The following is a 144,179-nucleotide window of genomic DNA, read 5'->3' on the forward strand; positions in this document are numbered from 1 at the left end:
GTTTATATCTTTTTCTAAATATGCAAAAGCACAAATAAATGATTTGTACCATTTTTAGGACTAAACACAATTTCTCTTCATAAGATTATGTGGCCCTTGCGTCCTTCACATGTTCTGTATGTGGCCCTCAAATGAAACAGTTTGGAAAGCCCTTCCGGATGGAGAAGAGAATATTCGGTCAAAGAAATCTTTGACACTGCTCTGACCGTTCAATCGAAGCACAACTTTTGTTCATTTCCTTTCCCTGCATAAAACTCTTCAAACGTAGCATTTGTGAAAGTCACCCCTCAAAGTGTTTTGGAGCAACTTGAGAACAGACAGGAAAGACTTAACGCGTGTTTAACACGTGTGACAAAGAAAGACACTGGCAAGGAAGAGACGAATTCGCTCCACAGGTTCAAGTCCAAATAATGACAAGAAGAGGGGAGACGCGAGTATGGAAGAGAAGCTTCCAAGGGACTTGGAACAAATCGGAACCGGGGTCGGTCCAGAATCACAACAGCTTCCCTTTTTGTTGGATCCCAATTGAACCTCTCCCACTTTCTTGTGTGGCCTTCAATGTACACAATCGCTCCCTGTTCTTTGCAGGCGAAGTTGACATACTCTGAAATGACACAGATCATATCATACATCATAGTGTCGCTTTAATTTATGCCTTGTATCGCTTTAACAATATATCACTGTCAAATGGTTCTGCTGGTCAAAGTCCTAAGCACGTCATCTATCACTTCACTTCCGTCATTTGTTTCATAACTCCCACGAATCTGCGTAAGCCATTAATGCTCTGAAAAAATTCCTGGACATACTATAAGGCCCATGTCACCCTTACGTTTATATTCTGATGCATTTCATTGGTTAAGAAGCCGAAAATTGGTGGGTGGGGTGCGGTTTTTTTTTTTTTCTTCCTTTGAGCTTTCCTCTGGTCTCTGACCTTCTGAACTTCACCACTCTGGCGAGACTCTGTCGTATCCGGTTAAGGTGACGGGTAATTAGATTTTTATTAGGTATCAGGTGAATTCATGAGCTCAAATTCACACACAGAAACACAAATGCGCATGTACGCACATAAAAAAAAATAAATGGTGATGATATGTTGAATCGGTAAGACTGCCGAATGAACAATTCTGAGCTCTCAAAAAATGAAAATAAAAAAATGTGTCAATTTGGCGCTTTGGTACTTTAGTGAAAGAATGACATCTAGTGGGAGAACTAAGTCAAAGCAACCTGTGTCACAAAAGAAAACTTGGAACATCTATTTAATAATTACAAAGAACACTGACAATATATCAAATGTCAATACTGATCATTGCATTGTTGCACTGAGCCGAGTCTTTTTGCATTTAGCGAGACACTTGGCTTGTGCTTCACGGAGGTTATTTGTCACGCTTGGCGGCAGCGAGACGACTGCTGTGTTGAAGCTCATTGATGCGACTTTTTAAATGTATTTTAAAGTCTCAAGTACCCCAGGGATACTCGTACTCCCATTAAAATAAATGAATAATACATAATTAAACAAATAATGTATGCGAAACCTAACGGGTAGTCCGAGTTTCATGAAAATATCGCAAAGAACACATCTGAGAGATTTGGCCAAAATGTTTGCGTTAGACGTAGACATAGATGGATCATATAGTTTTTCAACCACTTAAACCACTTAGACAGCATATGTAACCCTGGTCAGAATTGATAAAACCTCATAAAATAAGAGCTTGTTAGTAAAAACGGTCATTAAGAAATTACCTTAACTGAAAAAGACCCTAAACAGATTAACACGGTGTAAAACGTGTTAAAAGATTATAACTTGCAAATTACTAATGTTATTGCTTTTTGTATTGAGTTAAAACGATGAAACTGTTTGTGGTCACTCTTATTTTGAAGTCCCGTGCCAACGTAGCGCCGTGACGGATGTGAGCATAAATGTACACTTTACTTTTTCCCCCTCATACGAATGTGTGCAGTAAGTCCGCGAGGAGTTACTGCTAATTGAAAGAGGAAAAAAAATCGAAGAAAGAAAAGCTTTCTGAGGAGTTTTTTTTTTTTTTTTTTTTTTTTTTTTTTTTTTTTTTTTACACCGTAAGAGTTATTTTTTGGGTTTCCACCCTGTCTTTACCTTGGCGACGTACACTTGCTAAAGCGGGACTTGGTGAGTCAAAACTTGTATTTTCTTTGATACACTGAAGCTGTTAACATATTTTACTGGTAAAATGGTGAAAAAAGAAGCTAAGGTGTTGAATTGAAGTTGTTTTATGGAAAACAAATGAATGTAAATGGCGATTTTGTATTCAACTGAACGCGGGTTGTAATACATGTCCTTGCTGTTGTTGTTTTTCCGACCGCCATTTTGGAACCGCGTCATTGAAAGTGTGTCGATTCCATTCGACGGAAAGCAGACTTTTATTTGTACTTGAAGCAACCAGATGTATATATGTGGGTACTTATGCATATGATCTTATTGTTATGATAGGCTATTAAGGTTTGATTCAGAAACCCCTGAACAAATCGCGGAGTTGGATTCATTGTGCGCGAGACAAGATGGCGAGCCTCCCGCGGACCTCTTGAACGCTGCCACACACGCCGGACGTTTAGCGTTCTTCAAACCTGGTAGGATCGATCAGTTTTCCTTTTTTGCTGCACAGCAGTGTTCTCTCAAAGACTCCCAATTTAACATTCTGGACAAAGAAGAACACGAGAGACATTGAATATTGAGCTGATTGAGTTTGGTGAACCATTTGAGTTGTGTTGTTATTTTTATTTTTGTTAACCTCAGAATGCTGCATTGGTGTTATTGTAACATTGATTTGGGTTGAACACTGAAACTGGGAATCGGTTTTAAACTTAAACGGGCACTTCACAAACTCAAATAAGAAAATTAGCTTTCACTGAACTTCCTTCAAAACAAAAGTCAAGTACTTAAAATTAGATGTGAATTATACAATTGGAATTAATAACAAAACAACCCGGGTTGAAAACGGAAACTATTGAGAACTCAATTCTTAAAAACTAAATAATAGGTTTAAAAGAAAAGGGATTTACCAACAAAAATTCATTTGACAAGAGGAAAATAAAATTTTCTTGACATAACTGTGAATTTAAATCAATTGTCTGTCACTTGTATGTGTTGTATGTATGTATGTTAAAGTCAACTAAAATAAGCCGGCAGTTCAAACTCATATTTTTGGTCTGTGGTCATTTATTTATCCCTGGTCCATTGAACAATTAACTGTAATTGTAGAAGTGTTACACATACACACATCAAAAGTCATTTTCCTAGCCAAACCTGGCAATAGCCAGATGATGGACATGCTTCACAACATCCATCTGATACCGCTCCACAGTCATTTTGCTGGGAAAAGGCGGGACATTCTGTACAATAATTCGAGCTGATTGGACTATGCGACAGGTATGACGGTATGTCAGATAGAAAAATTGCTATCTCAAAGCTTCCAGAAAACTACTGTACCATTACATTGACTATTTATGTGAAAATGAAAGACCAAATCTTGTCATCGGTGATGTATTAACCCAGTAACTCCAAAAATCTATTGACATTGTTTGAACAATTTATCATTTTGTAATTAAAATAATGCTTATATAAAAAGGCTATACAATTACGAAACTATGTGGCTACAAAATCAAATACATACCGGTATATTTTTGATTATAATTAGGGTGGTAGTAGTTCATCTGTTAGGACTCTGGAACTGGAGGGTTGTGAGTGAGTGAGTGAGAGAGAGAGAGAGAGAGAGAGAGAGAGAGCTCTTTCCATCTCAGCTGAGGGTTCTAGTCAAAGTTTGCCTCTCCCCATCACGCTTGCATGTTGTGTGGTCTTGTTGAGCACGTTTCTCAAGGTGTGACGTGTCTGCGATTGGAATTCACTCTTTTTAAAGAGGGTTTAAAAATGAGTACAAAACATAACAAGACAAAAATAAAAGTGTTCAGTTGGCCCCACTGAACAAAACACTGAAGTGCATTCATTAAAATCTTGATTTGTCATATTTCTGACTTTATTTTCTTTGAAAATGAAGGAGACTATTGGAACCCAAAACAGTATACCTGCGATACAGAAGGGCACCTTCTTTTGTTGAAACACTGCAAGTAGATAAATATTCATGCAACTTTAGAAACATCTGTGGTTAGATCTCTAGGCTAACAATACCATTTTTATTTCTTTGGAAATATCAATATTATTCTCCACATTTGTCTTCTCAGTGTAAAGTAACAGTTTGTGGATTTTGTCATGAAATATGCTAATTGTGTTCAGTCTGTACAATAGAGGTACTAAAAAGGACCACTGTCATATGGTATATGTACAATTTACTACCTACAAAGTACAACAGCTAGCATGTAGTAAAATATGTAAACAAATTTGTTTTTTTTGACACAGTTGACTGTGACAATAGATTAGAATTCACACTTTGACCATTGAATTTATTTCTGTATACACGTGTTAACAACGTTTTAGTACTGCATTTGTGTTTCTCCTCACACCTCCATAGAAAAAGAGAACAATAGGCAATAAACTAACATACAGTTTTTCCCCCCCCAAAAAAAAAAAAAAAAAATCAGAACACCACTTGCTGTGCAGGAATAGCAGACTTCTTTAAGAGCTATTTTTTCCATAGCTAATATTTTGGGGTGTTCAAAAGTGGGAGGGCGTTTAGTTCTGTCTAATTAAGTTGTCCAAGTTGAAGACTGCAGACTTTACTGGTATACTGCAAGTTAGAATGACATGCATTTTACAATCATTTGCTTTTTTCCAAGAGAACCCGCACAACTTTGAACAAAGTGTGTCAGACAATCAGAATAATTGTACTAAATACGATTTCAACGAGAACAGATTTCAACGAGTGCTGTCCATTTGCTCACTTGATTTCATTTTGTACACAGAAATAGCTCTTTTCACCTCCATTTTCTTTTGCTCAAAGCAAAAATAAAGAAGACACCACACTATTATTATTTAGAAACCATACAAATTTGTCATATTCTGATACGATACAACAAGAGTCCTTTTTTTGTTGTTGTTGTTGCTTGAAGTCGAACAACGACCGTACGCTTTGACCTCTTCTTGTTAAGCACTACAAGTTGCTTACATGCTGATAATGGTCAAGCCTATGAGCCTTTTTGTAACATACAAAATACGTTTTTTGTTTTGTTTTTGTGTTAATGTCACAGATCACATTGCTCTAAAAGTCACTTAGGAGAATGATGTAGCTGGGAAATATTTCTATACTGATAATGTCTCTGACCAGATAGAATAGTAAGTAAGGTCTCTAAAGTTGCTATGAAGCCTCCTCTGTATGCTGACAGAAGTAAGTGTGCTTTATATTATAGTACATGTCATCGGTTCAGCTACTCAGCACAGTAAAGGATCATTCAAGTTCCATTGAATACCATCATTTGTCATTTCTTCTTTCTCCGATGAACTTCCTGCTGGCTCACAGTCACACGTAATACTCCTTATCCTTGTTTTTCTGCTTTTTATTGCTGCCTTTGGAGCTCTGCTGTTTGTCCTTGATGACGGTTCCGTTGCTCTGTGCTGAGTTGGTGATATAGTTCCTGCTCTCATCCACCTGGTACGAGCCTTCATCCCTGTTCCTGTACTTATACATGGCATAAAGCAGGATGAGGATGCACAGGGCGGCGGCCGCCACTATTCCGATGACCATCCCGGTGGTGCTGCTTGATTCCCGGACTACTTCCGAAGGCCCCGGCCTGACGCCTGGTTCTGTGGGAAGTGCTGTGGGTATATTACGGAACACGGGGGAGGTTAATCATGGGCCCCTCGGCTGGGTGCCGTCTACCTCGTAGGATGTGGGCAATGGAAGCAACTCTAGGTCTGGCAGCGGTTTAACTATCGGCTTTGCCAGTCGCATGTTTGGCGGGTGCATTGTGAAGGGTGGCGGTAAAGGCAGAGGTGGCGGTGGTGCGGCTCTGGCGGTTTGCGGTATGGCGGGAGTGATAGTCTGGAGACTGAAGCTTTGTTATGTCTAACAGTCCTGGGCGAGTGAGCTTTGTAGCCACCGTGTAGCCCGACGTGGACAAAGGAGAAGGTGGTGTAAAAAAAAAAAATCTTCATCAGCGGTAGAGGGCTGAACTCTTCCCCTGAGCCATACCCCGATATTGCCAAGCCATCATCAATCATCACAATCATCGCTGCCTCGGTCCAACAAGCACGGTGCCCCCGCCTCAGTGGCCTTGGACAGGGACTCTTTGGTGGTCTCGGTAATGGAGAGGAGTGGGTGATGGGTTGAGGGAAGTGAGAATGGAGGGTGCATGAGGATCGACAAAGGGGTGTACTATCCCATCCTCAAGTACGGGGGTGACTAACTCGGCTCCTGGGTGTGGACACAGAACATACGGGACATTAGGTGGCGCGATTTCCATTGGGATGAATCGTCATTACCACGCTGTCAAATCAAATACTCAACAAAAATAGAAACGCTGCACTTTTGTTTTTGCTCCCATTTTCTATGAGTTGAATTCAAAGATCTCAAACTTTTTCTACATACACAATTCACCATTTCTCTCAAATATTCCCTTCACAAACCATTCTTAATCTGTGAGGGTGAGCACTTCTCCATTGCTGAGATAATCCACCCCACCTAACAGGTGGACGCAAATTAGACACCATGATTAGTTTACAGGCGTCCTTTAAACTGTCCACAATAAAAGGCCACTCTGAAAGCTGTCATTTTGGTTTTATTGGGGGTTGGCACGGTGACTGACTGGTTAGCACGTCCGCCTCCCAGTTCTGAGGACTCAGGTTTGAGTCTTCCTGGGCGGAGTTTGCATGTTCTCCCCGTGCCCGCGTGGGTCTTCTCCGGGTACTCCGGTCTCCTCCCACATGCAGGTGTGCTTGTGTGTGTGGATGTTTGATTGTCTCTGTGTGCCCTGCGATTGGCTGGCAACCAGTTCAGGGTGTCCCCCGCCTACTGCCCGAAGCCAGCCGGGATAGGCTACAGCACCCCTGCGACCCTTGTGAGGAGCAAGCAGTTAAGAAAATGGATGGATGGATGGGTGGGGCTGGTTCTGGGACCAGAAAACAAACTGTTACTGACTGGTTTTCTGAGTCCCTCGAGCCCCCAACCCCCACCCCAATAAAACAAAATTGCACCTTTCAGAGTGTCCTTTTATTGTGGATAGTGTGAAGGCCTGTATACACCAATCCAACGGCGGCCAATTTTGACTGACTCCTCCACTCTGTGGCGTCGTCCCAGACGTCAGCACGTCGCGTAGAAAAGTGAGGTCAATACACACTGCACTGACCCAGGAAACGCTCCCCCTGATGTATTCCAACTCGAGCCGACTTTATGACAGTAATTTATACACCGATCAGACGGTGCATGCCGTCGGCCCAACGCTGTCCGACTCCCAACGTCGGATTGGTGTATCTAGGCCTTAAGGCACACCTGTGCACTAATCATGGTGTCTAATCAGCATCTTGATGTCGCATTTCTGTGAAGTGGGATCGATTATCTCGGCAAAGGATAAGTGCTCACTATCACATATTTAGACTGCTTTGTCAACAACATTTGAGAGAAATGGGATATTGTGCATGTGGAAGAAGTTTTAGATCTTTGAGTTCATCTTATAAAAAATGGGGGCAAAAACAAAAGTGTTTGTGTTGATATTTTTGTTGAATATACATAAAGACTGCCAAATGAAAATCAACTCAAGCCACAAATTTTCGAAGCGCATACCACATCATTTTGAATCTCAAAAGGCTTAAGAGGTTTGTCAGGACGAGCCACACAAGCCAAGTGATATAAATAATATGCTATCCAAGAATCAGTCCAAGATGTTCCAATTACTCTTCCTTGACTTCATCAGAAAGGAAATGTTCAAATTATACTTGACAGACTGTTGCCTCCCCTGAGAGCAAATTGGCGAATCGATGGCTCTCCAAATCCCTTAAACCTCTTTCGTGGTTGCTCAAGTAGTTCTGTGATACAGAGCTGATAGTGTGATAGCGTTGAATTAAAATCAACAAGTCAATAAATACATTGCAAATTCACAGTGAATAGGAAGGAAGAAAACTCAAGTATAGCGGGCTTTTTCAACATTGAACATGGGCAACTCCACCTTCAGTTTCCCTGAGCTGCTGTTTGTTCGATTCAAATGTGTTTGTTGTTCTGTCACAAGTACAGCTCTGTAACAAAGAAAATTGTGCATACAATGTCAATGGCAGACAAACTCATCTGAATGCTCACCTTTGGAATGATACGTACGCTCAAGTCCAAATCAGAGACGAGCATGGGAGCAGATTTTCCTACTTGATTCTTTCAAAGGGCATAATGCCATAGCTGGAACTCAATTGCAAATAAGCTCTTTTAGATGAAGAATTGAGCATAAAGATGCATTATATTGCATTGGAGATGACTTCCGCTAAAATATTCTCGCCATTTGAATGGATGACTAAAGTAACATTTTTCAACCGTAAACAACGGCACGGCTCTATGCACCTGGGTAACGGGCTGGCTTTGGTTGACTGGAAAGCATCTGACGATTGAGGACTTTCTGGAATCGGGGTGGAAGTGCACAGTAATTGGCGATGCAATGTACTCACAGGATTTTGCGTAGACCGTCGGTCTGCCCCAGGGCAGCTGTGGCTATCGACGTACTTTACTGCCACCAGAGTGTGAATGTGAGAAGGTAAATAATCTGTGAGGCGTCTTTGTGTACCCAAAAAATCGGATGCATTATTATTATTATTATTATTATTATATTGCGACACATTGTAATGTGGATATGTGATAACAGTAATGTTAGAAGAAAACCCTATATTCGATACCCCTTTCTTTTGACAGATATCAATAGTGACAAATAATTTTAACGAAAGATCCATGCAACCCAATATAGCATATTCCTATCATTTCGAATTCCTCAACGTAAAGCCACCATGGAGAGTACCGATAGCTTGAAATAAGATATCGGCCCAGTTTGATACCTGTATCGGTGCTCACCCATTCCTATACTGTACTTCACAATACTGTAACTGGGCAACAGAAAACAAATAGAAACGGTCTTCTTGCTAATTATACATACAAAGCAATGAAACATCATTGAAATGCTTCAGTATGGAACTGCAAACTTTTCAGACAGAAAAATATTAGTCAGCGTTTTCTATACAGTAAAAACGCAGCATAAACGTTTATTATCGAGATCTCTTTGGAAATAGAAATTAGTCCTCTTTTTTTTTTTAAATCTTCACTGAAGGTTGTATGTGCTACATTTAATGCTGAAAAATGTAATTATCGACAAACCAAGAAAATAAAAGTCCCACCTCATGTTTCTCTGAGCTTTAATAATTAGCATCAAAGTAAAAATGTTTAGAAAACGAATGTTATCAATGTATTAGCAAGACAATTGGAAATTAATTAACATACTGTAATTCATATATTTTTTTTGTTAACCTGTTTCATCTGGAAGACGTGTTACAGGTCCTTGGGTCCATTAAAAGGGAATCTATATTTTTAAAACAAAACAAAAATAAGGTATCATTATTTTAAAATGAAATGGAGTTATTGTCAAGGATGAGCTCATCACCATTGTATTATTATATTATGCAATATGCAAGTTTGCCTGTACTAATGAAGTCGAGACAAGCAAGTCCTTCTAGACAGGGTCAATCATTGTAAACAGCATTATGAATTTAGATGACGCATTGCAAATGAAGAAGAATGTTGAAGTGCATTTCAGTTTAACTTGTCATTACATCGGACCGCTACAATATCGATATCTGATGCCGGTCTGTAGATATTTCACCATGAGAGAATATGATATGCATGATATATCGTCCCAGCCCGACTCTGAACTTACCGGCAAATAAAAACAAACAATATAATTTTTGTGAAGCTGAAAATACAAATGTGCATGTTTCCTAAAGCAGCGTTTGGATGGAGTGAACATTCAAACTGCCATTGACATTAAAATATTCACTGCTGCACAAACTCAATATTTAAATTGCATGTTGCAAATTTGACGATCACACCAAACATCAACATATACATTCACAAGCACGCACGTCTTGGAAGAGAAATAAACGACACTTTATTAGAATTGAAATAATGAAACATTCTTTAAGATTCAGTCTGACAAATATTCACTTATTGGTCAGTGATGCAGTTTATAAATGTTTCAGGTGCAGACAAATTATTATTATTATAAATGTTTTATATATATATATATATATATATAATTTTAATAAATGAATTATTAATATTCATTCTTATTCATTACTACTGTTACAAACGGCATCACTGAGAGACAATCGAAGTGGATGAAACAGATGCAATTTGTCCACTTACATCAACATATTGCCCGCATGAATTTGGCAGGAAGAAAAGAATGTACAAAAGAGAAGTGTATTATAATAATAATGGATATCAACTTTATACCATTAAAAATACTGTATTATTTTCCATTGGAGAGTGTTCTATACGTATTAAACATGACAGTACAGGGAGTCAACAACACACACATCCACACCACAAAACATAAAAATAAACACCATCTTTTTTTTTTTCTTGAAATATCTAATCACTCTGTGTAAATAATTTGCTTTGTTCTCCTTTGTTTTTACAAAAATGTTTATCTACATTTGTTTTTCCATTGCAGTAGACTTGAATAGTCTCTAAAATCTATTCATGTTCGAGAGAAATGGTAACTTCTCCTTTCGTTTTCTAGAATAGAATGAATGAATTGACTTGAGATCGGATTGAACTCTACCAAGAAGGGAGCAGGTGAAGAAGGGTTGGGACCTATGAACATATTACATAGGAAATGAGGCTGATGAGGGTGACAGTGTAAGTCAGTTGCCATGTCCATGTAAAGGCAGAACGAGGCGGTCGGGCGGCAATAGAGCTTTTGGCTGTAAGGAAGGGATGGGGATATACAAACAATGAGCATATACATGCCCATCGACATAAAAGAACAGAAGAACTCTAACACTGACAGGTCTGACAAACCCTAAACTGCAACTTTTTAGCCATGCAATTCTTTTTCCCTTACAAGCAAAGTAGTAGTCAATAGCCGTTGGTTTTCTCAAGGTATGTTTTCAAATAGAGGATAATGGAAGGAGGATCTGGAACGGCCCCATCTACTAACTATTTGGGCTTGGGCATAACGTATTGAAGTTTTGTTTTGTTTTTTGCGGGGGGGTTGCAAGGAAAGCAATGATATGATGGGAAAACACAAAGCTAGTTAGTAGTAGTTAATAGTAGAAGCAGTTCCAAATCCGAAATGGTTAAATTATATGTAAAAAACAAAACAAACAAACAAAAAAGCTTCCCAATGCTGTGTAATCAGAACCCAATTAAGAACAATAAACAGAAATAAGAAGCAAAATTTTATTCATTAAAAATGGAAAAAAAAGAAAACAAGACCTGTTAAAAGTATCAAATGAAAAATGTTAAAATGAATGAACAAAGTCATTTGTAATTTTGCACACACTACAACCAGATGCACACAAAATCGAAAACAGACACTGCGGAGAGAGGGACTCGACTCGGGCTCCTCTCTCATGTGTTTCCGGATGACAAATATATCTGTAATGTTCATCTTGAAACATGAACCCGCCGTGCAGTCTGGGTGTACAGTGAATGAGTTAATATTGTCCTTTTGGCTTTCTCTGAGTTGTACTGCAGGATGTTGATGCATGCTTAAAGTAAGTTGCATTTAGGGAAAGTAGAAAAGAAAACAACATTGAAAACGGGGGCAAGACGGACCAAAACAAGTGACAGACTCTGTGTCCCAATGCCATACTAGGAAAGTCAAACATGTTTTTCCAAAACATAACTGACACTGGTATTAAATATGTGTGGTGTCAGCAAAATTCCAACTGTTCAACATTCTCCCGCCCACAAATGTTTACAATGATGCTTGACTGACTGTAGTATGATTGGGATACAGGTCAACTTCAACTAAGAGCTGCGGGGAAACAAGGGGAAAAATACAAACATTAAACGTACAATGGATATGGAAATGTGATACACCCCTTTGAAATGAAATCAAGTTTATTTATAGAGCGCCTTATGAGACTGGAAAATTGGGCCATTCTTTTGTGTGTATGGTGCTCAACACGAACGTTTTATGAGCTAGCTTATAAGCAAACTTAGCTTGTCGCAAACGTGTGTGACGTCATGCGCGCTGAGATCACGTCTCTGATCAACTGATGAAAGGAGACTGATTCCAACATCAAAGCGTATGTAGGAATGGAAGAATGTTGATTTGTTGTGATTGTATTGTATTGGTGTTAATATTTGATGTTATGTTAAGTCAACCCAAAAATGCTCTTGACAATAATTTGTGGTATGCACCCTCCCAAGTATTTGGTGCCTAGAAGCTCGGCGTGCATCAAAATTATCTTCAAAACGCACATCTTTGTTTTTACTTAACCAAACGAGGCAGTGTGGATGCGTTTTGTTTTTTTTCTACATGAAGAAGGTGGAAATATTCGGTTTTAAAAAATTCCCTGCTACATGTGTACAAAGCCTCAATTGAAAGCTTGCTTACAAAACTGATATTCTTTGCGGCCCACTAGATGGCGCCTTAGGCCGTGACCCAATGCTAAAGAATCACTGCTCTGAACAACTGTGATGTCATTTTCAGTTGACTTCAAACAGCAAAATGGCCACCCCTCAGTTGGATAAAAATTGATGCGATGTTGCTGCTTAACTCGTATTCCACAATTGCAATATTCATCAGAATGCTGTATTTAGACTAGTGAGGGCACATTTTACTGTACATTTTATTGTAAAGAAGATTTAAGGTTGACTATAAATATAATTTAGAAGAGGGATTTTTATTTTTATTTTTTTTTTTAAATAAACTTCTGAAGCATTACTTATGTGTTGGTCCAAAGTACAAGCCGTTGTCAATGTGGAGAAAACAGCAATCGAGTGAATAATTCTGACGAAAGGTAAGGTAAAGAAAAGTGAGGGACCTGCCAATACGTTTGAATTTTGAGTTTCAAATTCATCCCACCATAACTGACAAATTTGGCACACTTTCATGAAGAAGAGGGGGAAAACAAATGATCAGTCATTGTAATTCTGTCTTCAGGACAGACGCCGACTCAAAAGATTGAATCCAGCAATAAATGAGATCAAGTTCAAGCTTGGGCTCACGACAACTACTTTGAGTTTGTTTTTCAAAAGAATTGCTCAAGTATGGCACGAGATCCTTTCCACAATAATGACGTTGATCCGTGGGAGGGCAAAATCAAGCGTTGCAAAAAGGGGTGTGTTGACCATTTCCACTGCACATTACATTATGTCATGTACGGTAAATGTCAAATGACAAGCTTCAAGTGCATATCCATAAGACACAATATGGATGTTTCAAAACAATTCCCATTTCAGCTTTCTAATCAACCAATCAATTTGATTGAGCAACACTTTTGATTTCAGCACCGCAGGCTTCCAGGGGCCCAATACGTGTTCTTCATCTCAGATTGTTTACGTGTACAATTAAGACGACGATTTGTGTCTGAAAAAGCCCTGAAGAGCACGCGTGCCTGTTTGCAGCCCTGGATTCGCAGACAGAGCGGCGGTCTGGAACAGCGTGCAGGCGGTTGACATCTGGGGTCCGTTTCACAAAGCAGGTTGAGTGAAAACTCTGAGTCTGAGTCAAATTCTGGACAAAATCCGAAGGTTTTACTGCTGTAAATGGCTCAATAAGTCAAGTATCGCTTTAATATATTCACTTTGGATTCATTTTGGATCAAATAAATGAAACTACATTTAAATTTACACATTGACCTGAGCAGCAGTGTTTTCTCAAGCTCTTTTGCAGCTGCTGCGTTGTTTCACATTTTTCTAAAGACATCTTCAAATTTGCCATCCGATCGCATTAAGATGTTCCGTTCAGGAGAGGTCAAACAAAACAAAACAGGGAAGCAGAGGGCGGTACGTTGCCATGGAGACTTGTCGAATCGGGGCTCCATTGATGCGCTCTTTTTAGAGTGGCGGTGCACACGCTTAACTCCAGGTGAAACTACTTCGCATTAATCTAACCAACTGTCGTGCAACCAAAAAGGCAGTTTCCTATCTCAGGGTAGGTCAACTCACAGTTCAGGGTTAGTCTCAGAGTTTGTTGAACCTGCTTTGTGAAACGGACCCTGGATGACTTGAGTCGAACAATTAAATGCCTTAATACAGCCAACTCAAAGTTTCTCAGTTAGAACCTTGTATAATAATCATATCACGGATTGTATAACCGTATGCTTTTCAACAACTGAGTCATCACCACAAATTTGTAACCCATTAAGAATTGTAAACAAACCTGCTACACACACGGTATTATGGATACGCACGTTGAAATATTTTTGGTGTCCTTTGACACTGGGATGCATTCCACCCAGACAGCACATCAAGCTGTAGGACTAAAAGTGAGAACAATTCCATCAGATGGCATTGAGTGAGGATTGATGAAAATCTGAGCACTCCTTTTACTTTTGTGTGTATTCTGCATGTATGTCGCATGGCTGGACTGGTCCAGAAAATATTGTCCCTGGCATTTTGAAATAGGCTTGCCTGACCACCCCGGCTATGACGCAGCTCTGCTCACTTTTATTGTCTATATTGTAAATGGATGTGAATGGGCCGCGACCTATAAATTGTGGGCCGGTTTATTATTAAAAAAAAAATCCTAATTAAATAGCTTTGCATTGGCCCCAATAGACACCATCCCACCGGGCATCTACACTGTATGCCAGATGGCCAATCCAGCCCGGTGTATGTGGTTGCTTTTATTACTATTTTGGTTGATTATTACGCCATTCTAGCTGTGAGCTGTTTTGAGCAATTCCCATCACAGATGGATCAGTAGAAGCCTCTAATAATTGCAGCCTCTAATTTCACATAATCGACCAAATTCTTCAGTCGATTCATTATTACACTTCACTTTACCATGGGTTTACAATTGTCTTTATTTGTCCTCTGGCCTCCCCAAGCTGTGATGAAAGAGGTTGGCTACTGTCAAGTCTCACATTTCACCTTATAGTTTGGTCGTCTTGTCTTTTATTTCAAAATATTTGTCAGGCAAGTATGCTTCATGTTTGGTAGTCCTACACATTCATATAGGCAAAGCATTTGATATATATAGCAGAATGTTGACCAGAACGTGTTTTTGTACTTTTGTTTTGTACTGAATGGAAAAAAAAAAAAAAAAAAAGTATTATGCCAGAAATGAGCTCCATGTTGTTTTGCAATATAAAGGATTCTAAATTGCCATCTTGTGAAATTGATCAATTAAGGACATAACAGATGGATAACAGAGAACAGTATCACTCAACAACTTGAGAACCAAAGAAGAAAAAAAAAATCAAGATGATGCAGGGTTTGAATTTGATGTTGCTGTGACTGCAAAAATATTTTTCAGCAAAGCAAATTGGACTGTATTTTATTTGTAATCCAAATGACCACACAACTTGATGAACAAAATTCATTGAGTAAAATGAAGCATTTTCAAAACCATAGTGCCAATCATAAAAACATTATATATATATATCATTAGAGGTGTGCAAAATTTCCGATTCTTAGATTATTCACGATTCGGCCGTGCAACAATCGAGAACGATTCACAAATGTCCAAATTCCGATTATATAAATATGCCAAGGGAAGCGAAACGAGCGAAAAGTACGCGGAACTGAAACGCAGTAGCGCGCGCGGTCTTCGGGACGCTTTTTGGGACGGACCGAGAGTACACATCCACAACTCACGCCTCGAGATTCAAAACAACAACAAGCATGGCTGAGCTGACCAACCCACCTCTTCGTGAGATCAGACCTGCTCCGAAAAGGCAAACAACTTCAGGCGGAAGTATCAGCTAGCTGGCTGCAGTGCGTCGGTTAGCGTTCTACAGGGCGCCGCGCAGTGATACGAACGAACGAACAGAAAAGTAGTGGCTGGCGGTAATGGCGTCTGACTTTATTCAGAAAAGAGTATTGTGGTGGAAATGTATCACGCTTTTGAAAACAAATAGTTTTTAGAAGAAAAACGCTTTATTTCCGAGACCCCAGCCAGCTTGCTGGACTATTTTCCTCTCGTCCAACGCCGAAGTCAGCGCTGATCGCACACACGGGAGGTGAGGATCAAATTGAGATTCATGTTAAAAAAGCCGAACGATCCCATTAATGTTTACACGTTCATGTTTACACAAGTTAAAAAGCAGAAAAGCACTTGAGTTTTTTTTTTTTTTTGTACCTCTGAGAAACTTTAATGTTTACATGTTCATCTTTACACAACTTAAAAAGCAGGAAAGCACTTTTTTTTTTTTAAGGCATTTGTATTGAAGTAGTAGTTCACATTGTCTTTCATTTATACCTCAGTGCACATTTGAGTGGATAAAAATAATATATTTTTGCTCAATGCTATGTTTTATTCTGTTGAAGACTGAATATACGTAAAAGCTGTTGTTACAGAATGAGGACTTGAGTATTTTATTTACTGTTTTGAACTGTTAACTTGATACTGAAATAGTAGTTTATTTAGGCCTGAGAGGACTTTTGTACTATTTTTGTAACTAATGTACGAAACATTAAAAGCGCCAAAATACATTGTTTTTTTTCTGCTGCCTGGGGGGAAATCAATAATCGTTTTATAATCGAATCGTCGCCTCTGAATCGTAATCGCAATCGAATCGTGAGGTGCCCCAAGATTCCCACCTCTATATATCATATCATCAATTGGATTTACTTTTGGCTTAAAAGGCTAATGTTCATAAAATATTAATTTGCCTTGGCGAAAGGAACATTTTCATCTTCATGCTACAAAATCAAACATATGAAAACAATGTATTTTAATGAAATGCATGACAAAAGTAAAATGCTGTCCATGCGAAGCAGACAGATGGTTCAGACTACAATAGCAAATTTAGAAAAAGCAAAATGGCTCATAATTCAGAGTGAGACAAGAAAGAAAAGACAAACAGCAAAGTAGAATTTGAATGCACATAGCATGCCACTGTCAACATCAAAATCATGTCGGGGTTAGGATGGCATGAATTTCTGTGTAAACATGATTGGATGACAGGGGCCCTGTCGTTGTCTTTCTTCACGAATCCCCACAAATTTCAGAATACACAGCACAGCTTTGACGTCATTTACATGATGAGCTCCTGCATAGCCTTTAAAAGAAATTGGGAATGGCCAACTGGTTGTCAGCCCAAATGTCTCACATGAGAGAGGGAGGAGAAATATCACCTTGACACTTTTTGGGGGGGGTTCCATTTTGGTCAAAGTAATGTGGAAATTCCCAAATTCTTTCAAAACAATCTCTATTTGTAAAAAAGAAAGGGGGGGGAAAACTGCTTAATGGATTGTTTTTGTATTTAGGTGTAAAAAGAGAGAATAACAAGAATGCTTGGAAACAAAACCCATAAAGAAAAAAAATAAATATATATATATATACACAGAAATTCAATGATATCTGTTCTCTCTGTTCTCTCTCTTTCTTTAAAGCAAAAATGCAAGCATCTACTGTAAATATGGACAATAAAATGTGTATATGAAATGATTACAAACAAAACAACCCACAAATGTTAATGGGATTCTTTAAACAAACAAACAAAACAAAAAAGTACTGTTTCAAAAGAAGGATCGTGATGAATGGCAGCATCACTGGCTCATAATGGTTCACTCTGATACAAATTTCACTTGTTTGGGATGTATATGCACTCACTTTTTTTTGTTTTGTTTTTATTAATCTCAGCCAGCAGCAGTCGAAATTTGTATGTGTGTTTGTGACCAAGTTGACCACATTGGATGACCCCATGTGCAAGTGTCGTTCATGACAGTAATGACTTTCTGCTCTTCTCAATACGACAAATGGCCAGTTGAATCATTTTCAAATGAAGTTACACTTTGTCTAACCATGGGGATGTGATGCTTTGAGACTGCCATCATCCATACTTGGTGCTGAAGCATGAAGGCACATAGAAAGCAAGCAAATGCAAACTAACCTAGCCCACCTGGATGACCAGTTTCACACTCCTCCAGGTCTTCATCGTCACTGGAACACTCCGCAGATGACGCAAAGTCATCTGTTGCATGCTTCTTGATCACAATTTCATTGTCAAAAGCAACACAGACCCCACAGGCCAGCAGGACACATCAAAAAACAAACAGACACAATACATTATTTCACCACTTTCACTCAAGGTTTATTTCTGTCGAGTTGTAAAAGCAGAAGTGGCAAATCCAGGTCCAGAAAGTAAAAACGGGGCCACAGTATTTATTTAGCCCGTTGTGCTAGCTAGCTAGCTAGCTAGCACAACGGGCTAAATAAATACTGTGGCCCGGTTTTTACTTTCTGGACTTGGATTTGCCACCTCAGTCCAAAACACCTGATTGAACCCGTAAGGCCTACCGTTGAAGAGGACCGGTGTTTCCGTGTGGTGGTGGTGGACATCATAGTCGTAGTCTCAATGAAGGCAGTGGAAACATCCGAAGGCAGGGCAGTGGACTTGGCTGAGCCTGCCCCACTGGGGACGTCGCCGACCAGCCTCACGCTCCCATTTATCTTGACGTTGGGGTTGCTCTCAGCAGCCATGTTCAACACCTTGAGGCCATTGTAATAAAGACCCGACAGTTGACCCTGAAATGGCCGCCCACGATCACTTCCACCGATTGCAACTGTGGCTTGAGTGTTGAATATGGTCAGCTGGCGTCCTACAGGAAACAGCCACGTATATGAGAAAAACAAAACAAAACTGAGTCCTACGGTAACTCTCAAACCAAACAGCAGCCGGTTTTATGATTTCAAAAACATATCTATAAACTGATGCTGAATGCTCATTCCCACTTTTGCGTTTCAGTGTGTTTGGCTGAGGCTGGATGTAAAACCGCATATTTTAAGTTGATACTTTAGCCGTGTCTCACACAGCGGCCCAATAAGCAAAAACCCTGAAACACTTTGGCTTTAGCTCAACAGGTCCTAATTTTATTATCATAATGTGGATTGCAACATTTCATGTACTGTGTATGATAATTCCATGCTTTAAAAAGTCTGGGATGGGCCAATACTAGGGGTGTCAGGCGATTCAAAATTTTAATCGCAATTAATTTCAAGAGTTAACTCGCGATTAATCACACATTTGATAACTGTTCGAAATGTACAATAAAATGTTTTTAAGTTTTCATTCTCTTCTTAACATAAAAGTGGAAAAATGCTAAACTAATAGAAATATGGCTGCATCTTTTAGTCATTAATACAGTCATTTCATAATAAAATTGAGTTAAAATAAAATAAAAAATCTACTAGTGTAATAAAAAAAACAGTGTCGTATTGATTTGTGTTGAGGTCAATTTCTGCCACTAGATGGCATAATTGCATTTGTAAGAACATGAAGTAACTTGGCAAATTCTGCGTTTTTAAAATTGTAAAATACAACTTGACCCCAGTCTCAACAAATATATGCATTCTAATTAAATGTGTCTGCTGCGTTGCGACTGGAATTACTCCTGTAAGGGGCGCTCATTAATCACGTGTTAAAGGAACTATAAATTAACCCCAAATTAACTTACTGATTTTGACACCCCTCGCCAATGCACATTTGGACTATTTCTTTTTTAGTTGTATTTTTTATTGAGCATGATCTGATTCAGGTTTGAAATGCAAAATCCGCTGATGGATTGAAATTGCCTGTACATGAGCAAAGTAAGAACATATTAAAGAGCAAAAATGTTTGCAAATACCTTTTTCTTGTAGCCATTCTTCTACAGGCCTGGAATATTTGAAAGGAATTTTCTTATTGGCCATTTGATACCGTTCAATGTCACTGTTCCCTTTAACAAAACACGTGCAAAGATTTAGTTGTCATCAAGACAAAAATGAACAAGTTCAATGTATGTCAATTCTTCTTCTTTTTTCCCATTGACTTCACATGTTTAAATCTCGACTTTTCTTTGTAAATGGGCAGAAAACTCAAACACGTATGGAAAGTTGAGCTCACAAAGCAAATCACCCTCCATTGCGGGTTCCAGGTTCATGATTTATGTATTATTTATTTATTTATTCATTTATTTTTAGGTCAAGTGAGACTGTAAATTTGAAAGACAGCCTGAAAGTAAATTGTGTGCCCTCATCTAGTGGTCAAGAGTGGAATTACACCCTAAATAGACTAGTGTCAAACCAAAATAGTTATGTAATTAGCTGTGAAGCAAAAAAAATAAATAAATATTTTTTTTTCTTTTTTCATGCAGCCCCACATCCCTGACAGTGAATACAATTCTGTATCATACAGAAAGTTATTTGAAAGATTTGGCCCTCTGAAGCAAAGCATAATAATAATAATAATAATACTACTAATACTAATAGGTGACGGTCGTGTGTTGGTACCTGTCGGGAAGTGTTCATTGATGGACCAGTTATCGACCTGCAGCGTAGCGTTGCCACCATTTCTGGTGAAGCGCACCACATGATATTTCCCATCATTCACTGGGGTACTGCTCTCCTGTACACTGATATCCACCGTTCCGATGTTGAATGTCACGCCAATTTTGCCTTGTTGCTAAAATGACACAAACACAAAAACATTGCTTTTTAATAAACACGGGCTTGCCATTTGAATAATGTTTGCCAGTCATCAAGGGAACATGAAAATGTATTTATTTATTGATGACACAGGATTATTGTGACAAATGCCTCCATTGTTTTTGTGCACTTTGTGTCACGGGGAGTCGGAGCCTTTTCTGTAACAAAAAGTTACAGTAACAAAAGAAAAAAGGTGAGAAATAAATTGCTACAACCCAAAATTTAACAGCAACAAAACAAAGAGGAAGTCAACCAACCCCCAAATTTTCTTTGCCTTCAACGCGCTCTTCAGATCAAACTTTTTTTGCCCTGAGCAACTATGATGTCATTTTCATTGGACAGCAAGTGGTAAAAGGACCAGCACTTTTGCATTACGTATATTGCCTTCAAAGCTTTGAGGTCCATAGATCACAATACAATCCTGGCGGCGGGAATCACGGGATGGATTTGCAAAACTCAATCCAAGAGGGGAAAAAAATGGAAATACCGGGACAAAAAAAAAAAAAATCCAGATAGGCCTACATGGATCATAAAAATGGGATTTGGAAATGTAGATCCGTTTTATCTGGATTTATTTATTGATATGAACAGTGGTGATTACAGCAGCTGGTTTGAATGAATTTACCTCATGAAACGACAAGCGAGCTTGACTCTCAAGTTCACTTCGAGCTCATTTGCTAAATGAGGTTAAGGTGAAGACACTGCATTGGAATGGAAATAATTCTGATTCCCTCCGATGAACATTTGGCATCCATATTTTTGGAGCATGTTGTTCAGGTGCTTCGTGGGAAAAGCAACGCTTCTGCGTGGAACTTACAATGTGCAGCATGAGATAGTCCCCCAGACCGGGAGCGCTGTCGATCCTGACAAGGATTCCGTCTTTGAGCGAAGTACTAAAGCCAACGGTCAGCCTGTCGGTCCTGGTGCTCGGTCTCTCATTGGCCGGCCACTGGAATGTTATCAGGCCTCCTCCTTTGCCGAAGATGTACGTGGTGCCAGCTGAGAAGATTCAAATGAAATGACGAAGTACAGTACAGTATGCAACAACATAACAGGATGAACACACCGCAAAATAGCAAAATCCTGTCAATTTGAAGTCAGTATTTTTCCATGGGCCATTTCTTGGTCTCGCTCCTGATCAAAGTCAAATCAAAGAATGTCTGCAATAATATGTTCCACGAACGTGCCAAAAACTGTATTCCCATTCATCAAACAGAAAAACTCTCATTTTCTGGCTGGGTCCACTGTACTAGAGGACACGCATTGTCACAAATGTTTTTTAAATGTCCAATTTGAGGCAGCTGTAAACATTGTGCCATATGAACATAATGCTTCTAATAATGCGAAAATTGCTCAGCAAAATTCTAATACTGGTGCTGTCACATTAACATCAACAAAATTATTAACCTTCCTAATCTCAGCATTGCACAGTTCAAATGAAACATCCTTGGTGAGGAATGTCAGCAACATTGCTTGACGAAAGCTTTGAAAACAGCCCTGTCCTCTCTTTCGTTCTTTCTTTCTTTCTTTCTTTCTTTCTATTTTTCTTTTTTTTTTATTGCTCCGAGTGTTACTTTATCTCATCAGAGGCGAACAAAACTTCCACAAATTGCCTTGTGAAACGCCACAACACTCTTTTCCAACCTTTATTGAGCTAAGGCACATATTTCCATGAGCAAAAATCTCACGTCACCCCACCAAATAACTAATGTCACAAAATCCTGATGCCATCTAGTGGAAGAGCATTTCATTGTCCTGCCTGTCACTATGTGCCACTGACCTAGATGAACAATTCATGCATTATTTCTAGGAAGTAAAAACATACATTTCTGCCTAATTATGTGAAATTAGATCACATCACACCTGAACTTGTCTCACGGCACACAAGATGCATTTCAATATGAAATTCAGTCCTGAGAATGATAACATTTGTTTGTTCTTCACAGCCTATACTTGATGCCAATACTCCCGCTAATGGTGTGATATGATGTTTGTCAGTCCGCGACGCGGCCGGATAAACACAAAGAGCAGTGAAGGAGAAGAGAGATTCTCTTCCAACAACAACAACATTTCTCTGCTTTGCTTTCCAGCCTCAACCAGTAAGGCCAGCACACACATCACACTATATTGTCAGGTCACATGATTCAGGCATTTTGAGGCATATGGGCTCAATTTTCATGTCCAGTGTAAGTCTGGTTTAAAGCTACATGGAGGTGGGCTAGACTGGCTTTTGGTATTTTCACAGACGGGCAAAAAAGGGCATTTTTCACAAGACCCACTTGATTTACTGTCATTGGAAGGGACTCGTTTCATCCCATTTAAAATCGGCCTGTGAAAGGCGCACAAAACCTTGACATGGTGGGAGAAGAAACTTTTCCTCGAGTCCTCGCAGGAGGTCGAAACACAAAGTACAGTACGTTTATAAGAAGCTGGTGGATGATTGCATCCAATAGCATTTCTCTACTTCCACTATTTCCTAAGACGCTTGCAACAGATCTTGGAAACATCCTTGAATCGAAATGTAACAATCTTCTTCTATAATGCTTGTTCTACTAATGCTGCATGCGGTGGCCTCGACGCTCCGAATTATTGCATGCTGGTGGCTTGCCAGGTTTGCACGCACTACACAAAAAATGCTTCTCTTTCTTTTTTTTTTTTTTTTTTTTTTTTTTTCTTTTTTTTAAAGAGCTCAGAATTGTTCATTCGGTAGTCTTACCGATTCAACGTCTTGTCATCATTGCTCTTTTTTTTTTTTTGTGTGTGCGTGCGTTTGCGTGCGTTTGCGTGTGTGCGTGCGTGCAAATACGTATAAATTTATACTCATTCATTCACCTAAAACCTTATAAATATCCCATTACCCTTCGCCTTAACCAGGTACTTCAGAATCTTGCCAGAGTCGTGAGGTTTAAATGGTCAGGAGACCAGAGAAAAGGTCAGAAAAAAAAGAAATAAAGAGAAAAGAAAGGAAAATCAAAGTGAAATCCAGCACCGACCAAACACTTCCTGCCTTCCCCATGATTACAAAATCAAAGTCTTACGCCAACCCCGGAAAAAAAATGCAAAAAATGCTTCTCTTTCATAAGTCAAACGATTAGCGCATGTTAAAAATCCAGACTTTCTGTAAACAGGCAAGACTTGTCCAGCCATTTTTCTTTCAAGTGTAAGTCAAGTCAAGTCTTAGTAACACCAAGTCAAGTGAAGTCAAGAATGTCCCAAGTCGTCCATTTTCTGATTTTGACTCAACTCGCATCCCACTTCTAATTCGACACGTTTCGGTGATTTTTGTTGATGATGTGGAAGTTGTCAAATGAGCGTGACGCATCCGCACTCACGATCATTGCACTGCGTCCCGGTGTAGGAGGTCATGGAGCAGTCACATGTGTAGTTCTCCCACTGCTGGATGCAAATCCCCATGTTGGCACAGGAATCCTCCTGACAGGTGGTGCTCGGTCCTGCAAAGTCCACAAACCGCCACAGTCACAAATACGCACAGGCGGAACAAACGAGACCTGGATCCGAGACAAGCTGAAGTTGTCTTGAAGGGTACACACTTGACTTTGGAGCATTTGGAAAATGATTTGAGATGGATGATGCTGACAATGTAAGCCAAATGACAGTTATTAATCGGCAGGGTCATGACTTGGTCATGATCCCTAAACGTGCTTCATTCAGCAAGGCTTGGAAGGAATTTGGTCAACTTAAGTGTTGTTTTTGAACATTTTGGGAAAATAAATAAATATAGATATATAAATAAAATGTATAATCCGACAAAAATATATTTGCAATTTGGACTCGGGTAAAAAAAAAAAAACAACTCTTCAATTAACCAGTGAAATAAATGATCATCATTGCAGAAAAAAAAAAAAAAGAAAGTTGTTGTGGGGCCTTTTTGGGTGCTGCCGTACAGAAAGCAAGCCGCCTAAAAGGCCGGTTGGATGAGCGTGACAGTGGAACTTGAATGGCCCGCATGTGATCTGAACCTCATCAAGCACTTTGAAATGTACGAGAATTGGTGATTGTCAGTCTCATCCCAAAATAACGTATTTTCCAGACTACAAGTCACACTAGGCCAAAAATGCATAACTAGGTAGGACAAAACATACATAAGTTGCACTGGAGTGTAAGTCGCATTAAGTATTTATTGTATATTACAGCATAAGCCTAGAGTGCCCTCTTGTGGCTGTCTGTGAAATTATATACATCCCGGTAAATTTTGTTCATGTATGAGTGGCTCCGAGAATAAGACGCAGGAACAGCCAACCTATGAAAAAAAAAAAAAAAAAAGTGTGACTTATGGTCTGGAAAATAATGATGGCTCTTCTGGATGAAATAATCAGAAGTCTGTACAATGTTTTTAAATGTGCATTTTTAAACTTTTCTGTCATGTTCACATTATTTTCTGTCTGTTAGTTCTACATTCTGCACATTTGATTAATATTCTTAAGTTGAATGAGATATGAGTCAACTTGAAGTCAGTTTCTCAGACGCAGATTTATTCAGATCGCAAATGTCAGGTGGAATCCTCGTACGTCCAAAATCATCACTTTTCAGGAGACCCCCAAAATTACACCTTTGTCTTCCCATTAACATTCCATCGAGAAAGAGAGCAAGACATTTTTGACACTGATTAGTATTTCATTTTGGGGGGGGGGGGGGGAATCACACATACATCTGGAGTGAATGTTTCTCAAATTAGGCGTTTTTCCACCGCTGGAACTTTTGGAGAACGTTTCAGTTGACCTTGGTAAAATTCAGTTTGGGTGTTTTTCCACCAACAACAATTACCAGGGTCATGAAATTCCCAAGCAGGGGCCATCCAAGTACGATCTCAGCAGCAGGGTCTTACTGAGCCGGGCAGGAACTTTGAGGGGGCGGGGCTGCAATGACCACGGCTGATTGGTCAAATTTGGGGGCGTTGTTTTTACATCGGCTGGACTCAATCCAACTCATTTGAATTAATTACCGAGAACTCGATGACGCTGTGGAAACACAATTCTAAATTCCCTGCTGAACTTTTACAACCAAGAACTCCTTTTACCCAGAACTCAAAGTTCCTGGGCTTGTTGGTGGAAAAGCAGCTATTGTTTTTTTGAGTATTGGCACAATACTGGCCTGCGCTTCGGTGTATCAAAATGGATCAATAGATTATACAAATATATTTCATTTGTATACTCAATTATCCAATTCTAATTATTCCAGCAGTCAATTATTTATTGTCTATTTAATACAACAATGGTCATCAGATGCATTGTAGAAGGGGCTAAGATGTCCTCGCATGACTCGAATTATTGACTTCCACTCCCCTCCAAAAGTATTGGAACAAGCATGTTGCCATTCAAGCTAAACTGTAGAGTGACTCAAATTATTAGGAACACAATGCGCAAATATCATTAATGGGCTTTTATAATGGCATGGAGGCAGAACAACAAAAATCAATTTCATCTGTCAAAAGCTTGCAGTGACATCTTGGCAGTAGATGATGATGCAATTTAAATGACAAATCATGATGCATTGGCTTGAGAAAAAATAAATAAATAAATGTATACATACAAGCACATATAAAAATGAGACAGTAGATTGCTATGGATATTAAACAAGACCAAAAAACTGATTGATGAGATTTTATTTTATCAAATGAATCAATCATCCATTACTTTATTGTTGTACACAGCGAAAAACAACATTATCACCCTCATTCAGAATGTCACAGTGAATACAGACAAGAACACATTGTCACTTGCTCTCGACACACATTCGTTTCTCTAACATGGGAGTCTGTAAGCCACAATAACAAAAAGAAAAATACAATCCACTCATTGCCCGGCTGGATGATGTGGCAGGCAAAAAAAGAAAAAGAAAAAGAAAAGAAAAGAAAACTAGCGTACAGAAAATGATTTCCATGCAAACAAGAACAACAAATGGAAGTTGCCCCAGAAGCTTTTCGAGAATGACATGAATGAAACATATTGCCACAATGACATCTTCGTTTTCATGCAAAGTGTTTCAAAAGCCCATTTCGATGCTGCGGTCATAAATTGAGGAGCAAAACGTAAAACTGGAAGTTGAAACAAAAAGTGTTGGCGTGTTTTGAGGTACACTAAAACTGCGCTGTGTACAATATTTCCCATTTCAGATGAAACGCAACATTCTACAATTACATTTTGGGGGAAGTAAAATTCAACAAAATATTGAAAACTCATCAGAAACGAGACTTGTAATCGTCCTATTTAAAAGCAAAACATACATTTGAGACTTGGAAGAAGGTCATCAATAACTCACGTTTTCTTTTGCTTCAATAAACAACACCACCTCATTCACTCACTTGCCACTTATCTATACATAACCTTATCATAATAATTCTCACTTGTCCATGATTTTCAAAGTAAAAATATTATGAATATGATGCTGAGTGTCATTTGCATCATCTATGTAGGGAAATCGGAGAAAAATCAATTATCAATTGTTTAATTATTTGGGACCAAGTGTAAGAATCAAATTTCATTATTAAACATTCATATTCTTTTAATATTCATTATAATATGATGTAATAATAATTAGCTAACTTGTCAGTCAATACATGAAGTATCTTAGTGTTGCCATGTGGATCAGACTATATTAAAAGGACACTTTACTTATTTAGACATTTTTGGGAGTCAAATATGAATATTTTGACTATAATAAATTGAATATGTTTTATTATTTTTCCTGTACAATTAGTACCTTTCAAAACACATTTTGTGAAAGTGACATCACAAGGGCTCACTCAGGTAACCAATCACAGTTCAGCTCGTGAATGTCACATGACCAAACCTAGAAAACAGGTGAGCTGTGATTGGTTACCTGAGTGAGCCCTTGTGATGTCACTTTCAGTCGACAGCAAGTTGCAAAATGTGTTTTGAAAGGTACTAATTGTACGTGAAAAATGATGAAAGTATCAAATTAATTATAGACAAAATATCCACTTTTTATGGCTATAATGGTCTGAATAAGTGAAGTATCCTCCCATGTAATAATATAGACCTAATATAGCACCTGGTCATGTTTTGCGTGACTGGACAGACGGATGTCTTAGTGTATAGATGATGATGATGATGATGATTCCATTGTCAGACGGCAGCCAATGTGGCCGATAAAAAGGCTTTTTGGAGGAGGCCTTTGCCTTAGCAGTGTCGAAGTGAGGCAACGAGTACAGCTAACAAGATGGAAGAAGGTCCATTTGGATTGAAGGCTGCCGTGCTACTGTTTGCATTGAGCAGGTAGAACGAGCTGCCGGAGCTGGAGTTGAAGCTGATGTTGGAGTAGTCTAAGTCGGGCTCAGACCTGAGGGACCGTGTACCTTCACATCCGCGCTCAATCTGCCCACTACGAAACAAGGCGTCGCTGATGAGGTCTGGCAGGCGCCCGTTCAGGTCCACTGAAGCCAAGCAGCCTTGGAAACCCTCCCTGGAAGCCACCAGCTTGGGAAGACTACCGTACATGCCAGGACCTAAACCGGCGATGAAGAGCTCGCCTGAAGAGATGGCAAAGAAACAATCTTAGATAACTCATTGCAATCCAAGATACATATTGAAATACACTATAATAATAGCTAGTAACTTCATTTGTGAGTCAAATTCTAATATCATTATTAATAGGGACGTGTGAGTATCGATACCCGACCTATATCCTCCTGACTACCAGGGGAAAAAAAAATATTGTCCAATCATGTTTATTTTGATATTCCCCAATCTTTGTGAAGTAACTGAGAAGATTTTGAAGCAATGAAGTGTCCAACTACGGAGGACATTTTTTAAAACTTAAATGCTAGCCTCCAATACAGCTAAAGTCATTCAAACAATACTTTAATGTGTTCTTAAGAGTCTTATAGAAAACATGCTAACATTTAAAGCCTAAATCTGTTCAGTAAAAAGGGCTTGCACTGAGGGAAGCCATTTTCTTTTATGATGCAATCAAAGGTAGCAAGGCCCCGACACATTTGGTATCATTTTGTCACTGTCGTGCATTTCATTGAATACAGGTCAAAAGGAGTTCCAAATCATTGTATTGTGTTTGTATTTACGTATTACGCAACATCCCAACTGTACATAGTATGTGGTGAATTCATGAACTAAAATCATGGCAGATAACAGCTTCTGTGCATACCTTTCAGGTCCAAGTTCTTGGCCCCATTTATGCTCTGAACTGTGGCCGTCGCATCGACTTTCAAAGTGTGCGTGTTGCTGTTGTCTCGGGTGATCGCCACATTGTGCCACTGGTTGTCATTCAGGGATCTTTCACTTTTTCCCTTGATCAAATTGGGTCCATTTCCCAAGTCAAAAACATAATGGATGTATCTGCAGGGGAGAACATTTTCATTTGAGAGAGAGAGAGAAAAACAAAAAAAAATCCTCCTGCTAAATTTAGTTTGACTTGTGCATGATGAATAACCAACATGGTAAATGCTACATTTATCATAGATGGAGTTTTAAACAACGACGACAACAACAGTTAGTCAATTATCAGAATTTAAGTTTAACATCAATCAATAGATAATTAAATACCATTTAAAACCAATCTTACAAGCATTCATCAGCTTTTGTCGGCTTTATTGTAGCGTTATCAACTGTTCTATTAGCACATTTAATCAAACACAGTGGCTTGTTTATAGTGTGCAATGCAAATGCATAATGACTTCATTTGACTCATCATGAAGATGAAGTGAATAATATCAGCTCTGCTTTATATTTGCTTATGTTGCCGTTTGAAAAGCATAAGATGAAAAGCAGATGTGCAGCCTGACATCCAACATGAGTGCAGAGCACAATTTGTTTTCTGTTGTATTCATGTTTGTCAGCCACAATTTTCTTTGCAAAGCCATTGTGACCTAAAGTGAGAAATATGATTTTTGAGAAAGCAAATTATTTGCACTTGACTCTTGTGAGATGTCTCTGTTGAGTGAATTTGGCCTTTTCCGACCTACCCTTTCACCAGCTCGACGGCAATAAAATCACTCCCATCTCCCGAGTTGAAGAGTATGAAGCCATCCGGGGAGGTGGTCTTGAACTGGAAGAAGAGGTGCATGGACGCGTACGCCTGCAGGGTGGCCAGGCTTAGATAGCTGCTCTTGGATTTGAAGGTGACCGGGTCGGCAATAATAGAACGGACCCCAAAGCGGGCATTGAGCTCGCAAAAATCAATGTCCCCATTTTTGCACAGGTCGATGTAGAGCATGCCATTGAATCTGGAAAAAAAAAAAAAAGGAAAGGAACAGACTTAGTTAAATATATGCATTTTTTCCCCCTGAAAAATAAGCTTATATTGCACACAACTTCAGAGGTCAAATGTCATGGAGGCATATCTTGCGAGATTTGAGTACGTATATATTTTTGGACAACAATCCACCCTTGAGGCAACTTGGGACCCAAAATGGTCCTTTTCACCCTTTCATTTTCCATCGTCCACAGATCACTCAGTTAAGAGGTGAACACGCTTCATTTTTGGCCTTTTGACAAGTGCTTCCTGAAGTACTCTACTGGAATTTATTTAATTCAACCTCCGGTGTAATAACCTTATTTATCGATTGATTCAATTTTTATTTTAGTATTATTATTATTATTATTATTAATTCAATCTCTGGTGTTATAATCTTATTGATTGATTGAATAATTTTTCATTTTATTATCTGTTCTTATTGCTGCTGGACATGTAAATTTCCCAGAGGGATCAATAAAGTCAAGTCCAAGTCTAAAATGGCATCAGCTCTTCTATTGCAAACCTATTAGAAACGGGCAATTGTCATTGACTTGCCACTCCCACCACGATGACCATTTTGGGCCCAATTGACTCCCATTATAACACCCATTTCGAATCCTGATATGTTGTAATGCTTTATGATGTTTCAATGAAAATGAGTTTGAAGTGTAATGCCTCCTAAACTTGCATATGCAGACAGAGTCAATATGAAAGAACCTTTTCAGCTCTTCTCTTTTTGCAGTGGACATCTATTTGACTGAGAAAGTTTATTCTCATGCATGTTTCAAGTCTGCAAGATAAGTTTGCAGTCGAGCCTGGCTACTCATCTTCATTAAAAGTTAAGAGTTGCGTGATATTGTCGATCATATGCTCCATTCCAGGAAGGTGGGAAGTTGGACGTTCCGATTTCATGCCAAGTATGCGGAACACCCCTTTTGAACTCGGAAATCCGAGTTGCGAGGTCGGGAAAAAAAAAAAAAAAGGACCCAGATTTCGCCGTCTGATATATATCTGACATCACTTGACAATGGCAAACCCACAGACAAAGACTGTGAATGGCAAAACAGAATTTACACAATTCTAAACATATCAATCTTTTCAATTCTAAAATGAATGTACCGGGTAGTTATTTAAAAAAGGTAACCCAACGTGATTTTGACTGTGTTAATCAGGGCAACAAACAATTAATTTGAATCGGCCATCTTTGTTGTTTACAGTTGTGTCATGTTTTGGTTCTGTGGGGGTGGGATTTTGTTTCCTTTTGGCGTTTGTCATGTATTCCTTGTCTGGTTATGTGTAAGCACGTCCACCTGAGTGCGTCTTCCCTTCCCAAGCCTCTCGTTACCATGTGGATTTCGTGACCCTGCTTTCTTTCACTTCTTGTTGAGTCATTGTTGCTGTCTAGTCATCCCATGTTGTCCATGTCATGCCTTGTTGCCCTCGTCTTTTTGTCGCTATAGTTTGTTTGCGACCTTGTTCATTTGTATTTTGCCATAGTACCTTGTTTACCTTTTTTCTGAATGAAATCCCGTTTTTACTTGCATCCCTGCCTTGCCCTGTTTTTGTTTCCCCTGCATTTGGGTCCTGCCTCCGACACCCCCCAAACGTGACAAGTTGCTTCGAATGCTTTGAGGTCGCAAATGGGAGATTCCAAGTGGGACACGTCCGATTTCCCACCTTCCCTGAATACAGCATTAGTATGATTGGAACAGAATATTTTTCTTACGCAATTGATTTTGCTAATTAGCATAGTAGGCAGAGTAGGATGGGTCATGCTGAAAAAAAAAAAAATATATATATATATATATATATATTGCTAACCAGTGGCGAGCAGTGACATTTTAGAGTGGTTATGCTGGAGTGACATACATGCGAGCGCCTGCATGGGTATTTTGGGGGTATTTTTATTACTAATTTGAATATGAATGATTATTGAATTATTCTTTACCACTGTGTAGGTATAAAACTAAAGCGGAAATATTCAGGACTGACGCAGGTTGATGCATACGCACTGGTTACATTATAACCAGCTCCGTGGTGAGTGAAATGACACAATCACATGCATGTTGAAATTGACGCTATTCGGAACTGGCTGGTGCCCATAAAGTGGGCTCAAGCTGGGCGAGGAGAAAATGACGATTTCAACCTACAATCAAGTTTGCTAACCTGTGGACAGCCAGCTTGCCACTGATGTTTCTCGTACGTCCTTGCTTGAAGGTGACGGACGAAATACTTTTAATTCTTCTTTTCCTCAAAAGTTCTCCGGGAAAACGGCACTCATTGTGACTCGTGATGAACTGAACGACTGTTTACCATTTTAAGAAGCCAATCGTGCTTATGCGCGTTGTCAGATTAGCTGCTCCACTGGCGGCTTTTCTGCCTTTCAAAATGTGCACATAGAGTCAACAGCCTCCCGGGACTGACGCCACTTTTATGTCTCATTGCGCACGCGCAAAACAAGCTTTCGGCTTTTCAGCTCTCCGCGAGGAAAGCGGGACAAATTATCCAGGAATTTAAGACCAAAACAGTAGAACTACGGCATTGTATAGCTAACTATTTTCAATGATTTTATTGAAGGGCTTGGGCACGCGCTGCATTCTTAGCTTATTATGACCACTTGTCACTGTTGCAACAAATCAGGTTGATGAAGCTTCACTCCACATCTTGTTAAAAGATGTGATTATGGGAAATGCATGAACGACAGAGCAAACGCCTTTTTAAATGAGTGGCACATATCATACAGAATGTATGTATGTATATACAGTATTTGGGATAGAAGGCGACCTTTCTCTTGCCCATTACGTCCCATTCAAGCGAACGACGGCAGTTGTCGTTTACGCACGGGAGACGTCATCACGATCATGTGACCGCTCACCACGGTATGTTCTTATTTTGATCATGAATTGCTTTCAAAGAAAATTCAGGGAATAAGATGCGTTTGGATTGCCTAAGCCAACACTGGAATGGGAGTTCTCAGTTTTAAATTGCTTTAAGCTAAAGCTGAAAGTCGACTTCAGTCGCATGTGGACTGTTCTGCTCCACAACTACTCTGAAAGTCCAAAGAGGCGCCACTCTTACGAACCGTGTCTCCAAACGCTTGTTATACATACCTGAGGCTCTGCAGATGACCAATAAAGCTGGATGGGATGCTTGAAACAAATCTGCGCTCTGTCATGACGCCTGTTTCAATGTTGTGGAATTCCAGACGTGTGTGGTCACCCACCATTTGGCCTGAAGATGGGGAGGGTGCAGGGGACGGGTTGAAAAGAAAGACACAAAGAAAAAGAAAAGAGAACACTGTCTGACACTAACACAAAAGGGCTGATTTAAGGAGAAAATTGAATTAACAGCATTAGAGGGATGCAGACTGCTACTCCTAATGACATGTGTCAAATAGCAGTTTCAAGTAGAATTGCATTGCATTTGGCCAAAGTAACAAAGTAAGAACGCCACAAGCCCAGTTTTATGCAGGTATGTACCTTCTGCTACATCATCGTCAACCATTAGATTGTAGGTTTTGCCCCGACGCACCACACGTACTGTATGCCATTCATTATCATTGAGCTTTTGCCCAGCATACAGCGTCTCCGGTCCTTTGCCTGAGAACAATCACAAAGTTAAAGACATCCTGATCCTCAAACCAATCCTTTGGTTTCCCACCAAGATGCCTAACAAACTAGTTTGGAAATCGAGTTGTTTGGGAACCAAAGGTTTGCTTCAAACAGTGACACACTGGACAAAAGACATTTCTTTTAGGACACATCTCATCCTTTTGTTGACCCCGTTGATGGTTTTTTTTTTTTTTCTCATTTAAAGTAAAAAAAAAAAGAAAAAGAAAAGGTAGCTACTTTCCTTTCATTCTTGATCAGCCTGACCTTATTTTTCTGTCGTTATCACATCAAGTATAAGAGAATGTGTCTACATGATTACAATTGCTCAGCTGAGTTAGCTTCTTGTTCTATTTGTATATGAGACCACGTTTTCCATTGATTTTGCACTTCTAGATGTTCTTATGAATCTGAAAAAAATCCAATAAAAAACTCGCTCCTTGACGGCAGCCTTAGAAAAAAACAAAACAAAAACATTTTACTATGCACAAATTCAAGTGGTCAAATATTATACTTTTTCAAAAAATCTTTCACATCTCATCTTCCACATTCTGCTTTAAAGGGGACATATTATGGAAACACAAATTGTTCAGAGGAATCTCAAGTGTGAAATTATTTATTATTATTATTTGCTTTCTCCGAAAATATATCCGGCCATTATGAATTGATGCTGAAATGAGATATATTATCTGGCGTTCTGCTGTTACAGCACATATTTAATTAATCTTTCATGAATCTAATGGACAAGTTAGGTTTTCCGTTGCTTCAGCTTTTAATGGGACACGGCCACACCCTCACTCACAATAGGCCAATTTGAGCAAGGAAAAAATAATCCAATGTAATTCTTGATCGTTGACAAAAAGCAAGTCACAGACACGATATGAAGTCACCTGGGAACTTGTTTTCATTGTGGGGAAAAAGTGCATCAGAGACCACTTTTAAGAGAAAGTGGAAGGTGGCACAAAAGGCAAAGAAAAAGCAGTTTGCACATCATCAACATAGAAAGCAAAATGAAACTTGAGTGGTAACTTACTGGAGTTACAGTTTATCCTGATACAGTCTAGATGGGGAAGAATAAATGACAGATGAAATTGCATCCTTCAAGGTTACAGCTGCAGACATCCAAAAACAAAAGTTCCACCCTTCCGGGGACGTACACATGTGGAAAGGCGGCCATTTTATTACTTCCATATTTCATATCTAATGTGTGTTTCTCCTTAGACAAAGCCACAATTAAAAGAAAACAATGATTGTGTTTATTTTATATATTTTTTTTAATTATAAGCGCCATTATATATTAATTAGTGTTACTTAATGAGGGATACTATTAACAGTAAAATGGCCCCTTTTGGTACCAGCTGCATTCGATTTCCAACCCACAAAATTGGACTTGGATTGGACTGATATTTTAGCAATAAATTCCATTTTGGAAGTGAATAGAATAAAGTGAATTTGAACATGAGAATTTTGTCAATCTTATTCAAACTTCAAACATGAAGGGTTGGTCACCATGAGGCTGATAATTTCATGTGCCGTCAACCGCAACAGAAAAGTGGGAGCAAACAGCCACGATCCAGTCAGCACCAGCACCATGCAGAGGCGCAGGACCCCAGCCAATCACATCGGCTCTGCTATAATATAACTGATATCATGTATACATAGATCAAGAAATGCTCTCGAGAAATATGTGCAGTGTGTGTTTTCGTGCGTGCATGTGTTTGTATGAGCGTTTACTGGGTAACAAAACATAACATACTCAAGATAAAGACCTCAATATGTGCTATAATTACATCTTGTTACAGCATAGAATTTGCAATAACCATAGCGTGGATTGTACAATTTGAAGAGGCTTGGGGTGACAGCCAGCTGCAGGTTTTGCTGGGCTCTGTTCTCGGGCTGTTCGCCTGACGGGCCGCAGGCTTAAGGCCTTTGAAGGGGTGAATACCATCTTTGGACAAAGCAGAATGGAAAATGGCGCTGACAGCGACATATGAAAGCAAAACGTCCACACACCAGAGTCAGCAGATGACAAAAATCAGGTGAGAGAGAAGATTTAATACGCTACAGAATAATGTGAAAGCAAATGTAACCGGGGGTCAGTGGACATACGTTGTGGAAGTCAACTCTTAGAAAGTCTCAGCAACATTTTTTTTTTTTCTCCTGGAAATTTGGAAAATTGACTTGGAAGCAGGTTTCGTTTCACAATCATGAAATGTTTGTATACTTTTAGTTCTGTGACTTCCTTAAAAAGATAAAGAAAAAAGATTCAGATTATAAATAGTAGCTACTGTGTCTAGCTTTTCCTTTCCAAACATTGACTGGAATGAAATGATGTGATATGATGTTATGGAACAGCCTAACACATATGTAGTGTACAGTAGAGCCTCAAAATCGATTTTCTCCTTTTTTGAGGTACGTGACAGCACTTTCGCGTTTTTACTGCCAATCTGGCAGTTGCGACAAAAATAGCTTTGACATGGATGCGAAACATTGCGGCGCAGTTCATTAGCAAGTCAACAGATTTACCAGCACTTGAATGCTGCTTCTTTGCTGAGCATTCTGTCCCGCCTGGCGTGTTGTGCGACGTGGCCGTACAAATGCGAAAAAAGTTCCATTTTTTGAACCTCGGCGAATGTGCGGATTTTCGCTACCGCGTCCCAGCGACCCAAACGTGTCCTCCGCGCCGCCCCACGCACTTTCGTTCCGGTGCGCGCGAACTCCATTGACGACAATGCAAACGCCTCCTCGCGCTTTTGTATCAGAACACTCGGAACCACACTGCCCCCAAGTGGCCAAATCACGAACAACATGAAGTGCGCTCCCAATAAATGCACACAAAAACAGGTGAAAGACCGCATAAGATATTTCAATGAAATCGATTTGGGGACATTTTACATTGATTCTGAATCATAGTAAATGAGTCGCCATTCTTGTGAGAATCTTTTTTTTTTTTTTTTGGCACACCCTCCATGTCAAGTGAGACATCAACATGTTTGCGGCACCTTTGTGGGGACCTCAATTTAGTGAGGGGGAGGTGAGGAAAAAAAAAAGAAAAAAGAATTGCCTGACAGTAGGCTGATTAACATTCGGAGTCGTACGAGTTCAGCATTAGCAGATGTGTACTGTAATACCGTACTTGTTATTTTAGGTCAACGTTTCATTTTCATGCTTTGCTATTTCATTGTTAAGCTTGTATGAGTTATTCATTTGTAAGAATTGGATGTGTGAGCGGCACATTTGTTTGAAGTATGAAGAAGTTGTGGGTTGAGCAGTTGTAGTCGATCGACCCTCGAGGTTCTACTGTAGCTGCCGTTTTTTTTTTTTTTTTGTGGTCGTTTTCTGTTCGACACTCATGCAAACTAGATAATGCTGCTCTGATCGATGTCCCGAAGCTAACATGAAGCTATCAGCGATTCAAGTTATGATCTGATGGGAAGATGAAGACAAAATGAGAGGAAATATTAGCACTCGATGACGAAGCACCTCATGAAGAGGGCGAAGGTGCGGCTACGGATGAAGAGGGGCGTCCGCCTACGTTACCGAGATTGACGGTGAGCTTGACGCGGCCTCCGTCCAACTCCAGCCTGAGCGTGTCGGCCGAGTCTCGGGACGTGGTGGCCATCAGGAGGCCGTACGCCCTCTGCGAGCGAAAACGCAGCGACACGTCCTCCGCCTCCGTGTGCATGACGGTCGGCATCACCACTTTCATATACATGCTCCCATCGTAGGAGAGGATGGAGGCCTCTGAAAGACACGTTGGCAGATGGGTGCCATATGTTACTTTTCCGCTTGATGGCAAATCTCTTTTGCTGGTTGATTCACCAGGAGCAATTGATTCCAAACAACCACTTCTTGCACCCACATTCAAAAAAAACATGCATGTTAGTTCACAGAAGCTTTTAAATGTCCAAAAGTGTGAATGGCTGTTGGTCTGTCTATATATGCCCTGTGATTGACTGGCGACCAGTCCAGTGTGTTCCCTTCCCTTCCCTCGCCTCTCATGTGCAGATCTTCTCCAACCGTCTGTTGCTTTCAGACAACATGATTACCTTATTTATGGACAAATGGCAAGTCACAGTGCACTCCGGTGGCCAAAATGGGTTACTGCTGGTAGTTTGAAAATCAAAGTCCTTGGATTGGACTTTGGCCACAAAGTGGGGGAAGGTCACAATGAGATGGCAGAACCCCAAGAGGCAGATGGCTGTCTCGGGGAAATTCGCCTGCGATCCTCAGCAACATTTAGTCACTCAGGCGGCAACATATCAGACTAACACTTTTTCAACAAAATCCATATTATTATTATTATGACAAATTCGCTTCAAGAATGTTTATAAAGAAAAGAGAAGAAAAACTGTAAGCAATTCATCGTGTTGTTTTTTCCATAAAACACATCATGTTGCAGCATAAGCACAAAACTTAAATGATGGCGACCCACACACAAGAGGTGGAAAAGCAATTGGACATTTAGAAAGATAACAAAACTCACTTTTGATAGTCAATTAACTATGCATGAATTGAATACGATGCTATTATTGTGTTTGCGGAGGTTCCACCACATTGATGACAAAAAAAACAATCATATTGCAATATTTCACTTCATGATGTCTTGCAAAGCAATTTAGAGGGACGTGTACAAGCTATATGTGACAGACACGCATATTTTCTCTTTTTAAGGAGTAAAAATGAGATTCTCGGGGAACTTAATTACAGGCCACAAGATAAGGAAAGAGAAAACAGTCAGATTTCAAATGTGATATGATATTATTTGGTATGCAAAAAAATCTGGAGCAATTTGTGGCTCTCGGGGAAGTTAATTACTTTTCAACTCTGATCTTTTTTCTTTCTTTCTTTTTTTTAATCAACGCCATGGACACCTTGAAAGAAAATTGGTTGGCAGTCCTGCAATGTTGTGTGTGTGCCTGAATAATGAAGAATGACAAGACGGATGAGACAGTCGGAACTTCCTCAGAACAACCAGAAGCCGTCATGTACTATTACTACAAAGTATAACATTTAGCACGGATTCAATTATATTGAGCTATTTTGCCTCAAAGGACTTAATACAAGGTCCATTATAGTACGAGAACCAATGAGGACAAAAATATGGAATTGGACCAGTTGCTTAGACTATCATCTATATGTCGTTTGTGAAGATAAGCAGGAACATATTTTCTCACTTATTGTGCCTCTCAGCACATAACGTACTCAAAGCGCTTTAACACTGTTTGCTCATTCACCCGTTGGTGAAACAACTGCAGTGTCTTGCTCAAAGACACTTTGACGCGGTCACAAGCGTCGGGGATCAAACCCACAACCCTCGAGTTGGGAGACCACCACTCTACCAGCGAGCCGTGCCGCCCCGATCGCAAGGCTATTTCACTAAGAGTCGGACGTTTTGGGCTCCAGCAGAGAAACTGCCTGTGCAAGCCCCGTTTGCTCATTTGGCAGACGTGGCGGGCGTTTCGCTTGTCCTGCGCCGGAGATCCCCGACAATTTGAAAAAGGGGAACATTGTGGCTGGTCAAGGTGACACAATCCTCCCTCAGGCAACGAGAGTGGATTTGGATTTCCCGCGTCAAACGCGCCGGTCGCGCTTCCTTACCTCTCTCACAAGTGCGGGACCAATAGCCGGTGCCGGTGCAGTCGCAGATGAATCGATTCCAGCCTTCTTTGCAGCCACCTCGGTTCTTGCAGGGGTAACTCTCGCACTGCTTGCCAGGTTGCTTGTTGCAGGACGGCTTAATCCCGGCGCCGTTTTGCGCTTCGGCGATCTGACGGATGTCTTTGCTTCGCCCGTCAATGAAGAGATCGCGGACGCAGCCGACGTAGCCGTAGTTGAGCATCGCCGTCCACAGCTCGGTGGGCAGAATCAGGTTGGTGCGGTCGGTGGGAAGGCCGCCCAAGTACATGTCGCCTTCCAGGTCCAGGATTTCGCTCTCGCCGCTTGCCGTGAACGGCGTCCTTCTGCTGTTTACCGAGATGGTGCCTGCCATGCGCGCAAATGTGACAGAAGCCGTTTTGTTTTGTTTCAGTCGACGCGACAAGGTGAGCTTTGTGGCCGCAACTGACCTGTGCGGCCGTCTCGCTGGATGTCCACGTGATACCAGGCGCCATCATTGACCTTTGTTTGCGTGGCCTTCACCTTGATGGTCCCGGAGCCCATGTCCAACAGCAGGTACAAACTTCCGTCCAGCAGCTCAACAGCAAAGAAATCCACCTGCAACAAATGTTTTCAAATGGCTTCAAAAAACATCTCATTGATTATCCATTCGATCAATCAACTCATTGGAGTCATTTTCATTTTGCATTCATTTTGCTTATTTCGTACTCCATATTCGTGGAATGAATTCAAGAAAAAAAAGCCCCGTTTGCAAATGTTTTGCTTGACGGCCGACAGTTGCCGTTTCCGGAGGCCTGACCTTGGCGTTCTTCTGGCTGCGGGCCGCATCTTTGCGCTCTTGCGGCTTTCCGTGCGTGAACAGGATGAGGCCGTTGGGCTCGCTGGTGCGGAAATCAAAAGAGATGGAGCCCATCCGCTTGGTGTTCCACTTGGGCAAGCTGATGTAGGCCTCTGGCGTCTCGAAGGAAATGGGGTCCAGGGTTGCCACATTTTCACACTTGTACGAGACCTCGCCCTGGATCTTCATCTTGGGGTCAACGATCCGAGCAAGTCGGGACAACTCCAGGCGGATGTCATTGTTCTTGTACACGACCTGTACAAGGAGGAAGAAATATCGGATCTGTCGCGTTTCTTTATTAGCATTCTTGACTCAAATATGTTTGATCAAATGTTCAGGCTATGGTAAGGAAACATTTATTTCATTTCTTCCTTAAAAGAGAAGTCCAGAACCAGAAACATAATTCTATGCAGCCCCACTCGTCTAAATACGGTTAATATTGCGTTAGCGGAATTTGAGATAAGAAGCGGAATCCAGCGGTTTTTATTCATATCATAAGTCGGCTATTTTGCCACTTGCTGTTGAGTGAAAATGACATCAGAACTGCTCAGGTAACGACCAATCACAGCTCAGCTTCAGAAAACAGCCGAGCTGTGATTGGTCGTTGCCTGAGCAACTGTGATGTCATCTTCAGTCGACAGCAAGCCGCAAAATGGCCGACCCCTGAGATGAATAAAAATGAGACTCATAACTCATATTCCACAAATGTAATATGAATCAGAATGTCATGTTTGAGGTCACATATAACATATTATTGTTAAGGAATGTTGACGGTTGACTTCCCCTTTTAATTGCCGACTTACAATTATTCATAACTTCAATTTATAATCACAAAGCAAAACAAGCTCACTATTTATGTCCATACATCCATTTTCCATAGCCTATACTGTAGTTTATTTAGTTGAAGGTTAGGGGGCGCTAGAGCCTGATCGCCGGTCAGTTTACAGTGCAAATATTTGATCCACCTTTCAACTTGTCTTTACTGTCAAAAAGGTTGTTGTGATCGAGGTCGTTATAACAATCGTGATCAGAGTGACCCAAGACTTTTTGTTCCACAATCATAATTGACAAAAAAATGTATATCATCGTCAAAAGTGAGACTGTATGAGCAATTGTCCTTCCAATGAAGGAAAACAAAAGAATGAAAACGTGCTCTTATCACAGCAGTTGTAAATGCTGTCAATAACAAAGGCAGGATGGAGTCACGTGTGCAAATGGAAATTTGCTCAAGTGGAAAATTGAAGCCCTTTTTTTTCACCTCTAATTCTCTGGGCAGAAAAACTCCTTCTGCCCGGACATCTTTTGCTCGCAGGCATACAAAAAACAAACACTCGCTCTCTTCCATTCCACTCTTTTATATTTATGTATTTTTCACTCTGTCAGAGTGGGGGGGGGGCTGAGATGATCAATAATCCAGCAGAAGATTTGACAGTAAATAAACTCATCCCTGGAGGTGGCTGGGAACTGGATAGGAAATTGTATTTTGCTCCTCTCTTGCCTTGATTTCTAGTCATTCTTTCTCTTTTTGTTTCATCCTTCCACTCGCAACTCTCTGCTCCCATCCATCAATATCAGCCCCCCCAAACCCAAACCCAGCACGTTCCCACCCCCACCCCAAAGCCCATCCGCGCTTTCGCCTGCTCTGATTGAACATAATTACTTTGGGCCATTTGGAGCAGCTCCAGCACTCGCTGCGTATTTTAAAATCAAGACCTAAATAAGACGGACACTTTCAACATTCAAGCTCAGGAAAACCATTTGGGACCACAATGGCTAATTCGAGTCCATAATGCAGTCTGCACCATTAAAAAAAAAAAAAAAAAAAAGTACACATAAACGTTTGACCTTGGCGGCTCCTTTGTTGGTTCCTTCAATGCTAAGAAGAATCGGTGTCATCTATTTATTTATATGTGTTCTATATGTATTTGGGTTGGAAGTGTTTACTTGTTAAATTGTGGTCGCAACGATTGGTTTTCAGTACAAATGTTTTGACAGCAAGAATATGATCAGATTATAATATCAAACATACTTTTTGAATGGTTGTATGTTCGAACAAATGTAACCCAAGAGCAAAGATTATTTCTTGTACGTGAGAACGTGATGAGCCGTGTTGGTCAAGATTTCATTTCATATCCAAAACAAGCCCAGCTGGTTTGCCACACTTGAACGAGCAACTCAATTGATGCAGTTTGGGGCGTCATCATGCTCGCACCCGATCGAGTCGAGCGCATCAAGAGGATTTGGTATAAACATCTGGACCTTCTTTCATACATTTTGTGGAAGCAGCTAACAGACATTGGACTTATCTTTATGACATTTGACCAATGCTACATGCTTCTGACCTACTTATTTAGTAACTGCGATATTTTGCATATATTTATTATATTATATATAATGTATAGGGTGACACAAAAGAGGGGAACTTTTTAACATTCCAATAAAACCAAGAGTGATGGAAGAAAAATATTTTCTTCACATTAACTGAAACATTAAAACCTGTCATTTAAGAAACAATGTTGGTATTTATCATTTTTTTAATTCCGTCTTCCTCCTTGACTGCTCCAAAATCTGAAGGGAGATTCCATCATTGTTTGATTGTTTTAAGGTTTCAATAAAATATTTTCCTTCCATCACTCTTGGTTTTATTGGATTGTTGTTTTGTGTATATACAGTCAAGGTGCAGTATGTGTCATTACTATTACAAGAAACTGGAATAACGAGATCAGCAGTTAGCAGTTTTTTCTTCTTTAGTGCTTCGTTCTTTGTGATGGACGATCTCGTCGTGGATTGGCCACGTCAAAGGAGTGGACGTGAAAGGTGGGCGCAGGTTGGGGGGACTGGGAGTAGTGACAATTACAGCAATTATGTGTTATTGTAGGCCATGATGCATTTTGTAGGCTCTGAGATGTCGCCTTTCTCTGTAATTGCCGGCTTATGAAAGGCATAATAATGGTGGGCCGGCCAGCCGCACGCGCTACCGAGGGCAACCAGTATTTGGTGCCATGGTAACAAAACATTTTGCTAGAATGCCCCTCGAGATGGCGAGTACAAGAGCGTCGCAAGCAGGAAAATGAGCCCCATCATGGCGTGAAACCGCACACGGGAAAGTCCACTCGTGCTGCTTTCGGTGTACAATGCAGATGAAATGGATTCAACAGTTTGATGAGTAGCAGTATTGAAAAAAACAACAACAACCCTGTTTTTCATCTTTCTTTTGGTTGGTTCCATCTTTTTATAGCAATAGAACTCAATATTATGTGGGCCTTGCAAAATGAGTCCAAATCCAGTAAAACAGTGAAGGGGATTGTTTCTGTCAAAAGTTCTTCATCGCTATCAGTATCAAAACATAGCGACCTGTCTCCAAAAAATGATGAATTATGATGAACAGTTTGTATCATAATGGACAATTTGAATAACTGGTACTGTAACATGTCGCTCTTGTTTTTATATCCATTAAGCAAATTTGAAGAAATGTTCATCAAGCAGCGATGAAACGACAACAACGTTTTACCTCCTTGAGACAACCCATGAAGTTGTTGCTCACAGGTGATCCAGGCAAGTCCGCCGTGCTGGGACTTCCACCAACATAGAAGAAGTCATCTGAGCCGAGCATGGTGTAGTCCTCCTGCGTGTAGCCTGTGGTGGTTAAAATCCCATCCACTGATATTGTCACCTGTCAAAATGGCGACATTCAAGTGTTGCTTTCATAAAAAAGTACCAATACGCTATTGTTCATTTTCAATGAGTACTTTTGGAAATTGAATTGACTCTTCACCATGAGTAGTCACAGTTGAATCAAATCCAAATCTAGCCTATAAATGACTTGAGTGCAAACGTGTTTCAAAATCACAACAGTCAATTGCATCAAGTTGAGTGGCTTACATACAATAGCATATCAAAATGGTCGCCCTTCAAATTTACACAGTGGCACAGCGATTTCTCTTTCTGTGCAGTCATATTTTGGTGCTGGAGCGCCCATAGTCCACTTCCATTGCAGATGCAGAAATCAGAACAAATTGGGGGGAGAACAGGTTCAATGTATTGTTTGAAAAACGGTAACAGCATTCATCTTTTTTTTTAAATGATTATTTTTGTCAAAAACAACTGCAATCGGCTGGCGACTGGGATGGGCTCCAGCACCCGGCAACTCTCGTGAAGATAAGCGGTACAGACACGTGATTGGACGGACAAAAACAAAACAAAGCAAAACAAAGCAACACGGCTCCCAAACCAGGTGAAAAGAGGAAAGTGACCCACTCACAGCAAAAGTGACTGAAACACGCTGAATGGCAGATCCACATTGCAGGACGTCGTTTGAAAATGTGATGATGAAGATATGACATTTGAGCTTTCATTTCTATCAATCGAAATACAAATGGTTGAAATCTGCGTGGAGAAGGACGAGACAACGTAGTTTTGGTAGTTTTGCAGACAGATGCACGTCCCCCCAAAAATCAAAAAATAAAAAATACATTCTTGTCAACAATATGTTCTATGCAGCCTCACTAGTCTAAATACGGTATTCTGCTGAATATTGTGTTTGTGGAATGGGAGTAAAGCAGCAAAATGCAGCAGTTTGTTTTGTTTTTTTATCAAGATCAGAAGGGAGCCATTTTGCCACTTGCTGTCGACTGAAGATGACGTCACAGGTGCAACCAATCACAACTCAGTTCCAGAAAACTGTGACATCATCTTCAGTCAAGTGGCAAAATGAGATGGATAGTCACGGCTAGATTTTGCTTCAAAATTCCACAAATGTAATATTAATCAGAATGTCATGTATGGCTAGTGGGGTCACATAAAACATTATTATTGTCAAGAAATATTTCAGGTTGACTTCCTATTTAACATGAACAGTGGTGGATGAAGTGCAACGTACAGATATATGTGCAAAGAAATGACTAAAGTGTGGGAAAATCGACATAAGTAAATGTGCAAACGTAGTCCATTTAAAATGTAGTTAAAGTAAAAAGTAAAAGAACTTGATCCAAATTCAATCACATTTGTTAAATCAAGACGCAGCAGTTTTACTTAGTGCACTTTTTTGTTTCTGTGAAAAACATGCACGACATCAACTTGTTGTTTCAACATATGTCACTGCAGGGTGGCTCATGTGATAGAAGATCATTATGTTAGGACAGGAATAGTGGCACAAAGCATTTGTGTTTCCATGGCAACATCACCAAAAAGAGAAACAACGCAAGTTTGATGGGATTAAGTTTACATGGACTAATATTCCAATATTAGCACAAGGAAGGCAAGATTTGGGAACAAAACATTATTATTTCACATTTTTCATCTTGATTTTGAATGTGATGTTTTGGCTTGTATTACCGGAGGCCAGATTTGAACAGAAATCGCACCAATAACACTTTTGACTATCAAGTTACACTCCAGAAAGAGCAAACAAGATGTTGAAACCAAATGTGATATTAACTTGATGTACCAAATGTACAGCGAAAGAAGATTATGAGTTGGGGACTATAAAAACAAGAAATGAAAAACAAAATGTTTAGAATGGGATGGAGAATTGGGTTTATGTTGTCCATGTAAACATTCCACTTAAAATCAAGGTAGACGTTTGGCACAGGTAAGAGAGGAAACGGACATTATTACAACCAGAAACAGTTTTTCTAAGCGCTCTATTCAAATCCAAATGCAGATCAACAACCAAGGGACGAATTCACAGCAAGCGCCCCTGAAAATATTGCAATAATGAAATGATGATATCTACCAGACAATGGAGGGTGTTTATGTTTATCATGGCGTATCCCACGCCTGATCGCTTTGCAAAAAAGTCAAGCAGGTTACAGATGAACTTCAGCAGTTTGAACAGTTTGTGCAAACAAACCAATAAAATGAAAACAAATTCAGTGAGTTATAAAGTTTCGTAAAACAAATAAAAAACCATTTTGACAATGACGTTGAACGCTCAAGCAAAAAGTGACGTTTTGTGCAAAACCAAAGCCATCTTGCAGGTCAAATGTCTTCATCATGATTCTTGTCTGTAATGTTGTTGGTTGCGAAATGGACGAAAGCCTGCTCGAGCGAGAGGACGACTGGCGCCATTTTCTAATCTTCCGTTTCATTCTGGGCAATGTGAAGTTACTTGCCAACTGACAAACTAACAGCTGGTAGAAAACGGCACTTCCGGTATTTGTTCACATGTGACATCATCAACTGCACCCGATTCGAGTTGTTCACCGAGTATGCGATTGCAACGACGTCCGAAAACTGCTCAGTGACGACCGATCGATGACTTTCTCTCATCTCCTAACACAACATACAGACTGTGAAATGAGATGCAATCGAATTCTTCTATGCCAATCTGAAGGGAACATGACCGCAATTTGGTTCGTCCAAGTTCCTGCTGTGGCTAAAAAATCAATTGCAAGTGATTGTTAGGCCACTAACGAATGTTGAGCATGGCAACAATTCCGCTCTGTGTGTCACAATTGAATGACACATCGTTGACATCTGAAGATCTGGAGGGTCATATTAAGGGTACAAAAAAAAAAATAATCAATTTTGATGTAAAAGATATGAGTGCCTCAAATTGGACTGAATATTCCATTGGAATTATATAGAGTGAATTTTACTCTCGAAAGACTATATTCAGTCCCAGTCTAAACTAGAGTCAACTTTACACTTGGAAGAGAGTCAAATTTTACGGAGCCCTTAAAGTGACATGGGAGAAAAAATACAATAAAATATCTGCATCCCATTTTGAAACTGCTGAATAAAAAAATAAAAATAATAATAATAATAATAAGGGACTCGGTCTATGGCGCTGTGCAAGCAACACTGGAGGCCTGCATCATTGTTCTGTCACGTGTTATTCTATACATCCCCAAATGTTGTTACATCACCGGACGGTCTTACCTGCCGAAGGTTGCGAGTCACTTTGACGTCGTGCCACGAATTGTCATTGAACTTCCCGTTGACGGGCTCAACAATTGCTTCAAAGGCTCCAGAGCCCAAATTGATGACGAGGGAGACGGCGCCGTCCTTCAACGCCAAGTTGACGTAGTCGGCCGATTTGCCCGTGTGAAGTATCAGGCCGTTGCGCTGCCACGTCCTGAAGGAGAGCGTGATCTCATCACTGCTGCTCTGGATTGGATTCTGAGAGAGGTCGTAGCAGAAGTATTCAGAACCACGGAAGGTGGCCACATTCTCTTCCCTTGCTGTGGTAAGAAAAGAAAGAAAGAAAGAAAGAGCACAGGTGAGAGATTTCCTTGACTCGACCTGGGTTATTTATTTTCCCACTTTTTTCTGTGCTCGACTTGGCCACTGGGTTGCGCTTATATATATTAATTGTCATAAAAAGAAGAGTCTGTCGGTTTTCAATGCCCGAAGTCATGACGTCACGGTGCAAGTTATTTCCTAATCTTGCGTTTCCCTCGAAAGCAGACCCCGACTTTGGGCCTCATTGTAACATTTCCTTTCACGTATCTGAGATGAAGCCGAGCATTTCCTGTTTGTGGAGCACAGTCAGTTTACAGTCCATGTTTTAGCATTCACGTCACGATAGTTTGAATATCAGCTCGACCACACTTGTTTTAAACGAAGGTTCATATCAGGGACAGACGTCAAAAATGCGACTACAGTTCAACAGTCCGTGGTCTCCTCTGCACATTTGTGAGAATTCCACTTCAGGACAGTCATCTTGTTATTGCATCGAGTCAAAACAACATTCTGCATTATGCAAAGTTCACAATTTGAATGAATGAAATATGAACTATTTTGTCAACGCCCTTGCCGATTTGAATTGCATCATCGGTCTCTTTATCATGCTGCTCCGCGATCCCTTTAGGATGGGAAGCAAACTGCTTTTCATCTCCCACATGCCCCTCCCATCCGAGTCACCCCGTTGTGAGTATGTCAGTTCATCCATGAAGAAGTTTACCTGCAGGGCTGCAATTGCTCGACTTCAGATGGCAGACATGCTGTGCATGGAAGTGAAAAGGGAAAATATTGCCCCAAAATACGACCCGGTGCAACCGTCTTCCCACACATCACCATCCATCCATTTTCCCGACCGCTTATTCCTCACAAGGGTCGAGGGGGGTGCTGGAGCCTATCTCAGCTGGCTCTGGGCAGTAGGCGGGGGACACCCTGGACCGGTCGCCAGCCAATCGCAGGGCACACGAAGACCGACAACCATCCACACTCATGTATGTACACACACACACATTTGAGGAACCCACATGAAAGTAGTAAATGCAAGCAGTCACGTCATTCGACCAGGCAGTGAAATTGACTTTTACTTACTAAGTAGATTTTGTGGTTATGTGTTGTAACTTAAAACTGCAGATCTTTTTTTTTTTGTTCTCATGAAAGCAACAGTAGCTACGAAGGGAAACGATGAATCAATGACTCGATCATCAATGTTTGAGCCCACAGAGCCTCAGCGTCGCTCTCTCTCGATTCGCTTTGTCACTGCTGCAGGTCACGACATCAAAACGTTCTGAAAGCAGACTGCCGCTGCATCGTTGACATCCTGCCGAAGCAATTTCGGATCCAGCTAATTTGAATTTGACAAATCCTTTTTCATCTCCCCGTATTAGCGTTATTACATTCATTCCTTCAACTTTTCAATTACAGGTTTACAGCTGCAGCGTAGGTGAGGGAGAAGGTGGATGTGAAATGTCTGACAAGTATGGCATGCACGAAAAACTACCAAACACAGATAAATACGTGATTGTGGGTGTGCATGCATATGTAACCCTGGTCACAATTGATAAAACCTCATAAAATAAGAGCTTGTTAGTAAAAACGGTCATTAAGAAATTACCTTAACTGAAAAAGACCCTAAACAGATTAACACGGTGTAAAACGTGTTAAAAGATTATAACTTGCAAATTACTAATGTTATTGCTTTTTGTATTGAGTTAAAACGATGAAACTGTTTGTGGTCACTCTTATTTTGAAGTCCCGTGCCAACGTAGCGCCGTGACGGATGTGAGCATAAATGTACACTTTACTTTTTCCCCCTCATACGAATGTGTGCAGTAAGTCCGCGAGGAGTTACTGCTAATTGAAAGAGAAAAAAAAATCGAAGAAAGAAAAGCTTTCTGAGGAGTTTTTTTTTTTTTTTTTTAACCGTAAGAGTTATTTTTTGGGTTTCCACCCTGTCTTTACCTTGGCGACGTACACTTGCTAAAGCGGGACTTGGTGAGTCAAAACTTGTATTTTCTTTGATACACTGAAGCTGTTAACATATTTTACTGGTAAAATGGTGAAAAAAGAAGCTAAGGTGTTGAATTGAAGTTGTTTTATGGAAAACAAATGAATGTAAATGGCGATTTTGTATTCAACTGAACGCGGGTTGTAATACATGTCCTTGCTGTTGTTGTTTTTCCGACCGCCATTTTGGAACCGCGTCATTGAAAGTGTGTCGATTCCATTCGACGGAAAGCAGACTTTTATTTGTACTTGAAGCAACCAGATGTATATATGTGGGTACTTATGCATATGATCTTATTGTTATGATAGGCTATTAAGGTTTGATTCAGAAACCCCTGAACAAATCGCGGAGTTGGATTCATTGTGCGCGAGACAAGATGGCGAGCCTCCCGCGGACCTCTTGAACGCTGCCACACACGCCGGACGTTTAGCGTTCTTCAAACCTGGTAGGATCGATCAGTTTTCCTTTTTTGCTGCACAGCAGTGTTCTCTCAAAGACTCCCAATTTAACATTCTGGACAAAGAAGAACACGGACATTTGGACGAGAGACATTGAATATTGAGCTGATTGAGTTTGGTGAACCATTTGAGTTGTGTTGTTATTTTTATTTTTGTTAACCACAGAATGCTGCAATGGTGTTATTGTAACATTGATTTGGGTTGGATTTACCAACAAAAATTCATTTGACAAGAGGAAAATAAAATTTTCTTGACATAACTGTGAATTTAAATCAATTGTATGTCACTTGTATGTGTTGTATGTATGTATGTTAAAGTCAACTAAAATAAGCCAGCAGTTCAAACTCATATTTTTGGTCTGTGGTCATTTATTTGGTTTACTTCAACTACTATAATAGCAGAACCTATCCCTGGTCCATTGAACAATTAACTGTAATGACTCTAGAAGTGTTACACGTACATGAATAAAAGCAAGTATAAGATGCTCTCCTCGTGCTTGTGTGGGTTTTCTCCGGGTACTCCCCCGCCCCCATTTGAAAAACATTTTTACAGGTTAATTGAAGACTAAATTGTCCCTCTTTTTGAGTGCTTGTTTGTCGTTATGTGCTCTATGATTAGCTGGTGACCACTGCATTTGTTTACCTAACAGACAAGCGGTTCGAGCAGCGCTTCTCAATTATTTTCAGAAAAAGAAATGTTTTGCGCTCCCCTAGGAATAATAAAAAAAAACATTTCTCAACCTCCATCTGGCTGTTGTCCTTTTCAATTGTATAATTTACCAAGAACATTCTTTTAAATCAATTACGTTGTACCCTTTATTAACATTAAATATAGATCAACTTACAACAAAGAATAACTATTAGCATTGTTTTTCAGTGTATAACAGAAAAGATTTGAAAAACAATCCAGTTCATGGAAATTAGAAAATAAATAAATGACTGCATCTCTCTAAACGAGTACAGCAAAATACTACTACTATTACTACTACTACTCATAATAATAATAATAATACTGATGATAATAATAATGATAATAATAATAATAGTGTTGTCACTATTGAATATTTTTAGAATCGATTAATCTGATTCATTTTAATTTTGCGTTAAAGTGCATTTCAAATGCATTTTTTTTTTTTTTTTTACTTTGATTGAAATTTGAGTGATTTGAAAGAAAGGTATTGATGTTGTACTATGTTACAGGTTTGGTCATTGTTTTCCAAAGTAAAAACAGCTGTTTGCAAATGCTTTATTTTGATTAAACACAGAAGATAATCGGTCTTCTTTCATGAAGGGCAACAGAACAATTATTGTAGATATGCTGAAATCAGAGTATTTGGACAATTTTAAAATAAAAAAATGGCTCCAAACAATTACTCGAGTGTTGAAATAGTTGGCGATTAATTTGATAATTGGTTACTTGTTGATTAATGTTGACAGCTCTAAATAATAATAATAAAGCTACTACTATTACTACCACCACTACTTATAATAATAATAATAATAATAATAATAATAATCATTGTCATTTAAAAAAAAAAAAACCTTTCCCAGAGTCATACACACACCCCACCTGTCATCGCACTGTACCCCCTTCCCTTCCCTTCCCTTCCCTTCTGCGCTTCCCATTGATTAAAAAAAAAAAAAAAAATGTAGTTGACATCATTTAACGTTTATGGCGGCATACATTGCAATTTTACTTAACATTCTTGGCAGTCAAAGAGTTCATGTCTGTATTTGAACAATAGCGTTGATGAATTGAGTTCTTTACAGTTACCATTTGTTTTTCTTGCAAGTGGAAAAGGCACTTTTTTTTTTTTAGAGGGGACATTCTGAATTTGTGAGCAGGCAAATATATTGCAACTGAAATATAAGAAGGAAAAAAATTGTGAACAATTGCACTTAGTTCCGCAGACCGATATCATACTGTATGTGAGGTACAGAACCCGATGGAGGGTGCGTGAACAAAAAACATTCCATTTGAAGCCATGGAAAGGCACTCGGAGAACAAACAAAGGGTTGTCAAGAATCACAAAGCAAAATCCTAAACGGACAGACGGCCGAGCTGAACCAATCAGCACAAGTGCGTCATTATCAGGGAAAGCTATCGCTTTAGTCAGCAAAAAACGATTTGCATGGAATGATGTTGATGTCGATCAATGCAGGAATGAAGGCAACATTCTGCATGCACACAGAAAAGGACGCAGCGGAAAACTTATTACATGGCCCACTGAGTGCATTATGTACGACATGATGGCCTGTGACGCACAGATGGCAAAAAAGAAAAGAAGGCTGCAAGGCAGAGATGTGAAGGATGAGTGCAGGTGCCGCATTAACGTCGCAGCAGTCACACTCATATGATTGACGATATCGGGGATGGAGTGTAAAACTGTGAGGAAAAAAAAAAAAAAAAAAAAAGAGAAGATGGCATTAACCTTCAAACATGACATTTGTGGTGTTGAATTTACAGTAACCAAGCAATGACACTTAAATGCCATTTCATTTCTCGAGTAAAATGTAGTCATAGTTTTTAATAACATTAAAATAACATTAAAAGCCTACTCAGACAAAACAGATCAGATCTTCATTAGCCAAAATCAAATCTTTAAAATGGCTGCCCAAACAATTTGTTTGGAACACACTAGTGAAATACACATCGAAATATCCATGGAATACGTCAGTTGAACTTCAAATTCACCCCTTGAATTGAATTGAATTGAATTGAATTGTGAAATCCTGCACATTTTGCACAACCACCATTTTGGTAAGTAAGAAGGACCCTTTCAAAAACAGTGGCAAAGATTAAAGCAAAAATGGAGGCCATGTTAGGTGGAAGAAACCGAAGCATTTTGCCTTGACTTTCCTGTCATGTTTCGGTCCTTGCAGCCGAGAGGAAATGAAAACTGAGACTTTGAAGGAGGAAGCGCCAACATGAGCACCCGCGACATGATTGGCTTGGATCCTTTGTGTTCACAATTATACATTTACAAGCAGCTTTGATGCTGCGAAATTGGCCATTTGGATGACATCTACTCAGGGAAGGCTGCTGAAGAAAAAAAAATCAAATAAGAACAACCTGCATTGGAAATGTTACCGGTTGGAACAAAGGGCCAAATGAGACGCAAGAGACAAGAGACTGTTTGGAGGGAGTCTGTGAAGAACGCGCGTGTGCGTGTGGCGGGTCAATGACACGTAGCGCAGATAACCATCAGTCATTTCAGCGTGCTGGGGGATTTCCATTTGTTCAGCAGCTTGACCAATACTGCGTTGGATATCTGCGCCAAGCCACAATGAATCAGAGCTCCCAAAGCATTTGCCGCCTTCCCGAAGGGGAAACAGGAAGTGCTCCCTACCGTTTTGTTGTGGCCAACAAACGTCCCAAGATCGCAACATTTCTTTCGACTTGCTCCATCTTTTGGGTTGACGTGGTCAGGTGCTGGTCAACCAAAATGGACGGCATGTGAACGTGTTCATGTGCATATGAGATGAGCAGCGTATCTTCCCACATATGGAGAAGTGAAGGAGGCCCCGCCCACCTCTCGCACGCTCACAAACGCACCCAGCCGAGAACTCCCTGAAGCATGACGGTGAGGTTGGCTCCCTCCCTGGAGGTTTTTCATTTACTGCCCAACATAATGCCAGATCCCCGTGCCCCCAACACGCACGCACGCACACACTTATTGGCTATTATCTGCACCGTCTGAGCCTGTGTTGATAGCTAATGAAGGGCTACGGTTGCCATTTCCCAGCTGATGGTTACCATGGTTACAGGGGGCTGGCGGGGGAGACAAGGAAAGATGAGGACAGTATACAAAAAAAAAGAAAAAAAGAATATGACTTCATTGTGTATTTGGGCTATTTTCGGGAACCAAAAAAAGTTCATATTTAACCATATAAAGCCTGAACCATGATTATATATGAGAGAAAATTTACTGATATTTTTTATTTACTGATCCTTTTGAACAAACAAAATGCTTTTTTTTTTAATCAACTTCCACATATTGGTTTTGATTTGTGTCATATTTGATACATGTGGTCACAATGCTTTAAATTTGTACATTTAGAACTGTCAAAAATCTAACAATAAACAGACATATCAAACATATTGGTATTTCCAAAAATCTGAAATCTCGCTCGCTCTCAAATGTGGCTTCTTGCAAGGTCGCTGGAAAAGCCATCAGCTGTGTGATACTGCCCTCTAATGGATTATCCGTACAATGCATGTGTCAGATCATATACGTCAGGGTGTTAATGGGAAAACAAAGATTATACTCGTGAAATAGACGGCTCAAAATGTCTTGTATTTAATATGATAAATTTGGCTTTAGAGGGCTAAATGTTATTTTTTTAGAAGCTTTTGTTCTTTGGTTGCTGTTTTCTATTTCCTTATTTTCTGTGCCACCTCGTTCTGTCAACAATCTTGGCTTGTCTTGGATTGGATTGGATCCCACCCGTCATCCTTTGCCCGTCACTGTTTCTTGCTGATTTGTATTCCGGTGAAGCTGATGGATGATTTGGCCTTTACCTCAGAGACATAATTGCATTTTGAGAGGGACAGATGACACGAGGCACGAAATAATCATAAATATTAGACTCCATTCTGAAGGCCAGTTGTGTGTTCAACCGCCATTCCACGAGCGGAGAAATGAATACCTGCAATGAGATGTGGCAGCGCTGATAGCGCGTCGACATCGTGACCTCATGAAGGGACACTCGGGTCGGGATGATCAGACATCAAGCAAACTTCTCCTTGAGACAACAACATGATTTGTCTGCGCGTACATGCGTGTGTGAGCTTTGTCCATTTGATGAGTCATGCGCCAGAACTTGACTGTACATTAGGGATGTAACGATAAGGGCAATATCGTGATATCGTGATATTAAAACTGCCACAATATTCACAATATTTAAAGGGAGCACATCAGTTCAAAAAGTCAGGTTGAGTTCCATTTGTGCCCTTCTAGCACCCTCTGGTGGCTAATTTATTAGTGCAATTTGATTTTCATTTGGGATGTTTTGACCTTCTATGTTTAAAATCTGTGCTAATTGTCAGATGAAGGTGAACCGAATATGCTCGTGAAGCGAGTCAATATGTGGAGGAAATCAATGTGTGTGTGCACCTCAATATTGTTATTAGAGATAGTAGTTGGCGATATGTACAATATTGTGCTTTTTTGGTATGAGCTCTTTTCTTTTTGTGTGACCTTTTTTATATATCGCCAAACCCCCCACAAAATCGTGATATCGTATTGTGAGCTTCATATCATGATAATATTGTATCGTGATGTTTGGATATCGTTACATCCCTACTGTACATAGTCTTTTTTTTTTTTTTTTTTTTTTTTTTTTTTTTTAATTTTCAGAAAGATGATATGATGGTTAAGAATGAACATAAAAATAAGACAAAAGTACTTCAAAAGTTGATATTAAACCTGATCATGATCAGACATACTCAAAGAACAACCACATATATGAATTCATTTGAATTTTTTAGGTCACAGGTGTTTAATTTCAGGTCATTTGTCAGGTAATATTTGACATGTATTTTATATTGTTGCTTTTATCAGAATTTTTATTTTATTTTTTCCGGGGTTTTGCATCTTGGCTGTGGGTGCCACCTAATTCGGGCTAAAGGGGCCAATAGCCACCATCAGAAGTACGTGTAGCCCAAATGAACCCCCTCCACCATTTTGCAAAATATTTGCTATTCTAAAATACGTTTCTAGTTTTCTAAGCCCCAAATCAACCCTGTTATGGTGACAGAAAGAATCTCCTTTCTGCAGCCACCAAAATTCACAAACAGGACATCTTGGAAGAAGCGATGAAAATAAGGACGCACAAATGCACTGATTGGCCTCTTCTGAGCAGTGTTGCCCAAAATGTGATGCTCTTTGTGTAAGCATGGAAAAGGCCGGGGGGAGCGATTGGTTGAGGAAAATAGTAAGTGATTTGGGATCTCAGCGGGAAGGCCTATCATCCAGACACATCCGTGAGCTGCGACTACACAAACACACAATGGACCTCTGCCGGCTATCCCGAGGCTAAGTGGCATTAACCTCTTTCTCTCATGGGGCCCAGACAAAAGCCCCGGAGGACCGCTAATAATCACCTCTGCCAAGCTCGCCCCTCCCCCTTCTCCTCACAATACATCACACTCAAAGCTCATTCTGGACAATTCAGTCCAGCAAAATATTAGCATCCAAAAATAACAAACACATTCATATTCCATTATTCTTATTATTATTATTATATTGATGTAAGGACTTGCTGTTACATTTCATGTGTATAAAAACACTACTTGAGTAATAAACTGTCCTATTCGTTCATTTAAATTGAAGTGTACATAAAATAATCCTTTCATGAAGTTATAAATGCTGCTTAGTTGCTTCTTTTTGCAAAGAAAAAAATTGTTGATTTTTTTTTTTTAATTATACAGACACATTCTTAACTCTTTGACTGCCAAAAATGTTTAATAACGATTAGTAAAATCACAATGTATGCCGCCATAAACGTTAAATGATGTCAACAATGTTTTTTGTTTTGTTTGTTTTTGTATTGTATTGTATCTTTTTTCAATGGGCTCAATGTGTGTGAAATTACAATGAAACATGACGAAATCTGATGAAATTGAACTTTTTCAAGGATGACGTAAATGATCAAAGCCTTTGTCATATTAAAGTTGTTTTTTTTTTTTATAACGTGTTAAAGGAGTTATAAAAGAGTTAAAATCAAATTTTTTTCAGATTTTTCAGGAAATACATTTTTTTTTTCCAAAAACAAAAAAACGACTTTGGCAATTATTTGAAGAGGGTGACGATATACTGTACTAACATGATATTCCTGCACCGACAATGGCAAGCTGTTACCCAAGTAGGCCCGCAGGCGAATCTTCTGGTATTTGAGAGGGCACCATGTAGGTGACCTCAATACATTTATGATTCGTTCATTGATCCGAGCTCTCAATCGTCGTTTTTTTTTTTTTCTTTGTCATGTACACACATGCACATGAAATTTGACCCATCGCAGCAAACATACACTGGAGCAGGTTGCTGCTTCAGCACCCAGGATGCACTTCAGTCTATCAATGTCTTGCTCGGGGGAGGTGGTCTCGAACCAGGGACCCCTCAGCGGCAGGTGACCATCCGAACGGCGATTAGTCCAATGCCACCTCTCTCCCAAAGTGAGCTGGGATCAACTATAGTTACGAGAGAAACCTGGAGGATGGCTGGCGCAGTTCAGCTGTACTTGGACTGCACGATGGAGAAATCCGTATCGCAAAACTGTCGGGATTTCCTCCAAACGTACGTCTATAACGATGTTTGTGGGGAATTGTAGATGATAAATGAAGCTTCTACCGCGTGTATACTGTATGTGAGTGTAGCTGGCTTCTGAACAACAATGGGTGGGGGCGTTATTGAGGTGGGAGTCAGCAGCGCGTAGCGGAACACATTCTCAGCCTTGATTGGCTTGTTGTCACCTCGAGCAGCAGCACTTCCCACTATTCCCGATATTCCTCTTGAAACAGCTTCGATTTCCCTCCTACTCAGAGTTTTTGTTTACAGATACGAGTACAAATCTGTTGATTTGTACTAAAGTGTTAAATTAGTGTCATATTGGCATCTGAAGTCATCAGTGCAGTTTTTCCCCCTGCACTTATGTAACAACTGTAATGTTGCGATTTAAATACTCATCAAAAAGTGTCCTGATTTATCATGCAACTGTCCTTCATGAATAAAGATGAACGGGGAGAAAAAGACAGACAATGGGGAGTAATGTGAATGGACAGGAGGGGCGATGATGAGGGGGAGGGACGGGCGTTGCGCAAGTGTGTGTGTTCTGGAGGGAAAGAGATAACAGACCCCCCCTCTCGGATTCATCATGTGAGTGGTGTGTCACAGTGAGCACCTGGCCTACAGAGATAGGATGAGATCCGCTTCAATAATCTGCTCCGCATATATATATACAAATCTTACCAATAATCACATTTACTCAGGCAAGATGTTCATCAAAACCTGGAGCTCAGTAAACACTGACTATTAATCCAACAAAGTATCATTTCAGGAATGTAACTTGCACATGCATATGGGAACACCCATTTTATATGAAATTAGAAATTGAATGAGCAATACAGTTTGTATTTAGGATCATATTTGAGCCTGGACATGCTGCAAAGGGGGTCTCTGCCATCTGTGATCCCTTCTCAGGTTTTCTTCCTTTTTTGCCCCGAAATGATGACCTTTTCTTTGATGCACTCACCATTTTTGCAAGCACTCACCACGAAACCCGAAATCCAGGAAACCGCCATCCAAAATATTTTAATATCATAAGGAGTCTTGCTTTGCCTGGTTCCTCACCTAGGACCTGTTTCCCAAGGGTTAGCCCTGACAGTGGCAGTTTATCTTGGATTTCTGCTAGCTCCACAACGAGAAGATGATGGATCAGAGAAGCATATGCTTTCGTGAAGCCACCAAAATTCACACGCCATTGTGGTGTTTAAAAGGCAAAGTCATTGTCCAAATACTTCTGGAACTAAATGCATTTTCAAATAGGACACTTTTGGCGCTTTTCCACCGTACCGGTTCCACACTGAAGCGGAAATTTTTGTCCCCGGATGTTAGTGACTTTTTTGGGGCCGAGCCGTTCCGTTGTAACCGCGGTTTAGAACCCTTTCGACAGCGGTTCTGCAGCGCCGGTCGTCGGGGGACTAGCGGGGCCGTGACGTCACCTGTCGTCTGATTGGCCGACAGCACCGCCGGGAACACGCCCATTTCCTTGTTTTCAGCGAGAGAGCCGGAAGTGCCCGCCGGTCTTCGCCAAAGTCATCAAAAAACAGTATATACAATAAATATAATAATGTTTTACAACAACGCTTAACTATATTTACAATTTAAAAGGTACTTGTGGGTGGATTTGGAATGTTTGTGGTTTTAAAAAACATCGCCAGGCTGGTGCCGTGTTCCGATTGACTCGAATGCGAGCTCCAGCGGCAGACCTCCATTCACAAATCGCTGTCTTTGCGAGCCGGTCGTGAATCGTAATATTTCATCCATATTAAATTGTAAAGATGGTTCAATGTTGGTGCGACTTGCCACTCGGGCAAGCTTGGCGTGGACGGTTCAAATTGCCGCCCCCTTCTGTATATTCCATTTGTCACGGAATACCGGCGGTTGCGCTCTGGTGTGGTGTGGTGATGGAAAAGCGCCATTTATGTTCGAGGTAATCAACACACTTGCAATTGCCAGTGCTGATTTTCAGTCGTGAATGAAGCCATCTCCAAATACAAAACCACACTCTGTTAATGCAAAGACTGGGAAGAGGTCAGCGGTCATTAACCTGGATTCATTGTTGACCAATTTGGAATCTGATGTCTCAACAAAACAAGACTGCTAGTTGCAGGATGAACTGAGGATAAAAGAAGGACACTGCGTCGATTAGAAAAGGCCCAACTGATAAATCATCACAAAGTGATCTATGGACTCTTACACATGGATTCGGCTGCACGCTACACATGCACGCACACGCGTGTACACGCTACTTCATCAGACTTGTCATTGCGTCAGCTGAGGAGATCAAGTAAAGCACTGATTGCAGATTGCCCTCTGCAGTTCCAATAATTTGGCCACACACACACGCATGCACACACGACACAACATACTCTGCATTATTCTGCTTCGAATGATGAAAAGGCAAAACTTCCGCAAGGCCACACCTCTCGCAACACATACATTATAGGTAGGCACAGAAGTCCAGTCAGCTCTAAAGCATCTTGAAGATAATGTCTGGACAGTCACTGATCCCTGACTGCATGCGCTCACTCCAGATAAGGTCACCGATGGCCCTCTGAGGACGGAATAATAATGTGATGGTTATCACGGGAAGTCAGTCAATAAAAAGTCTGCTATGTTCCCTGATGGCCAACTATTTGTGCCCCAAAATATACACTCCAATTGAAAAGAACTCAAATGCACAAATTTGACTAAAAACACATAATTATAGCTGCAAGCCTGCAAGTTGGTATCAGCGTCTCAATATAGTGGAAAAGTTCCATTCAAAAAGTGAAATTCCAAACCCCTATAGATTAATTCAAGCAATCGGGAAATATTTCAAGTCAAGTTTATTTATATAGCCCTTAAGGTCTCAAAGGACTTCACATGCCCACAGTTAACAAATACCAACGATCAAACCACAAAAGGGCATCTGGAACCACAACGGGAAGACCATCTTCAAATTCCATACAAACAGCAGCCCTTTCAATCAGCATCTTGCATGTGGCGCGATAGACATCCCTTATCAGAGACTAAATGGTAAAAGGCTCAGTAGTCCGGCTGAAAAAAGCCTGAAGGTATTTCCCCCAAAAAGCAATTCGCATTTACAACAACAATTGCAAGCATGAAGATTTTTTTTTTTGCCTCATCCACTTCTCAGAAAATATACTGAGCAAAGCCCGAAGGGGCACATTTAGTAGACTGGATTATGTAGATGGGAAATTGCACGAGACAAGTTAGTCTGCAAGGCAGATCAATCAATCACCTAATAGATATGTTCAGTCATCGTCAAGCTTGTAGCAATGCAGCATTGTATATCGGCTTAGCCTTTCTCCATCTGATTGTCATTTCCAGTCAGAATGGGAAACTGGTCACCTTCAACATCATGAAATTGTATCTATCTTTAGTTGACAAATTCAGCATAATTCCTCAGACAAAATCAAAGGACGGTGAAACCTTTCTCCTTTCAGAGAGTCGTGATTGCTGCAGTTACAGCTCAGTAAAAACGATCAGATGATCATTGCAACCCAGCCAAGTGGAACAATGCTCAAAGTAGAGAGAGATGTGGAAGGGAAATTCTGACTGCCCAAGGAATAGAATCAAAGATGTGACGTGCGGATCTTATTTTGGTGCAATATCAGAAAATAATACAGCTGCTAGCTCATCTCTGCTGACCACACCCTCTTCTGGGAAAAAAAAAATATATATATATAAAGGCATGAATTTGGCCTTATTCAGTATTGGTCATTAAAAAAAAAGACAAACAAAAGAAACTAACAGTTAATACACCGGGTGGGCAGAAAAGTGACATGTCTTCATCATTATTTTGGACATAACAGTCATCCTGCACAAATATGGAATGCCAAACTAAATTTTTTTTTCATACACGCCACACAAAATAGTTGAACAAAATATAGAAGGAGCCCTAATTTCTGAGAGCACACTGACAATTTCACAACTATAACTTAAACACCATTATTAGGCATAATTAGATTGTGACATTTTCAAATCGCCATATATACCAATTTGACAGACCCAAAATCAAACGGACCCCTGATTCAATGGACAGTCCACTTAGTAGTAGTTTAAGTCTGCCTTAGACAATCAGGCTAAAGGTTCTGTTGCTATCCGAGAAACTTTTTCTTTTACAATGGCCTTCACCTGAATACTCATAAGAGGTCATTTTCTTCAAATGTGAACAGCTTGACAAGTATTGAGCAGTAAAATCCATTTAAACAGCGTGTCACTCGAGGGGAAATGCCAAAGCAAACAGTCATGGTAATGCTAGATTGAGACAACAACAAAGACTCTTATTGTACACGCACTCACACTGGATGCATCGAAGAACGCAAGTACGTCACGTGTCGTTTATTCCTCAAATTAACAAAAAGCATTGGAATCGAAACAGAGGACACAAACAGCCCATGCTACAGAAGAGATCATTTAACTTGAATTTTATTTCAACGTGAATATTATTGTAATAGGCATTTGTGAAACAAAGCAGGGGGACAAATGGGCGTGGTTAAAAATGCACCTATTGCAGGGTGGGCATCGGGATGAATGGTGGGAAGGTTGGCAGGTTTTGGGGCTTGAAAGATGTCTACTCATTTGTCAGGTACACGGAACTCCTGGGAGGCTCGGCCTTATATCTGAGTACATGTGCCCTTCGGGGATTTACACTTATAAAAGTGTCAAAGTGCTAACTAATATATTTGCATTCTAACAATCAAACACAAGTGTTTAAAACATCACTTGGCGGTGCGAGTCTCGTTTGTGTGTAATACTGGCGTGCCGGACAATATTATATTGTCATTTGTCAAATGATGAGAGTATTTCAGAAATTCAGTGTACATACACATAAAGAGAACTAGAGAGAGGGCAATGCGAGGGGGGGGGGACGGGGGCGGGGGGGTTGGTTCAGGCAGGAGGTAGGAAAGATGAATGATGGGGTATAAATGAAATGTCATTCCCATTAATGGGAAAATCCCCAGCGAGAAAGCAGGTCACAAAAATTGATCACAAAAAAAGATATACTTAAGCCACGTTGCCCACAGCAAAAAACATTTGTCAAAACGGTCAACATTAACTTCCTGAAATCCAAATGAACAGTAGGAGGAGCAGAAGGAAACGGGACAGTCAGAAAAATACTCGGACATTTCAGACTTTGCCTTTTTTTGCACGTCGTCTCATTGTGTTTGCATTATCAAAGTATGATGTGGCAGGTGTACATTGTTCCTTGGAGTTGTGTTACATGATGAGCAACGAAATAATCGGGCTAGGTATCGATTCGAATTTCCTCAATCGATTCCATTTTAGTTCACAAGAGTTTATTTCTCCTCAATTCGATTCACTTCAATACGATATCGATGAATTCATCAGATCAATTCTTGTAAGTGTCAAGAACATGATAAAAAGTACAAATATTAAACTCCAAAGTAAATTTTGTGGAGGCAGTAAATTATTTAGTTTATTAATGAAAGTAACTCAAACCTTGACATCAGCAAGGATGAGAGGAAAATGTTTACATAATCTAATTCACTAATTGTATATGTAAATTCAAAAGATTGTGAATTGTCTTCAAATGCAATAATTCAGGTATTTCATAAATGTAATAAAAAATGTTTCATTTCATTTGAACAATAAATTTCAAGAAAACAGTCAAATAAAAAAAAGGCCTTTAAAGTTCTATTTTCCTTACGAGTTTATGGGAAAAAGATATACAATATTCTATTCATGGTTCTATGAATCTATTGGGCTTGAAAAGGGAAATCGATGATTCGATTTAAAAAAAAAAAAAAGATTTTTTAACCCAGCCCGACTAAATAAGATGTTGACTGCAATATTCAAATCTGCTGTGAGCAAAAATAGCAGCTATAAAAGCAGAATGAAAGAGCACATTTTCCTTTCGTAATACGCACACTGCCCTTGGCACAAATCAATAGGATGAGGATAAAATGCACTTCCATTGAATTCTGATAAGCGGCCTTTCCTCGCCCATAATCTCTTTCTTCCCTCCCCTATCGCTCTCATATTTCAGCCTGTACTCCGGCTCCCAGCGCCATCTCCCTCTGGGAGAAGAGAAAACTTGTCAGTACGAATCTCGGTTTAATCGTTTCCCAGATCAGCAGCATGTTTTTCTTCCCCTGAAGCATGTTCTGGCTCCCCCTTACTGCACCGCCCCCTCCCCCTTCCAACCTCCTCTTTGAAATGTCGTCTGGGGAGCATTCTGAAGCTCAAATGTGCTTGCTCCGGGGCAATTGCACTATTGGGGCTGACATCTTCAACTAAACGTGCTACAATTCATCAGACGGCTCTTTGTGACATCGCAGACGCACGCTCTGGTGGACCTTTCTCACTTATCAATAGTTTGATATTTGTCCCTCGGATGATGATGATGATGAGGATGATGATTGATGATGATGAGACACTTTTGAAGAATAGCTTTGGTCTGAAATAAGCCATTAACAGACAATTCATAGCTCACAAAATTCCATTTGATTTAACACTGAGTTGGTGCAATAAATATTTATATGAGGTCAACTCAGTATGTACGTGTTGAACCAGCATGACACACTTGTGTGGATGTAGTTGACAAGGAAATATGATTTGAAACTTTGATTTTTGGACTGAATACTGTATATAGACCGTCCCACTGGCTTACAAAAGCTGCCGAAAATATATTTACCTTACAACTTTGTGGGGGCGAGCCGGTTATTATAATATTGATGAGAATAATAATGATAAACTTCATTATCATCATTCATATTTTGCCTTTCAGTATAGAAAATGTTAAACTGAGGTCAAATGTGTCGCAGTCTATTTATGTCTTTTATATATATATATATATATATTATTTTTATTTATTTATTTATTTTTAAGGACAATGAATATATTGAGGCCTTGTATGAAAAAGCTGTTTTTGTTTTGTTTTTTTTGTTTTTTTTTTGTAGTATGCTGAACCCCCCCCCCCCCAATATGGCAATAAGTTAAGGGTTAAATGTCGGTACTTGAGAGTTCTCTTTAAGGTATGTTTGATAGTGAGCTGTTTTAGTTGGCTTGATATTCTTGAGTGTCATATTTAAAAAAAGAAAAGAAAATAAATTGTAAATATTGCTACATTTTGGTTTTGATTTTGACAACAGCTCTTTGTTGTTTACTGTGTGGGGTTTGAATGAGGACCGAATCAGTAGCCGTTCACTGCCTGTATTTTATTATGATTCTCATTATTAGTTATTTTTATGTCAAATCAAATCAAAGCCAAATAAAGGAACTGGCTTGGAATTGCTTCCCATTCTTCTTTTGCATCTCTAATCCATCAATAATAAGAGTACATTGTTAAAACCCAAACAAACCATGAGTAGCGGGAGAATGATTGGTCAGGTCTGCTGTGTCTGGCTCTCTTGTTTATATGATGCCACTGCTGTTTTTTGGCACACGATCCTTGCGAGCTCAGGCCAGCGCACAATATGGCCTTCCTTCCTTCCTTCCTTTCTTTCTTTCAAAGCGTGGGTGTGAGAAGCTAACCAAGCGTGGCCTTCATGAATCACACTAAAATGTTGTGTTGTGTTGTGTTGTCTCAATATTGACTCCGTGAGTATGGATGAAATTCTTTGAAAAATCTGGAAATATTGTTAGAACAGACACACAGTGTCGCAAAATGCAACACACTGCGTCTTTTATTTTCCAGACTGGGGAGTTGTTTCTGTGTCCAGATGGTGACTTGGAAGGCAGTCGCGGTGCATGCATGGATGTTACAGATGAATTAGTGGGCACAGCCTACCTTACATTGCAGTTTTGTCCGTCTGTCTGTCTGTCTGTCTACAGACAAAAGGTATAGATGGGTGACTCGTGTTAAAGGGAGAGTGTGTATTATTTAGCGCCATCTAGAAATACATTAATAATGGCCGTTTGGGGGCCGTAAGCAAAACAATGTCATGGGGCCCGTATGTGCGCCATTTATTCACCGTGTGCAACCCATACATTCATATTTCATATATGTTTTTGTTGCACTGCAGAAGGTCATTCAAACCTCTCATCCCAACTGAATGTCAGCATTTATGGTGCCAAACCTCATTGTAAAATGTGAAAAGAAAGAATTTCAGCTATATTTGTTTGAAACTTGAAATTATGTATTGAAACTGTTTTAAAGTCATCCAGACTAGAATAATTGTTTTTAATCTTCAAAGAATGTGGATGGTGACACGCTAAAGCTTTCAGCAAATCATAATTTCTACCAGCCATTTTTTTTTTTAATGATGAAGTTCTGCTGTTACCTCCCTCACACATTCTGTCTGTCACACTGGTTGCACTCTGGACTGCAAGTGTGAAATATTAGCATTCGCACAGCCAATCAGTATGTTAAACATACATCCATCCATTTTCTTGACCGCTTATTCCTCACAAGGATTGCGGAGCTGGAGCCTATCCCTGTCCTTTGGGCAGAAGGCGGGGTACACCCCTAACTGGTTGCCAGCCAATCGCAGGGCACATCGAGACAAATGAGCATCCACACTCACAAGCACACCGACGGGACAATTCAATGAGCCTGCAATGAATGTGGGAGGAGACCGGAGTAACCAGAGAAGACCCACGCGGGCACGGGGAGAACGTGATAGCGAACTCCACCCAGAAAGGCCTGAACTCGAACCCGAGTCCTCAGCGTTGATTAAACATACACAGAATAATGGCAGACGACGGGTATTTATCGCAAATGTAGAAGTCACTGCCAAGGTTAGAAATGAGCGAAAGCAAAACAGTGTTTCTTTCGAACGCTATATCTCTTGGTGCTATGTGTTCTGTTTCAGCATTCTCTTGACTAAATGTGACTTGAAAGGTTGTCTATCAGCAACGTGCAGTCATATCCTTCTGACCACGAAAGTGACATCGAGGAGAATGGGTCTGAAGATAAGACATGGTCCCCTGATGTAAACGATAGCTTCGTGTTGACCTTCCCTTTTGTCTCGCTCTCCTCTCACTGAGCGGCAAAGGCTTGTGAGGGTGTGTGCACGTAGCCACTGTTTTGTTTTTCATCAGGATTCGGTCAAGGTCGCACGAGGAAACCGCTTTCATGCTCGCAAAGCATTCTCTCCTGTTGCAAAGACATTTTGAACAGGTTCCAAATTTGTTGGTGACAAGAAAAACTGTTTTGTTACCAAGAGGAACATAATTTCAGAATTTCTTGGCGACAACAAAAACGGACTGCGAGCATTCAACCGTCTTGGCGATAGTTTGTGACCTTGAACAAACATCGCGAGCATTTACTGCTCCTCATTCCATAGTTCTCAGTTTTCATATTTGTATTTTCATTATTTTTCATGTACAATTAGTACCTTTCAAAACACATTTTGCAACTTGCTGTTGACTGAAAATGACATCACAAGGGCTCAGGTAACCAATCACAGCTCAGCTTGTGAATGTCACATGACCAAACCGAGAAAACAGGTGAAAAAAATATAACAATAATAATAATAATAATAATAATAATTAATTACACTTAATGTCTCATATTATTAGGTCCTGTTGCACTTTGGTAGATGTGTCTTCTAGTAAAAATCTGTAATGGTTATAAAATTACGCAACTGTGCAAACCACTTTTTGGTACAGCAGTTGTGCTATTGTAGAAGTGATTTAAGCTCCACAATTGCCATCTTGCATCGACCATAGTGGATAAAGAAGAACACAGAATGTTACATAAATGAGACTGATTGCAGAATGTGATGATTAAATGCAACCTGCATGCAGCCAGAAGCATTAAATAGACCAAAGGCCAACAGATGCATACAATTAACAGTGTTAAAAGCACTAAATGAGCCCGTCCAGCTGATTACACACATAATTGCCGTCATTCACGAGAAAACCTTTTAGTTCTGTTTAGTGCCCTCGTAAAAGACAGATCTGACTGCCACTGTTGTGCAATGTAAAAAAGAAAAAAAGAAAAAGTCACTTCTTCCTGACTGAGAACAGAAAATCTTCGTAAGGTATACTGTAAATGGGGCTGTATTTAATGAAGTACGTGATTTCATTTGGAGTGTGTGCCCTAAACATGTACTTTGCACTTACTGGCAACCAGCCTACACTGTCTCTCACCCAAGTCATCTGGGAAAGGCGATGACCCAAATAACCACATCTGGGGAAGAACATGGTTGAAAGGATGGATTTTGTGACACTAATCTTGTAAGCTACCATCATCACATCATAATGTGCACAAACTCAAATAAGTTGACAGCAACACATTTGACACTGGTTGAAAGTTTCATGTAAATAAAAATAAAAAAAACATAAATAAATAAATAGCTGTTATCTCAATATACTATAGATAAAAAATTCCAATTTTCCTGTGATTTTTTTTTTTTTTCCCCCCCTCCTAAACTGCAAAGACCTGACACCATTACGCTTAGATGAGGAAAGCGCAATGGAATTGTTTTCTTGTAAAAGGCTGCTGCTCACTTGTATGTGTAAAAAAAATTACCTCTTGGTCGCCCTTAAAACATGAAGCAGCCATCAGAAAAATGAGCAAACATGCAAACAGAAAAAGCAAACCGACACACTCTTCTTTCTCCTTCAATTAAGGTTGGCTTAATTGCTCATTTAATCTTCCACGAGAAGCCATTAGAGAAGAAAAAGTGAGCACAGACATGTAAACACATTAAACATCCAATACATTGTTGTACTTATAATGTGCTCTCAAACACTCACAGAGCAAGCGCTTCTTTTCATAAAGTCGAAAAAGGAAAGATTTTGAAAAAGCTGTACCTTTGCTTTTAGCTAGAAGAGCAGATGGAGGTGGCGAGAGAACAGAAGAGTCCACAGCCAAAGCCAAGACACACAGACAGGGAGAAGTCAAATAGACAGTCAGTCATCACATACAGTATATCATTGTCTTTCGTGTTTCCAAATTCCTATCATTCAGAGAGAATTCTCATGAGCAGTTTGTATTTATTTGATTCATTCATGAGCGCTATTGAAAAGCAGCATCAAAATATTTAAAAGTAAAAGTTGACTCATCTTACGACAAGAAAATCTGTGGCTTATGTGGGCATATATACAAACATTGGAACCTAAGACCTCTCAGCTGTGAGGCGAATGTGTTAACCAGCCGGCCACCATACTGCCTGCTAATAAACACAACAAATATAATAATAATAATTTGGAGATTCCTGCTTTTTATCGGACGGTATGCGGATTTTTCCCCTTACAGTGCTTTTGTTTGTGCCCATATTATATAATCTGCTCATGAGAACATGTTTCATTAGCATCATCAGTATTACAATTGCACATCAAAAAACACTTCAAACATGCAACCGCATACCACATCAATCAACTCCATATTGGAACATCATTTTCAGCAGCGGCGCACCCACTTTTAATGTTGCCCTTCCCTACTAAAGGGGAGAAGTAACACCTGACCAAAAGAGCTCTTCAATTTCAATGAAGTTAGGACATTGAATAAAATAGAAATAAAAAAAGATACAAGGATTTTCAAATGATATGAACCTTTTTTTTTTCTTTTCTTTTTTTTAACATTGAATACACTCCAAATATAAGATATTTAATGTTCAAACTGATGCATGTTTTTTTTTTTTTTTCATTGAATACACTCCAAATATAAGATATTTAATGTTCAAACTGATGCATGCTTTTGTTTTGTTTTTGCTTTTTTTGCAAATATTCTGTCATTTTGAATTTGATGTCTGCAAAACATTCCAAAAAAGTTGGGACAAAGGCATCAAAAGACATGGAAAGTTGTAAAAAAAAAAAAGGAATGCTGTAAAAACAAACAAACAAAAAAAACTTCTTTGAAACATTCCACAGATGAACTGGTTAATTGAAAACAGGTAAATTTGGGAGGAAAATAAGAAAAAAAAAAGTTTATTAATCTGAACATTAAATATTTTCTTTTTTTGTAGTGTATTCAATTAAATTTAGGTTGAATAGAAATCTAAATCATTGTATTCTGCTTTTGTTTACATTTTTCACATGGCCCAGCTTGACTGGACTTGGCTTTTATCCCTTCTACTTACTACTTTACAAGTTTGTCTATATATACAGTAGAGATATGTTTTTTTTAAATAGCATTGTATTTTATATTTCTTTGTCTTTTTGTGAAGCACTGTGTGACTTCTGTCTGTCAAAGGCGCTATAGGAATAAAGCTTACTTACTTACTTACTTACTTACTACTGCATGTAATTGTAGCTTGAAGAACAACCATCTCATCTAGTTAACTAAGCGTAGCGTAAAGTATGTAACAAAGTGCTCTGTTGCTGCCTTGAAAGCCAAAAACCCATTTGATTGCATTTCAACTTAATAGGACATCCATCCATCCATCCATCTTCTTCCGCTTATCCGGGGTCGGGTCGCGGGGGCAGCAGCTTCAGGAGGGAAACCCAGACTTCCCTCTCCCCAGCCACTTCAACCAGCTCCTCCGGCGGGATCCCGAGGCGTTCCCAGGCCAGCCGAGAGACATAGTCTCTCCAGCGTGTCCTGGGTCGTCCCCGGGGCCTCCCGCCAGTGGGACATGCCCGGAACACCTCCCCAGGGAGGCGTCCAGGAGGCATCCGAACCAGATGCCCGAGCCACCTCAGCTGGCTCCTCTCAACGCGGAGGAGCAGCGGCTCGACTCTGAGTCCCTCCCGGATGACCGAGCTTCTCACCCTATCTCTAAGGGAGAGCCCGGACACCCTGCGGAGGAAGCTCATTTCGGCCGCTTGTATCCGGGATCTCGTTCTTTCGGTCACGACCCACAGCTCGTGACCATAGGTGAGGGTTGGAACGTAGATCGACCGGTAAATCGAGAGCTTTGCCTTTTGGCTCAGCTCTTTCTTCACCACGACGGACCGATACAGAGTCCGCATCACTGCAGACGCTGCACCGATCCGCCTGTCGATCTCCCGCTCCATCCCACCCTCACTCGTGAACAAGACCCCAAGATACTTGAACTCCTCCACTTGGGGCAGGATCTCATCCCCGACCTGAAGACGACACTCCACCCTTTTCCGACTGAGGACCATGGTCTCGGATTTGGAGGTGCTGATCCTCATCCCAGCCGCTTCACACTCGGCTGCGAACCGCTCCAGTGAGAGCTGAAGGCCCCGGCCTGATGAAGCCAACAGCACCACATCATCTGCAAAGAGCAGAGATGCAATGTTGAGGCCACCAAACCGGAACCCCTCCACGCCTCGGCTGCGCCTAGAAATTCTGTCCATAAAAGTTATGAACAGAATCGGTGACAAAGGGCAACCTTGGCGGAGTCCAACCCTCACCGGAAAAGAATCCGACTTACTGCCGGCAATGCGGACCAAACTCTGGCAACGGTCGTACAGGGACCGAACAGCCCGTATCAAGGGGCCCGGCACCCCGTACTCCCGAAGCACCCCCCACAGAACTCCCCGAGGGACACGGTCGAACGCCTTCTCCAAATCCACAAAACACATGTGGACTGGTTGAGCGAACTCCCACGCACCCTCGAGGATCCTGCGGAGGGTGTAGAGCTGGTCCACTGTTCCACGGCCAGGACGAAAACCACACTGCTCCTCCTGAATCCGAGATTCGACCTCCCGACGGACCCTCCTCTCCAGCACCCCTGAATAGACCTTACCAGGGAGGCTGAGGAGTGTGATCCCTCTGTAGTTGGAACACACCCTCCGGTCCCCCTTCTTAAAAAGGGGGACCACCACCCCGGTCTGCCAATCCAGAGGCACTGTCCCCGATGTCCACGCGATGTTGTAGAGGCGTGTCAACCACGACAGCCCCACAACATCCAGAGTCTTTAGGAACTCCGGGCGGATCTCATCCGCCCCCGGGGCCCTGCCACCGAGGAGCTTTCCAACCACCTCAGTGACTTCGACCCCAGAGATAGGAGAGCCCACCCCAGAGTCCCCAGACTCTGCTTCCTCAAAAGGAGACGTGTTGGTGGAATTGAGGAGGTCTTCGAAGTATTCCCCCCACCGCTTCACGACGTCCCGAGTCGAGGTCAGCAGCACCCCATCGCCACTATAAACAGTGTTAACGGTGCACTGCTTTCCCCTCCTGAGACGCCGGATGGTGGACCAGAATTTCCTCGAAGCCGTCCGGAAGTCGTTTTCCATGGCCTCACCGAATTCCTCCCATGCCCGAGTTTTTGCCTCAGCAACCGCCGAAGCCGCGTTCCGCTTGGCCATCCGGTACCTGTCAGCTGCCTCCGGAGTCCGACAGGCCAAAAAGGCCCGATAGGACTCCTTCTTCAGCTTGACGGCATCCCTTACCGCTGGTGTCCACCAGCGGGTTCGAGGATTGCCGCCACGACAGGCACCGACCACCTTACGGCCACAGCTCCGATCGGCCGCCTCAACAATGGAGGCGCGGAACATGGCCCATTCGGACTCAATGTCCCCCGCCTCCCCCGAGACAAGGGAGAAGCTCTGCCGGAGGTGGGCATTGAAACTCCTTCTGACAGGGGATTCCGCCAGACGTTCCCAGCAAACCCTCACAATACGTTTGGGTCTGCCAGGTCGGACCGGCATCTTCCCCCACCATCGGAGCCAACACACCACCAGGTGGTGATCAGTTGACAGCTCCGCCCCTCTCTTCACCCGAGTGTCCAAAACATGCGGCCGCAAATCCGATGACACGACTACAAAGTCGATCATCGAACTGCGGCCTAGGGTGTCCTGGTGCCAAGTGCACATATGGACACCCTTATGCTTGAACATGGTGTTCGTTATGGACAAACCGTGACGAGCACAGAAGTCCAATAACAGAACACCGCTCGGGTTCCGATCAGGGGGGCCGTTCCTCCCAATCACGCCACTCCAGGTCTCACTGTCATTCCCCACGTGAGCGTTGAAGTCCCCCAGCAGGACGAGGGAGTCCCCAGAGGGAGCGCTCTCCAGCACACCCTCCAAGGACTCCAAAAAGGGTGGGTACTCTGAACTGCTGTTTGGTGCATATGCACAAACAACAGTCAGGACCCGTCCCCCCACCCGAAGGCGGAGGGAAGCAACCCTCTCGTCCACCGGGGTAAACCCCAACGTACAGGCGCCGAGCCGGGGGGCAATAAGTATGCCCACACCTGCTCTGCGCCTCACACCATGGGCAACTCCAGAGTGGAAGAGAGTCCAACCCCTCTCAAGAGGACTGGTACCAGAGCCCAAGCTGTGTGTGGAGGCGAGTCCGACTATGTCTAGTCGGAACTTCTCTGCCTCACACACCAGCTCGGGCTCCTTCCCTGCCAGAGAGGTGACATTCCATGTCCCAAGAGCCAGTTTCTGTAGCCGGGGGTCGGTCCGCCAAGGTCTCCTCCCTTGGCCGCCACCCAGCCTACACTGCACCCGACCCCTTTGGCCCCTCCCACCGGTGGTGAGCCCGTGGGAAGGGGGACCCACGTTGCCTCTTCGGGCTGTGCCCGGCCGGGCCCCATGGGTGCAGGCCCGGCCACCAGGCGCTCGCCAGCGAGCCCCGCCTCCAGGCCTGGCTCCAGAGGGGGGCCCCGGTGACCCGCGTCCGGGCGAGGGAAACGCTTCTCCAAATATCTTCGTCATCATAGGGGTCTTCTGAGCCGTTCTTAGTCTGGCCCCTCACCTAGGACCTGTTTGCCATGGGTGACCCTACCAGGGGCATAAAGCCCCAGACAACATAGCTCCTAGGGTCATTGGAACACGCAAACCCCTCCACCACGTTAAGGTACCGGCTCACGGAGGGGCTTAATAGGACAGTGCATCAAATTAATAAGTACGTAAACTAAGTACTTACTAATTATTAAAATGTTCCAGTGTATACAGAAAAAGTTGCCCACATCAGTATAACATGCAACGTGTTACGGCAGTGGAAACAAATACTGTACATCACAGGTAAAGGGTAAAGTGAGTCATACCTTGTTCAGCAATCATGTGTGCAAAGCCTTGAAAAGGTAACAGAAAGAGAGGAAAGAAAAGAAAAAGAGCGAAAGAGAACACGTAAGCACATTTTCAATACACTTTGGTATTGTGATGACACATGGTTTTCCACAAGAGGGAAAGCATGACATCAGGACATGCTGACAGGTAACACACAGCTTCCAGTTTCTTGTTCATAAAAGAAACGGCCGATGTTTCAGAGTAACAAAAACCTCCGGATTCCTCACTTTTACTAACCTGCACTGCATGGGATATCGTCTTGTCTAATTGCAGAATTGTATTGTATTCTGCAGTAAAACCTGCAGTTGTCAACATAAATAGTACAAAAAAAAAAAAAAGATACCACTTCAGGAAAAGGTTCTACAATATTAGTTCCAAAAGGATTATCAATACGTTCACAATTTATGAACAATGCATGAAAAATTATATTGAAGAAGGTTGGAAACTAGGCAGGCAATAATCTTGAGGTGGAAAATAGCCGTTTTTGTGAAGTATTTGCCGTGCCAATCGAAGCAGAGGGTCTGATCCAAAACTAATGCCAAGGGGTTTGTAGGCAAAGGTGGCTACAACTGAGATGTCAGGCATAGTTGGAAGGTGAAACGCCTTTGGGCCAATGGCGGTTTATGGTTTGTCATAGCTGCTTTATAAATTGCTTTGCCAGACGTCATGGGAGAACCAATGAACTACAGGAGTGGGATATCCGACTAAAGGGGGACGTGTAGATGATGAAGACGAGAGGGCCGAGTGCTGAAATTTGGAGGACACATTGGGAAAGGGAGATGAATTCATTTTTTGTGTTAATAAGATGATGATCTGAACCGGTTGAAGGCAGCTGATGTTGAATGGAGTTTGGAGTCGGGAGGGAAGGATGAATTGGTTGTTGGTATCAGGCAGTGTTGAGATGGAGGACTAGGATATTGAGGTTATTGTTGTCATAAGAGAGGAGAACATTATTGGTATGGTTTGAACAAACTCCTGATTGAAAAGCGACATACATTTCATTGGTGGGGAGGTACCAGGAGTTTAAACAGAAAATTGAGATCTCCTTCAAGCTCGGGTCATGGTAGCTTGAGGGTTCTGCGCAGGATCTTCCCAGTATTGCGCTCTTCTGCATGGAGATGTTGGATGTTGTTCCTGGTATCTGCTGGAGCCATCCACCCAGCTTGGGCGTTACTGGCCACAGTGCCTCGATCCCTACTGGCATCAGAGTTGACTTTACCCTCCATATTTTCTCGAATTCTTCCTTAGATCCTTGGAATTTCTTCGTCTTTTCATGTTCCTTTTCCACATGTTGCTATCATTCGGAATTGCTACATCCATCACTCGACTGCTGTCTTCTGATGTTTATCTGCCACCCATTTTGCCTATTACCAGTTTGTCAATCTGGCTCTGGAAGTCCCACAGGATCCTTGGCCGGGTTGTTCTTAACCACGTTAAGAGGTGTCTGCCGTCTTGATTCTGGGACCTCCAATCCATATTTGATACAGATGTTCCTGCGACCTGGTTGTGCTGCTCTATGTATGACTTGCCCGCCAGCATCTTAAACCTTGCTGTGATATGCTCTGGGGCTTCTTGGTCTTCTTTGTACAGCCAACACCTGGGGTCATGTCAGAATTAGTAGACCCCAGCGTGGATTGATGTGGTGTTTAGGGCCTGTTCGTGTGCTGTCATGATTACTGTCTCCGTGCTGTCTTTGAGTCCAGCTTTTTCCAGCCATCGGTATGTTCCTCGATGTCAGCCACTTCCTCGGTTTGTCACTGCTACATGCCATGCTGGGGCTTGCCTTTCAATGATAGTCCATCTGGCTCCTTCTCTTTACTAAGCAGGTCGTCCCTGGGGGGCATTTATCTTTGAGTCCGCAACCCCGCCCCCTTTCCGCTTTATGCTGGACATGGGGTGGAACCCTCTGTGCATCATATATATACTACATATGTGTGATATCTGTGCTTAGTATTATGACTAAGTATTTATTTTGTCAGTCAGTTACTATTCACTAAAGATTGAAACTTCGATTCTTTCGGAAGCTAAATATCAGATTCAAGATGAAACCGTTCCTCTCACAATCACCTCCATCACTAATTTGAATCTGTTTCCTATTCCAACTCACCTGCTGTTTTGCTGCTGACCGCTGAAAAAAAAAGACAGAGACAAGCAAACAAAGGAAGAATTAGACACACTCGTATGACTTGCATGTTGACTGTCATGCAAATAATAACACTCATTATGGTCCATACAAATGGCCGGCAGTGAGCGCAGTCATGTGTATGTTGTGTACCATGCAACAAAGACCTTGCAGTGAGCAGTTCAATCACAACTCATTATTATTAGACTGTTAACAATTAAGGTGAAAATACAATGATTGAAATTTTGTACCCTGCAATCACATTTCTGTCTTTTCAGTGCAGACAAATGACCTCATGAATCCAAGTTTGTGACAATTCTGTTGAGAATTAAATGGAAAGTAAAAACATAAAGGACAAAACTTAGTAGTTTAAGAGTTAGGCTGATTGGAAAATATTAATAATGTTGCAGTAAATATATGCGCTCAAGCTTATGATGTCAAACGGAAAAAAAAATAGTCGAAATAACTTTTATTTTTTTCAGGCAAATCAAGTAGCTTCAATATAATATGAAAGGTAATTATTTAAGATGCATTTAATTTCCTTGGCTGGGACTAATTGGGTATGTGTGACTCAATATGAACACAAGCAGACGGAATTCAATCAGATATGCATTAACTATTAATTAATTCTAAAATGAAAACTAGTGTAACGGCGCACCAACATGAAATTACTTGGTGGAATGCTATCTGCGAGGTATGTGTGCATGTGTGCCAGTGGCTGTGTAAATGAATCTGCTGTTAAACTGATTCCTCTGTTGTAACTGTTTGTCTGAGGAGTTGAGTGCGTTCAAAATGTTATCATGTACAGAGATATCTTGGGTCCGCTCTTGACCTTAGACTGGTGAGACAGTTCATCCGTCAGCAGCATTGTTGGGAATAACGCCGTTTAAACTCACAGCGTGAGGTAACTCGAACAAATTATTCTCCCCATATTTGAAAAATACCATTATCGTTCGCCATTATCCAAAATCCCATCTGCGCCACTGACCGGATGTATCAAATATGATACAAATCAAAAGTCAAATGTGGAAGTTGATTTTCCAAAAAAATAAAAAGTTTGTTCAAAAGGACCAATAAATACTCAATTTACAAATAATTAAAACGTTCTCTCATAAAATTCATGGTTCAGGCTTTATAGGGTTACGAACCCTAACTTCAAACTGTGCATATTTAAGGAACATGCTTTTTGTGAGATGAGCTGCAGACTTAGGCTTAGACTTAGACTTAGACTTGACTTTATTCATCCCTTTGGGATGACTCCCTTTGGGAAATTTACATTTCCAGCAGCAATTAAAAAAAAAAAAACAGATGCATTGCAGACAGGTAGAGCAAAAATTAAAAAAATAATAATAATAATTCAATCAATTAATAAATAAGGTTATTGCACCGGAGATTGGTTATTGCACATTAAATACATACAGTAAAGTGTCATTTTTGTGCAGTGTAGTGCACTCTACACCCTCCTCCCCCCCAGTGAGGAGTTTTCGAATACGATGGACCAAAGAGTTCTTTAGTCTGTTGGTCCAGCACTTGGGGAGCAGCAGCCTGCTACTGAACAGGCTCCTCTGGACGCTGATGACAGTGTGCAGAGGGTGGCTGCTATTGTCCATAATATCCAGCAGTTTGTTCAGAGTCCTCTTCTCTGCCACCGTCACCAGAGAGTCCAGCTTCATGAGAGAGAGAGAGAGACCTGAGCATTTGGGCAGTGCCCATGAAAAATTTGCCAAATATTTCCCAATGCCAAACAGTTTAAAGTTCTGCTCTTTTGAGTCTTGTTTGGTGCAGTGGATGTTGACGTTTGAAGAAACACTTTGGGGCCTATTCACTAAAGGTTTGTGTCGCCTTTGCACGGCGCTAACCGGTAAAAATGGAGCAATCCGGGAGCGCCTAATTCACTAAACACGCGCCAATGGGGAAATCCGTCACTACGTGCGCTGCCAACAAGATTGCGCTTGTGTTATTTGCGTGTATGTGAATGAGGTCATTTGCATACATTTGACGCAAAATATGCCCACCCCAATGCAAATGAGACTCATTGATATGCAGCGTCTAATTCACCAACGCCAGCGCAAATCGCCACACCGAGTTTGCGTGACGCAAATAAAGTTTTTGGAAAGCATGTATTAACCTGCCACAACCCTGATCCCGGGATCATGACAGCAGTGCATAGCACAGTGCACCGTCGCTCTCTGGCTGTTCATATATACATATATATATATATATATAGATATAGATATAGATAGATAGATAGATAGAGAAAGAAGCTAACCCGGGATGATCGGCAATGGCGGGGAGGCATTTTATGATCATTTTTACGTATGCCAGATGCATACTGTACGGCCACGCCAACCTCTGAAAATGTATTTCTAAAAAACAATCACGCCAATAATTTGTACTTTATGAATGAATGACGTCGTCGTCCTCTCTCGCCTTGCCTTGCCTTGCCTAATGGCGCTCTAAACGCTTACTCTCTCGGTCCAACTTCGCTTTCTGATGATGTCATCTTTCTGGCAACTGTTACTATAACAACCATGTTGTTGGTGCAAATCCATTGGCATGTGTGGTAAATCAGGTGCAAATTTTCTCCAAGCTGTCAATTTTGTGGGCGTGTTTGCGCCGGTATATGATTGGAGCAATATTCTGAGTGAATAGGTGGGTAACTGGGCGCAGACTGCGGGTGCAGGACTGTTGCAATATTTCGCGCTATTACCGGACGCAGCAAATTCTTAGTGAATATGCCCTTTTGTTTTTACACACAGCTGCACTTATCCTAGTTTCCCTTTAGTGCAGTTTGAAATAGTTAATGTGATTAACATCAAGCAGAAAATGCCAAGAAGAGTAAATTGTGCTCCCTTTTATTTCCCTGGCATATCATAATAAATCAAACTGAGAATTTCAGTAATTCTATGGTCAATAAAACAGACGTACAATAACAAATCTAATGTTTTGCGCAGTACTCTATTATACTCTTTCCCTGTGTTGACAGTGCTGTTAAATGTTTTCTTTTAGTCTAAGTAACCTAATCTGGAGTTTTATCACTGGCTTTCTCTTCTATCATCAATTTTACTTATCCAGCTCAGCACTTGTGCTAATTTCCTGTTCTTTCTGACTTCATTAATTAATCATTGATTAAGGAGTACCAGAGCTCATCTTGTTCACGCTGGTCTTAATCGGATATTGCTTTAGCAGCTAGATCGCCCAGCAGAGCTGCATACGCTGCATTTGCTCGCATGTAATCCAACCAAGACAAATTTGTAAACAAGTTGTTTTAAATGAAACAACTTGACTTCATCATTGTATTGTATCTCTTTTAATTCGATTTTTAGCTGAGACAGTTTCAAGAACTCGACACTTTCACAAAATGTAGCCTGAACTCAAACTGAGCACTGCACCTGGCATTTATAGGTTTGCTGTTAACAACGTTCTTTGAAAAATCAAAATCCCCACACGTACCATCAAATATCTGGGCATTAATACCTTGTCAAAACCTCCTGCGTTAATCTAGCCGAATCACTTCTGAAATGCTGGAATAGTCTCCCCATTTCACTTCTGGAACAAATTGGACTCAAATGAAAACCTCAATTCAACGATTTCACTTTCATTACAAACCCGCAAGTTCAAGAGATGTGACAAAATCACCCTAAAAGCATTTTTAAGAAAGAGTACAAGGACAGATAAAATGATTGAATGATTTGCTTTGGTAAATAAGCGATGAAACAGCTTTGTAAAGACGAGATCTATTTGTGCATTTTGCAAGCCATGACAGTTCATTTCCACTCCCCCCTGTTGTTACGCTGTGCGTGCATGACGTCAGCCGCCCAAGTGATCGTCCTCTCAAGCTGCCGATGACAAGCTGTCAGGATCAGGAAGTTGCTTTTTATTGTTTAATGGAAGCAGTCCCACAGTGCTCAAAAGCCAAGGACATATCGGTGTTTAATGCAGAAAAGTCACGCAAAACATGCTTGGTGACTTGATCCATCTTGTAGTCACATTACAGAGTCCGACTGTCTTACAACTGACAGCTAAGCTCAAATCGACATGTCGCCACATGAGTGAGATTCACCATCTTTTGAACTGCCAAGTGTGGCAATGCTGTCACTGATCATGCAATGGCCATGAAAGTCAACGCATTTCCAGAATTTTTCACGCTTTACTTTTACTTCTCACCCTACAAAAAAGGATGGAAAATTCATTTGCAATTCAATTTTTAATAAGTAATTTCCGTGTCTAAGCCGAATAGAAAGAAAACCTCTAATTTTCTAATTCATGTATTTAATTTGATAAGTGCAACTTTTTTTTTTTGTCAAGCAGTCACGGAATGCGGAAGCGGCTGCAGCTGTGGGACACGCAACGACACTGGACTGGTGAAAGCTTGCGACAGGTATGTTGTTGATGTGTTTTTTTTGGCTTAAAATAATACCAAATGATTTAAAACCGGATGCAACTCATGTCGGACTGTAGGGGCCAAATCCCATTGCTACCGAGCGAGTGAAATGGAGCCAATTATGGAGTTGTTGAGTTGTGTTTACATCGTTTTCTCCCCCATTGTTTAAATGGGTTAGCCTCGTTTGAAGGCCCTGAGAAGGAAATGGCCTGGATGAATGACAATAGCCATTATCAATTAGCGCTAAAGCCGTTTGTTGCGACATCTACAAAATAATGCAAGTTAAAAGTCTAGCATGCAAAGCAAATGATGTATCAACAACACCAAGTAATAGCAGCCTGCTCTGGAGTCTGGATCCAAGCTCATCTGAGATGGACTGACGCAAAGTGGAAAAGTGTGCTGTGGTCTGATGAGTCCACATTTTCTTTTTCGGTGGATCATATATGTCATGCACACCGGGACAAAGAAGAAAGGACCATCCGGGTTGTTTCAACATTAAACATCTTGTCTTTGTAGTGTCTTCAATTGAATATGAGTTGATAAGGATTTGCACATTATTGTATACTGTTTTTGTTTGACACAACGTCCCAACTTTATTCGAGTTGGGGTTTGTACATCTTAAGTATTATTTAGTTCCTTTCACAATAAGATTAAGGTCAGTTTTGTATTATTGTGGCTTGTAATGGAATAATATCAAATTGTAGTGTAAAAATATCCACGGTGGAAGTGGACTCCAGGAAGAACAGCTCGTGAAGAAAAGCAAATGGAGAACCTAATAAATTAAATGAAAACTGCACCGCATAAAACTGACAGAAACAAATATGGCAACATTTTTTTTTTTTATCTGCACTGAAAGACATCATAAAGTGAGGAACTGAATCAAAAGGATTTTAGAATAAATTCTTAATCAACTGGAAAATGTTCATTTAAAAATCTTGATCTTGTTGCTGATTATTCATTTTAGAAGTGAGTTTATTGTTTATTATGAGTTTATTGTTGGCCCATTGAACATGAATAAATTAGTCTTTTAAAAAAAATAAAAAAATAAAAAAATAAATAAAATAAGACTGATTATTGGATCAATTTTAAATGCATAAAGGTCGCTGAAGATATTTGGTTCCACATGCACAACCAGCCACATTAATATGAACCCTTGCACTATTATTATTATTATTATTATTCATAATAATAACTTAGATGCTTACAGCACCTTTAAATGGTCCCAAGTTGAACCTCATGATATCCAATACAAACGCAATGTTTGTATCAAATGTTTTGCCTTCACAAAGTTGTTTTAATACAATTCCAAATTATTATGCAAACGATGTTTTTCTCTGATTTTTATCTGTATGCAAAATGGAACTCCACATAATTTTCAATTCGTCAACTGTTAGAGAATAATTTGAATGGGGTTTTTTTCAACAAATCTTCCAGTGATAGTATTTTACTCCAAAAATAAAAATGTAGTTTTTGTTAAACTGCACAGTTACAATTTATTTTGTACAGCAGTGTTTCAAGACATTTTATATTGCATTTTTTTTTTTTTTTTTGGGAGAACTGAAAATATTCATTTGTTAAATTTGCATCCATCCATCAATTTTCTTAACCGCTTGCTCCTCACAAGGGTCACGGGGGTGCTGGAGCCTATCCCAGCCGGCTTCGAGCAGTAGGCGGGGTCCACCCTAAAGTGGTTGCCAGCCAATCGCAGCAATTTGCAGCATTCGGAAATAAATAAGAGGTCCTATGTTAACTTGACCTGCTAATAAAAGAGCTTTTTATTTCAGCAAATTCTACAAAGTCAACAAATGACTATTTCAGTTCTTTACGATCTATAAAATGTCTTGAAAGAATGCTGTTTGTAACAGTGCATTTTAAGAAAAGCTACATTTTTATTTATTTTTTTGGGGGGGGGGCAAATGCTGTTATCATTGGAAGATTTGTTTAAAAACACATAATTCTCTAGCAGTTGACTTGAAAATGATGCTGAGTGCAATTTATATAGACTATAACAATCAGAAAACCCATCATTTGCTTCATAATTTGAGATGCTATATTTGTATGATTGTGGTTGTTTGCAGGAGTGGAGCACTGTTCCACATTATTTTAGCAGAAAATGTTTTGGCTGGTGAGTGTAAGCAAGGCAGTGTTTTGTGTTCAGGCTGCAGGAAGGAAAGACATGGGAAGGTGAGGTCGTTGGAGAAACTGGATGCAGTGCACCACTGCAATTCCCAGTACAAAAGAATGTGATTAAAAAAAAAACACCTGACGTCTTGTGATTGGATCATGAAAAGGGGCCCGGGGAGCTCCGTTCTCTCAAGAGGCACCTTATCAGTGACTGCAGAAGCAATGTCATTAGAATGTCTTGTACTGGCTACCAGTATTTAGATGAGCTCCTTTACACACATGCACACCCCCACTTGCGTGCACGTCACAAATGCATACATGAGGGAAAATCACATTGAGAGTCTGGCAAGCCCTCAAAGTCAAACCAGCCATGAGCCTGCAACACTTTGCGCAGCTCAAACGATCCTTTCAATCGTGAAATTAATTAATTAATAAAGTAGGTCATGTTGATCATCATTTCTCTGATGTGCCATTACAAATATACCCAACGAAAAGGACAGAGTGTTCTTGTGGATTGTTTGGATTTGATTTCAGGTCTAACCCTCCAAAATGGAGCACCCAAAAGGCCTACGGCAGGACCACTCAATTTTCAAGGCACCCTATAAGGTTGGGATTCAAACCATTCAAAATCAATCAGAGATTTGGCAAGATGCCGAATTTCCTCTCCAATTTGTAATTCTTCAGCAGACATGTATGCTTTGTGGAAATTGTTTGGGGAATTCCATTTTCTCTTACCAGCTGTACAAAAATGAACAAAATGATGCGTTGGAATGTTTGAAATAGGTTGCTCACACCAAGTATATTTCACTCTCCTCTCTTGTTACTAGCTTTGCGCCCCCCCTACAACCACCCACCCCTGCCCATTTAATGTAATGACACATTACATTTCAGAGTAAATGTTACTGTAAAAAAAAAAAAAAAAAAGACATTCGGTCCTAGTCTTAAAAAAAAAAAAAAAAATCAATTTTACACTTGGAAGACAGTAAAATATTATTTAAAAAGAAAAAACAACCTCAAGTGCTGAGGAACCTTCAGGTTGGGAGACGGTCAATCTACCCACTGAGCCATGCTGCTCCTAGTATTTTCCTGTGAGCCAGCATATTGCTAGTGTCAGGTGGAATCCAATTCAAGATTGATTGCATGCGAGTCTCCAGTGCCTTTCACAGATGTTTATTGCTCAGCAATACACCGTAGAATTAAAAGTTTAGACATAGAAACAAACATTTACTACAAACATGGCATTGTGTTAGCATCTAAGCTAACGATAGATAATCGAAATGCTACTAACCACTTTGGCCTGCTCAATCAACGGCAGTCTTCTTCCACAAGTGATCATCACAGTCATGAATGCTTTAACAGCTTCTTAAATCAACTTTATCCATTTGCTCAACTTTTCCAACGAAGAATGATGACAAAAACAACCAGCTCGAAAGAAAGGAAAAGACGTGTCGTCCAATGCTTGTGGCTGTGTCAATTACGGAACCGCTGTAAGCCCGCAACTTCCGGTTTAACATGTCAAAATAAAAGCATCATATTGAAAAAGGAAATAAAGATGGCAGCATTTACAACCAGCAATATGCTAACAAACAATAGTCGTGGCATAGCTCAAGTGATGCAGTGGTTGACTCCCATGCTTATGGCTGTGGGATCGTTCCTCAACCCTTGAATGATTTTTTTTTGTTTTTGTGACTCTCTTCCAAGTGTAAAGTTTACTGTGTTAAGACTAAATATAGTCTTTGTTAGTTCTAGTCTTGTTTTGTTTGTTTGATATGAGTAAAATGTATTCTGCGATATTTACTGCGTATCCCAGAACGTTTGTCTCTAATGTGAATATTGCAAAGAATGATTCCGAACATGGTGAATGAAAAATTGTTTGTTACCTTGTGTGCAGAAGCGGCCCTTGTATTCTGTTTTGGAGCAATCGCAGAACGGTCGTCCGTCCACCACCGTGCACGTGCCGCCATTTTCACACGGGTTGACGGTGCACCACCCTTCCGACTCCAGGGGCACTTGAAGACTCCCCAGGAAGAGAGGTTGCGACTTGCCATATTTCAGGTCTGTGATGGTGCCCTTAAAGGGCTGCACGTTGCGCACGGTGGGCAGTGTGAGCGCGCCGCTGCGGATATCCTGAGGCACTCCGCCCAGGAACAGGTCGCTGACGATGTTCATGAACTGGCGCTGAGGCCGCACTTGGTCCGCTTTGGCCTGTCCGTCCAGTGCGAGAACTGTGCGCAAGTTATACCTGCTCAGGGTGGCAAAGTGCCAGTTGTTGTCGTCCACCCTGGCGTCGGACGCGACCGTCGTTTCGGCGCAGTCGATGCTGAACCGGAGCTGCAGTCGGCCCTCGACCACAGACAGCTGCAGAAAGTCACAGTAGCCTCCGTCGTCAAAGTACAGCAGCAGAGCCTCTGAGAATTCCGTCTTGAACTGGAAGCTGAGATCACCGCGGATGCTGGCGTCCCAGCGGAGGTAACGAGCCCACTGACCTGGCGTGCCTAAAAATTGCAGGCCTGCACACGTGCTGAGGAACATCTGCAGCTTGATAGAAAAACTGAGGAGATCCATACTTGCAAAAAATACAATCATCCGGCAGGATGTTTGATTGGAATTCAGACTAGTTTGTTTTTTTGTATTGATATATTCAAATAAATATTGTATCACTATTAAAAAAAGAAATGTATCTAAAGGGTCAAGGGCAGTAACAGGATAACAGTCGTTGCGGTTAACAGTCTTGAGGCCGATCACGTCGGGTAATTGTCGAGTAGCTGGCAGGCATTTGGTCTTTGTGGTCCTCCACAGAGGGAGCGGAGGTATTGTTTCCAACTTCTTTTTTTTTTACACTTCTGTGCACATCCTTTCAAGATTCATGGTGCAAGCTTCTGCTGCAAGCGACTCCTCTGGTTCTATTGTTCAGCAGAAGTTTCTCCTTCATGTTTGGCACTGGGAAATGAAGCAGATGTGGGATCTGCTGGTCTCTCTTTGCTCCATTACTGTCAAAAACAGAGGGAAAAAAAGTGGAGGTCACAGAAAGTCCGTCAGCAACATCATCACAGTGAGAGGACAAGCGAGTCCTCTGAACGGCCACGCAAGCCATCAATTCTTCAATAAACAAGCTAAGGAGCGACCTGCTGCTGACAGGTTGAGCACGCTAACCGCTAACCGCTACACGTTCAGTTCGGTACAAGAACCCCAAAAAAGTGTCGGCCACCTGGGAATTTAAGACATGCAAGTGTGAAGGCTAATTGATTGCTTTGAATCGATTGGACTGAGAAAGGTTACTTTTATCAGCATCCTCTGAGCATGGCGCTCTCAGACAAAGTGGCCGTGTGTTTACTCCGTATAGGTGTTGCGGGGGTGGAGCCGCGCCTAATGACGTCATAAAGTGAGCACTCGTTTTCTCAGGTTGGGAGGGGCTGGTGCTTGGAGAGCAGAATGACCGAGAATTTCTCCTCGAGGGGCGAATGGAGGAAAACACCACTTTGGTGATGTTTTTGCTGAGGAATGAGTATTTTAACATGGCTCCACAGTGTTGATTTGTCATCTTACTGTCCCTTTAAAGTGAGCAAATTTGTACTCAAAAGAAAAGGTAGAAGAAGAAAATCATTTGGTGATATTTCCGATTCCTCACAGCTCACGTAGGAAGCTGGAAGTTAACCATCTTCATTCAAATTGCTTTCATCGGGCTGCATTTTTCCTCCCTCACAAAGGTTGTTTGGAGTTATCGGTCATCTGCCGGCTAAATTAATGCCATTATTCTCATGGCAAAGCGCCAGGCAGAACGTCTTTTATCTGCGGCTTTCTGCTGAATCCGACGCACGTATCACGTATCACGTATGGCGTATCTCGACTGTAAACGAGAGCGAGAGCAGGTGCCATGGCTGAATTTGAGGCCGTCGGATTGAAAGTTCGCAGGCTCCATTGAACTTTGATGCTGCAGCAAACATGCGCATGAAGCAAAATCTTTCGTCGTGATCAGCGTCTGTTGGTTGGCAACCATTTTGTCACGAGCGATGCTACTACGCAACCTTGCACGTGTGGCAACAAATAGTGACGTGTGACATGACGTGACATGACGCAAAGTTGTCGTGGTCGCCCACGCAAATGCAGGAGTATAAAGAAGCTTTTAGGATTGAAAGTATGGAGTCGACTGAACGCGCTTTCTTTGGTTTGTATTGATGATTGGGCAGGTGGCTTCAAATTCAATCAACTCCACATCAGTTGTGAGAGGCCTGAAGCAAAAGATCTTCTTGCTTCTTTTCAACAACTCCTTTTAAAGCTCCTCGCTTCCTTCGCGCTCTTTTTAAATACGCCCTTTCAAAAACATTTTTGGTCAGTGCTAATCATTGTATTTGAGCAATTTTAAAATCAGTCATCCGACCGCCAGGGATGTAGAAGACTCAAAATAATAAAGTAGTAAAAGTGTAATGTTGCTCGCGAGTCCAGTAGCATTAAACACGCCATGAAATGTACTGGACAAATAATAGCATCGAAGGCTCGATGGCAGCTAAAGTGCTGAAGATGTGCTTGTTTTCCACAATGTTTTGATCAAACTTGAAAGATTTAACATTTAAAGTCATATGTGGAAGTTGATTTGCTCTTTCTTGTTCAAAAGAACCAATAAATACGCTACAAAAAAAAAAAACAATCAGAATTTTCTCATGCTTATATTTCATGGTTCAAGATGTATTTAAACAAAGACTAAATACATGATTTGCAATACATTTCTTTGTTCTTATCACATTGTGTCAAGTTTGTCAAGTAAACAAATGTGCTCTTTTCTTTTCTTCTTTTCATGTTTCTCGAGACTGGACAGCGGGAAGATGAGGCCACATTTTATGCAATTTGTCAGTGCACTCAAACAACATTGTGAGAATCACCACCGAGATGTCACTTGAGGCCTTCATCACATTTGACAGCGCCGCGCACTTACACTTTTTTACACTTTCTTTTTTTGTGTTGTTGCCCACCTTAAAAGCATAAACGCACAGAAGGAATGCAAGCTTGTTTCAGAATCGCTTTCAGCTTTCTCCAATGTACAGTTTGTGTGTGTTTGTGTGTGTGTGTGGGGGGGCTGATGCACGTGTGTGTGCTTGCCTTTTGTTAATTGCAGCAGGGACCGTCGGGGGTTAAAAGGCTAAACGGGACGGATCATTGTTCTGGTGAAAGGATCTTTTGACCGCCACCACAGGGACGAGTCGACGTACACACGCTGACAAAAGGCAGCAGCACTCCGGATCCTTTTAACAAGCACTGTGGATTGGGGGGGGGGGGCTAATTTGTGTATAGGGGCGCGCGCGCGTGCGTGTGTGCGCGCGCAACAGCAAATAAAACAACCCGCCAGCGGGCCCCTTGTGTTGAAATGGAGCCACTTGACAGTCATTTTACAGCAGGTGACTCGATCACAGCAACAAAATGTCCCCCAGCCGTAGTTAGTATTTGCTCTCTCAAAACACTGACTGACTGCATGCGAGCTCTCATTTATCCGCATAATTCTGCACGGGTGTATTCAAATAGTGTGTTTATATTTGCTGCAGTGAAATGATTTTGTGTCCGCCACTGACATGAAACGGGAGGAAAAAAAGAGAGCGAGCGAGCGAGAATGTTTCACCTCATCCACTCACGCGGCTCATGAACCGGCCAGACATCACACATGCTTTGCTTTGCTTTCCTTTGCTTTGCTTTGCTTTCTTTCTCACGTCAGCACAAACATTCGAGTCGAGGCGCACACGCCAGCTTTTCTCCGGCCTGCCATTTTCTCGATTCCAAATAACATTCGCAAATCGTTCTAACACAGAAATAGAGCATCTAAATGTATTATTTGTATTTATTCGGGGGGAAATCTCAAATAAATGCTGTCGTTTCTCCACAAGGGAGACGTGCAGGGCATCTTTTCATCTTTTCATCAATTTAAGGCGGCTGCGGGATCGAATTGAACAAAATTCACACCGGGGCTTGCAGTTACCTGATCGAGGATTAGTGGATGACTGATCATGTTCATGACACACAAGTGTACACTAAAGGATATTTACGTGACACTTTTGGAGGGCCCGCCTGGTTGCACATGCACATTGTTATGGTCACGTGCAAAGAAATGTCAAGAGAAGCAATTAAACGTCTTTGGTCACCCCCATAATGACAAGAAAGAATGGGAAGAAAAAAAAATGTCAATAATATCAAATTCAGCTAAGTAATCCGTTTCATGTCATTTAGTTTGACAGGAAAAAAAACCTCAAATGTTTGAAATGTTCCCACTAAAATGTTGCTTCTCCGATTCAACCATTTTGGGGGGAAGTTATGAGAGCAAGTAAATCTCGCTTTTACGACGATGACGTAATGTTGTTCAACTAAACTCGCAAGCTTTTTGAAAGTATGAACGACAAACGAATCGGTCGAATGTGAATGCAATGAGGAGGACGCGCGTGGGCCGTTTCAACGTCTTCTCTTGTCTTGCTGCTCTTCTGCAGGCAGGAGAGGACAGGACAGGACAGGACAGGACACGCCTTCTTTGGGTTGCGCGCTTCTGCTGCAGCAGCCTTCGCGGCATGACATCACCCGTTGGAGGGCACCGGCAGCCTCCCACGCACGCAGCATGTCGCCAAATATGCACACGGGGACGAATCGGAAACATGACAAGGCGCGAACACTGCGGCGATTCAAACACGTGACTTGACACGTGCATCGCGCTCGCGGCCCCAAAGAAATAACAGTCCCCCCAAAAGAGACATTTACGTAACACCTTTGCGTCTGTTGAAACGGGCTTTTCGGGTTTTGTGTCACATGATATAAAAGCCCGAATGAGTCTGTAAACAGGAGGCAGTCGAAATGGTTTTTGGTTTTTTTTTTTCCACACATTTTGAAAATCGCCAAGCAAGTGATGAAAGTCGGAGGAGGGCAGTCGTGTCAATCGCGCCTCATATTTGACTTTCCGCGCCCTCCACAGATTTGCGCGTCATTTGGTCAGCGCACTTAATCAGCTGCCAGCAAAATGACGACGGACAAGATCATTTTCCTGCATAAAAGCTGCCCGTCGTCTCAAGCTCGCGTCCGCAGCAGAAATCCACATAAGGAGCAGCCCAAAGTTGGTCTAATAAAAAGGAGCCCTGCACTCAGATCGTCCAAGTTGAAGGATGAAACACACTTTTGGCCGTTTGACAGGGAAAAATAAAGAGCGCGCGCGTGCACATTGCGGACCACGCCCATTCCCGAGCTCGTCTGGAAAAAGCCCGATTAGGAATTCCCTCGGCATAAATTCACGGCAATCAAATCATCCTATTAAGCCGTCCAAAATGACGCGTCGAAACGTGCAAGAGCAATGCAGAAAAATGCAGCTCAAGGGCGGCCACGTCACATTTTCTTTTTCCAGGGCGTAATTTCGATCGAGGCCTTCCTTGCCTGCCTTATTTCTGTGCAGCGACATTCCAAATAGGGCCTACAGTTGCCTTTCAAATGTGAAATCGTGCATAAAAGAACAACAAGAAAACGACACTTACATTTCCATCCATCCATTTTCCTAACCGCTTTTTTTTTTTTTTTTTTTTAAGCTCCCTGCACCAGAAGAGGCCGAGACGTTCAGTTAACAGCTCGCGGAGGCAACATGAAGAAGAAAATGATCAACGATTGGCGCAAAATGCAGCATGAGACGAACATCATGTTCATGAAGGCGTCATCACATATTTCACAACACCTCATTTAGGGAGGTATAAAAAAAAAAAGCAAACAGTTATCTAGTCATTGGAATGATTTTTCCAGCACACGCGTGCGCGCGCACGCACCACAGAAACACGTTCCTCACGTGCACGACGATTGCGGCGATTTACGGATAATGTCTGGTTCCAAAAATACAATATTTGTACATTTTAAAAAACGAATCTCTTTGTGTGCTGATGGCCGGAACGATTCCAATTTGTTGCACCAATTCTGAAAAGTGCGCAAGCAATTCGGAGCCGCAGGGGGTGAAAAAAAAAAAAAAAAAAAAAAAAACGGCGCATGCAGAACTGGAGGGATTTTTGCATGGCTGCCAAAAGAATGTCGAGTTTCGTCATGTTTGCATGATGGAAACGTGTCATATGAGGCGGCAGTATTGACATGGATGCGCGCGCATGTGCGCGCGAGAGAGAAAAGGCGTGTTGGAAATGCGCAAATTGTGCCTGCCTGGCCTGTTGTTTGTCTTTTACCTTCCAACTTCAACCTGAGGAGAACAATGCGAGGACATTGGACACCGGCGTTGCACTCATTTATAATTCATCTTTAAAAAAAAAAAAAGAAAAGAAAAAGAAAAGAATTGCTAATGATTTCACCCAAAAAATCATCATCATCATCCGGGTGGATGATAGTCGCAAAGCTGAGCTATTTTTAGTCACTCCAGAACATTTGGAAATGAATTCGAAGAGAAGGCGCGTGTAATTGGATCCTCTCTGCTAATAGAGGCCAACGCGAGACATTTCCTCATTTGAACGTTTGCACTTCAATTTGCATTTGACGTCCTCTGAAAACAAAACAAAACAAAACAAGACAAGCGGATTTCCATTGAAATGACGACAAATGTGAAGATTCTGACCTCCGTTCATCACGCCAACGAGAGCATCCGAAGGGCAAATCCACAACTTGCAAATATTGCTTGAAGTCTTGGCGCTCATGCAGATGAATTGGCGGGATGGCGAGCGCCAATCAAGCCGACTTGACAGGTGGCGGCGGCCCGACCACGACGTCCAGTGCGCGCAATTCAGGGGCTCGTCGCTCGGGTGCGACTCGAGGAGCGGATGCTGGCGGAAGCGCGCGCCCGCGCCCTCGCACACGCGCGCGCCGCCAGCTCGGGCCCGCCCTCTCAGCCAATAGCAGCGCGGCGCGCGCGCGTGTGGAGGCCGGCGCGCGTAGTACACGTGCGGACCCGCACGGCCGACTGGCTGCTTCCAAGCGGCGGCGGCGGCTCAATGCGCAGCAAGGTCGACTCACGCTTAACGTGCACACTGAAATAAATAAATACATACATAAATACATAAATAGGCTACAACAGGTTAAAACAGCATGACAGCATAATGGCCGTTTTGTATTTTCTATATCTGACGTGAGAAATATTACAAAATGGTGGCGGCATTTCGCTTCAACGTCATTGCAAATAGAACCACAAATCTCATATGCTTTTTTTCTTTTTTTCTTTTTGTTGGGGGGTGAAATCATGCCGATTTCCATATGGCTGCATGTCATAACTCAATGCGCTTATTTGAGCAAATCATATCCAAGAGCAGAAAAGACAACAAAAAGACACACTCGACACTTTCTTGACACAAGAGGCCCAAATTGAAGCACAATGCATGTAAAAGGCCCATTTCAGATCAAGTGTAATTGGTAAAAACCCAAATGAATGACATCGAAAATCAGGAAATGGAGTTGTTGTTGTTTTCAATTCAGCTTTACCGATGTATGTTTGCGGGATCCATTTTCATCTCCCCCTTGAAAAATCATCCACATCCTGTCTGGGAGACTTTTGGAAAAGTCAAATGCTGCTTGCGATCGGCAAAAGAATCAATTCACGAATCGGATCAGAACAAGTCTCGTCAGTGGAAATCGGACCCTTCCAATCCAATCCAATCTGAGTGGCAGGCTGGAGCCTATCCTATCTGATTTTGGGCTGGGGGCGGGACTGCCGGATGCCAGCCAATCACAAACTTGTGAAATACTCTGGAGTGAAAAAAAATAAAATAAAAAACGATTTTTCTCTTCTGCTCGGACAGAAAGCAGCCTTGATGGAGTTTTGGTTCATTTTCTTCTGCCGATGACCAAAGAACAGAAAAAAAAAAAAAAAAAAAAAGCTTTATGTCTTCTATTTCTTGTGAAAGAATTTCGTTTGGCATGTTTGATGCTCTCAGAACATTTTTACGTCTTAATGTCAGATGAGTTCAAAATGTGCTGCTCGTTATGTTCTGAAATGAAGTTTGATGACAAGAAATGTTGTCATGTTCCGATACGTTCAATGTCAACAACTCGATTAAGGTCGAAGGTACGAGACGATTTCGTAATAAAACATTTCTCGGGCAGATAAAAAACAACAATAAAAATGTCGTTATCTTGAATGAGGCTATTTGAATGAAATGACGTGAAATCAGCAATTGAGTTTTTTTTTTGTTTTTTTTGCCTCTTAATAATCTTGTTGTGCGCTCGGCTTGGACGTCCTTTATCGCTTCTCATACTTTCAACTTTCTGATGAATGTGCATGTATTTTTTTCCCCCCCACAGAATATGGACAAAAGCATGGGAACACTTTTTGTCATATCAGCTGCAGGAACATTTGCAACTCTTCCACTCTTTCATTGCTGAAAACGTTTTGGAAGATCTTTTCGCATGTGTTGCTTGAAGACCTTTGAGGTGTTTCTGTGCATCATCTCGTCGATCTTCACGCATTTGAAGATCTTTTGGGTGTGCAAGTTTTCCTCACACGAGCAATCAAGAACGAGTGCAGGCTCGTTTTCTGTCACCGTTTTGAAGCATAATGACAAGGCGGGAAAAAGAAGACGTCGTCTGGCACATTCAATTAGTCTTCAATAATTGTGGAGAAAGTTCATGAAAGAGTTTCCAAATGGAGAAGAAGATTTTTGCCTTTTTAAGCTCCTTTTGGAGGCCTCGCGATCGAAGCCAACATCGTCGCAAATGTTATTTTGTGACCAGCGTTGCATTATTTTGAACGTGACTTTGGTTTCCGGGCGAAATATTCATCAACTTCCGCCTTTTTGCCCTTCATAAACAAAGAAACGTTTTGTTCCATTTTGCCAAGGGCCTCATTACAAAATGTTGGATTTTGCGTCTTTGCGAGATGTAAATCAATTGGATTGCTCGTTCCATCGTTCATCGTCAATATGTTGGAAGATGAAAAATGCAGATGACACTTTCAAACGGTTTCGCTCAACCAGGTTGCAGGTTACGAATGAAAAAGCACATCGAGTGAATCTGCAAGAAGCGAACCATCGAGTAGTTCGGAAACGCTGTCTTGTGTGTCGTGTCATTTTTATTTGATTTATTTTTCCAACTTTAAACCCTGCGAGAGGCCCAAATTCCAAGAATTTGGCCAACTTTCAATGAAACAAGCCCCAAACGATGAGTTGATTTTCAATGTGTTCATCTTTGAATCCATTCATCATTTGCGCTTCTCGTTGCTCGTGCTAGTTAGCGAACGAGCAACTGGTTATGTGGGAGTCTTTTATTGTTTCATTACGGTAGAATGACAAGCAGCTGGAGCCTATCCCAGCTGACTTTGGGTGAGTGTCTGCATGGGGGGGAATGACGTCACACATTGGCCAAAACAAAACCAAAAAGCTCTGATTTGAGCTGCCGTATGAATATGGAGTCAATACGCAGACTGGCAGCCTCACTTGCGTCTGTTTGAAAAACAAAACAAAACAAAAGAAAACAAAACTTGCGTCTGTTTGCCTCAGGGCAGCTGTGGCTGCATATGCAGTTTACCGCCACTAGAGTGCATCAATCATGTTCTCATTGTCAAGCAGCTTTGAGTGTCCTGACAAGTGTGATAGAAATCGGATGCATTATTATTATTATTATTATTATTTTCAATTCCTGAAATCCCCGTTTATGACATCATTGGGAAAAGCCTGCAATCGTCCTCCATTTTGTTTTGTTGGATTTCAATTTTCTGAAGGAGGACTGGACAACTTTGAAGTTTATGCTCAGAACAAAAAAAAATACATCTGTGATTTTGTCATTTACAATCTGTCAGATACTTTGAAGAAGTATTAGTTCATGTACTGGAGTGCCTGCATGAAAATGTTCACATCATTTGCTGCATACTTTGAAATCACAATTTGCGCCCATCAAAATGTTTTTTTCAGCTTGTGAATGGCGGCCATTTTGCATTTTCAATGCAGGCATCATTTTGACCCACTGATTGTTTATATGCCGAATAACAGCAATGATTGACATCCAAAAATTGAGCCTGAATAAGCACGAAATATTGAACAATAATAATAATAATAATAATAATTGCGTCACATCCCCGCTTAAGTATTGAAGTATGCGAAGCAAGAAAAAGTGTCTGGAGCACGACGCCGTCTAATAACAGCGATGAGTTTTCCTTCCTTCGGGGAACGGAAGGCGAAAAGTGAGGTGAAGTCAGAGAAGCAATCAAAGGGAATTTCGCTCTCTCATTTGATTTGTCCACGCTTACGTCAGCACACTTTCTTTCATCTGCGGCCGTCCAAAACATTTTCACATCAAAACGCCAACAGGCGAGCGGGACGGGCCAATCGATAGCCGCACATTGCGACGCCGCTTGCGTCAACGCGTCTGCAAGCCGCCAGAAGCGTTTTAGCGTCATCCTTCTCGATAACTTCAGGTAACGAGACATTGAGAATGACGCGGTTCGGCTTCACGTCCACGGCTGGCGAGCCACCAAAACCCAAACTGACCTCCGATACATACTTGTGCATTTTTCCAATCGAGTATTGACATCAGACAACAGGCAGTGAGAAGATGATTTCTGCTTTACAATATTGTTCCCAGAATGCATTGCGTGGTGCAGTTCATGACCTTATAAGGACGTTCATCCTTGTCATATCCATTTGTGTGACCAGTAACTCAATTTGTCAGTGTATGATTACAAAATAATAATCAATTAATGACATCAAGGATGACGATAAGCGTACAAGTTGCATTGCTCATCTGAGGACTGCTTGTGAAATTACACATTTATATGTTTTGATTGTGGCCGGCTGATTAATTAGTCCGACATTTCCATTTTTTCTTTTTTTTTTCTTCTAACTTTACAAAATCATCTCGCGGCCCAATTAAACACCTTTGCGGGCCTGATCCGGCCCACGGGCCGCATGTTGGTTTATTTCTATGCTTTCTACATTTGCTCACATTTCCATTGTCATTTTTCCAAATTTGTAGGCTATTGGAAAAAGTTGAACAAAAATGAATTACGTTTGATCCATTTTTTTCACATATGCATTTACATTAATTTCAAAAATCGGAACTATTTGAATTCCAATTTTATCGATCGATTGATTGAAGGTACGTTTCACCAGAACTTGTGGATTCTGCATACCAATGATTTTTGCTGTTGGATGTCAATTAATCGTATTGTTCATTGATGTAATTGTTTCAAGATGACTTTTAAAAGTAGAATGAAAAACATTCCAATCAGAAATTTCACTCTTTCCGCTTGCCTTGAAAAACGAGTTTGAAATGCGCTGAATCGATTCAAGCCGCTTTGCCCAATAAATTGTTGGCGTCATATCGATTGTTGGTGCTGTAAATGTTGAATCGTCAACCAAATCTCGCATGCTGATGAACGCGCTGGATGTCAAACGCTTTCTGCGTGTGCGCAAAACAGCCTCGGTGAAGCGCAAGAAACGCCAACGAGACGGGACGATGAATCGACTCCGACCGACTCGGCACTGACGCCTCATTTATTCCCCTGAACGCACCGGAACAGAAAAGAGACGCGCGGCCAGTTGAGGTTTCTGGAACCTTTTTCAGCACGCAAGAAATCGCCTGCTTTATACAGCGAAACTATTCAAAGCCTCAAAGTCGATTTTCCACTCGTATGTCCTTTTAATTCCGCTATTGAGCATTGAGTTGCAAACCAGAATGAACACAAAGACTATTTGAAAAGAACATCTTTTAACAGGCGTGTTTTGTTCACATAAAAAGTAGACAAGTTATGAAATGTAAGAATATGCAAGACAAGCGTTAACGTCCATCGTGCTTACTTAAGACTGATGACCTCAGAAGTCAAATCAGCACAGACGATCAATCATTTCCAACACGTTCCGTATACAAGCTCAAACTTCTGTTGGAAAGTTGCCAAACATGAAATGTCACAGGTTTGATGTTTTATTCTTTTGTTGAATATACAATCAGTTGAAAATATGAGGACGCGCTGAGAACAACTTGGCAGTGGTTGTCCTGGTCCAGCAACGCACGACGCAACATTGCACATATTTCCTCTTTATTTGTCTTCAGGCCCCGAAGAAAAGTACTCAACAAAGACTGCAAAATCAGAGAAACGCCATATTTATTAGATATATATATACAGCCACCTATAAAATGAAATGAAAAAGTAGCATAAAGTTACAAAGTAATGATAATAAAAAAAAAGAATAGATTGAAAATGTTGGCAGCAATCGACATGCTCACATTTGTTGACATCACCACTGCAATCCGTTACATGTCGCTAACGTATTCCAATTATTTGATCTACTTTATGAATTAGGAATTGAACGTATAGTGTTAAATAAGGCAAAGGAATCTTGTGTTGTGGTTCCAGCAAAGCACTTTTCCTCCATGCATGGAATGAAATGACAAAAAGACATTTGGCCTTTAAGCTAAGATCGAAAATCTTCAACATAACTTTCACTTGTTAACATTCATACGGTACTTTCTGATAATAGGAAAGATATTCATTCAGCAGACTTCTCTTGCTGCCACTTTGAAAGAAGAAGAATATGTTGGGATGTGGATTTTTGGGTGCGCGTCTCATCGTCAATGGCAACACCAGTTACAAAATAAACCGACCAAAAAACCGCTTACACGGACAGTTCTGTTAAAAAACAAAACTAATGTAAAACTGCAGATGTCTGACATGCAATCGCCGGCCCGAAAAAACAAAAGAGTCGAATGTCATCGCAGCTAGAACGACTTCCGATTAAAATCGAAGAATGATGAAGTCTTGACAGAAGAAAGTGATTCGAGGCAGGAGTGACTCAGTAACTCGTTTTTCAATCAACAAAATTGAGGCTGCAGGAAGTCCAAAAGTGGAGCATAACTGAGGTAAGTTTCGACAAGAACTGAACTCTTGGTCCACTTTGATCCAAATACGTCCGTCTGCACTTACAGTACCGGATTTCATTTGGGAAAACAGCAACACTGACATCGCATAACATGAGCTAATTTATCAAAATATGTCAAATGTACAGATTAATTAAAAGACAAAATGGAAGCTGCAACAGCTGGTTCTGGAATTTGTCAATTAGCTGAGAGCTCCAAAGCATTTTGACAATTGATGTGCTGCGATTTGAAAATACAGAAATCAAAGCCTTTGTAACGAAACATAAACAAACATATCATTGAAATACTTTGATGTATATATTCATGTGTGTTCTGTGGAGCAATACGCTCTCATCATCAGGCCCAATATTACTGTCGAGATACACGAACACTTTGAAAATGGATCCGTTTTGGAACAGTGAAATGTTTTTTGTTTTTTTAACCACTGGTTCTATTCATGAGATGGGACTTGATGTCATGATACGATTCACGACAAAACTTGACTTTTTCCCAACAAGCAGTTTTTGCATCTTGAGAATTGTCGGAATCGAATCTGTTGTTTTGCGCTCGCCGACGTCCGACCATTTTTGCACGTGTCTCAGTGTAGAAATGGCAGCAGAGTAGAAAGCGCAAGTCCCAAGCGGGAGCTCCTCAACCAGAGAAGCAACTCGTACAAGGCGAGTCGCCACAGGCGGAAGGACTCTGCGAGCGCCATTTGCAGTCGTCTCCGCCTGGAATCCATTTTGCTCCTTTTGTGTCTGCCAGGCAAAGCAGAGAAAAGTTACAAAGAGTCTCCATGGAAACGTTCCGATATCAAGATGAAACTGACAACAAATACAAAAAGTTGGGCCATCTTGTCCACCGTCACCTCAACTTGTGACTTGAGTTGACAAGATGGCCGTCCGTCATTGCAAGCCGAGCCGGCAACTTTGCGACGGTGGAGTCCAAGCCGAGACACGTTTAGGCACCAAAGCTGCCAAAACTCAAACACAGAATTACTCAAAGTGAAAATAAAAACGGATTTTTTCCCATTTATACTTAAGTCATTTATTTATTGAGAATTTTGGCAGTTTTGGTCCAGCATACTCGTGGCCCACAAATGGCCAAAAACTCAATTGACAGGAGCATCAAGTTCACTATGCTTATTAAATGTACCAGCAACAGAAACGGGAACAGAAGCTTACGTCGAGTGTCTAGGAACATTCCAAGTGTGTTAATGTTGTACCTGGCCAACGCACGTATGCAGCAGCGTGACATGTTGATGAAGGACGACGATGACGCTCTGGTCCGCAGAGTCGTTTCAATTCCTCTCAAGAGGTCGTTTGTCTTCAAGAGCAGCAACATCTGGCGGGGAACTCGGTTCAACAGCTCGTTGATTTGGGGCAGGTAGAGCGCCGCATTGGTCCGAATTTCCACATCCTGACAACAAACCACATTTTCAGGCGGCAATAATCCAAATTCAATCTTTTTCGAAAAAAGGATGCTGCATGGAACGTCATTGCGGAAGCGACGGAAGTGCACAGCGAGTTCAACCAAAGAATGTCCACCTGTCTTTCCGTCCTTTTTAATGCCTTTTATTCACGCCAAACACGGCTGGAAGTCGTCGGCGACGGTGCTGCCGGACCGCAGCCGCTGAGTTTTGTCCGGAGCGCGGAGTCAAGACGGAGCCGAGCGGACCCGCAACGCACACGCATGCGAACGTGCATCACCTGCTCAATTCTGCTGAGCTTTGTGATGTCGAGCACAAATGACATCATAAAAGGGCGTCACATTCGGGGTGAAGACATAATAATCGCACAACCCCAAAAAATGAATAATGATCACCATTGCCAACACATTTGAAATGTCTACTTTTCATCAATATTAGCGATTCCTTGTTGCAACTGTAAATGGCGCAAGAGGTTGCCATGGCAACCTGTTTGGGAATTACTGCCACAGCCGCTAAGCATGAATATTATTACGATTGCTGTCAATTATTAAAATATCGACTCCATTTACATTTGATGCTTTATCACAATGAATGGCAATTCCGATAACAGATTTCTCCTAATAGCATAAACAACCCCAGCCACGATGGACAGACATACAGACAATGTGGCATCGGAAAGATGTGATCAACAGTCTTTGCGCTCTGCTAAGTCCTGCTTGGAGACGAACAATTAGTAGCAATTATCGGAGGTAATATTGCAAGCGTCACAGCTGTCAGCGGGACACACAGAAAACTTCTCATTTGCATCTGAAAGCGACAATCAGGAATTTCAGAGCCAGTGCAGCAATAATAGGCGGTGCAAAAGGCGAGCGGAATGCAGCCAGCAGGAGGGGAAACTGGTGCAAAGCAATTTCAGGTTTTCCTCCCTAATGTATAAATCAGAGTTATTTTATGCAAGAGACGCGTTCTAATTGTGACCAGAGAGAATAAAATGTCTGACTAAGTCATTTGCTTTTGTTAGGGGACAGCAATCTCACAAAAGAGCATTTTACAGGGAAAATCAAGATGCTTCAAAATAACAGTAAGAAACCTGGATGCGTAAAAATATGCTATATGTCATAGTTAACATCATAAATCTATTTCTCCAACCTTGATTATCCTATACAGGGTGGTGGGATGCTACAATTAGTATGGTGTGCATAGAATGTGGTCCAGTGGTCTTTGCATGTCGGAGGGGGGCGGGGCTACACTCACCACTCACCATAAAAGAAAAAAAACTTTTGATATTAAATACATACAACAAAAAAGTAAATATCTTATTTCAACCACACCCCTGACCTACAGCCAAATTAGTAGAAAATAAAACGGTGTTGTATACCTTTTGTTCCCACAGACCGCGATGACATTTTCCCAATTTATTATTGCCCCTGGAACGACGCTGCACGTGTATGCGGCTGTTGTTGTTTATTTTTTTTAAATGCTTTTCTTTATCGGTCAGTGTGCTTGTTTGCAAATGACATTCTCAACACTGATTGGCCGACGAGGGTTGGACTGGGCCCACGTGGCTTTGGCTGAAATAATGATGAGAAACTAGAAACAGTTTTGGTTTTTTTCTGACATTCCACAGCTCAGCACAATTCGATTTGTACATCTAAAACTAACTCGTAGAATAGAATGAAATGAAATGCATCCGATTAGGAACACACTAAAAATTATAAAAGTCCCTTCGCTTGCTTGGAAGAGAAATTTCGGCGTCCTGAAAATACCTGACCAAAAAAATCACAAGGAAGATTTGGCAACCTTCTCCATTACTGTGAATGCACTTCAGCTCACGAGCACGAAATGTCGGAGGGCCGCTTGTCGCATTTCGTGGGAAGCTCAATTCTATTCATTTCCTTTATGGACAAAATTTCCATGTGCAACCGAAGAAAAAACACACAAAAAACTATTGAGTAATCTCTATGTTGAATAATTACCCGTTATAACAGGAAATAAAGCTCAGTCTGTGTATGTATTCAGCAATCATCTTCACCCTCATCCATCCGTTATCTGAACTGCTAAACCGCACACGTATCATGTATTCATTCAGTTCAACTGCTTGAATTTTTTTGACTTTGTTTTTGTTGTATTATTTCTAACTTACGGTATATTACATTTCCTCATGTCCGATTTATATTTCTGGCCACTTTGTTTAAGTGGCTGTTGTTCTTCAAATTGAGTTGAGTGGTGGCACGTGTTGTAATTTGTCAGCATCAGAGAGCTCTTCTCTGTTGAAACAATATCAAATGGTACCTCTGCGCGAGTGACCGGCACGCGAGCGATCCCAGAGTTGACGGCAGCCCAAGACCGAGCGGTGAGTACACAAGCAAAGAGCGGGTACAGGTCTCCGGCTCCCAGTTTGCGACTGTAGCGCTCCACCGCAGGCATGTCCTGATCAATCAGGGCCTGCCACAGCCGGCAGTAGTTCATCCGGAAGTCCGGTTGGAGGGCCTGGGCACAAAAATGGCAATTGCGTCTTCAATGAAATGTACAAGACAGCATCTTGCATGCATCGACGTTTGTATTTGTGCTTGTGGGCGAATAGCAAATGAAATGGCCTTGATTCGTATTGTGCTTCTCTATTTTCAAGGTGCTTTTCCTGCTTCTATATGTTACCACTCACTCAGTAATTAATTGAACAATTACACAATGCCAGGAGAAACTGGCGGTGTCGATATCGTTCTCAAGCCAAAGTTTAGTTAACAAGTTCAACTACATGTTTGAGCTTTCATTTTTCAAGTCGTTCATTAATGCTTTTCTTTATAGTTCAATGGACAGCAATTTCCTCATTTTGACATTCCTCAAAAACTGCACAATTTGGATATTGTCTGCATGCATCCTATATTGTGTTTCTGATCATTTGGAGTGATTGGCACGCCAGAATATCGAATTGCCTCTTTAAATGCACAAATGTTTTTTTTCTGACTCGGTCTTAATGACCGCCATGTTTCGAAACGACTTATTCAGCAGGTGGCAGCCAACAGTGACTTTTGAATATCAAACAAAATGTGCTTGTAACGCTTGGAAAGGTTCTAAACAATCACCCTGATCATTATTATTATTATTATTACAATGATTTTTGTTTAAATATGTTGTCGCATGTATGATTGAATTGCCAAGCACTCCGAGGCATACGGATTTGTTTTTTTCCTTCCTAAGTGTATTTGTGACTGTGGAAATCCTCTGAAGGCCAATTGAGCTGCAGACGGAAGCTGCACGTTGGTCATCCTCAGTCGACAGGAACAACCTCTGATCATATGCTTCGTTTTGTTGATGAATGCTGTCTTGAGAGTACACGCAGGTTGCGTCCAATTTGCAGACGGCACCGTGCACTCTGCTAAGAACACATCAAAAGAGCCGTTTATCAAAAAGCTTTTAGTCTGCTGGGGCTCTAATAAACGGGTCTGTCGGTGTGCGCAACAGCAACGTACTTGTACGTGGCTCCCAATTGTGTGTCTTCTGAGAAGTGGATTTACTCAAGGTCTCAGTCAGCACATGGAAAATGGACAACCAAATTGGAACAGTTTTGTGTTATTAGCGCTTTGCGACGCTTGAAGATTTCCAACCTGATAAAGGCCATGATCGAGTAGGACGATCTCCGTCTGGTTGCTGTTTTGACCCTTTCGAACCAACACGTTGCCAGGATGCGGGTCACAGTGCACAAAGCCGTGGATGAAGATCATTTCGCTGTACATTTTGCCCAGCTTTTCTGAAATCTGTTGAAACAAATATTGCAAAAGGGAAGAAAAATGAAAGACAATATAAGGAATCAACAATTGGTCTCCTTTTTTAAATAATTTCTTACATTCACGTTCTGACTCGTATACCAGCTGAGCAAATTGTATTTTCTTGTCAAGAAACATTTTCAATAGGGCAATTTCAAACACAAATATAAGTTTTATAGGGTCCGAATGTCGGCAGCATTAAGTTTTGAGCTAGAAAAAAAAAAAAAAAAAAAATGCAGACATTTTTTTTCTTTAGATGATTTCTGCAAAAATAGCCAAATAGCAAAAATAGATTTTTAATAGAAGTGTATGAAAATGAGCAATTATTAGAACAAGTTCATCTTTAGCCTTTAGTGTTTTTAGCCGACTTAAGATAGCAGAACGTCAAGGAAATCTGCCTCCAAATAATAATAAATAAAATAATAATAATAATAATAATAAATAATAATAATAATAAAAAGAAAAGAAAACTGTGATGAACCATCATAAAATTTTCATTTTCTTTATGTGACAAAATGCACGAGATATCACATCCATGAAAAATGATCAACAAGTTTAGGCAAATAATCTTTTCATTCACATAAAGTGATTTTTTATTTTTTTTTACAGAAAATTTGGAAGTCAGTATCTTTTTCCTAAGGTCCTGGTTGCTAACCCCTATACAACAAAAAGTATGGTGATTCCATACTTTTTGTTGTATTTGGCTTTTTCTTTGTTTTTTTTGTATTAGCCTCATGATGGTTTCTTTTATTAGCATTCATTCGTATAATTGTTTTATTTCATTATTTAGTACAGTCTTTATTGATTCTATTTTGTATTGTTTTGTTTTCCACCTATGGACACCATGATGATGATTAGCTTTTATATTGTGGAAGAGCAAAATGAGGAACCAATAAGCAACAAACCTCATTGACGTTGATGTCATGCTCCTTCATGTACTCTCTGTCATTGACTTGTCCTCCCTCAGCAAACTCCATGGTCAGAACCCGCTTAGTGGACAAGTCCCAGTGGATCGCAGGAACCTAAAAAGAACATTCATTGATTAGAAATGGGAAAATGTAAACAAATAATTCAATACATTTGGGTGGTCTTTTGTTTCTTTTTTCAAGTTTGAAACCAGTCTGAAGACATTTGACCTTTATGAACAAATGTAATGTCAAACAAAGCAGCACCTTTTCATGTGAACAGAACATGTTTACATATCAGAGAAAAAATAAGAAGAGTCGTGATCATAAAAGGAGGAAAAGAAAAAGTGTTTACCTTGAGAAAGGTCAAGTGGGACAGCTTTTTGGATATCATTTCTGAATTGTGTCCTTCATTCAGGAAGTCCAGCTCCAGTGGCATGTTTTTCTTGGCCTCTTCCACCAACCACATGAAGGCAAAGTCTGGGAAAAGCCAACGGACTCCTCTTAGTAACACCTTCAAAAATACAGCAGAATGAGAATCACTATTACTTCACTGGGAAAACAAGGGGGTGTCGTTTTTTTCTTCTTCTTTCTTTCATTAATTAACATCATTATTTAGCTCAGTGGACATTCCGGCAATCCGCCAATTTTGTTGACGATTAACAATTGACGAGACACTTAGAAATATTGATGCACTCGGCACTGTCGGAAGTGGCTTTTCTTTTTTTTTTTTTTTCCCCTCCCCCGTCATTGTGGTCACGGGCTGACGAATGCCAAAAAGAAAACGGATTGACGGATGCCCACTTCAGTCACGTCTCTCAAGCAAGTTGACAGCAGACGCTGGTTGTTGATCTCACTTTATTTAAGCACACAAACGGCTCGTGTTGTTGGAGCTGACGCCAGCAGGGAATTTAAGCGGATGGCTTGATTATCGTAATATAAATTGACATGGATAACGGAAAGTATGGTGCTCCGCGGGGTTCAATTATCGGGCCTCTGCAGTTTTCATTCTATCTACTACCAATGGGTTCCATTTTAAGAAAAGAGAGGTGATTGTTTTCAAGTGTTCTATAAATAGATCGAGTTAAGTGATGAAGTCAGTGTCCAACCTGCATGATTTGCAATTCTACTTGAGCACAATTAGCTATCGAGCAAAACTAAAAGACCACTTGGTAAAGCTGCACGAAGAATTCACAATTCTGATTTCAAGGTGAAGAGACCAGATTGGAAGAAAAGGCTACTCACCCTGTTCAGTTTGTGGAGTACACCAGTAAAACCCATACCCATGTCTTCATTTGAAAAACAAAATGTTTGCTGAATGCGCTTAGGAAACTGATGGGGTTGAGTACCTCCAACAAGGTTAAGAAGTGAAAATCATTGTGTTCTGTTTTTATTTCCATTTTCACAATGTCCCAGATTCATTGGAATGTTTGTAGCGTCTGCATATTTTGTATCGTGCTACAACTCACCTCCATCACCAAAATATCTTTGGAGCTTTGTCTTTGGACTTTGGGGTGTTGGACCTTAACAGCCACCGTCCTGCCATCATGCAGCACTGCTTTATGGACCTGAGCTAAAGAAGCCGCTCCTTGAGGCGTCTCGTCAAAGAAAGCAAACAACTCTGGCAGCTGGAAGACAATAGGAAGAGTAACAAGACTATTCATGTTTTTTAAGAGAAGGCTCAAGACACACCTTTTTTGCTTGCCATTTAAATATATATATTTATTTTTTTTAACTCCTTTTATTTCTTTATTTTCAATCATATTGTCTTTTACCTTTCTTTTTGCCATTTATTCTGTTTTCTTTTAGCGTTTAACTGTTTTTATTTGGTTGATGCTAAGTTTTTAGCGCCGGTTTTTCCTCCTGTGGGAGCTTCTGCACTATTGTACTATGGATTTTTTTCTTTTTTTTTTTATTGTTCAGCACCTTGAGGTGCATTTTAACGATAGTTCCGGGTAGCTAACCGCCCACACGTTTGTTGACTTACTTGCCAACAAAACATTGAAACTATAAGGTCACATAAATTCATCCTTACCCTGCTTGACAGGAACAATATCCAAAAACGAAAATCGGTCGACGTGAGTGAGGCGTCTCTGTCCTTTTTATGACTTTTTATGACAGTGATGTGCATTTCCTTTGTTTTTGGGCAAAATTGCATGGTGAGACGCTTCACTAAATAAAAAAAAAAAGAATTAAAGCCCATTTGCTTGCTTGGAAGAGAAATATCGGCATCCTGAAAATAGCTGGCCGAGAAATCACAAGGAAGATTTGACAACTTTGCCATTGCTGTGAATGCACTTCAGCTCATCTCGACGGTTATTGAATGTCCGAGGGCGTATTTACAGGAAGGTGCCACAGGAAGGTCAATTCCATTTTTGAAATCAATTAGTTTTACTGGTACGAGCACTTGTGGCAGTTGTCAATTAAAAGAGGACAATTGCTCAAAGTAATATTTTTCAAAGTTTTAATACCAAAACGACTTTACTGTTGCATGTCTTAATTGAAGTTTCATACATATATCAAAATTATTTTTACTCATGAGCAACATGTTTGAGCAATGTCACACATTTTCTTTTAATATCCAGAACAATCAGCACAAAAATAAATATAATAAATGTGTCATTTGCAGTACATTACAAAAAACGACAAATTCAATTTGATTATGCAACCTTTCCATGCATTGTTTTAGATGATATAAAAAAAAAGATTTTTTGTTTTTTTACTACTCGGTTCCCTTTCTGCACATTCCTTTGAGAAACAGCTGCAGTTACAACCCCAGGTCAAACTAAATTAAACCTTCACCTTGACAAAGTTTCTCACTTCCAACTCGTGAGTGATTTCCCCCCTGAAGTCAACTTTGAAGACAAGTCTTCTTTTCAAAGCATCCTCGTCTTATTTCATCTTCTTTTCTTGCTTTCCTTATATGTGAAAACACAACAACTAATACTGTATATGAATGTGTCAAAATTTGTGTGGCGCGAGTCTAACTTGAATGTTGGCTAATCAGGTGCAAGCTCAACATTGACTTGGTTATATTGCATGAAATGATACATTACACAAGAACCTCGCGACTTCGCAGTTCACTTATTGCAGATTCACTGTAACGTGGATTTTTATTTGGTCCATAAGTCATACATTGCGGGTTGTACCTCAATATTTCGTGGGGTTTTCAGAGATTATTCCCCTATTTTCGATAGTGAGTACCCCATAAAAGTCTTTATTTATGCTATATATATATATGAATACATAAAACTAACATTTCCAATATTACGTAGTCAGCTTTGTCCCATGAAAATATATGCAGAAATGTGAGGGATATAATAACTTTTGTGTCTCTTACCAGTATTAAACATGGTAATATATTCATCAGGGCTCAGTTCCCAAAAGACACAACATCCGCTCATTGAATGGGCTCACTAAAATGAGTTATGGCAAAAATAAATTGGAGCCGGAGGCTTCACAGTTGGACGGCAACACATGAGTTTGTGTCAGCATTGCAAGGTCGCCATTTTGGATGCTCTGGAAGTTATAGAAATCGTTAACTGCAACACAGAGGGGTAGAACCAAATGGTTATACCAAAAATTGAAAATGATTCTTGCTTTACTGCAATCATACTAAAATAGATATATTGTAAGCAAATCAGTATGAAAACATACACATTTTTTTTAAGAACGTGGGCTTAAAAGTGGGCTCCCACAGATCTTGGAGGCGCATCGGGCCTGACGGCGCTCGCCAACTTCAAGCTCGTCTCATGAAATATACCGGACGTACCAAATGCAACGTTTACTTCACTTGTAAAACAAGTCTAGTAAATAACATCCCATGACTTTGGAAAAGGCCGGCGGGCTATTCAAGTGGTCCTTGGGGGCTTCCCAGTGCCTGCCATGTTGTTAACCCCTGCTTTACAACTTTATTATTATTATTATTATTATTATTATTTCTTTACCTCCTTGCCAAGTTCCTCTCGGATGACCTGCTCAATCTCTTCCATGCTGCTCTGAGGAGCTTGACTATGAAGTACCTTCAGCGTGGATGTGTACTCTTCTGGAAGGAGATAATCGAGAGCACCAAGGTGCTGTCCCACCTTGATAAAGGTACCACGATTTGAACAGCACAGATCTCGAAGACGCTCTGCTGAACGTTGATGTACCTGAAAGTAGCGCGGAATACACGAGACATTCGTATTTACAATACAAATAAAATCAAATCATTTTTTTGTGGATCAATACATAGAATTATGATAACATATAGTACACATACTGTATTACATATACATTAGGGGTGTTAAAAATCGATTCGGCAATATATCGCGATATTACAGCACGCAATTCTTGAATAGATTCAATAGGCGGCCGAATGGATTCTTAAACATTCATCTTTGATAGATGATCACTGCTATGGCATATGAAGATTGGATTCTATTCTTTCATTAGAAAAAAAAAATAGTCCACCTTATTCTGTTCTTTAGTAATCATCATTGGAAAGTAGGCAATTTAAGTGACAATCTAAGTCATTTTGGACAAAAATAAGAAAATAAGCTTTCTGTGAAAATACACTACTCACAAAACGTTCGGGATAGCAACAATGAACCAAAAATATTCAACATCTCAATAATTCGTCATGTGCCCTTGAGCATCAATTATAGCTTGGCAAGGACGTCTCGTGCTGTTCACGTGTGTCTATGTACGAGTGTGTAAACTGAACATTAGAAAAATCAACTTTTTGGAACTTTGAGCCATATGAAAATGCTAACGCCAGATTAAAAATACAGCCAAAGTTGTGTTTTGCTCCATTCGCTCATCTCGAAGCATTCCTGTTCATTCTTGCTCACCAGCGCCTCCGAACCAAAGAGAATGACAAGGTGCTCACTTCTCAACATCAGAGGCATCGTTGGTGAATTGCCACCTCTGCAGACGAAACACACGCCCAGACAGACTAAAAAGTCAAACGAGCAGCCCACGGCACGGCCGACAGGCGTAACCGGGAAAGAGCGGCCTCCACAGCTGGAATGCCGCTCTTTGGAATTTCAGACGGGATGCCCGACAAATGTATCCGGAACAGAGGCCTGATAACGCCGCCGCCCTGGTGGCAGAGCATGCAGCAACGGTTTGTCGGTGATGGTCATTTCCCAGAGGACCGCCTGGTTCAACTTGGCCAGTCCCAAAGTGGATTTAACGGGAGATTCGCAATTCTCACAATCAAACCTGATGGAGAGGCCAGAGCTGGAACTAAATCTAACGCTAACTAAATGATTACGGTATGTAATATTAACAGAAAATCAAGTCATCTTTATTTATACAACTCTTTCAAACAGCCGCAGCTGTCATCACTAAAAGGTATATTGTTGTATAAATCACATCAATGTATTTGTTACACACATTACCTTGTGCATGGATGAATAGTACATCAATGTTGTGTAAAGATTGCCTATAAACTTTGTGCTCGAGTTTAAACATTCACACATCACAAAGGAGAACCGGGGGAAAAAAAAAAAAAAAAAAAGTCCATACGCGCTACTCAAAAAAATTAAAAGAACAAAGTGTTCCCCTAACTGTTTTGATTTTTTTTTTAGCAGTACACATACATATATATATACATATATATATATATATATATATATATATATATATATATATATATATATATATATATAGCATATATGCTGCTCAAAACAATTAAAGGAATAATTTGTTCCTTGAATTTTTTAGCAGTATATTTGTCACACAATTGTACTGGTGTAATCGTCTCTGTCTGAACGGACGTTACTTGACGCAAGTCTCTATTTCTAGGGTAATATCATTTGAAAGCAATCTGGAAGCAAGGATGATGCGAATGATGTTCCGACGTCGCTTTTCCTTCTGCTTGGAGTCTAATCATTTGATTCATCATCGCCGCTCTCTTCCAAGTAATCAGGATGTTTTGTTCCAGAGAGGCTGGCTCACAGCTTGATAATGACATCACCATGGAAATGATGCTTTCTGAAAGCCTGACGTGACTCTCGTCTGGCATTGGCTCAGGCTCGCCACCGCCCACCTTCAATCCATACGCCGTAGAATCCATTTTTTGGGGGGGGGAATTAGGACAAGGCAAATAACCAAAATTTTATTTTGATTTCGAGCGTGTGGCAAATGTTATTCTGCCCTCCCTGAGCGTGCATTAAGTTGTTCAATGAAACCCCAGTTGGTCATTTCAGTAGACGGTCCTTCTCAGTCTGTGTGTTTTTTTTTTTTTTTTTTCAAGGCTTTGTTGCAGAAAATGAGGGCATCCGTCAACGACCGGCCGACGGAGAGATGGAAGTGCCCATCTCTGAAAATATACATATTTATACATATTTATTTATATTCATTTCCAAGGAGTCCCTGAGCTGCTTGATATTGGAATTAATTTGCTCTTAATTTGGAGAAGACAAATGTGCTGTTCCTTTCACCAATTCCAACCTTTGAATACCTGCAAGCAGCTCACTTTTTAGTGCCTCGGCATGTAAGTCGTAAGGACATTTAGTTAAATGTCAGCGTTCTTGTTTGAAACCAACCAAACAATAACAAAAATAAAGAACTTGATTAATTTGATATGCAGTGTTGATTTTCACGGTTACTGTTACATCATTTTACATTAAAGCTGCTCAATGCATGAAATTCTATTTTGCCACGACCACATGTGGCCAAAAAATGAAATTGCAAACTCCACCACCGACTGGCAGCCGATGGCTCCCCCTGAAACCCCCACGAGCACAAAAATCAATTTAAGAGTACTCAACTCAAAATATTAAACATAAAAAAACAAAACGGTAACATCTTGATTTCATTGTATTTAGTTATGAAATTTGTCGGGTCAGCATCAGCGAACTTCAAGTGACCTGATACAGCCACCGTACGCAAAAATAATGACATGTTTAATTAGAAAGAATATTTTGGTAAGAGGGATGGCGACATTGTGCCACAACAATATGTGCACAAGTACAAGAGACAACAGATATTCAATTCTGACGTCTTTTATAGGAAGGAGTCAAAGGTGAGCTGATTGTGTGCTGTTTGGGCAGCTGCTCCTATATTGAGAGCACAGCTGCACGAAATGATTTCTTTGCAACACCAGAATTTAACGACTGGCATTAGCGGACTATGAACAAGGCCCATTTATTATTAGGATGCCCATGATTAGCTCGTTATTCGCTTCAGTGAGGCTCGTTGAGCCGCCAAGCACACAAAAAAAAAAAAAAAAAAAAAGGGAGAGTGGGGGCGGGGTCAAGCATGGCTCGTGTTTGTTGGCATGTTTCGCATCCGCATGTCTAAATGCAACAAGATTAGATTTACTAAAATGGGGGGTTCATCGATGGTTAAAAAAAAAAAAAATCAGATATGAAACCTAATAATTGAAAATAATAATAATGATAATAATGTGACTGTGACATTCTAATGGAATACTATGTACATGCATGTGTATCTTGTGTGTGCCGGTTATCTCCAGGCAGTGTTCAACATTAACGCCACCAATGTCAGGCCACCTGAAGTTCACTAATGGTGGCCGGTTCAATTTCTCGGGCAAACGTATTCATTCGCTAATTTGGCAATTTTACTTACGTTCACGCTTTGTATTGATGTGAGTATAGCATATACATGGTCAGTTAAGCTGTTAGAAATAGAAAGTGTTTGCATAAATGTTGCATCATAATTACACACAATTTGTGCAATTGAACAGGAACTAACATGACCTGTTTTCTTAATGCGGCCCATCAACTCCAGTTTGCATCCTTCCTTCACCACTACTTCTCTCCTTTTACTCGTGTTCTCGCGTCATCCTTTTGACCAGAGACATTTCTGTGCTTTGCTTTCAAGTTTGAAATGATTAGAAACTCCAAGTTATTACCGTGTCTTTTTAATCTATGTAGGGATATGTTATATGACCACATTTGATGTTTTCTCTTCATCAGGTATGCCACGTGTCTGTTAATGTTTGTTGTAATATATAATGCATCATGCACTTTCTTTTCCTGCTGTTCTCCTTGGTTAGAATTGCACTTTATAAGACCACATTTGACCAGTGGATTTTTTTTTTGTGTGTGCAAACATCAAGTGTTGAAACTAAATAGAAATCCTGGTGTGCATTTCGTCCTCAAACAAAATGCAGCAGAGTCAAACGCCATCATTTACACATCCATGACACACATGAAAATAAGTCTGACTATGTGCTGCTTTTGTTGCCAGAAATAAGCATTTGATGACCTAACTGTAGGAGCCAACTTCCAAAGCAAAGTTAACGGCATTCCCCATCCCGCCTTATGGATTTCCCTGCCGCAGATTGCTTTGGTTGTTAAACTGCAGCACATGACGGTCACCATTAACCAAGCATCACCCATGTACATTTTCCCTGAAAACTTCCTTTTATCTATGCTAAGTACCCTCATGTGTCTGGTGGGAGAACTGCAGTGCTGAGCCTCTCAGGAATTGGTCAATGCTGCCATCTGCTGGCTGGAGCGTGCAACATACACAGTGACTGAGCACAATCAAGCACACTAATTGATGCTTATTGCTAACTACCATAAGTTTAGTCAATGCCTTTTCTTACTATTGTCCTACTATTACAACATCATCTTTTCCTGTCAGACACTGAACATTTATACTGTGACATCATCTCTGACAACTTCCTGGGGAAAGAAAGAATAATAAATGTTCAACTTAATGTGACCACAACCAGGTTTCCCTCAAATTTGTCGTGCATCGGCACATTCACGCAAATTGAATGCGCATGACTTGGACCACAGTGAGCAACATCAAACATGCACAAATCAGCCAAACCTGCATCACACCCGTCAAAACATAAAAGCATCTTAACAAGTTACATGATTGTAAAAATTCAAAACGCTTGTACACCAAAAATGAGGAGGATTTGTAACCCAAATTTGTAGAGATGAAGGATTTTATGCCACATTTATGTCGTGAATTGGTTCAAACTGACGTGTCCAAAAATGGAATTTGGAATAATATTTCATCCATCCCGACTGAATGAATGAATGAGGAAATGTAATGTCGTGTGTGGCTGAAAGGAGGCGGTTCCAGGGAAAAATCGGGGTTCATTGTGACAAACCTGCTACCGACCAGGTTCGGTTGACGGACCATGTTACTATGGAAACTGAGCGAGAGCTTAAATGACCTCTTTTTATGAAACAGGCTCGAGTTCCCTCGTATCCTCTGGTTTCACTTACCTTCCTTTCTGAAACCACTTTCACACTTTTCAGGGTTTCTCACTAAGGTTAGAACTTTTTTTTTTTTATCAACCCTCACATTTGACTTAAAATATCACAAATGAATGTATCAGCAACAGAGAATTAACACGAATCAGCATCCTCACGGCCTTGAATACCTTTTCCCACCACGCCTTTATATCAGCATCCGTTCAGTTCAATTGCATCGTATGTGAACATCCCAGATGAAGACGACTTATTTGTTTTGGGAGGCAGGTGCAATAAACGTGCACGATGCACAGAGTCAATCGGCATTTTGTTCTCCCTTTTCTCTCAGGCCTGAAGAGAGATTTTTTTTGAAATGGCCGCTTCCCCCCTAACTGCCTGTGCGCTCATGCTCGCTGTTTTCTCATGCAGCTGAGGAACCAAAGGGCTCGTTAGGCATCAGGACCGATTTGTCTTCACTGCCGCCTTCGTCACCCTCTCACGCTCCCGCTCAAAATAAGCACACGCTTTGAAGAAAAAGCGGATCGTGTCTCTCTTCATAAAGCTTGCGATATGACCGTGTGTGTGTGCGCCCTGTTCCAATGCCAGGTTTATGAGATATAAAAATTAGACCAAGATATTGAAAAAGTCGTGTAATCTGGAATAAGAGGATACGTGGTATTAAGAGACATTTTTTTCCCAGAATTTTCTTATCTGATTCACAACAAATCATCATGGACCTCATATATTGGCTCAGCAGTGGGGATGCACAATAATACTATAAACCAATAATTTCGGAAATGCCGATGTCGATAACCGTTAAGTAAGCCGATAATTGTTTGCAAAATGAACTTGAATACAAATATACTTTCGAGTCCGACTACAGTATAAGTCCAACATGTACAAATGCATTGAAACATTGTGTAAAGCACAATGAAGCTGAATTTCCTTTAGATCTCTGCTTCAAAGTAGACAACCAGTAAGTTATTTTGAGTTTGCCAAAACAAAACAGTCATGTTTTAAAAATGCAAAAAAAAAAAAAAAAAAAAAAAAAAACTTGCGAGAGTAACATTTTGGTGAGGCACAGTAAAGAAAGAGCTCGGCGACTGCTGCATCTTCTGTGAATTGAGCGTTCAAACGAGTGGATGACTTTCCCGAGGGTAAGTGGATAGTTAGTTGGTCACAATCCAGCTCAATGGAGCAGCACTGCTCATCCTCGGTGAGAGTTTTTGTTGGCCATTCGAGCAAATGACAAACCACTCAATATCATTCATCACCTCTCACATTTGAACGCATGTTGCTCATCTTAACTCCATTCATGTTCACAATTCATTCCTTGTCCAATGCAAAATATATTTCGTGTATCTGCCTACCTTGGATTTAAGGGCCCAATATTCCTCTGTGCCATATTCCACATATTTGAAAGCAGTCAGATAGTCATAGCTGATGACAGCAGTCTGCAGGAAAAAAATAAGTAAAAACATGTAAAGAAATTTGAATAGGACCCAATCAGTGCTTTATAGAATCCTCACCATGAAACATGTTGTAATTTGTTAAATTTGCTATTTATTTTTCAGAGGTAGGGATGCATGATAACTGTATTTTTGCCCTGATACAGATAACTTCCTGTTTTTCTCTACACGTAATTAATAACTGAGTAAAAAATAAAAAAATAAAAAAGGACTTGCACGTGTCTATGTCATCCGACTGGGCAACAGATGTCGGCATTTTCTTTCTTTGTGGCAAGGAAATCCACCGCACGGCAATTTCCAAGCTGTCCACGGCCACCACAGCCAAGTCATAAAAATTAGGGACGGCTCGATATCACATTTTCAAATCCGATACCGATGCTCAAGGATCGGCCTATCCCATACGATCCGATTCGCTTTGTCACTGTAAAAGTCATTTGATACTGACATCTGTAGGCTTCTGTTCATGTGACAAAATCGCACAGCGGCACGTCAACCAAAGCAACAGCTCGTCTGTTCTATGGCTCGTTAGCCAAAGTGGAGTTGAGAATATTTGATATAGTTTGGGTTCATAGATGGGATCTGACTGGTTCAAATAAAAACAACGCGATCCTGATTCAGCCATTTTGGCCTGGATCGGACTCGATACCAATCCTGTGGATCGGATCGGACCATCACTAATAAAAATACAGTACAATTGACATATATTGTATTTTCCAACAACACTTAACCATAATGTATGAAATAGTGAAGTTTGCAGTAAAAAAAATAAAATAATCACAAGCCAGGTCCATTCATTCTTGACGTGCTGAGTGATGAGCTTGAATCAAGCATACAGTTTTTCTTGAATTAGTCAGTCAACTCTTAAATATTTGGAGACCACATGTCAGGCTAAGTATCAAGTTTAAACAACGTGCCGACTTGATTACAATACGAATGCAATTAAAACATATTCACTGAGCAATTGCAATTAATCTTGTTTCAAATATACATACAAATAATCAATGTCGAATCTTACAGTGGCAGCAGCTCGTCCAAAGCGGATCAAACTCAGGTCATTGAAATCAAGTCGTCGATTGAAGAGGTAAAATCCAGAAGATGCAAACACTGCCGTGGCCAGAGTTGGAACTTTGAGCAGCCGAAGAGCCATTAGGGGCACTGGGAGAATAACAAAAACATTTCATTTGACATTGTGGCGATAATGTTGCCAGATTTCACTATACCATCCTGACAGTCACCCCAAAATAAATCAATCAATAAAAACAGATACATTTACTGAAAGCATTGCAACAAGTTCTCGTTTCAATACAATAAACATCAAACCTTAACTGCTACTATTACCGAGGCCGATATTTACCAAATGCATTATTTCGTCGAAAAGCAATTATTTTTAAATGTCAGCGACTAATTTCAATATCACCTTTATCACCTTAATGCATGCCCATGTGTCCCTTGACGTGCAAGGAAGAGCCGATTTCGTTGACATGTATTAAGGTTTACGTTTCTGGTAGATAAGGACAGATTCACCTCGAATTGGAGTTTGGGTTCGTTTACTCGCTTGGGAGTACAAAATTCACTGGTTGTTACCTCAGAGCAGCAGAAACGTGCTCGGGTTATGCAATTGAATTTTATCATAAAAAAAACACTAATAAATAGGAGACCAACCGCCGAAATTCCGCAAGCGCTATTCAGCTCCACTAAACTGTCAGTAAAACGAATGAACTTTTACCTTCACGATGTCTTCCACTTGCCGGCCGGTTTTGTTTTTGACCTCCTCGCCAGCTTCCTGAATACGCGCGCAAAGAACGCTGGTTATTGTAGTTCTTTTTGTTCTTCTTCTTCTTCTCTTCTTTCGGTAGTTTTTGATCCATTTCCGCCATCATCTGGTTGAAAATTGTCAATTGGGATTTTATTAACTTTAATAATAACGGGGAAACAAAAATAAATAAACACAAAAGAAAAAATAAACAAATAATAAATACAATCAATAATATTACAAAAACCACACACATACTTGGGTGATTCTTCTAACGTTAAGGTCAATTCAGTATCAAGCGTGAACGCAGTTCAAAATGCTCACAATCGCCATATTGGCTATACTGTGTGCAATACACGTACCACGGTGGTCGAGTGTGCTTACCGGAATAACTGGAAAAAAATAAATACATAAATAAAATAAATAAAAAATAAATAAAAAAACTTTGCAAATACCTTACAGAAGTTATTTTTAAACTTGTAGCTTCAGCAGCCATTTACTGACAGGTCAACAGGTTAGTAGTAGAGTGGTCGGTTTGCACCCCTGAGGTTGTTGGTTCAATCCCAGTGCAGTCTGATATCATCTGACACTGTTAAAGATTCCTAAGCAAGGTAATGTAAGTCCAGTTGTTTCTGATGCTGTGAAATGAGTAGTTAACTACAGAGCATGTTTTGGCCCTTATATGTTTGAAATCCATGCTAATAGTGAGATGAAGGTGCACACATCTGTGGAGGAACTCAATAATGTGTGTGTTTATTTGATATTGTCGGTTCTTTATATCTTGTTGGGGGAGGGGTTAGCATGAAACAAACAGAAAGTCTCCTGCTTTGATCATGATGTTTTTAACATCCAAAATATAAATATAAAGTACTGTGTCTGGAACTTCAATGCCAAAACGACAACAAAAAACACAGCAGCATCAGCAGTGGTCGCTCGCATGTGGCAGAAAAAGTGACAGAAAATCGGAGGTTGGCCCCTCCTCCTTGTTCTTCAAATCCATTTTGCCCATTCACGTTCCAGGCTCTTCTATCCTTTTTGTCATCTGGTTCGCCTTCATAGAAGTCTTTCCGTGATTGCTAGTTTGTAAAGTTAATGGTAGGATTATTTTTTGCTCATCCGCTGTGATTAGAATTGTATTTCTGCAGTTCTTGCGAAGGCGCTCGAGCATAATCACTCGTCAGTGGCGACATCGTGGGAATCGGCGGCGGAGATGGCGGGATTGGCATGGCAGCTGCCAGGGCAGCAACAGAGAACTCTCGTGGCAGGTCGAGAAATAGCCCGGGAAAGACCTCGGCGTGCGCTTTCGCTGACAAAACAGTCGAGAGCGGGATCAGCCACACAATTCAAAGAGGTCAATAACAGAGCGAGGTGGGAATAGTTGAAAATCCCTTTGGAAATAAGAACACAGGACGGATGATGCGACAGGGCAATTTGACAAGGTCAAAATGTCACTTTGTGGAAAAGAAAGCAGCATACCTGTAATAAAGTTGCAGTCTCGCTCCAGCACTAGCAGGAAGACGTGGTAAGGAGAGAAGCAGATGAGGAAGATGAGGATGGGACCGCGAACCAACTGTCGGATTCTGCTCTTCTGATCCGGCTGCGTGCCACAGCACGAAGCGCACACACAACACAGGAAGCTGATCTGCAAACCAAACATTTAGGGCACAATATTTCTTGCCATTGCATTTGGAGCTGGAAAACTGAGGGGAGCATTTCTTTCTATCGCCCAGTGGCCCTAACGGTGAGAGTTTTGTCGAACGGAACAACTTTATCTCCATCGTTTTCAAACTTTGATGTATGACATTTTCACACATGCACATGGCAGGCTTCTGATTGGTTCAAATGTCCGCAGGATTTCTGCTTATAGTGCCTGCAAACCAAGTTTCAAGTGAAGAAAGTGGAGTGTAGACACTCATTGTTACACCCAGTCGACAAATGTTTCGAGAAACGTGAAGCGGTACTAGTTGATTGGATACTCCCAAGGCTGCATGGGGCAGTGCTCAAAGCACACTGATTGCTTGTCGGGATTTTTGCTCAGCTCCTTGTGACGGAAGAAAACCACACCAACTGCAAGATCCTTAAGCCAGATGATGGCACTAAAAAGACAAGCTGCGCTTACGGAGCGAAGGGAGGTGAACCTGCAGAGGAATGAAAAGAACACAAATTGCTTCCTGTTCAGGCATCGTCATCAAGAAAAACTAATCAAACAGTGCTGACAAATGCTATTAGGCAGCTGCCACAAGTTTCATCACTTTCAGTCAGGAGGATCCAAACCTTTTCCTTTGAGGGCCACGTATATATATAAAAAGAAAAGAAAAAAAAGTAGGCAGTAGGCGGGGGACACCCTGAACTGGTTGGCAGCCAATCACAGGGTGTCTATTTTATTTTGAATATAAAACAAACTTTGTTCTTAAACATCACTGTTAAAAACACGTTTTTTCCATTACACAGGGTGGTCGGTGCTAAACCGGTGTTTAAGTAGCTTGTAATCTAACGTAATTATTTTTTAAAGCAAGTAAGAAGTGAAGTAACTCAGTTACTTTTTCAAAGTAGCTGTGGCAACATTGATGCCTACTAGGTAGTTAGCAGTAAATGTCGATACAAAGTGACAAGTGTTCTTCTTTTTCAGAAAAGCATGTATAAAATAAAGCCCCCAGCCCGAGTTAGGATGAGTTTGTAAAGAAAAAAAGAAAGAAGAAAAAATGACGGATTCTGCTTTTGTTGCTGTTGTTTTTCAATTCTGGAGAAATGATGTTAACTCTTCTATAAAACGGATTCAAGATCACCTCAAAGGGTGAACGACAGCCAGGTAGCGATCCAGACTGATACAGCAAAGGAAACCAATGCTGATGTCGATGTTCTCATATAGAAGAAAGCCACACAAGTGACACAAGCATTCTCTGCAACAACAAAGCACAAACGTGAAGCCAAAATGGAGGATTTGCAGGCGCTGCATGTGACTGTGAATGTTTGGTTGACCTGGAAAAAGTATTGGAGCCAGAGTGGTAATGATGCCAGCAGGTCCAAGAGATCAGACACAGTCAGGTTCATCAAGTAAAGCCCAAGCTCATTCTTTTGCTTTAGCTGCAGTGCTGCATGGTACGGAGAGCACAGGTTGGAGGGAACGGCCACCTAAAATGAGGAAAACTCATACGTCTTCTCTTGATATACCACAAACAAACAAATGTAGTGCTAATATCTTGAGCCGCCATTAGATTTCATCTTTCTTCTAACGGTCCGAGAATGTATAGTATTGTTCTTTCTCTCGATGTCTCCCTCGTCCAACACGGCTGACTCAAATGATCAGCACCTCCGATGATCCTGTTCATCAAATCAGGTGTGTTGTTCGAGGGAGACATGGAAAACAGGCAGGAGAGTGGCTCTCCAGGAAGGACCAGCTTTTCTACTCCTGTTGCTTGATTTGATTTTGGACGATTTGGATGATCTATGACCCCCGGGCATGTGATTGGCTAATTGCCTCCAGGTCACGAGCGTGCCGGTTGGCTGCTGCAAGAGATTGACGGTGGTGACGACCGCTCGTGATTGGCTTCAACTGCTGTCAGTGTCACCCACTTCACAGCTGTCGTACTTTCAAAAAAAAACGAGCGGCGTTAAAAGGAACTTGAAATCAACTCAAAATTAACGCGCTCATTTTGACACCCCTACTGGGCAGGTTGTGAGCTTGTACCCAACAGTGTCCTTGAGTATCAGTATCAGTTTTGACTTGCTGACTCCAAGTCCGGTCACTCAAGTGAAAAAAAGTAGAGCACCATGTTACTCCTCCTCCCATGACACTGAAACGTGCAATATTGTCGAGGGATTGGCTGAAATCCAAGAGAGGCTGAGCGGGAATCTGGCAGTCTGTGGTGGCGGCATCGTGGAGTGGGCAATGAGCTCACGTGTCACAGAAATAAGCAGGAAAGAAGATGGATCCACCGCGATGTTGTTGGGTTTTTTTCCTTTTCCAAATGAGCCAATTTGAGCCGCAACATAAGCTCGCAGACTAGTGTCAATGTAAATATTATTAATAAGAAGAATTGATTTCAACTAAGTGACAATCAACAACATGAAGCCTCTTTTCTCTGTTGCAAAGTGAGTTGAGTTGAATGCTATCACGTAGCGCTATTGTACCAAAGCAAATGAAGCGTTCCTATTTTTTTATTTTTTGGATGCCAACTGTTCACTTAAGTGGCCCGTACGGTTGGCAGGAATCTGAATATCCATTCTGAAAACAGTCCATTCTATTAAGAGTGTAACTTGTGATGAAATATGTGAGTGCTCAGTAAATATTTCGTAGGCGCACACTTACCAAGAGTACGAAGATATACACAAAGCAGAAGAGGTACTGGTGGATTTCATGGCTGACGGTGCAGCTCATAATGAAGTGAACCAGCACAGCCGTTTCTTTCGACTTCTGCTTTGGATTTTTACAACCAATGAAGATGCTCATCGATTAGAGCGCTCGCTCAACAATGGCCTCAACTCATATGAGGTCTTTGTCGTGTTTTCTTCTTGGACAAGGTTGATGCAGTTCCTTGCTGCTGCCCTAGAGGAAAGAAAGAATTTCAGCATTACTGCACTAGTACTGACAGGACAGGAAAAGTAGCTTATTATCCACACAACAATATATAAATACAAAGTAGGAAATAAACATCAATTACTAGTTAGTAAACACTAATCCGGGAACAAAAATGCTTTTGTAATCCACTTTAATACAAAATTCAAATGAATCCAATTAGTCGATTCATCGGTTGAATAATCGATAGATACATTTATTCTAAAAAAGTACCTGATAGAGTCAGCACCCACCCAGCGTTCCCTTTTTTTAAAAAAGGGCTTGACAGCAGCTCAGATGTAGGAAAGGGAAAATGAGCCAAACTATACATAAAATCATACATACATGTTTTGTTTTGATGACTTCCGTTCATTTGTGTAAACAAGCCACTTGCCTCACTTGCTTTTTTCTGTGACACTCGTACTCAAATTGGATGGACGGACGGACAAACAGCTGTCGTCACATCAGATTAAGTACATTTAAAATGCACCCTGAAAGCTTCTATATGGAACAAACTGACAAAAGTTATTTTGAGTTAGTTTTGTAGACATCAAAAAGTGGTTTCAGCCAGCTTTCATTTGATAAAAACACACTGATTTTATTTTGCAAATGTTTTTCCAATGATACTTTTGCTCATTTTGTTCATCTACTGTAATAAATCTTGACCCTACTACTAATAATATTGTGCTGGATGTGCTGTAGGCAATAAACTGGCCATGGGAACATTTCACATGTATTGCATGAGATGTAAACAGGTTACGGCCCAACCACAATCAATGACAGCACAATTGCGAGTACACAAATCATCAAATATCAAATCACATATTTCTGCACAGCTGGGGAATAACATGTATGTATGATGAGTCCTTTTTCATCTAGTCATTTGATCACAAATGGATCATCACCATCATCATCATCATCATCATCATCATCATCTGTATTTGAGCCAACAAGCAAACAACCGAACGCATCATTGTGTCAAATAAGTCATGCCGACAGCGATGCTGAGGTGGATTGTGCAAAATGTCCTCATCATATAAAATACGGTCAAGGAATCGGATCGGAACATTCTCGAGTTTGATATGGTTTCATCCAGTTTAGCCTCAATTCCACAAGACGTAGAAGAAGTGACCTTTGGCATTTCCTGTCAGAGGTCACCACATGATATGTTTGGCACACTTTTCCACCGGTTGGCCGTCCTGACGCAGGCCGCCCATTTGTATCCACAGCCAGCGGCTGGGAATCAACATAAGGGCAGAAAGAGTCTTGCTGCATTTTGGGGCACATTGAACGAAATCCTGCACCCAAGCTGCCATTTTCGTCCCAGCTCGGGCAGTTAGTGGAACATTCTTAATTGGAGTGTCATTCGTTGCAGCGTCTTGCCTGGAAAGCAATTTCAAGTGACTGGGAAGCTGCAGGCAGCCTTGTTCAACGTTATTCAGCAACTTTCCAACCCGCTGACGACTATTTGTTTTCAAAAGCTAACGACCCTCACATTGCCAATTCAATCTCCTTGTAATTCATGTACATGAAGGAAAATCAATCCAAAGTGTCAGTAACTGCTCCATGCAGCATCTGCCTCGATTGTATTTGACTTGACCGGAGCTTGTGGCTGAAGGTTTGCGACCTCAATCCATCCAAAACTGACACAAGGAATGAGGAGAAGATTTCAAACAGTCACTTTACTCAAACTAATGACTTTGCTAACCCCACTAATAAGCTTTCAATAGAGATTACAACGTGCATTTAATTGAACGATCAGCTGTCATAAGTTTACTTTCTACCACAGTAAAGCATTTGCGTTCCCCTCTTAGCGTGTCTTTTGTACAACTGATTTTCAAAACGCCCGATTTCCCCACCAAAAAAAATAGAATTCCAATTCATCCGTAATGACTCTTCAACTAAACAACAATCGAAGTAATAAGTAGGAGCAGAAGTAGAGCCATGTGGAATTTAGCCTACATTGACTGAGCAAGAAAGAGACAAGACGAATGTGACTTACCGACGTGAAGACGCGTGGAAATGATGTGTAGCTCCTCCCCCTTCTCTCTGTGCGCGCGCGCGCCAGATGTTCATTAGGAATGAGCAACTTCAAAATGCACAGTCGGCCATCATGCAACACGACAATACATGCGCACACACAAACATCCGCATATGTATACGGACAGTATGTCACAAAATTGGGTACAGCACTCACATTTCTACACATATTTACCTTTACAAGGGCCAACACTGACACAATGAAAATAAGTCGGTGGACATCTTATATAACAGTGCAAATGTATTATTATATGTATTATAAACTCCTGGCAAACAATGCAAGTACACCGCTGGATGAAAATGTCCAAAGTGAGCACAGATTCATCATTTTCACTTGTTAGTGTTACATTTGCTATTACAGCTCTCGTCACACTCATATTGGCAACTGACACTTGAGGGTGTCGTCAGTGTTTTAGCGATTACAGTAATGGTTGTATTAGGGGCGCTTTTGAGTCCATTGGCTACTTTTCATTGAGTCAAATATCGTTTCTTCAGTGGTACTGTGATTAAATATCTGCAGATCTGTGAGGGGATTTCTTACTTTTGCCTCCTACTGAACATAAAGCCGACGCAAGAAATGCAAATACAATGATCGACTTGAAGTTGTTTTATTGCAAAAAGAGTGCAGCATAACATCAGTCAATGCCTTCACTCGTCTAGTCTAGAAGCCGTTTAACACATCACAGCAGCTCAGTCAACGTTACTTAGTACAGTTATTCCAGTTGGATCAGGAAATGTCTTTGACATCACTTCTCTCATCAAAGTCTGTGAGATGCTTCGGCGCATTTTGGTGGACGGACAAAAATACAAACAAGGAAGCAATGCAAATGCGCTTTACTTGTAGATAGCCAACAGGAAAGTAATAACACGGTGTTATTTCAGCTGGTTAAAAACAAATCAAAAATAGCCTGGAGGAATTCAATTTACTTTCTTCTGACATCATCAGATTAAAAGTGGTTGACAGCCAGCCAATCCCCACCTTAAGCACAAGAAAACAGAATAAAACTTAGGCTAGCGAAAGTACCACAAAGGACAACTTGTCCGGACTAATTCTTCTTATTTCTACATTTTATAAAGCATCAACATCTATACATCATCACACCAGTGGAATTTCGTGTTTGTTTTTGAAGTTCATAGCTCAACTGTGTTTTTGGTACAACAAATCAAACTTTACAAAAGAAATGTCAGCAAGGCGCTTTCCAGTATGTGCAGTCGCAATAATTTAGCTTGTTGCATATCGAAATGTGCTTGACAGCCCACAAGGGAGCAGAAAGAAAGCTTGCACACATCATCATCATCATCATCATCATCTCAACAACTTTACTCCAGTGTAAACGTCTTCTCATCATCATCTTTCTAGTGCTGTCAAAAAGATGCAAGGTCACATTCCTATTTACAGACAGTTAATTCCCATCCTGAAAGCGTCCCCGCTATCTCAAGCCTAATACAAGCTAACCGTGTGCTGGCTCGTTGAACTGTGACGTGTCGTCGACTCGGGCTGAGCGTCATTTGCAGTCAAATATCCGCTCGCCATGTGGAAAAGCCAATCGCCACCGTTTATTTTGCCGTCCTCACACGACCTCCCTTTCAGCATCCTGATGATTTGTTCTTTCTAGCTCAAAGCCACTCCCACATCACGACCACCGTCGGCTCACCTTTTCCACCTTTCCCTTTTCCTTTTCTTTTCGAAATCCTTCGTAGCACAAGCGCTTCGTTTATTGGTGCAAGGAAACTGAAACCAGGATGATCACATTCAAGTCCCCAAACTGCCAAAATGAAAAAGAAATACATGAATAAAAACAAATCTAAAAAGAACATTCAGAAATGAAATACAATAAATAAAAAGAAGTGTCATGTCATGAAATGTTATTGAAATGAGGGGGCGGTCCTAAGTGTATCTTGGGTTGAACTATTGGCCTGTTGGTTGATGGATTTGTCAAGTCTACGTCGGACTCTGCTCGTTCCACAGCAACGATGAGAGAAACGATGGATCTTGTTGTCGACAGGAACTTGTGTGAACTTGTCCAGCAACTCAAGTCGCAAGTTTTGGTGACAGTAGACAAGATGGACGTCCATTGGTGGCGCTCGCCAAGACACGCATGGGACCGCCCCCTCATTTCAATAACATTTATGACAGATTTCATGCTGACAGCACGTGTGTTTTTTTCCATTTAGATTCCTTTTTATAGCTTCATTTATTTTCCATTTTGGCCGTTTTGGTCCTCCATATGTCACAGCTTTGGTGGCTTCATCCCAAAACAGTATAAAAATGCAGAAGATGACTTGACAAGAAACACAGCAACCGGTCACAGACTACCGATGACGTGTTTCGATGTGGACCCAAAACAGAAAACGGTTTGAAAAATCCAACTTCAATTGTGGACTCGCAGTTCACGATGTTCACTCGTGCACATTCCAAGACGCGTGTTCCCATTTTGAGGCCCAACGGAAATGTGGTTCGATTTGGTTCTGGTGCTTAGACGCAGCCGTACTCATACCACACAGTCTGGGGGTCGTTGTTGGGGTCAGGGGAGGCAGGTGTGCTTTTTGGCCGTTCCACAGAGTTACATCTGACGCGCTCAGCGTCTTTCTTGCGGCGAGACGGCTCACCCTCCCCGTGCTCCAAAGCATCGTCCGGCTGAGCGGCAGGCGCGGCCCTCACGGGAGTTACCATGGCAACCTCCCCACGATGATGGCACGACAACGACGACGACGACGAGGCCCCGTTGTGCGCCGCCGGAGCGCGTCCTCTGTCGGATCCGTCCGTCTGCAACGTGAGCGAAGCGGAATGCCGAATGGGCGAGTCTCGGTGCTGATTGGCCGAGCTGGCCAAACGGGCCGACAGCGGCCTCTCTCTTCCATTAGCCCCTCCTCCTTGCCTTCGAAGCACCTCGTCCGATTGGTTTGGAGACCCCCCATTTCCATGAAAAGTCTCTGGCCCGTTGGAGCGCAGCAAATCGGCAGAGGCCAGGCTGAACGTCCTGCTCAGTGATTGGTTGATTCTCTGGGTCGTAGGTGGAGCGGAGGCTTGCGATTGGCCGACGGGCTGGCGGGAAGACGGCTTCACGCTCCGGCCGGGCCTCTGGTTGGACGCGTGGACGGTGGGCGTGACATAGCTGGTGGGCGTCACCTGATCTCTGCCGGCGGGACCTGAGGAGGCGGGGCTTCTGCTGAAGTATTCGCTCATTAGGTCCTCTCTGCTTCCTGACGAAACCTAAACGAGAACAAAAACGCTTAGAGCCACTTCAGTAACTTCTCTGTCATAGTGGAGATATTTCCACGCAAGTATTCAGATGTGGAAGAAGATCACATTTTCCCGAGTGAACGCTGAGGTCAAGTGACAAAGAAACACAGCGGTTCTTAACTCATTTGCTCCCAAAAGCGTACAAATGCGTTCTATTTGAAATATTACGGCAACGGCAACATTCTTTCTCACCATTTGTGGAGACTTGAGCTTGCTTTCTTGCAGAAACTCCTCCAACGTCACCATCTCACTTCCAGGAGATGACGGGCGAGGCCTACTCCTAATCCCGCCTCCCCGCTGCGGTATTTGATCGTAAGGCAGGGTCGCGCTGTGTGACAAGGTCTGCTGCGATTGGCCGAGAGCCCTGACGTCATCGCTGGACAGGCTGGCCCAACGGAAGTGCGAGTCGGATGCATCTAAAAGTTTGGGAAAATATTTGGCTCTCAAAAGCACCGCAACGACAACAAGCTCAATCATGAAATACTCTCGTACTGGATGCTAGTTCAAGTCCAAGTTGTTTACATTTGCAAACACCGGTGTCAAATTGTGTCAATCGCAATAAAAGGTAAAAACACTACCTTAATATTCACGATTGCCGGGCCAGTCAACATTCTGCGTGCTCGTGGCGAGTTCAAACAGCCAACTTGTGCACAAAACCCCCAAAAAACAAACAGGCACACATGCAAGGCTCTATTTGCGTAGACTGGCACCGACGCGACTGATTGGGAGACAGCTACATTCCATCCCACAACGGCACACGCTGGCGCAAACGAGTTGCGTCCAGTTCTGCCTGCGGAAAGTCTCGGGAAAATACCAAACGAAAGGAAACTCAAGCCGTGTGCTTTGTGCTCGATTCAAAAGTATGGCCCACAGAGTTGATTTTCCCAGACATTGTTGGTGGACTTCACAAATCTTGGAGGAATGACAACAATGTTCCACTGTACTTTTTAGAGTTAACAACTGTCAGTACCTTTGCAGTTGACCGGTGAGTTGGAGCTGGAGGTGTGGTGACTCAAGTCATCGGATCCGGAACCACATCCCATGTGGCCCCGTGGACCAAATACGGCCTCGGTGTCCTCGTCGAACAGCATCCCTGCAAAAGCACGTTTACGACTCCGGCCGCGTTCTCTTAAGTGGGCCGGCTGTCCGGCCGCGTTCTCTTAAGTGGGCCGGCTGTCCGGCCGCGTTCTCTTAAGTGGGCCGGCTGTCCGGCCGCGTTCTCTTAAGTGGGCCGGCTGTCCTACCTCTGGGCCTGCAGCTGCTCACGTTCACTGAAGATGAGTGACGACTCGGGGTGAAACCTGAGAACACACACACGGGGGTACTCTTACTCTGGGGAGAAAATCATTCATCCAGTCATCCGTTTTCTATACCGCATATGAATCTGCATTGAGATCAGATTTGAGATGCCAAGATGAGATCAAAATTCTTCCTCCAAGCTGACGACGCTCACATCCAAGTCGTGTCAGTTTTGTTCACAAAAACTAAAACAAAACTATTTTCTTCAACACACAGGATGAAAACTAGACTCGAATAAAAGCCTGATTAATGAACAATAACTAGGCCCAAATCAGTATGCATTTTCCTCGACTAATGAAACCAGTGAAGACTTGCGATCGGATCATCTTGGGCATGTTCGCAACACAATTACGTTGACTGACTTGCAGTCGTTGCTGCTTGAAGAAAGCCACAGTCAACAGCAACAGGAAAATAAACGATTCGGCATTGGCAGAGACGATATGGCCAAAGTATCAACACTCGCACAAATGTGGCATCATTTTTAAGGGTTTTCCAAGAATCTATCAAACAAATGTTGCTACTTTTTGTTTAAAAATCACCTTTTCCATCTTCTCCGTTGACATTCTCACTGCTGCCTCCGGGTGTGCTGCAACGATAGACGCCTCGTCCCCTGTCAGTCAAACCTGCCGGCCAAATAAGACCACCTCAGTTCATTTCGACAAATGAATCATGAATTAGACTCAAGCAAACAACAAGAAGCACCGCGTGACAAGAATGCAGGGACACGAGCGTTTTTATGATCAGATCAAGCTGAGCGTTGAGAATCCACACAATGATTATGACTGGACAGTCAAATGATTTTAGCCGGCTTGGAATGACACAAGGAGAGCAAACTGATCATCTACTTTTGGCGCAGACAGAGTGGAGGCCAAAAAAAATCATACACTGGCAGCATTGGAACTGCTATGAGAAAACGACAATATACTGAACGGTGGGAAGAAGATTGGGATTTCGTACACCTTTTGGATGCTTGTGTAATGTCAAGCCAAAAAATAATTATTCATACCATGAAACTTTGCAAAATAAAACCAGTCCTGGGTCGACTCAATCACATATGAACAACCACTCAAACCCTTGACAACATCTCGGTGAGGATATTGGTGACATCATGATGAAAACCGAACTGAATTCTTTTTTTTTGTTTTTTTTCCCACAGTATTTGTAGCTAGCTGGCTGGCACGTTGGTGTCCGTTCACAGTTAGCAGACGAGAGCAGTTTAGCAAAGAGCTGACGGGCAATACGTTAGCAGGTGCCGGTTGCCGCGGTAACAATTCTTGTGCAAGACAAATGACTGCAGCAAAGCGCTGTGAAGCGGCCGCATTTGCAAACAACAACTGATCCAATTCCAAAAGAGAAGCGAGCGCGACTCCTCATTTCAGAGCACACGTTGCAAGTCGTAAGCAAATCAAAACTGTTCAGGCAGACACAAAACAAATTCACTTTAAGGACGGGAATTTTGTGGGCAAGCTTGCTGCGCTGTGGAAACGGTGACATACAAACACACAAACACAACTTACGAGTGTTATTGGCTGCCCATCTTGTGGGTGCTATGTGATTATTGAAAAACACACCACGCTCGTTGGTGGTCATAAAATGTGCATGCACGCTTTAAGTCTTTGTGGGAAAGGCTGAAAGTCAGTCATGATGATGTTGATGATGATGATGACGATGTTTATGGTTTAAGAGATGAAGAGGAAGACGAGGGTATTAGAACACTCCACTGGCAGAGACGGACTGGCTAGTGATGACGTCTGCTGTGATGTCAGTGGACAACCAGAATCGGAGTCGTCGGCTGCGAGAGAGGGGGGGGCGGGAGGTGGGGGAGGGGGATGCAAGAAGTTTATCTTGGCTTTTACTGCGGAAAAAACTAAAGCGTTTCGAGACAGGGGGAGCTGAGGGGCAGGAAAATTGGAGACAGAAAGAGACAGAAGAGGAAAAAAAAAATGATTAAACATGAAAAGAAAGATGCTGAATTTGTGATGAATGTTAAAACTTCATGAGATGGCATGCAAGTCAACCAATTAGAAGTACACAAGAAAGCAGCAACGTTCAAGGGGACATGTTATGAAAATTGGAGTTTTAGTTGCTTGCATCTAAATAGTCATGCGTGCAACTTTACTCCAACAACTATTTTTTTGAGAAGTGGCTCATTTTATGAGACAGAAGCGCCGACCCAAAAGTAGCGATTCTTCCAACTACAGATTTCAAAGTAGATGTCGTGTGGTGGAATTTTTTTTTTTTTTTAATCTCGACCAGCTATGATATCTTTAATTCAATTAAAATATGTGTTTCCTTTAAATTAAATCATGCAGAGTTGACTGAAAGAATAATAATGGTATCATGCATAAAAACAAAACAACAACTAAATATCGCACAGACACCAAAGAGAAAAAGTAAACAATCATGATGCACATAAACTTTTGTTCAAATTTTGGGGTCACCAAGAAATTCCTTATTTTTGAAAAAGAAAAGCACCGTTTTTCAACTTTACACTAATCACAAATATACTTTATACATTGCTAATGTGGTAAATGTCTGTTTTTTGGTGCAATATCTACAGAGGCCCATTTCGTCAGTGTTTTAATAAAGGGACAAGGCTAATGGAGATGAGAAAACCTTTGCGCTATCATGTTAGCACACGTTATTCCATGCAAGAAAATGCCGAGAAACACGAAATTGCCCGAGTGACTTCAAACTTTTGAACATACAACACACACGCACCACTTTGACACGATACGTAAGGACTCCAAATGTTATCATGATTTCCATTTTTCTTTCTCACAATCATGAAGGAAAAATGCTGAAAGTGTCGAGCGACGGGACACGTTCCTGCGTTGCGAATATCGCTGCGTTGCTTGCAGCAAGCACGTGACGATCAACGAGAGCAGAGAATATGCGAGCGTCTCCGCCAACGTGACCGCTGACCACTTCTGCAGCAATGGACAAAACCTTTTTCAAAAGCTCGATCTATAAATTGTGACACGAGGTCACACAAACTCATTATTACAAGCTTGACAAGAACATTTCATAGAATTGTCTGCAAACAACACAAATCACATCGAAAGCCAAAAACACTATCGCACCATTTACATACTGTACGTCATTAACGCAATCAAATAATTTTAGAGCCGATTGTGAGGATAAACGATTTGGAAAATGGATGGATGGATTATTCAACTGATTATTCCATTGATTAATCAAATAAACGGATACAAATTTACTTTGTGTTAGCTGACAGTTACTCATACTCGATGTCTGTGTATTGTACAATGATTCACTTTCTCTATAATATCAACTAATATGCTTATTTGTGGCGCTGAACATAAATGAAGGAATGACCCAAATAATTAATGATGAAAATGTGATCGCAACATTTTGTACAAGGTTATGAGGTTACAAATTGGCACGCAATAATATACTGCTGTACTTGTTGCTTTTCTAATTGTTTTACACTTGTGGCCGTGTATTGTATTGCATTGCATGTATACATCTCAATACACTCAATATGCTCAAATAAAATGAAATGAAATTAAAAAAAACTGCGAGAGCACCGTTTTGCGTACCTCGGCTGATGGGCGTCAACGCTGGACTCTGGAGACTGTTGCTGTGGTTGTGTTTAGTGTGGGTGTGGTCTCGGGAGTCACTTCCTGTCCTGTGAGGGCCTGGGGGTGGGGTTTCCGGGGGCAGCAAGGGAGGGGGGGCAGGTAGGGGGATGTCAGGAGCACTCTTTGTCCCTTCTCTCTCCTGGGCCCCGTCCTTGTCTCGCTCCCTGCTGCTCTCCTTCCTCGGTTTGATGAGTTTGGCGAAAGCTTTGGCGCCGGACCACTGACTCCTCCTGCGAACGCACAGAAGACTTGAAATCGCAACCTTGCATTTGAGAATCCCGGACTTTGAACTGGTTGCACTTGCCAGTCCTTCACAGGTCACATGCTGAAAACAATTCAAACTGTAGCTCAACAAATCGTTATTCAAATGATTTTTTCTTTCACATTTCAAATCTTACTTGACACCTTTGAGTAGCAAAGGCTTCCAAAAATACAAAAGCTGTTCAAAGCCTGGTTGAAATGGCAAAAAGAGGTCACTGTTGCTCAACATATCTCAACAGAAATTCTCTAAAGGAAAAGTCAGAAAGTCTCATAGGCATCTTCGCTAATGGCAGAGGTGGGCAGAGGTCAGTCACGTATGTGCACGTTAACATAGAAAACAGGTGAGCTGTGATTGGTCGTGGCCTGAGCAACTGTGAGCTTCCTCCGTGACACTTGCTTATTCCATGTTTTTTTTATTTTTTTTTTAAGAAAAGATGACAAACGCGTGAAATTAGAAATGATATACATATCTTTTTTTTTTTTAAATGAATAAATTGTAGTGTTCAATCGTTTTGTATCGTCATGCTCACATTTTTTTATGGTTGAAAAAAAACAGCACTTACTTTTTTGGTGTTGGGTCATAGAACTTGTACTGGTCCATGATCTTCTCTTCTAATTTCTCTTTCTGACGACGAAGTGCGTTCAGTTTATCACTAATGGAGTCAAAGAAAGGAAGACAAACTTTTTTTTTCTTTTGCAAGCAGGCTAGAAACTGTTGTGATCAAATTCTTCAAATCGAGATTGCCCCTTTTCCACTATACAGTGGATCAGCTCTGATTTTGGGTCTGATGGTCTTCAGCAATAATTGAGGTCATCAAAGGCCTCGAGACGAGAGGAGGCTCAAGTCAACAAGGGGCTGCTGCAGCCAAGTGGAGAATGTGGCGAATATACGGTACAAACGTGGTCCCTCCAAAGTAGTGCTTATTTGCCTTTTCTACCATCTTGTGGTGTGTCGCAGGGTCACCATACTTGAACACTGCATTATTGATTCCGCTATTTTCTCATCTATTTCTTTTCTCGGCTGTTTTCGTGACAGAACCCCGCCCAAATTTCTCTGTCATCGCGCTGCCACAATCTCACGGCAGGTTGTCGCAATGCACATGTGATGAATGGGTTAGTCAATGGCTCACCGTGCTGTGCTAAGTGCAGTGTGAAAAGGCCTAATGGTGGGTGCAGCAGTGGTTTACTCCACCCATTAGGTATCTGCTAAGCATGCTGAGAAACTGATGGTACTAATCACGAATGGAAAATTCTCGACGACTCGACTGGATACGAGACAATAGAAACAAGAGCGGAACGTTCCCTCCTCCACCGAGTGTGCGCGTGTAGTTACATGTAGAGCTTCTGCTCCTGATGATAAAGCTCTTTGCTCTCCATGCTTCTCTCCAGCAGAGTGTGGTTTTGCTGACTCAGAAGGTTGATCTGACTCAGGAGGTGATGATTTTCTTCTTCCAGGTTCCCTTTCAGCCGACTTAGTAGCTAGATGGAAACACGCGCGTTCAAGACTTGCCATTATTACGTGAACAAGGATCTTTTTTTTTTTTTATTATTAGCATCTGGGAAAGGGTTTACCTCGCAGTGGTTGTCAAGTTTGGTCATGGTGAGGTCCAGGCCTTGGTGCTGCTCCATCAGCGAGTCGTATCGTGTCATCCATCCATTCGCTTCCAGCTGCGCGCTGCTAAACGAGCTCTTGAGTTGGTTCATCTGCTGCTGGAGTGCGTTGCACTGCTCAGACTGTTGCGATTCGCTGTGTGACATCCTAAAGATTGGCCAGTACAAGACATTTGGAAGATGGGGGTGCAAAACAAAGAAAAGAAAAGAAAAGAAAAGAAAAGAAAAGAGAAAGTAAGGTCAGGTTGAGAAGCTTCTCCGATTGTGTTCACTGTAAAAGGCGACTGTCAGCATGTACCTGTCCACTTCAGCTTTAAGTTGGAGGTTCTCTTGCTGCAGTAGGCGATTTTTCTGGTGCTCCTGGTTTAGCTCCTCCCTCTCCTTCTGACTCCGCCCTTCTAATTCCTCCCATTGCTCTTTCTGCTGTAACAATGCGCAATACCTGCAAAGAGGCACGCAAACAAATTCAACATTACAGGGGTCAGTTTTTTTGTTTAGTTTTTAAGAAGAGGCTCAAGACACATTTTTTTAGTTTGCCATTTCAATAAGTCTTTTCTTTTCTTAGTTGCATTACTGGCATATTGTTGATCCTGCATTTGTCCTACATTTCCTGGAATAACACCACTCGTGTCGACACTAAATCCTGCTGCCTTCAGCACCGGTACCATTGACCATTTCCTTCAATCCTGTTTATGTTCACCTTTCTATTTGAAACTTACTTGCTGTGCATGGTTCTGTGCTCGCTCTCGAGCGTCCTCTGCTTGACTTTCAGAGCGGTGTGCTGAGCGATCACCTGCTCGTACTCGTGCGCTTGCCTCTCGTGAACACTCAGCAAGCGCTCGTGATCGTCCAGAACGCTTTCTCTCGCTCGCCACGCCTCCTCGCGCTGTCGCTGCCACGACTCCACCTCGTTCTCCAAGGCGGTGGCTTGGCCTTGCAGCACGGCATTCTGGGCCATTAGCGATGCACTCTGGGAAGACAGTGTGGAGTTCTCCACCTAGGGGACAGTAACATCCATTACGGCATGTGGCTCTGTCATACTTCTGCTGTGACTCCATTTATTTGAATGTAAGCATCAACCAAGCGTCTTTTTTTTTTTCTCCCCAGATTATTATAAAGAAAAGTGTTTGAAAAGGATCTGCGTACCTGAAGTTGTGCCGTCTGAGTATGCAGAGCTGAATTCTGCTCCTGCAGGATTGCGGTGTGCCGCTGCAGTGCCACCATCTGGCTGTTCATTGAACTGTTCTGGTTCTCCAGTTGTTTCAGCTGTTCCTTCAACAAACTGCTCTGAGTCTGAAGCGAGGCATTCTAGGCAAAATATTGAAAGTGTTCATAACCTCAAAAGTAAAAAAGAAAAACTCTCAAGAATGTGAAACATTAATGGCAGTATTTCAGTGAAATAAACTAGTGATGCATAAAAAAAGCCAAACCATTGAAACGTACATTCTTCTCGAGCTCAATGAGATGATCTTTGATACGCAGAAGCTCAGCAGTGGCCGAGTCCCTCCGTCCATCTGCTCCTGAACTCACAGGAGAGTCTCGCTTTGCGTCTCTCTCCTCCTGCTGACGCAAGCTCGACACTCTCTCGAGAGCCTGAAGCAATATGACAAAATCATAATATTAATAATAATAATTTTTTAAAAAACAACAGTAAAAACCGGGAGTGATATTTACTTGGAAATGCCTAGTAAAGCTTGATGCTCTCAGAAAGTAAATTTTACAAGCAGTTTAACTAGAATTTCTTATGTGAAAAAAGTTTTACGAGATTTTTTTTTTCCCGAGTAAATATAATCCTCATTTTTTTCCATTGAATCCAGTCGGTCTATTTCTAAAAAAAGAAAAGAAAAAGAAAACAGCCAGATGTAAGTGTGGATTGCAAACAATACAGCAATCAATGATGAAAAGTGTTGCTGAAGAAGCCATAATGATGCTAAAGGCTTTCGGCTTCTGGAACTGCTTTATTTCAGATCCAGTCCACGTTTACTAAATAGTGTAATTCACAGCTCTGACTTGAAGTGAAATGATTTTCACTCACCGTAGCTAGCTGATGGCATAGCGCCGCGTTGTGCGTGTTGCTCTCTTGCAGTTTCTTTTCCAGACTGGAGATTTTGCCCTCTTTCATCTTCATAGCCTGTTGGACCGTTTCCTCCAGTCGGGATTCGAGCAGTTTGTACTTGCTGACGCACACAAGCGCACGTCAACTTGAAGTCATCCGAGGTGGTGACGGTTTTTGTGATTTCAAGCTACCTGTCTTCGAGCACGTGTTCCTGCTGTAGGAGCCTTTCTCGGTTGAGTCCGACCTTCTCCAGTTCTTCGTTGAGTCTTTCCAAGTCGACAGTGTGCTGCTGGACTTTCAACTTCTCTGACACCAACTCCTACACGCAACACTTAATGAACTGCAAGCGCACTTCTCTTATGTACGATCGCACGTGACACACAGAATGTCCTCAATTTCCACTTGATAAAGTAAAAAAAAAAAAAAAAAACACGTCAGTCTTACCTCTCTGAGTGTAACCAAAGTTCTCTTGTCAATGGTGGCCTGTTTGTGCATCTCCTTGTTGTCCTTCTCCAAAAGTTTGGCCTTGACCGTCACCTCCTTGAGCAAATGAAGCTCTTTTCTCATGTCGACCGCCTCCTTCTCCACGACAGCCAATCGACTGGCCTTCTCTTCCAGCTCCGCCTCCTTACCTTCCAGCAGCATTTTGTTCCTCCAACTCTCTTTCTCCAGGTGCTTCCTCGCCTTCTCGGACTCTTCCAGGTCCAATCGGATCTTCCTTCTCTCCTCGTCACCTTCCTCTCGCCTCCTCTGCTCCTGACTCAGATCTTCCACTTCCTTCCTCAACTCTTCCTGCCTGCTCAAAGTTTCCCGCTTTTCTCTCTGCAGGTCTTCCCTTTCCTCTTGCAACTTCTCCATGCCGCGTTGTAAGCGATGCTTCTCTTGATTGAGTGCGGCAACGTTTGCTTCCAGCCTCTCGCCTCTCTTCCTCTCCCCTTGTAAGTCCGCTCCAACCTCCTCCAATCTCCTCTGCAGCTCTTGCAACTCTTTCTGCGCCTCCTGAAATTCTTCCTGTTGCTGTGTGAGGAGAGAGCAGGAGGAACGCAGATTCTCCACCGAGCAGCGGAGGTCCAAGTTTTCCCTTGTCAGGAGGCAGTTTTCCGCTTCCTGTCTCTTGAGTCGCTGAAGCGCTTGCTGAGCCTCCTCCGACTCGCGCTTCGATCTGTGCACCTCCTGCTCCAGGGAGGACACCTGCTTCTCCAGAACTTCGGACCGCTCACTGCAAGCGCGCAGAGACGTCACCTGAAGGACAAAACATTCAAGTCAGGCGCTTTTTTTGTTCTTCACAAATTGTGTCTTCGATAAAGCTCTTACTTACGATGGAGTATTAGGGCCACGTAGAAATAAATACATATATATATATATTTTAGGGGGTAATATTCCGAGAAAAAAAACTCACAAATTTACCACCTTATAAAGTTACAAATCTACAACTTTATAAAGTAGCAAATTTGTGAGTTTATAAAGTGGCAGATTTGTAAGAAAAACACAACTTACAAGAAATAATCGCACATTTGCGAGAGAAAAAAAAAAAAAAAAAAAAATTTTACAAGAAATTTCTACAAGAAATCCACACAGCGTGCGTGGATGCTTTTGGTCAGGTTTTCAAATAAAGAGATGGTAATGAATTGCTTTAGCAGAGATGAATGACATCAGGTGACGCATTTGCACTTTGAAGCGTTGCGTCCTGAGACGAAGACGCCTCCCTTGCTTAGTGAAGGTCCACAACAATTTAAGTTCATTTGTTAAAATGGATGTTTACTTGTACATTTATGCTTCCAGAATTATTATTTACACATTCCTACATTGTGGTATATTTTGGTACAAGTATCTAATGTGTCCAATCTGCTGCTCTCCATCATTCACTTACATTTATCTGAAGTATGCTAGCTTCTGATTGGTTAGTGTTAGTCAGCTGATTTAGGATCAGGAAGTGTTGTTGTTGTTCGAGCTGCCATGTATGACGAGTAGTTGAAATTAATCCTCCATCCTGCATTTTCAAGTTCTAAACAGCGTTCCATTAACCAGCAACGAATCCTCACGTTAGTCTATCTGGATTTGTGTTAAGTTGTTGTTTTTTTCTTTAGAAAGTCGCAATTTATAAAGTGGCAAATTTTCAAGTTTTTTTATTGGAATATTACCCCTCTCTGGAGAAAAACAAATCCAATTATACATGGCTGTAAGACACATTCTCTTACCTCTCTGTTAAGCGCATCCCTGTTTCTCTCCATCTTGGCCATCTCCCTCTCCAATTGATTGCATCTTTCCGCCCTCCCCGTCAGCCTGTCTGCTTCTTCGTTGGAAAGCATCAGCCGAGTCTCCAAACTTGCGAGCCGGGCACTCGTGTCAGTCACGCTTTGGTGAAGGAGGCGATTCTCTGCCTCCACTTCGCGGACTCTCCATTCACTGTGCGACTGCGCACGCTCACGAAGTGAAACCGTAGCGTCAAAAAGATGCTGCTTCTCACTCTCCAATTCGGAAATCTTGGTAAAAAAAGACATTGAAATAAAGCAGAAAGGTCTTTAGCAAGAGACGAGAGCACTTTATTGCTTAATAAAGTTTGACGATCTGTGATGGGCTAAACAAGAGCTTGTGAGTGTGTTCCCAAAACGTACCTGTCGATCTTTGTCTGCTCTGAGAGCATGCATTTCCTTTTCCAGATTTTGCTTTTCCTTCAATAATTCCTCTCCAAGAGACTCCATGTCTTGATTGGTCAGCTTCTCCTGGTCCAACAAGCCTTGGAGACGCTCCAACTGAGAGAGTTCAACAGTCATCACAATTTAGATTTAATTGAAAGTTTTCATACTTTGTTAACATGAAAGTGGTAAAAATTAAACTAATAGAAATATGTCAATCATATGATAATTTCATAATAATTCATAAAATTGAGTTAAAATTAAAAAGATGTGCTGTACTGTAAAAATCGAGTGTGATATTGATTTGTGTTGGTCATTTTTCTGCCACGAGATGGCATAATTGAATTTGTAAGATGGTATTTTTGTTTTCATCTTAAGAGCTATATAATCTTTAACATGAGGTAACTTTTGCACATTTTAAAATTGGAAAATACAACTTGACCCCAGTCTCCACAAATATTAAAAAAAAAAAATCGATTTGGCAATATATCGCGATATTACAGCGCACAATTCTCGAATCAATAGGCGGCCGAATCGATTTTTAAACATCCATTTTTGCTGAAAAAATATTCAACAAAACGTCTTAATCATGGAAAAATGTTATATTAATCGCTCATTGAAAAAAAAAGTGGCGTTAAAGGAGCTTTAAATGACCTCAAAATGAGTGCACTGATTTTGACAGGCCTCGTTTATACACAACACGCACAAAAGTCAACCTGAGAAAATCCCATTTGAGCCAAATGCCAACCAAAAATCTCGACTCCAAATGAATGAAAGTGGAGTAAGAAAAGACGAGGTCATCTCATCTCATCTCTTTTATTCGCCCATTTGCAACGTTTAACGTGAGCAGTCCAGTTTTTGCATGCGCAAACCTAACGAGTCGCCACAGGTTCATTCAAGTGGGCAAGTTTGACTGGATTTCTTTTTTTCCACTTGTCTTGTTGTACCTTTTTACTGAGACTCTGCTTCTCCCTGTCCAGCTCTTGCGTATGCAGCTGCTTCTCTTGCAGGTGGTGATTCTCCTCCTTTAGTGTCTCGATGGAGGTTTGCAGCTCCCTGTTCTCTTTCTCCAGCTTCAAAACGCGACTGGAGACGCACTCATTGAGCTCGTGGACAAACGATTTCCGGGCTGCAGCACACGGAAAATGTTGCCAGTCAGTGTTGGCGAAGAACAGTCACGCAAAACGAGCACGCGTCTTACTCTCCGAGTTGGAATTGTCTTGGTTTTTGGTGAGCTGTTCCAGTTCCCATCCCAGCTGAGCCGATTCGTTCATACTCTGTTTCTGTCCGATCTCCAGGAGCATGTTCTCCTCCAGCAGCTCCTCCAGCCGACGCCGCTCGTTGTCCCGCTCCTGCAAAGCGCACAAACATTTGCAAATTCACAATGAATGAACAACAACTTTTATGAACAACAAACATGGCAGCTAATCTGAATGTTGTGTACTGGATGGAAATAAATAGAAATGATCATTTCATGAAACATTTTGCTGATTTACATTTACGTGTTTTTTTGTCAGCCACTGGATAATTATGCTTTGCAATGACCATTTTCATTTGTCCTTATATGTAAAATAATATATGTGAGATTATGACGCCCTACCATTTCCAAGTCATGTATTTTTGCTCGCAGCAGCAAGTTATCCTTCTCCATAGCGTGAACTTTCTCACAGCGCCCTCTAGAGACTGACAGTTGCTCCTCCAGCAAAACTTTTGTCTCCATCAGTGTCAGGTTGTCTTCACGAAGCTCCTGAAAGCCACACATTGAGTAAACATGAGGGATGGAACCATATCCAAACATCACCATACGATAATTAGCACGATATTGTGGGGGCGTTGGTGATATTTAAAAACAATCAAAAAGAGAGCTCATATTTAAAAAAAAAAAAAAAAAAGCACAATATTGTGCTTTTGTACATAACAGCAAAGCATATCAACCACCTACAATCTGTAATAACAATATTGAGGCACTTATTTGCTAATGCAAGCACACATTGATCGCTTCACAAGCCAATTATTGTTCCCCTTCATCTGACAATTTGCATAGATCTTAAACATAGAAGGCCAAAACATCCCTAATGAAAATGAAATGGCACTAATAAGCTAGCCACTAGAGGGTGCTAGAACTGCACAAATGGAAATCAACCTGACTTTTTTGAACAGATGTGTTCCTTTGAAATATTGTGAACGTGACGACGATATCGTGGCAGTTTTAATATCACGATATCGCCCTTATGGTGACATCCCTCGTATCGATGGCACAAGAGGCCTTTAAGTGACATCGTAACTTTCGATTTCCCTGTCATAAAGGTGTGTTTGACGATTTTTTCACTGCTATTTATACAAGTTGTGCATGGTGCGGATCCAAAAGCAAACTTGATAGCACAAATAGAAATGAAATGAAAATCTCTGCACCAGTAAACACGCATCATAAAGGAAGTCCAGTCGCAACAGATGCACAAACGTTTTGTTGACCTCCACTCTGCTCTTGTAGAAGTGAACGTCATTGAGCTTCTCCTTAAAGCGGCTCAACTCCGTCTCCAGTCGCTCCACCCGGGACGCTTTCTCCCTCAGCGAGTCCACCTCGTCCCGATACGCTCGCACCGAGCGAGCCTCGCAAGACAACGTCTGGTTCTGAGAAACATGCAGTAAATATGCACACATAACGTCAACCATATTCATGCCAAATAGTTCCATGATGTGCAACAATCCTTTCTTTAATGACCACATTTGATCCGAACGAACACGACACATACGACTTGATTTGGCAACACGATTTGATGAAGCAATTCGAAGAGGCGTTAATGGCGGGGAAGCTGACTGACCTCTTGTTTAAGTCTCTGCAGCTCCTGATCCAGATGCTCCACCTCATGTTTGGAATCCATCAACTGCTCCGTCTTCTCTTCCCTGCACAACCAACGTGACATGAACGAGGTTCCGACTTCCTCGCGGCAGTTCAGGCCTCGGCGGACTCACAGTTCTTGTCTGGATCTGCGAAGTTTGGCCTTGGTGTCAGCAAGCTCCACGGATAAATGTTGCTTCTCTTGCTTGGTCAGGTTGGCCACCGTCAAAGCTGATCCTGCGTTATTCACCGGCGCACCTGCAGAAGTATTCACCTGCCCTGGGCCACCTGGTTGTCTTTCCTGGGGATGCAGGCTGGACAAGTAGTCCCTCTCCTGCGTCAGATCCACGATGACCTCAAGGAGTGACAATCGTCTCATGAAATGTTCACTTTATATTTTATCTGCTGTAGACATTTTTGCTTTTGTTACCTCACTGGCGTTGTCTCTCTGCGCTATCAGTTGCTGTAGAGACGTCGCCATGCTGCGTGACAACGGTTCGAGCGCTTCCTGCGCGAGCGCCGCTCCTTCCTCCAGCCATGAAAGGTCAAGAACGTTCTGCTGGTTGTGGGTCACCTGCAAACACAAAGACAGACGTCCACTTTTTGCTCATTGTACGCCTGTCGCAGTGAGAGGCACTGAGAGGTCTTTCTCATATGTCGCCGCTCCAAATGAGCTCAATGAGGCCGTCTGTCTGTCTGTCTGTCGCGCAGATGTGCAGTCGTTTGCTTGCAAACAGAAGCACGATGGCCAATGCAGTGTCATGATTGAGTCCAAACGTTAGCGTGCATTTAATAAAAAAATATGACTTGGAATTTGCACTAACCTTTAAAGAATTCAAGCTGTAAGCTAATGATGGTTATATAAGATTGACATCCGATACGATTTGTATGCAAGCCAAAGTTCAGGATGCTGATTTGAAACCTTCTTCACTGACCTCCTGGATGTGCGAGACGATGGCTGCTTGGGTCTCGATGTCCAGCAGCTTGATCCTTTCGATCATCTCCTCCTTGCGCTCACACTGATCATCAACACAAACGATGCAATCGTTTGACATTAAAATAGTTCATTGCAAGCCGTTTTGATAGAAAATGGAAATAATATTGTACGTGTACAATTTGGGGCAGTTTATTTAGCTGTTGAGCAAGAGCAATTCATCATATCAGCAACATTTGTACATGGCCCAGAAAGGCCTTCCGCTCTTCCTGTTCACTGCCTTCTCACAGACTTCCTTTTTCCTGAAAACAGTCACACTCCACCAGGTAGAATGCGGACAAAATCATAGGAGAAAAAATAAAAAATAGGGAGAGGAGAATAACAAAACAAATGGGAGCTGAATAAAGAGAATGAGGAATGTTTAGAGACTGAAACGTCTAACTGGAAAAGTCAAGAAAAATTATAAAAACAAAACAAAAATGTGTCTTGTTCCATTTCACGATTCTTCAGTGTCACAAAAATGATTTGATCTCCGAGTTGCCATGTCAGCAATCAGCTCTGCTCAGACATGAAAAAGCAAACAGACACAAATATTCTTCCTGGGAACGACTGCTTGACTGGGCGTGTGCGCGAGTGCGTGTGTATGCGGCGTGCGCGCGTGTGCGTGCGTGTGCGCGTGCGTTACCTGGACAGCGCAGCCAAGTATCAACAGTAAAATTCTTTTCAGCTCCTCCATGCTCTTTGCTGGGGGGAGACAACACAAAGCTTCACTTTTCTCACAGCACTTTTGCAAAACAAGTTGACATCAGCGTTCAGTTTTTCAGTTTGAGTTCAAGCAGCAGTTTGTGGGGAAGGAAAACAAAAACGTTCCTTCCATCAACACAAGACTTTTTGACACGCGCACACTGTTAACTTGTGACTCGGATGCAAACCTCCAGACTCTCGTTTTGTGCCCAAGACCACACGGTTCAAAACCAAGACAAGCCCGAGACCAGAACGCACCAAGACCGAGACAAGAAAGGCCAAGACTTTTGGGAGTCAACAACAAGATCAGACCGAGACCACAAAAATGTATTTAAAACAAATAGCATTCTCACGTTCATCTTAATTTTATTAGCCAGTTGTAAACATGATGTGTTGACACTGTCTTGCCCTAAAGGCAAAATTATTTGTCAATTTGGAATTGGTCCAGTCCAGTAGCGAAGACGACTCGAGTCTAAGTGTGCATCTTACAACAAAAAATATGCATCTTGGGACAGTATATGCCAAGCAAGACATCATATCTTACACCGTCTAAAACTTCAAGGAAACGCTTTAATGAACATGATCAAAAAGTATACAATTCATGATATCGAGTGGAAAAAACAAAAACAATGATTTGACTGGTAAAATCCAAATAATTGATCCGTGAAAATGATGAGTGTGGTGTGTTACCTGATAAGGGATCTTTGGCAATGGAGAGAATGTTTGGAAGAGGCATCACGATTAACTGCTGAAGGTTCTCCTGTAACAGACGACGTTTGCTAATTGAACAATCGTGCACACGAGGTTTTGGGAAGCAAACTTTTGGAATTGGAATAAAATGCTGACAATGTTGTGCTTCTCAAAAACACCACAAATATTTCCAAATATAAATATTGTACACACAAGGACAAGCAAGTAGGCAACAGGTGAGTGTATAAAAGAGACACGTCAGTTAACTAGCAATGTTGTTGTTGGCTGTGCTGCATTCAACAGGAAAATTATGATATTAACAACATTCCATTTTTCTCCGTTGATTCAAGCAGTTAAATAACCTGCAATGTACAAAGTCATCATACCACCCAAATTGAATTAGCAAATCAATGTTTACATTTTGGTGGCAATAACAACACAATAATGAGTGCATTATAGAATACGCATACACGCGGTGTGACACGCACATATTTGCATATTCATCTTCCCCCCACGGCCGGAATGTTTATCAATGATTTTTGAACATTTTTTTAGGATACAATGTGAATTTCATTCTTTGATATTTATTGATAACTTTGTTCATGTTGATGACTGTCAGTAACGTCTAATTTGAAATGTCAATTTCCACATCCATCCAAAGCATGTCTTAACAAATGAAGGTTGTGAATACATCAAGTCTGGTTTGGAGGAAGGACACTTGAGAAGAGACAGAACAAAGTGTGTGCGTGTTGTGTGTTTTGGGAAAAGGAAAGTCGGTGTCACCAAGCAAATGTTGTCTGGGAATAACTCGTGCAAAAAAACAAACAAAACAACAACAAACAAACGAACATATGGCTGAAAGTCATGTGGGATGGCATCAGGTTACGTTTCAACTGAGACAAAATGCGGTGACGGCTCACAGGGAGCACAATGCTTGCAGGTACGATTTCACAGGAGGGAACTCGATAGTCGAATCGTCTCTCGTGTGAATAAAACATGTCAACCGATCACCAGCTGCTCTTGGAGGTTGCGCAACAATTTGGTCAACTTCAACAAACTCACAACTCGGATTTGAGCCGGCATGCTTACTTCAGACAAGCCCGGCCTGTATTGTTCCGATCCCCACCTGATGTTTACGACATACATTTAAAAAGAAGTCACGTGACCTATCATTAAGAAGAAGAAAAAAAAAAAAAACAATCAGGAAGCAATTCATTGACTGGAAACACAACGATGGGTTTGCAGGTATCATTCATTTTCTCATTTAATGCTGTTTTCAGGCATCTTAATTTGTTGTTTTTAACGGTACTTTGTTTATACTGTATCGCACTTTTCCAAGTTACAACGAAGGCCCTCAACGCTCTTTACATTTGACTGTTGATGATGCAGCATCAGGAGCAACTGGAGGTTCAGAATCTTGCTCAAGGGTAATTCGACGAGGTCACAATGGGGTCATCGAACCCACGACCTCTGGGTTGGGAGACAACCACCATACCACTGATCCACGCGCAACAACATTTAAATACAATTTAAATCATTGACTGGATTGCTCGTTGAACAAATGCTGATTCATCCTCATCGATGCATTTGTCATTTCCAGTTTTGCACACATAAAACAAAAACAATGCAGTAATAAATATACAGAAGAAATTCACATTCTGCAAGTGCTTTGATGTCAAAAATCAGTTAACATCTAACACGAGGTCAATAGATGATGCAACAATGACCTATTTACACACATGCGCAAACGCACACACACAGAACTCTAATCCATGCAGCACTAACACGGGTTTTATATTTCTAATCCGAGATCAATATGTTGGTGGCAACTAGCAGGCGATCGGATGTTAACAAAGCCGCTCAGGTTCCACAATACTTTTTTTCCACAACATTCCACATCAATTATGTGGACAACTGAAAAATTGTCTGTTTGCAAATAATCATTGATGAAGAATTCGGACTGGTTAGCGCGTCCGCCTGCCAGTTCTGAGGACTCGGGTTCGAGTCCGGGCTCCGGCCTTCCTGGCCGTGCAAAGTAGGCCAGCGGATGTGGAGTTGAAAACATCCCAGAGACTCTCAGCGCCTTTGTTGCAGTTTCCAGAGTAACCAAGACGGGTGAAGTTGCGGCCATGACGCAACCCAGAAATTTATTCCAGTTCGGGAACAGCAGAAGTGAACAAACTCACACCAGCTGCTCGAATGTCTACCATCATACTAGCAGTCCACTCAAATATTTCTTTTTAAATATGTGTGACATATTTAAAATATGCTGATGACCCTGCTTGCACTTTTTTTTTTTAGAATTTAAAACAAAGCTGTCTATCCTCTACATGGCTCAAATGAAAAGAATTTTTCATTCAAAAATGATTTCCATGGTCGGTGGCCAAATGTATACGCTGTCACACAAAATCGGAGCAACTATTACTCCTTTTCCTTTCTGTTGTCTGACGTTGAATTGAAATGTTTTGCTGGCAAGTCAGATGCTAACGAGCTAGCACACGATAGCAAGGAACGTCTTTCCTTCTACACCGACACCACGTTTCAATACTCAGGTGTTTAACAAGTCATTGTGGCACAACTAATTGGCCAGAAGGACTTGATTTGACATTGATTTTTGTTTCCAGGTATCGGTCACAGGTATCGGCGACCTCCATGAGGTTTCGATACCTTAGACTGGTATTGGTCTGATACCGATATCTGGGATACGATTCCGTACCAACTGACTGAATCGAATCGATATTGGAGATTTTAAAATAAATAGAAATTGAACAAAATCGATTCACCAGCTGTTGAAAGAAAATGAAATTGAATCGCAAGCTAAAACAATGTAAATGGAATCCAAATGTTCTTCAAGACGCTGCTATTAAATCCAATTCACTGATTTGTGACAGATCGAGTACAGCAACTTTGACGTAACACTTTTGTTTTCACCTTCATTGAACTTCGTGAGCTCTTAAACCTTAAATGAAATGTTAACTTGGTGCCGACACGGTGACTCCGCCTTGTGCAGTGTGCAATCAAACTGAACTTTGAGATCGTTTCCGTGCGTGCGTTTGTTTGGTGGGCCGGTCGGGTGGCTTAGTATCAAACTGCACAGAACATTTCCGGAGCATTTCAGACCTTTTGGCTCTGGCAGTAGAAAGAAAAAAAACAAACAAAAAAA

The 144,179-nt window shown here is 41.3% G+C and overlaps 4 protein-coding genes and 1 long non-coding RNA gene across 20 annotated transcripts in view; 1 reads left to right on the top strand and 4 right to left on the bottom strand.

Annotated features, from left to right (window-relative positions):
• The first annotated feature begins 2,054 nt into the window (after positions 1 to 2,054).
• On the top strand, positions 2,055 to 3,170 carry LOC144032014 (uncharacterized). The gene is made up of 2 exons (XR_013287662.1): positions 2,055 to 2,143; positions 2,465 to 3,170. It is a non-coding gene; the product is annotated as an uncharacterized LOC144032014 (long non-coding RNA).
• Positions 3,171 to 3,974: 804 nt separating this feature from the next.
• Positions 3,975 to 90,043, bottom strand: nrxn3a (neurexin 3a). Of its 10 annotated transcripts, none has more exons than XR_013287661.1 (25): positions 89,795 to 90,043; positions 83,118 to 84,227; positions 74,715 to 74,735; positions 72,586 to 72,612; positions 67,433 to 67,501; positions 46,714 to 47,015; positions 43,343 to 43,504; positions 39,793 to 40,086; positions 39,443 to 39,590; positions 38,976 to 39,359; positions 36,915 to 37,118; positions 34,408 to 34,434; positions 33,246 to 33,365; positions 32,877 to 32,997; positions 29,495 to 29,755; positions 28,678 to 28,868; positions 27,872 to 28,045; positions 23,868 to 23,987; positions 21,353 to 21,534; positions 20,341 to 20,512; positions 19,698 to 19,787; positions 18,370 to 18,671; positions 17,972 to 18,053; positions 10,308 to 10,870; positions 5,586 to 6,335 (listed from the first exon to the last, which is right to left on the bottom strand). XR_013287661.1 is itself a non-coding variant. In XM_077539604.1 (24 exons), exons 2-24 carry the CDS (start codon positions 83,821 to 83,823, stop codon positions 5,442 to 5,444), a joined length of 4,410 nt encoding a protein of 1,469 aa, XP_077395730.1. In that variant the 5' UTR covers positions 83,824 to 84,227; positions 89,795 to 90,043; the 3' UTR covers positions 3,975 to 5,441. The 10 variants fall into 10 exon arrangements, 6 of the variants coding, with proteins under 6 accessions (XP_077395730.1, XP_077395728.1, XP_077395726.1 ...); XR_013287659.1 differs by having other exon boundaries at positions 17,963 to 18,053; XR_013287660.1 differs by having other exon boundaries at positions 17,972 to 18,056.
• Positions 90,044 to 95,246: 5,203 nt separating this feature from the next.
• adck1 (aarF domain containing kinase 1) lies at positions 95,247 to 114,572 on the bottom strand. Of its 6 annotated transcripts, none has more exons than XM_077539342.1 (11): positions 114,476 to 114,572; positions 113,765 to 113,904; positions 112,651 to 112,734; positions 106,061 to 106,264; positions 103,583 to 103,741; positions 102,469 to 102,627; positions 102,114 to 102,230; positions 101,050 to 101,199; positions 99,737 to 99,934; positions 97,241 to 97,434; positions 95,247 to 96,773 (listed from the first exon to the last, which is right to left on the bottom strand). In XM_077539342.1, the coding sequence occupies exons 2-11, from the start codon at positions 113,894 to 113,896 to the stop codon at positions 96,614 to 96,616; spliced, it is 1,557 nt and encodes a 518-aa protein (XP_077395468.1). In that variant the 5' UTR covers positions 113,897 to 113,904; positions 114,476 to 114,572; the 3' UTR covers positions 95,247 to 96,613. The 6 variants fall into 6 exon arrangements, with proteins under 6 accessions (XP_077395468.1, XP_077395471.1, XP_077395469.1 ...); XM_077539345.1 differs by lacking the exon at positions 114,476 to 114,572 and adding an exon at positions 114,412 to 114,470; XM_077539343.1 differs by lacking the exon at positions 114,476 to 114,572 and adding an exon at positions 114,274 to 114,425.
• Positions 114,573 to 114,792: 220 nt separating this feature from the next.
• Positions 114,793 to 117,501, bottom strand: LOC144031781 (G-protein coupled receptor 68-like; the record flags this gene model as incomplete). Its single annotated transcript, XM_077539206.1, has 5 exons — positions 114,793 to 115,890; positions 115,979 to 116,144; positions 116,514 to 116,640; positions 117,289 to 117,402; positions 117,482 to 117,501. Coding segments are annotated over 5 exons (645 nt in total), but the record flags the coding sequence as incomplete, so codon positions are not given.
• A 4,188-nt stretch (positions 117,502 to 121,689) lies between these two features.
• Positions 121,690 to 144,179, bottom strand: part of ccdc88c (coiled-coil domain containing 88C) — a 27,087-nt gene continuing 4,597 nt past the window's right edge. The window contains exons 4-31 of one of the 2 annotated variants that reach the window (XM_077538551.1): positions 141,017 to 141,086; positions 140,268 to 140,326; positions 139,584 to 139,667; positions 139,079 to 139,222; positions 138,783 to 139,003; positions 138,632 to 138,713; positions 138,282 to 138,440; positions 137,410 to 137,556; positions 137,011 to 137,161; positions 136,757 to 136,938; positions 135,789 to 135,926; positions 135,372 to 135,656; positions 133,618 to 134,415; positions 133,365 to 133,492; positions 133,153 to 133,294; positions 132,561 to 132,710; positions 132,264 to 132,425; positions 131,837 to 132,114; positions 131,416 to 131,559; positions 131,079 to 131,265; positions 130,840 to 130,985; positions 130,070 to 130,159; positions 129,204 to 129,475; positions 126,180 to 126,263; positions 125,586 to 125,642; positions 125,312 to 125,434; positions 124,534 to 124,757; positions 121,690 to 124,311 (exon numbers count right to left, since the gene is read on the bottom strand). In XM_077538551.1, the coding sequence (XP_077394677.1) occupies positions 123,574 to 124,311; positions 124,534 to 124,757; positions 125,312 to 125,434; positions 125,586 to 125,642; positions 126,180 to 126,263; positions 129,204 to 129,475; positions 130,070 to 130,159; positions 130,840 to 130,985; positions 131,079 to 131,265; positions 131,416 to 131,559; positions 131,837 to 132,114; positions 132,264 to 132,425; positions 132,561 to 132,710; positions 133,153 to 133,294; positions 133,365 to 133,492; positions 133,618 to 134,415; positions 135,372 to 135,656; positions 135,789 to 135,926; positions 136,757 to 136,938; positions 137,011 to 137,161; positions 137,410 to 137,556; positions 138,282 to 138,440; positions 138,632 to 138,713; positions 138,783 to 139,003; positions 139,079 to 139,222; positions 139,584 to 139,667; positions 140,268 to 140,326; positions 141,017 to 141,086 (5,445 nt within the window). In that variant the 3' untranslated portion in view covers positions 121,690 to 123,573. Of the gene's footprint in view, positions 124,312 to 124,533; positions 124,758 to 125,311; positions 125,435 to 125,585; positions 125,643 to 126,179; positions 126,264 to 127,206; positions 127,533 to 129,203; positions 129,476 to 130,069; positions 130,160 to 130,839; positions 130,986 to 131,078; positions 131,266 to 131,415; positions 131,560 to 131,836; positions 132,115 to 132,263; positions 132,426 to 132,560; positions 132,711 to 133,152; positions 133,295 to 133,364; positions 133,493 to 133,617; positions 134,416 to 135,371; positions 135,657 to 135,788; positions 135,927 to 136,756; positions 136,939 to 137,010; positions 137,162 to 137,409; positions 137,557 to 138,281; positions 138,441 to 138,631; positions 138,714 to 138,782; positions 139,004 to 139,078; positions 139,223 to 139,583; positions 139,668 to 140,267; positions 140,327 to 141,016; positions 141,087 to 144,179 lie in introns of those variants that run through there. The other variant, XM_077538552.1, reaches the window with a different exon arrangement.

Source organism: Festucalex cinctus, chromosome 12 (genome assembly GCF_051991245.1).
Source record: "Festucalex cinctus isolate MCC-2025b chromosome 12, RoL_Fcin_1.0, whole genome shotgun sequence".
Lineage (NCBI taxonomy): Eukaryota > Metazoa > Chordata > Actinopteri > Syngnathiformes > Syngnathidae > Festucalex > Festucalex cinctus.

What these genes read in the sequence shown, in the direction of transcription:
- nrxn3a (XM_077539599.1), bottom strand. Translation starts at nt 83,823, where the DNA reads ATGATTGTATTTTTTGCAAGTATGGATCTCCTCAGTTTTTCTATCAAG. An exon ending in AGAATGGCTACAAGAAAAAG is followed by an intron (nt 18,672 to 19,697) that starts GTATTTGCAAAC and finishes TGTTTCCTGTAG; the next exon opens with GACGCCAGCTGACCATATTC. An exon ending in TGGTCATCCAGGTGGGCTAG is followed by an intron (nt 5,738 to 17,962) that starts GTTAGTTTGCAT and finishes ATATACCCACAG; the next exon opens with CACTTCCCACAGAACCAGGC.
- adck1 (XM_077539342.1), bottom strand. Translation starts at nt 113,896, where the DNA reads ATGGCTCTTCGGCTGCTCAAAGTTCCAACTCTGGCCACGGCAGTGTTT. An exon ending in TCGATCATGGCCTTTATCAG is followed by an intron (nt 99,935 to 101,049) that starts GTTGGAAATCTT and finishes TTTTGTGCCCAG; the next exon opens with GCCCTCCAACCGGACTTCCG. An exon ending in TGCATACGTGCGTTGGCCAG is followed by an intron (nt 96,774 to 97,240) that starts GTACAACATTAA and finishes TTTGCCTGGCAG; the next exon opens with ACACAAAAGGAGCAAAATGG.